Raw genomic sequence first — 135,701 nt, 5'->3', positions numbered from 1 at the left:
GTTACATAAGCTTTGCACATTAAACTAATAATTTTCTATTAGTATTAAATATTTTCATCCCCTTTAAGTTCATGTAAAAATTCAGGTGTACTTGAATTAAATAAGTATACCTAGATCTTGTCATTCTTTTTCATAGGCAGAGTTTTGGGTTTTTTTGTTCTAAATGCACAAGAATATAAAATCTTTTTTTTTCAGTATTGAGGGCATTTTCTGAACTGCAAAGATGTAACAAATTATAGAATCTTATTGATGTGAATTATATTAAATGCTACTTTTAGCAAACTGTGCTTCCTTATTATAGAGTAAGAACATTTTAAAAATTACCATTTGTACCATGCTTTCAGTATTCACTGTAAATTCCATTAAATTTAACTTATACAAAATTTTGTACACACATAAAATTGATTTCTTAGAATGTGATTAAAACATTTCTGTAACATATCTATCGTATTGCACTGTTAAAAGCATAAATGCCGAAAAATATTGCTATATCTGTTCTTGTATGTTATCAATATAGCAATTGAATTCTACCAAAATTTTATTTTTCTATATATTGGATTGTGTTATGCTTTGTTATTCAAAATGCACAATTTACTGGGGAACTGTTAACTTGTAAATGGCTTTGATAAAAGCTGTGATCTGATTGGCTCAATGTACTTCTATCGTATATTATTTACTACTCCTACATGCACCAGGATTTTTCATCACTTAAGTTACTCTGCCACTCTACACAAAGTAACATGAACTATTTTCATTAATTATGTGGTACATTAATAAATCAAAGGTTTGAGTTCACCTAAATTATAAGTGATTTATGCCAATTAAATTGGAGGGAGCTAAAAATTATTTCAGAGGCTGGAGAACTAAGTATGTGTGATTTGCCTAAATGACATCTAAGAGAGTTAAGTATAGTAAAGTTGAACCTTATTAATTTACACTAATGAATGACTGTGTGACCCACTCCAAATTCTGAATCTAATGAATCTGTAAGTAAAGACATTAAAAAGCAAGGACAGCACATCACAAAATGTACCTTGTTCATTATTTTGACAACTGTAGTTGTCTCCCAACCCCACAACAATCTTCATCAAAGAAAAGGATAAGTAATGAAGGGACAAGAGAACAAGCCTCAGCCAAGATTACACATAATAGGGATGATAAGACATCAAGGCCTCCCTTCTCTCATCCTAACATGCTCCATGATAAATTATCATTATAGTGAATAAAGTAAAAAAGGAGTAAATAAAACAAATATTGACCCTCTCCAAGAACAATGGCAATTAAAAAATCCTTTATAATAGGAAAACATTTATCAGTACAGTAGCAGGAACTCAGGTAGCACTGATGCAATACAATCTGCAGGCAGCTTGTAAAGAATAGCTATATCACAAGCACCTTTCATTTTGCTTATAGTTCTTAACTGTACTGCATTATGCAGTACATAACACATTGTATTGGATAGGTGGAGGGAGATGAATTTCTCCTCCCTTTTTTTTCGTTGGGAAAGAGGAAGTGAGTGGAAGAGCCTGTGAGGGAAGAAGATGAGCTGCCAGGAGATTTCAAGCAGAGGAGAAAGGAAACAGAATGGAGCCAATACCACTTTCTCAGGAGCTGGTCCTTAGCTGCTGGTCTCTTTCTGATCCCTTTTTTCCCTTCCTGTGAAAATGTTATCAACTTTGCTCCCACCTTTCCTTATCTACCTGCAGTCTCCTGTTGGTGCCTGGGTAGCTCTCCTCCTCTCACAGGTCTCTCTGCTCCTTGGTGGGGTGAGGAAGAGGTTAGCGGAGCAGGAAGTCAGTCTCTGGGCAGCAGGACCATGACCAGCTGCGAGGGCCCAACCAGCAGTAACTGGGAGGGACTTCGTGTATGGGAGGAATTTTTTGTGTACGTAGTCAGGGAGAGGGAGTGCATGAATAGTATTAGAATGCTGCTTTGATTGAATTGGGGTCATCATCCCTGAAACCTCCAGCATCCTGATCAAGGACTCTCCCACACCTGGGCCCCAAATGACCAACACGTGGAATACTTTGAGTGCTTGCTCATGTCTATTCCATATTTAGGTGTGTGTGCTCGCCACATTCACTGGTGCTGGAAGTTTTTCCCCCAGTGGTATCCGTAGGGGACCGGCTCTGGCACCTTCTGGAGTGGCGCGCACATGCCATGGTATAAAGGGTGTTGCTGACTCCCCCCACCCTCGGTTCCTTCTTGCCGCCAGTGACGGTGCTGGAATTTCTGCTGCTTTGGCTAGCCTTTTTCGTTTTGTTCAGCGTTTTGAACTTTTCTTGTAAAATAGTTGTACATAGTTAACAGTTTCCCTTAGTGTGTTAGTGTTTTACTTGGTTGGTCCCGAATGGAACTTAGCCTAGGGACGGGGCATGCCCTGGTCCCTAGGCTTTAAGCCCTGCAATCGCTGCAAGAAACCGATGCCCATCAGTGATCCGCATAATAGTTGTTTAAGGTGTCTCGATGAGTCACATATAAGTGACAAGTGCCGTATTTGCAAGTCCTTCAAACCGCTGTCTAAGAAGGAGAGAGACTTCCATCTCAAAGCGCTCCTAATGGAGTCGGCTGTAACTCCGGCACCAGAGCAGTCAAGGTCCGACTCTGTCCCGAGCACTGCAGCGTCAGTGTGGAGTGCCCCACCGGTGCCGTTGATGGACCGGCGTCAATCCCCAGCACCTGCCAAGCAGCAAAAGAAAAACTGGGAGAGGAAGATCTCCTGTATTCCACAAGGGGAAGGAGAGGACAGGAGGGGAGCTGAGGCCCAAGGAAGATGGCTCGATACCTCCTACCAGGAGTCGGGTCCCAGCTCAGGTCGAGCGGTCCAGCCTCCCCGACCCATGCCTGCCACACCGGAGGGGGACGGGGGCCTTTGTCAGTTAGAGATCCCGTTGATATCCTGAGGCCCTGCAGGCAGCGCAGGATATCCTGGTGCTACTGGTGCCACCCACACCAGCTACAGCGTAACCTTGGTCTAGGGGTAACCCCACCTTGGGGCTTTCCTATAGGTCCCCGTCTCATCAGCACCGCTCTCCATCAGCGTTGGCCTCCATCATCCCCTTCCTGGATCCGTGAGACTGGTATGCTGCCTTCGATTCAAGGACACGTACTATCCTATAGCGATCTTCCAAGGACACAGACGCTTCCTGCGTTTCATGGTGGGATCAGACCACTACGAGTTAGGGGTCCTCCCTTTCAGCCTAGCGACAGCACCAAGGGTGTTTACCAAGTGCATGTCGGTGGTAGCAGCTTATCTCAGGCGTCAAGGTATTCAAATATATCGGTATCTCAACGACTGGCTGGTCAAAGGCTGCTCCAGGTCTCAAGTCCAATGGGACATCGCAGTGCTACAGGTCACGTGCTGGTCCCTGGGCCTGTTGGTGAAGAACAAGAAGTCAACCTTAATTCCGGTGCAAAGGATAGAGTTAATTGGAGTGGTGCTTGACTTCACCTGCACCAGAGCTTTCCTACCACAGGAGAGGTTCCAGACTATGGTGGACCTCATCGCAGGGGTCTCTGCATTTCCTCTAACCACGGCTCGGGTATGTCTGTGTTTGCTGGGCCACATGGCAGCATGTACCTACATTGTCCGCTATGCAAGGCTCAGAATGTGACCCTTGCAGCACGCTGATGGACCTAGCAGCGACCGCTTCCTGGTCCCTTCCCAATCAACCAAATCTGATCTCGCAAGATCATGGGTGCCTCCTACACCCCAACCTTGCCTCCCTCCACCTCATGGCGTGGATGCTGCATGGTTGAACCCAGAGAAGCGGGTCTGCTCTAACATGGTCCAGCAAGTCCTCCTGGAAAGCAGGAAGCTTTCCACCGGAGCAACCTACCTGGCCAAGTGGACGAGGTTTTCCCACTGAGTGTCTGAGTGTAGCATCTCTCTGTCGCGCTCCTCCTTACAATCTGTCTTAGATTACCTGCTTCATTTTAAGAACCAAGGTCTGGCCCTCTCTTCTATCAGGATGCACCTTGGGGCCATCTCCACTTTCCACCCACCGATCCAAGGTAAGATGGTGTTCTTGCACGACATGTTGATCAGATTCCTGAGAGGCCTCGAGAGGCTCTTCCTGCCGGTCCGGGCTCCTATCCCACAGTGGGACCTTAACTTGGTTCTTTCTAGGCTCATGGGCCTGCCCCCTATGGGCTCCTGCTCCCTTTCCCACCTCTCATGGAAGGTCGCTTTCCTTGTGGCAATAACATCGGCGAGATGAGTGTCGGAGATTAAGGCTCTGACATCGGAGCCAACGTATACAGTGTTCTACAAGGACAAAGTTCAACTGCGACCCCATCCGGCCTTTCTGCCGAAAGTGGTGTCTTCCTTCCATGTCAACCAGGACATCTTCCTCCTGGTGTTTGGTCCCAAGTCGCACACCACTAGTAAAGAAAGGAGGCTGCTCGCCCTGGAGGTCAGACGTGCCCTGGCATTTTACCTGGAGCGTACAAGCCCTTCCGCAGGTCAACCCAGCTCTTAATCATTATAAGCGGACAGGATGAAGGGCCTTCCGGTGTCCTCACAGAGGATTTCCAACTGGATCACCTCCTGCATCTGGACCTGTTTCAAGCTGGTACAGGTCCCATTGCCACTGATCATGAGGGCCCATTCGACCAGGCATCCTCAGTGTCCCTCCTGGCGGACAGTCCCATCCAGGACATTTGCAGAGCCGCGACGTGGTCTTCGGTTCACATGTTCACAGCGCATTATGCCATCACTCAGCATGCCAGAGATGACACTGGGTTCAGCAGAGCTGTGTTGCAATCTACACGTCCATGAACTCCTACCCGCTTCTGTTGCTACGGCTTGGGAGTCACCTAATATGGAATGGATATGAGCAAGCACTCGAAGAAGCAAAGAGTTACCTGTCCCATAACTGATGTTCTTTGAGATGTGTTGCTCATGTCCATTCTATGACCTGCCCTCCTTTCCCACTATCAGAATTTCCAGCAAGAAGGAACTGAGGGTGGGGGCAGCCGGTGGCGCCCCTTATACTGCGGAATGTGCGCGCCACTCCAGAGGGCGCCAGAGCCAGTCCCCTACAGATACCACTGAGAGAAAAACTTCCGGCACTGGTGCATGTGGCGAGCACACACACCTAATATGGAATGGACATGAGCAACACATCTCGAAGAACACCAGTTACGGGACAGGTAACTGTCTTTTTTTGGTGTTTCACTATGACAATTGTTTGACTATAAAACCTGTTTGTATTAGATTCCTACAATGAGAAAACATCCTTTAACCAGCTTTGCAAACTATAACTGTGGATAGAGGAGGTGTGCCTAGTGGATAGAGCACTGGACTGGGACTCAGGAGATCTAGATTCTGTTCCTGGCTCTGCCACTGGGCTGCTGGGTGACCTTGAGCAAGTCACTTTCCCCTTTGTGTTCCTTAATGTCTCCATTTGTAATCTGGGGTAATCATACTAATTTTTCGAGTGTCCTTTGTGTATTCCACTCCTGGGATTCCCCAGCCAGGTGCAGCAAGATGATGGAGACTTCTAGTAGCAGTGCCCGTTAGGTGCGTCTCACCTCTTCCCTGCGCCCACAGCATGAGAGCATGCTTTAGAAGGGGCATTGGCGCCACTGCTTCCTCAGTTTCTTCCAAACTGCAGCTTTAGGATGTGAACCACCTTTGGTCCATTAGAACCGTAATAGAAAAGTGCCTTAGATTAGTTGTATTAAAAAAATTATTTATTAGAGTTGTCGATTAATTGCAGTTAACTGATGCGATTCATTAAAAAAAAATTAATTGCTAATAAAAAAATTAATTGCGATTAATTGCAGTTTTAATCACACTGTTAAACAATAGAATACTAATTGAAATTTATTAAATATTTTGGATGTTTTTCTGCATTTTCATATATACTGTATTCTGTGTTGTAACTGAAACCAAAGTGTATATTATTTTTGATTACAAATACTTCCACTATAAAAAAAATAGTATTTTTCAGTTCACCTCATACAAGGACTGTAGTGCAATCTCTTTGTCGTGAAAGTGCAACTTACAAATGTAGATTTTTTTTTGTTACATAACTGCACTCCAAAACAAAACAATGTAAAACTTTAGAGCCTACAAGTCCACTCAGTCCTACTTCTTGTTCAGCCAATCACTAAGACAAACAAGTTTGTTTACATTTACAGGAGATAATGCTGCCCTCTTCTTATTTACAATGTCACCAGAAAGTAAGAACGGGCATTTGCATGGCACTTTTTGTCGCCAGCATTGCAAGGTATTTACATTGCAGATATGCTAAACATGCATATGCCCTTTCATGCTTCAGCCACCATCCCAGAGGACATAATTCCATGCTGATGAGGCTCATTTAAAAAAAAAAAAAAAAGTGTTAGTTCAATTTGTGACTGAACTCCTTGGGGGAGAATCTGAAGTGCCTTCCAAAATCTGAGAGGGACGAGGTGTGGAGCATGCTTTCAGAAGTCTTAAAAGAGCAACGCTCCAATGCAGAAACTAGACAACCCGAACCACCAAAAAAGAAAATCAACCTTCTGCAGGTGGCATCTGACTCAGATAATGAAAATGAACATGTCGGTCCATACTGCTTTGGATTGTTATCAAGCAGAACCCGTGATCATGGATGCATGTCCCCTGGCACAGTGGTTGAAGCATGAAGGGACATATGAATCTTTAGCGCATCTGACACGTAAATATCTTGCGATGTCAGCTACAACAGTGCTATGAGAACACCTGATCTCACTTTCAGGTGACCTTGTAAACAAGAAGCAGGCAGCATTGTCTCCTGCAAATGAAAACAAACTTGTTTGTCTGAACAATTGGCTGAACAAGAAGTAGGCCTGAGTGAACTTGCAGACTCTAAAATTTTACATTGTTTTATTTTTAATGCAGTTTTTTTGTTCATAATTCTACATTTGTAAGTTCAACTTTCATGATACACGTACTGTGGTGCAATCTCTTTATTAGGTGAAATGAAAAATACTATATTTTATTTTATTACAGTGTAAATACTTGTAATCAAAAATAAATATAAAGTGAGTACTGTCCACTTTGTATTCTGTGTTGTATAAACATCCAAAAATATTTAAATGGTATTCTATTATTTAACAATGTGATTAATCACGATTAATTTTTTAATCGCTTGACAGCCCTATTAATTATGGTTAGTTATAGTTAAGCTACTTAGTATAAGTTTAATACAGTTTGTAATTGGTAGTTGATAAGAATTATTTACTGTCATGGCGGAAGCCACTGTGAAGAAACACAGCTTCAAAAACGGCATCATGTCCAGTGCTCTTCCCATCTTTGGATACACACATCCAATGCCTAAAATACTTGGGCAAAAATCACTCACCAGCATGCAGTCAGATAGGCAGTACATTCACTCCTCTTGCCAGGAAGGAGAGACAAAATAGACTGCAGTGTCTTCTATTACAAGAGGCCTTATCTGATAGCTCTAAAGGATCTGAAGATAAAAGTAGGAGACCAGAATTGGCTCTCACCAGGGTCTAGTTCCAAATCAACTGTAGTCCTGGTATCCAGATTTTCAACTCTGACTTTTGTCACAATACAGTCCTTATCAGCCCTGGATCCAGACAAACATCCTAAGGATCTACAGAAAGTGTCAGGAGCATCTACCCTAGTTCCATGGAAGACCAAACTAAACCATATCTCCAGCGGCTCCTCGGATCACAAGTCCTAGATCCGAAGTTTAAAGACTCAGGACCTCAAGATGGATCCAAGAATATGGATCTGAAGCTGAGGCTTCCAGATCCATTAGGGAAAAGCCAACAACATGCAATAAAGGTTCCAGCTCAAGTTCCTCTTTGGATCTGATAGTATCGCGTTTCCCACTTAACAAAAGACCGAGGCAAGAAGTGCAGCGAGAGAGGTCTCTGGAGTTGTTACCACTACGATCTCAACACCCTACAGGGCCAAAAAGGGAAGACCTTTTCTCCACCTTCTTGGTTTGGCCTACTTACACTGCAGATCTCACCAGTGGCTTTGATATCAGATCGAAATCAGGTTGAACTGGATCCAGTGATTATGCTGAAGAAACAGTCTTGTCCCAAGCAAAGTTTTCATGCATGAGCTAATACCAGATTCCTAGTGTATCCTTCAGGGGATATGATACTAGCTTGAGGAAGCTGAAAGGACTGGCTTATGCCTCCTGTGATGTCCTGGTTGTACTGGCCAACTCCTTCTCTACCCTTACCAGACTAGAAAGTGGAACTCTCTGGTCCCAGTGCACCCTCCATTACATTTTATGGATCTAAGAGGTTCAGACCCTCTGGGCATGGATAGGAGTTGCACAATGCTCCTCCACACACTTAGAACAGGAGGTATTCTCAGAAGAAGATTACCAGGAGAGACCTCCACAGGATGACTTTCAACATGATGTTGCAGAGAGGCAGAGTGGTTCATCCCCTGATGATATCAACATAGCATCGTTTCCCTCTGAGGATGCAGTTCAGGTTCATGAATTGATTGATAGGATGGCATCAATTTTAAAATTTTCCTTTGGAGGAGACCTCACATCCAGTTTTTGATATTCTGGGATCTTCTGCCATGGCTGAAGTTTACTTGCCTGTATAACAAGGGCTTTGGCAACTGGCAAAATCCCTTTAGGCCAAACCATCTTCATGTCAACCAATCTCTTAAAAAGGTGGACAAAGTATATCAAATCTCACAGAATGGATTGTTCTTGTTTTCCTGGGCGCCCTCAGCCAAACTATTTGGTTATAGCAGCAACGCTGCAAAAGTCACTATTAGGTTTTCAACCTTTGGCCCCCACGGATAAAGAGGGGGAAAACTTTAACATGCACATCTTTAAACATGTGCATAGCTAGCTACCAAGCAGTTATGGGTAGATATCAATTTCAATTATGGGAGAAGATGTCTTTCTTTACTAAACACCATTGAAAATTAATATCAGCCCTTACTAAGGAGGGCCAAAAGATGGCCAAGCATGCTCTTAAGGCATCATTTTGATTGTCTCTGACAATCAGTGGCATCTGCAGTAGCTCATAAGAATGGTCATACTGGGTCAGACCAATGATCCATCTAGCCCAGTATCCTGTCTTCTGACAGTGGCTGCTGCCAGATGTTTTGTAGGGAATGAACAGAACAGGGCAATTATCAAGTGATCCATCCCCAACTTCTGGCAGGGACATCCAGAGCATGGGGTTGCATATGTGACTACTTTGGTTAATAGGCATTGATTGATCTATCCTCCATAAACTTACCTTAATTCTTTTTTTAATTATACTTTTGGCCTTCACAACAAGTTCCACAGGTTGAAAGTGCATTATGTGAAGAAATTTATGTTCTCTCTTATGTTTGTTTTAAACCTCCTGCCTATTAATTTCATTGGGTGACTGCTGGCTTTTGTCTTCTGTGAAAGGGTAAGTAACCCTTTTTTTTCTCCACACCATTCATGATTTTATAGACTTCTATCAATCCCCCTTCCCCAAAATTAGTCATCTGTTTTCTAAAATGAACAGTCCCAGACTTTAATCTCTCCTCAAATGGAAGCTGCTCCATACCCCTAATCATTTTTGTTGCCCTTCTCTGTACCCTTTCCTATTCTAATATATCTTTTGTAAGATGAGGTGACCAGAACTGCTTGCAGTATTCAAGGTGTGGGCATACCATGGATTTATCTAGTGGCATGATATTTTCTGTTTGTTTGTTTTTAATCTATCCCCTTTCCAATGGTTCCTAACTTTTTTGACTGCTGCTGCACATTGAGCAAATGGTTTTTCAGAGACTCTCCACAATGACTCCAAGATTTTTCTTGAGTGGTAACAGCTAATTTAGACCCCATCATTGTGTATATGTAGTTGGGATTGTTTTCCAATGTGCATTACTTTGCATTTATCCACATTGAATTTCATCTGCCATTTTGTTGTCTAGTCACCCAGTTTTGTGAGGTCCTTTTGTAACTCTTCACAGTCTGCTTTGGATTTAACTATCTGGAGTAATTTTGTATCATCTGCAAACTTTGCCACCTCACTGTTTACCCTTTTTTCAGATCATTTCTGAATATGTTGAACACCACAGGTCCTAGCGCAGATCCTTGGGGGACCCCGCTATTTACCTCTCTCCATTGTAAAAACTGATCATTTATTTGTACCCTGTATTTCCTATCTTATAACCAGTTACGGATCCATGAGAGAACTTTCCATCTTATCCCATGACTGCTTAGTTTGCTTAAGATCACCCTTGTTCACATGTTTGACACCCTCAAAGAATTCTAATAGATTGGTGTGGCTTGACTTCCCTTTACAAAAGCCATGTTGACTCTTGCCCAGCATACTGTGTTCATCTGTGTGTCAGATAATTCTGTTCTTTCCTATAGTTTCAACCAGTTTGCCTGATACTGAAGTTAGGCTTACCGGCCTGTAATTGCCATGATTGCCTCTGGATCCTTTTTTAAAAATTGGCGTTACATTAGCTATTCTCTAGCTAATGTAATTCTGGTACAGATTCTTATTTAAGTAATAGGTTACATACCACTGTTAGCAGTTCTGCAATTTCATATTTGAGTTACTTCATACTCTTGGGTGAATACCATCTGGTCCTGGTGACTTTTATTACTGTTTAGTTTATAAATCTGTTCCAAAATCTCCTCTATTTCCACTTCAGTCTAGGACCTCAGATTTGTCACTTTAAGCGAGTGGCTGAGGTGTGGGAATCTCCCTCACATCCTCTGCAGAGAAGACTGATGCAAAGAGTTCATTTAGCTTCTCTGCACTGGCCTTGTCTTGATGAAGTGCTCCTTTAGCACCTCTTGTCCAGTGGCCTCACTGATTGTTTGTCAGGCTTCCTCTTTCTGATGTACTTTAAAAAATGCTGTTAGTTTTTTGTCTTTTGCTAGTTGCTCTTCAAATTATTTTTTGGCCTGCCTAATTATACATTTACATTTGAATTGCCAGAGTTTATACTCCTTTCTATTTTCCTCAGTAGGATTTGACTTCTGATTGTTAAATGACGTCTTCCCCCCCCGCCCCCCTTTTACCCTGTTGGTTAGCCATGGTGGCATTTGTTGGTCCTCTTGCTGGTTTTTTTTTTAATTATTATTTGGGAGGTCTACATTTATTTTGAAGATCTATTATGGTATTTTAAAATTTTCAATGCAGTTTGCAGGCATTTCACTCCTGTGACTGCTCCTTTAAATTTCCATTTAACTAGTTTCCTCATTTTTGTGTAGTTCCCCTTTTTGAAGTTAAATGCTTCTGTGGTGGATTTCTTAGGTATTTCCCCCTATAAAGATGTTAAATTTAATTACATTATGGTTGCTATTACCAAGCAGTTCATCTGTATTCACTTGTTGGACCAGATTCTGTGCGCAACTTAGAACTAAATCAAGAATTGCTTCTCCCCTTGTGGATTCCAGGACTAACTGCTCCAAGAAGCAGTCATTAATGGTGTCTAGAAATTTTATCTCAGCATTCCAGCCTTAGGTGACATGTACCCAGTCAATATGGGGATAGTGGAAATCCCCCAGTGTTACTGGGTTTTCTGTTTTTGTAGCCTCTCTAATTTCCCTGATCATTTCACTATTGGTCAGGTGGTCAGTAGTATGTTCCTACTGCTACACTCATTATTCAAGCATGGAATGTCTATCCATAGAGAATCTTTGGTACTTTTCGATTCACTTACGATGTTCACTATATTTCACTCTACGCTTTCTTTCACATATAGTGTCCCACAAGCATGACCTCCCCTGTCATTTTTTTTTTAATATTTTGTACCATGGCCCATTGATTATCATCATTCCACCAAGTTTCTGTGATGTACATTATATCAATATCCTCATTTAACACCAAGTACTCAAGTTCACCCATCTTAGTATTTAGACTACTAGCAATTGTAAAATTTGTCAATATTTAGTTCTCTCTTGATGTGATGTAATTGAATGGGACTCCTTTGTTTGACTGTCTGATTTCCACTCATTCCTGTACTTTATCAAGTTCTATCCTCTTCCCTCTACTAGGATATAGAATATTCCCTTTAATAAATCCTCCCCTAAGAGATGTCTATCCAAACCATGTGCTCCTCTGCCCCTGTTGGCTTTCCCAAGCCTTTAATTTAAAAACTCCTCTGCGATTCTTTTTAATTTTACATGCCAGCAATCTGGTTCCATTTTGGTTTAAGTGGAGCCCATCCTTCCTGTATAGGCTCCTCCTTTCCCAAAAGGTTCTCTGGTTCCTAATAAACCTGAGTCCCTCCTCCCAACACCATCGTCTCATCCATTCATTGAGACCCTGCAGTTCTGCCTGTCTAACTGGCCCTGCACATGGAACTGGAAGCATTTCAGAGACTGCTACCATAGAGGTCCTGGACTTTAATCTCTTACCTAGCAGCCTAAATTTGGCCTCCAGGACCTCTTTTACCTTTCCCTATGTCATTGATACCTACAGGTACCATTACCATTGGCTCCTCCTTAACATTGCACATATGTCTATCTAGAGGTTTCAAAAGGTCCTCAACCTTTGCCCCCAGCAGGCAGTTCACCAGGAGATTCTTCCAGTCATCACAAACCTGACTATCTATATTTCTATTTATCAAATCCCCCCCATTACCATTGCCTGCCTCTTCCTGATAACTGGGGTTTCCTCTCTTGGAAGGTTATGCTCATTGTAAGAGGATAGCATGACTTCCGGAAGGAGGATCCCAAATGTGGGATCGTTTCCCTCCACTCCAGCTTGATGTTCTCCTTCCCCGAGGCTTTCATCCTCCTCAACAGCACAAGGGCTGTGAGACTGGGGGTGGGACTGCTCTACTGTGTCACAGAATGTCTTCTTTATGTACCTCCCTGTCTCCCTTAGCTCCTCCTCTCTGTCTCCCTTAGTTCTAGAAAGACATGCTTGGTTATGTTCATCTTCTCTCCCATTCGATACAGGATCGAAATTGGAAGTCTTACTCTTTGAAGGGGATGGCCTATTAGTGCAAAAACAGATGGCACTGGGGAAACTGAAAGAGACTCAATCAACAGGAAGATCTCTCTACTCGGCCTCCTTATAGAAGATTATATACACCTGCGTTCAGATATCACAGGCAATATATTCCACCTTCTTGATCTTCCTTTTAATATAGTCTGAGGAGATGGTGTTATTATCAACAGCACCCTCAATAGTAAATGTCTTTAGACACAAGACAGGGAGAAATCTTATAAACCTCATATGAAGACAAAGAATTCCTCAGTCACATCATCCTTAATGAATATCAGGCCACAGGGTCAAAGCTATCAACTAACATGTCAAACCTACCTTGGAAAACCCCACCTATGATTTTGGAGGCCATCTGTCCCAGTTTTACAATCCATGGACCACTATCACTTTGAACAGATGGGTTTTAGATACAGTAAAGGAAGAGTCTACCATCCAAATCAAAGTCCTTGCTCCATGCAACACCCCCCCTCCCCCATCCCCTCCCTTTTCAGGAACTCTTCCCACAATAGATTATTGACAAATGAAATACAGATTCTTCTGATCACAGGGGATATGGAACAAGTACCTCTGAACTCCAGAAACAAAGGGTTCTGTTACTTTCTAATATCCAAAAAGAATGGAGGCCTCTGACTGATGTTAGATCTCAGAGCTGTAAACAGATACATCAGGAAATTTCAGTTCAGAATGCTGCCTCTGCCTCTAGTGATTCTCTCCCAGTCTGCTCTAGATTGGTTACACTGCAAATATCTACGTTCAGAGCACTTTCAATAAGCTTCTTCCCTTTCTCCACTCACCCAGGGTTTTTACCAAATGTCTGGCTCTCGTAGCAGCTCATCTAAGGAAGCAGGAGGTTTTGTCTTCCCTTACTTAGATTATTGGTTGCTGAAGTGCCCATCCAAAGAAGAAACAGAAGAAGCCATTCAGCAGAACTGTTCTCTTTTCAAACCCTTGGGTCTTATTATAAACAGGAAAAAGTCCCTACTTGTTCTGTCACAAAGGATTCTCTTCACCGGTGCAGTCTTTGACTCCTCTGAAAAAATGAGATTTTCTTCTGGAAGAGAGGTCTTTGAAAATAACTGTTACCATACAGATACTCATGCTGCAACCGTCTCAAAGGGTAATGTATTTTTGAAGTCACTGGGTCTCATGGCATCCACAACATAGGTAACTCCATATGCCAGACTCAGATTGAGGACACTCCAACACTGGCTTATGAAGAATTTGAAGCCCAGTATGGACAGTATGCGACAAACACTCCCAGTACCAAATGACTTTTGGCTTTTTGTAAAGTGGTGGTTGAATCCACAGAATGTCCTCAAAGGTATATCATTCAACCCATCTCCTCCTACAGATGCATCCAAGATTGGTTGGGGGGGCACACCTTCACAGGCTTGTAGTTTTGTGGTCTTTGCAGTTCCAAAGAATCTCTCTTGCACATGAATGTGCTAGAACTTAGGGCGATCCATTTAGCTCTCAAGGCGCTTATTCAAATGAACAAATAATGGGATGCTCAAATGACTCAACTATGCCACGAAGCAATACAATTTTGAGTCTGGTGCATTCCATTCAACCTTTATCCACAACATATGCACAACGTATTTCAGGTGGCACGTGACCAGGATTCATCACTGAATTTGGTCCGTTGGTTGGATCATTAGCTTCCCTGGCCTTGGCCAGATACTGACAGGGAATGCGACATGAATGCTGAGCCATGCCCCCATTTAATTGCTTTACATGTTGCAAGAGAACACAATGAGGTTGCGTATTGTCTCAGCAGAGTCTCTTCACAGATGCATGAGTGGTCTCTAAAGGATTCAGTAATATAGACTATCTTCAACTATTGGGGGTTTCCAGTTGTAAATCTGTTTGCCACCAGACTCAATGTGAAATGTCCCTGGTTTTGCTCAAGAGCAGGATCAGTCAGTCATTGACAGATGCATTACTCTTAGATTGAGGAAAGGGTCTTGTATGCATTTCCCCAGTTCCCTCTAATTCACAAAGTTCTAAAGAAAATAAAACAAGATTCCATCCGGATTATCTTAATTGCTCCAGCATGGCTGAGACAACAGTGGTACACCGAGCTACTCCATTTATCCAGTGGCAAACACAAGTGGCTGCAGTTGTCAACAGATGTGCTATCACAACAGGAGGGGAAAGTCTCACATGACTACATCTAATAACTTGGATGATAGGACTTTGAGAGAACTAGAAAAGTCATGTTTCACTGAGGTTCAGCGAATTCACATTAATGCTAGAAAACCTTCTACCCTGGAGAAGTTATGATTTTAAATGGAAAAGATTCATAAAATGGGCAGCTAATAGAAATGTGGACCCAGTTTCAGCCCCTACTCAACTGATCTTGGTAAATCTGCTGCACTTAAAAATAGGGCCTGTCTATATCCTCTGTTAAAGCTCATCTAGCGGCTATTCCATCAGGCTGTACTCATACTAAAGGTAAATCCATTTTCTCACAAGCTGGTGAAAAACTCTTTAAAAGGCTTATTGAATCTTTATCCTGTTTGTGACCCAATCACTACATGGAATTTGAATTTAATATTAACTCGTGTCTTTCCCATTTGAGCTGTTATGGGATTGTTCCCTGTTTCATCTTTCTATAAAAACAGCCTTTATAACAGCAATCACTTTTGCTAGAAGAAATACTACTTTGCATAAAGACAAAATGGTTCTTAGGTCACATCCTAAATTCTTTCCAAAGTAGTTTCTGAGTTCCATGTTAATCAGAGTATAAATTTACCTGTGTTTATCCTAAACTTCATAGAAGGGGATCCTAGATTATATTCTTTTGATGCCAAAAGAGTGCTTTCTCATTATTTAGTATGATTTTAGGTCATCTCCTAAGTTATTTGTTTCATATATCAGTGCTTTTTGAAACTATTTTGGCTCAGTCCCTATCAAGGCGGGTCAGGCTTGGGTTTGAAAAGTATTGTAGAGCAGCTTCTTGTTTTTCTCCAGGTCCTCTTGTGACAGATTTTCGTTACCAATCTGCCTGGAGCGTCAGGTGATCAGGCTGACGCCGCAGGATCGTTTGGGGAGGAGATGACATAATACACCAAGTGTTTAAATTTTAAAGCTTTATTAATAAAATAATAAAATACAGCAGAGAGTGCTGGGAATGCTCCCACGTCACTCAGGGGAAGAAAGAAAGCATTAGAGCCCCAAGCCCTAACCCACTTCCATACTCTCACACGCCTGACCCACGGCTGGCCAGGCCTGGGTGTAACGTAAGAAGAAGAGGGGTGGAGGGGAGTTCTTGCCCTGGGCCCAGGTCGTCCGGGGAATCCGCTGTAATCTCCGAGTTGCTCCAGCTCTCAGGAGGGTTTTAAGTCCTGGGGTCTCTTGGGGGCGTCTCCTTCAGGACCTTTGTTCCTCATGCTCTGTGTACCAGTCCAGACAGGCTTGCTGTGGCCTCCTCGGGTTCCCAAAACATCCCAGCTCCGGAGACTGTTTTTTTCCCTTCTATTGGTGCTGTTTCCCTTGCTCGAACTGTTTTTCGCTGCTATTTTTGCAGGTGCAGGTCTGTATAGTTGGATTTTCTTTCTCACGGCCACTTGGGCAACTTTCAAGCCCCCGTCTTTCTCAGCTCACAGCCAAGTCTCGGCTGTGAGCAGTGTCCTTGGGCGGCTGGGCGTCTTAACTCCTGACTAAGCTAGCTAAAATGTTGAGTTAACCCGTTCTCTCTACTCTTCCCCTCTGGCCTTTTGTACCTGTAAAGGAAACTTCCACTCCTCATTCACACACCTTTAACCCTCCCCACAATGCTTTGCGACGCTTGCAACAGCGTTAGCCACGTACAATGCTGATCTGCCTTCCGCGGGGACTCCCTGAGGGAGGGGGCCATTGGGGTGTGACACTCTTAGAGCTTATCCTGCTAGAGGAATGGCTACATCTGCAGCATTCCATATGTATATTCCTCTTATTGAAATTTGCAAGGCTGCTACATGTAATACAATTCATGCTTTTACAAGACATTATGTTTTAAATCTGGAATCTAGACCTGATGCTCAATTTGGTAGAGCAGTACTTCAATCATTGTTCACCTAAGACTCCACAGCCTTCTTCCTTTGTTGATGTCCTGCTTGTCAAACTATTCCAAAACTGGGAATATTCAGAGGACACTCAGAAGAAACAAAGGTTACTTGTAACCAGAGTTCTTTGAGACTGACTCTGCATATTCCCACTCCCCATCCACTTTCCCCACTCCTGCAGAGTCCTACTTTGGTAATTAATTTGTATTGTGCTCTAGTGGTTGGAAGGAACTGAGGTGACAGTGGTGCCGACACCCCTCCTATAGTCACCCCCCTGAGCACACTCAAGAACTGTGGGTGGGAGAGGAAATGGAGGGGTGAGATGCTCCTAACAGGCACTGCTATTAGAAAGTTCCACTGTCTTGCTGCACTGGGTCAGTGCATCCCAAGAGTGTGAATATGCAGAGTCCATTGCAAAGAACTCCGGTTAGTAGTAACCTTCATTTACCTCCTTTGTAAAGCATTAGGTATTTTATAATTATTATGAGCAAGGTATTAACTGCCTCCCACCTACTCCCATGTTACTGATTGTAAAAATTACTATAAGCAGTGCATATCCTGACAGCTATAGTTAAGGTTGCCTGATGCTTTTCATTTGTAAAACCCTGTTTTCAGCGGCTTATAACTTTGTCAAACTTTAGCTGTTCAGGCTGAAATGTTCCATGCTGGGTGTCTGCCTTTGCATTTTTTGGAAAATTTCAGCAAAAGTGTTCATCTGTTTCAGAGAATGAAATTAAGGGTAAAATGTGTTGTTTTGCTCATGTTAATTGGTTGTTAGATTTTTTTTTCTTCTTAAGAAGCTCTAGCATCTACATACTTCAGAGATGGGAGTCGGAATTTGGCTGGGGAGAGGGGGGTCACCCTGGTGTCAGAGAGATGTCTTTTGCCATACCTGTGAGAATCTTCCCTACTTTGGCCAGATTATGAGCCTCTGAAAAATCTGTTTGCACATACTCAGTAGACACTTGTTAAAAACTTGGCGGCTTAACTGCCTGAAAGTTCGGTCTGCACTGAGCGTGTGTGTGTGTGTGTGTACTTTGCATGCTGTATCCTGGGGCTGCAGTGACTGTTTCAGGCCTCTGTGATGCTGGGCGCCAGAAATGAGAGAAGAGACTCTCTTGGGCTCTCAATGCTGCACCTGCTGGTTCCCAAGGAGGAAGGTGCCTGACTTAGAATGCAAAGGAGTGAAATGAGACATGCTGGAACCAGAGACTGGGCAGAAGCAGTTGGAGACAGTGGGGGGAGGTCTGAGGGCATATAGTTGTGGATGCAGAAAATAGGAGCTTGGTTTGGGTGGTGTGGGGAAAAAGACAGGCTTTGGGTTGGAGGATGGGCAGAAGGCTAATCAGTAGAGCACACTCCCTCCCCGGCTCTAGAATCTGGAATGGAACTCGGGAGTCCAAGTCTCTGCATTCCTCTGCTGTTAGCAAATAGCTGTGAAACCCACTGGCCGAGTGTGTTATCCCCTTCTTATGCCTCATCCAAATACTCAACCTGCCATTTACTTTGTTAGCTCAAGTGCTAGAGTTCTGTGCTGTGGATGTAAAGTTTCAAATGTTGATCACCCAAGCTGGGGGTCAATATATTTCCTGTGATGAATTATTTTAAAACATGAAAACATTAAGGTAACAAAGTCAACCACTGGAAGCCTGTGCAGTTTTAATTTGGACCCTCTGGGTGTATTCACTATGAAAGTCTTTAATTACATGATCACATACTATTTTTTTCCACAGGACTTCTGCCTCATTCAATGTTCGTGGTGGTGTAGTGTGAGGCTGTTGGAACCTGATGTCACTTTTGCAGGTGGTGGACTGTGTACTCTTTGTGCTAAGGCCCACTACCTCAACCTAAGGGGAGAAGTCATTGAACCAGGCTGCAAGGAAGTGCTGGACACAATCAATGAAAAAAACAGGGAGAGGAATGAAAATTAAAGGTTTAAAAGTCAGGGACCCAGAGGGGGATACCGCGTGGAGAATCCTGGACAGCACCAACTACTCCTCAAATGTGTCCAAGGAGTCAGGGGCCATCAGCCGGAGGAACTCTACCCAAACGCATGAAGGGACCAGAAATAGGCCCCACGGTTGTTGAGTAGCCCCCCACCATCCAGTTTCCTCTTGCTGGTATGGTGGATAGCCATCTTGGGCAGTGCCTGAAGATGGTTGATGAAGTCCCACAACTGGATGCGGTATGCATGAGGAGGTGCAGGGAGAAGTGCATCCAGAACCTCAGTAAGCGGTTCTGGAGTTGTAGCCTAGTGCACCTTAAGCAGATGTGCACCAGGGTCTCCCTCTCCCTGCAAAAGGCACAGGTTCCAGAAGTGCATGAACCATGCCAGGTGCATGCCTGTGCTTACCGCAACACGGAGGGCAGTGGAACCTTCAGACTGGTGACCAGGGTTCCTTGCTTTCCTTAGGTGGCAGCAAGTCCCACCACTTGGGGTGGGGCACAGGGCTGAGGAAGTGGATGGTGTGATACTTTCCCTCCCCAGGACCAAATGCTTCAACTGCCTGATTCTCAGAAACAAAAACCCTTTTTCACACGTCACTGGGTGCAAAAATGCTAGTGTTTTTTTTTAAAAAAAAATACAATAGGCAGTATCTCAAATTAAACATATGATCCACTGAATTTTGTGTCAAAACCTGGGTTTTTGTACTGAATTGGCATGATGCAGAAAGTTGGAGGAGTATGGTAGGGAACATTATCAAATAGGTTAGATTTAAGGTCCGCCTGAGACGTGTACCAGCTTTTGTAAGTGCTTCTCCAGTTTTTATTCAGTGGTCCATTGTCAAAGGCCTTCACCATTCTGTCCTCTTCATCACAATGCTTCTTCCAATTCCTTCCTCCTCTCCAGCAACAAGGTCATGAGAGGCTCACACTTAATGCTTTCTTCCACACCATGCCTTGAAATGTCCTTCCTGAACTGAAGTATGTAAGGCTATTAGTTTCTTCCTTCCCCTCCCTTTGAGAGGGCTGCATACATGTCAGCTAGTGTATGATGACAGAGCTGTGGGAAAATTAGTATTTACTTAATTTTAAACACATTTTATATCTGTTTCTTTTCCAGACTTCATATACTGTAGATTTTCTTAGGCCTGTGCGCCCACATGCATCAGCTTGCGGGATCAGGGCAGAGATACCATCTACTTCTGTCCATGCAGCACCTAGCCACATATTAAATGAGATTTCTCCACTATATTCTGAGAACATGTGTCAAGTATCAGGGGGTAGCCATGTTAGTCTGTATCCACAAAAACATCTGACAAGGTGGGTTTTTTACCTACGAAAGCTTATGTCCAAATAAATCTGTTAGTCTTTAAGGTGCCACCAAACTCCTCGTTGTTTTTGAGAACAATGTGTCATTCTGCAGAGCACACTTTGAGAACTCTTGCTGTTCAGTATATCTTTCTATAGAAATCACTTTATTCTACAGTTTACATCATGTATATCTAGTAGTTGACAGCAGTTTTTTTACTAAAGATATACAGTGGTAAGGTGACAAGTTTAATTTTAATAACAGCCACAGTAGAACAAGCTCTAGGTATTTTGTCCTGTGCTTTAGTCACATTTAATGTAGTTTCTTCTTAATAGTTTAGTTCTCTTCATATAGACTTGAGCAGTTCCACAGCTTCTTTCTGTACCTAAAATTAAAAAAAAAAGTGATGAACAAAACTGGTATTATTTACAAGCTTTTCTATAGCACTTATGCCCATACTATCCAAGTGCCTCACAATTCCCTGTAAGACAAGTGTTATCTTAAAGATGTAGAAACCAGGATATAGAAGTTGAGTGATTTACCCAGTATTATACAGGACCCTCATAGCACAACCATGAATGGAACTTCGACCTCTGCTGATTCTCAGCCTCGTCCCTTAACTGCAGTACTTCCTCTCTAAACATTCATTTACTATACACACTAACTCTCTTCATTGTATTTAAGTCAAATATACAATAGCAGAAACAATTAGCACTTACTTATAGGAACTGCCATAATAAAGCAGCACCAGGTGGATCTGTTATCCCATAACTGACAACAACTAAGTCAGATGTTTCAGAGCCAACAAGCAGCTAATGGGCAAGTTTGTGAGGTCAGCAGTGTTTCTGAGACTCGTGGCCTGCCACTCCATCATTCAGTACTTTAGTAATCCTGGCTATAAGAAGCTGGATTTACACTAGTAGTTGCGTGCAGCATACACACGGCCATGTGGCAATTTGTTGCACACTGTGGAATAAACTGTTCACAATTTTTAACTTCTGAGTGTGTGTGAGGTTACACACCCTACAGCCCTCAATGAGAATGAAGGCCACATTGTTGTGTGTGTTTAATTCTCATCTTGATATAGCCACTTGAAACTGATTCATTCAAGTTTTTAACTGGGATCCAGTCCTGACTTTCCTATCCAACATTCCCATTGTTCAGAACTAACAGGGTACATCTTTGTCCTCCTCATGCTAACCCCATACAAGTAGACAGTGATCCCTTTACAATGGAAGTGCATATTTTGCTCCAGGGCCTCTATAGCCCTTAACAATTAAGCAGAACCCATGAAACTCAAAGTAACTTCATGGGCTGGACAGGAATCCACTTCAATGCTGAAAATCTCCCAACATTCCTGGGGTTCAGTCCATACTTTCAAAATGCTACTGAAATGTCAGTGCTTCCTCAGATGATATGCAAAAGCAACAGGTCCTGAGTGCCATGACTCAGGAGAGAGACAAATAAGCTTATCTAGTCACAGTAGGCTCTCCCTGCAGACACCAGGCTAAGTGCTAAACAAGACTCATAATAGATCAGAGACTCTGAGAGCCTCCAGCAGAAAAGGAAGTTTGTTCTTTGCTTGTAAATTAGATTTCTGCAAGAGGCTCCCTGTTCAAAGTGCCCTACTACTAGGTTGTTCTGTGACGAATCCTGTTTGTACAGTTAAGTGAATGTAGCTTTACAGTTCTCAGTAGTTGTGGGGGGCGGGGTGGCAAGGATATGTGTATCTTTAAAGACGAGTTTGCTAGATAAGACACTGCCTGGAGCCCTGAGGAGATAATCCTGTTATCTTTAGCAGCTGAACATACAACTCTTATCTATACCTAGTGGTAGTACATTCTCTGACAGAAACTCTTGAATCTTAGCGTCTCTTTAACTCCAACAAAAACTTGGGTATTTATAATAGGAGCAGTAAGATTAGACAAGAGTTAATACCCTAAAATCTCATTTTTTTGTTTTAATAGATTACTGGTCCGAGAGGCAAAGATTCAGAGAAATTATTAACGCATTACTATTTGTTGGTGCCTGGATGCGATCCAAAAGTAGTTCCAGAAGTACAATTTAGTCAAATTATTTTTACAGATGTTCAGCCACCAAAGTGCCATGCATGTTGGTTTCCACATACTTACATTATGACAGTTCTTATTATTTTTCCTACCTGTTTATCCTCCTCTGTATGTGCCGGATAATCCCTGGTTTTTGTTAGCCACAAGAGGGCCATCTTTTTGTTGTTTAACTTCAAGTACGTCTTCCCCAAAAGCAGCAAGTTTTTGCTGTAGAAGTTTGGATCAGCTATATAAAGTGACAGAAGAGGGAAAGATATTTTTGCCTCATTATACTGATTTTAGACAAAAAGCAATTGTGCACTGGCTTGAAACATTCTTTCTTGCTTTAAATGAGAACTGTAGTGAGCATGGCGTACAATCCAGAGCACTATATATTGTGACTTGCTGAAACATTTACACTTTCAAACTACTTAATGCAGCTATATTTTGGGCTCAAAGAGGAGCGAACCATTGACACTGGAACAAATGTAAAGTTTTCACTTGCTGTGCTGGGCCCTGCGTACTCTGGTGCCCAACAGACCCAAATTCTGCAGCTATCTCAGTTAATTTTCATTGATATGGAAATTAATTTTGCCACCGGAGTACAGGGAAAGGAGGAGTTTACAGCCAGTATCAGTGGCTCCTCTCCCTATGCCTCTATTGCTGCAATGCTCTCCAGGTGGGCCTATCTCAAATTCAGCATGTGCAAGAGAAGAAAGGAGCTTCTCGCTCATTTCAGTAACACTGTCTCCTCTGCTCCAGGAGCCATGTGTGTGAGTTGCACATAGGTAACACTGGTGCAGCTGAGGCCTGAGAAGGAGGGGAGAAAATTTTGACAATATCAAAGAAAGTACTGATGGAAATCTGTATTTTTAGAAAAGGGAAACAAAAAAACCCCTTTCCTCTTGTAAGAGAGGATTTTCATTGGTTCAAACACTCAAGGTCTGTGCTGTCTGCACTGTGTCTATTTGGGCCATAGACTTTACAACATAAGCTTTCCGGGCAGAAAGTGTTTTCTCCAAGTATCCTACAGGGATGAGAATAATGATGACATTCAACAAATTACAGTAGATTCTACTTATTAGTAACCTCTTGGTTCCCAGCAAAAAGTCTCTCTTATCCAAAGGTTGCCAATAAATGGAAGGCAAGTTTGCAGGGCTGCAGCCAGGGCAAGGAGTGCTGGGACTTGCTTCTCTGGCTGGAGCCCCACAAACCTGCTGGCTGGCCTGCAGCCAGGGTCGGAAGCACCAAGACATGCATGCTACCTCTCCCTGCAGCCCTGCACACCTGCCTGTGGCTGGGAGGGGAGGCTGAGGGCAGGGCAGCAACCACAAGGTTTGGGAGGCTCCAGCCTGGGAAGGAATTGCTGAGCCCAGGGTCCCACTGCCATGCCTGGGTGCAGGCTGGAGAGCACAGAGAGGCAGAGTGCAGCCCTGTGGGCCCCTGCTCCTCATGGAAAGCCCCAGCAAGAGGGCTGCACCCCTCCTCCCCACTACCTCCCTGCTTGCAACCTCCCCTCCCAGCTGCAGGCATGTTTGTGGGGCTGCAGCCAGGGAAGGCATGTCAAAAAGTTCTTAATAAGAGGCATCCCTGTGGTCAATAACCAAATCCTATTAACGCCAATGGGACGGGATTGGTTCTCAGCCAAATGTTGCTATTAACCAGAAATTGTTAAGATCTGGATTGCTATTAAGAGGCGGCCACTGTATGCACCTTTCCTCCGAAGGGCAAACATCACTTTATAAAATGGGGAAATAGGTAGAAAGGGTTAGCTTGCCTAAGATCGCACAGCAAGTCAGCAGCAGGCTTGGGAATAGAACCAGGATGTTCTACTCCAGTCCCCTGTTCTAACCACTAGGCCTGCTGCCCGCCTCAGTCTTACTTCCATCAAAAAGTCACTTCATATTTGCCAGGCTTCCTTTTTAAAAGAGTATATAATTCTCCTCATTCTTATTTTTCTTTGATAAGGCCCAAATTTCAAAACTGAACTCCATAGCTGCAAGTACAAATTTGGCTTATTTGATGTCAGTGATGTTTGCTGACTTAACTATAACTTTTTCACATAATGAACCCTTCCATGAGCTTGAATTAATAAAAAGCAACTCAAAGGGAAAAACCTAAGATGCCATGTATCAAACGTGCAGTACTGAATGATATACTTCTTCCTACTGATTATAAACATATGATAGGGACCCCCACACAGTAAGTTACATGGGCATGTAATTTAACTTTGTCAAACTACTACATAAATTCTTGTTTGTCACACCAATCCACAAAAACATGGTCACATTCTGCATTTCAGCTTCTCTACATCCTGTTTTTTGTCTACATCCTGTCTCTCTGTTTGGTTTCTGCACTAAGGGGAATTCAATCAGTTTCCTGTGCTTGGTCTCTTAAATGGACAAGAGCCAGGAGGCAGTAACAGGGAGATTTATCCAGAATGAGGACAGCATAACAACAAGAATGATCACAAGTCTACTCAGCTCTTCTCTCAAAGCTGGAGTGGTGAGGGTGAGAGAGACAACTCAGCAATTGCTAAGTACCTTCTCTCCTGCAGGTCTTAGCATCTGCACACAAAGTTAAACCAAATAGCCAGCTAGGGTATGTGTACACTGCAATATAAATCCAGGGTTCAAACTCAGGCTTAAGCCTAACCCACCTTCTGTCTACACACAAATCGTTCTAACCCAGGGCTTGGTTCTAGGGTCCCAAGAACCCATATGGGTGAGGGTCCAAACCTGTGTCAAGCCAGGACTCAGGGTTCAAGCCAACCGTACTGCTTTGCTACGTGGATGCAGCCACACTGGACTCATGATCTCGGAGTCTGCCACAAGTATCCCGCAATAATCCCATGGGCTGACATTCTTTGTCCTCTGAACAGTCAAGTTTTCCCACAAAGGGCCAGAGTGGCCACATTTTGGGAGGGTGCTAGGAAGGCTGGAATATGGGCAGTGGACTCCAGCCCACACAGGTTGGTACCCAGGGCTCAACAATTCCTAGCCTGGGGTTATAAATCAGTACAGACCCTCAAGCCCTAGGTTAACAAAGCCAAGGTCTGACACCTCAAGTTCTACTAACCCTGGGCTTACAGTGCAGTGCAGACAGACTCCTGGAGGGGGCGACAAGTCACAGGCTAACAGGCTAAAGTGGCAGGTCAAACAGTAGAGAAACAGAAGATACACCTTATCTTTTAAGCATTCTAACAGGCACCAACCGAAACACAGGACAGAGGTTCCCTCAATTACTTAAAAACAACCAAATTCTCTTTATAGCCAGCTCTTGGTATTTTCTTCCTAAAATTGTGCATCCACCATCCCAATCTCCTGCCTGTACTAACTCTCTCACAGACTTCTAATTCAGTGCTTTATCTGTAATCTATTTTAGGGGTTTCTGCTGCTGCCCAGCACTGTAGTATTAATGTGTTCTATGTAAGATAGCAATAGTGGAGTCCCTAGTGGTTCTGACTTGCCTCTCTTCTTGGGGTAAAAAGCCTGTGTGGGATATTTTCATTTGTTGGCTGATTTTTCTCAGGGATATTTTTACTTGGGAGGAGGGGCATATTTTGCGGGTGTCAGTGGTCTGTCTTTCTAGCTGTGGTGGAAAGACCTTTTCAAAGAAGTCTCAGATTAAATAATTAGCTGCAACTGGGCAAGCTACAATTCAGTAGCTGCTAGTCAGGTTGTACTGGGTAAATCATTCCCTCTCTGGGCCCAGCCACTGTTTCTCCACTTCAGGTAACAGGGAGAAAAAATTCAAAAATATTTCCTTTTGTCAGGAGACAGTCTTTGCTCCCAGTTGTATTTAAGCTGACCCATAAGCAAGGAAAGGAAAAGTTTTCATTCAGCTTCTGGTGAGAAGCAATGTAATTCCTAATTCACTTCATGCACAAGTAGAGCTGGTTGAAAAATAAGACTTTTTGCAGATTTTTTCCCCCAACCAGCTCTACTCATGAGTAAGAAAGAAAAATTGTCTGAACTGGTTCTTTGCTTTTTCAAATGTTGCCCACTGGAACTACCATAAATAACTGGAAATATTGCATTGCTACAAGTGGTATGCATACATTTCACTATATAGTGCATTTTTAGAAATATTTCAATCAAACTGAAGGTTCCCCAATAACTATGCAATTGGTTAAAATCATCACATCATAATTCACCACAGCTCTGCTGCATAAAGGGGGGGAAGAGGGAAAAGCTTGCCATATAATTTAGGTCTAATGAGCTGAGTGGTGCAGCCAGGGACCTTGAACCTATGTTTCAACAGTACATATACTACTACGTGTTTAACCCCTGGGTATTTGCTTGCTTGTTTTGAATCACCATGGGCAAGAGACTCATTCTACCTACAAACAAACTACACAAAAATTACCTTCTTCAGCCTTGTGAAAGTAACTTAGGGCCTGGAAAAGATAAGAGTCTAAGTTAGTAATGCAATGCTGAATGACTTTAAGTCCACAGAGTTAATTTGTTCCTGAGAACACCCACCTGTACGAGAAGGCTGTTTTTTTTTTTTTTTTTTTAAATCAAGAGATACTGTTGGTGATCTACCGTCAACAGAACACAGAGACAAACAGCCTTATAATATATATTTAACTACCACAAAGTTGGACTGATCTCAGAACAAGTGAAGAAATATATTCTAGATGTATATTTGTTTTTAAATTCACCACTCAGAATAATGCTTTTAAAAGTACCAAGTTGACAGCATTGAAGACCGAAGTCCTTCTTACCCACACAACAGGATCAGCACTGACAGTGGCCATACAAGCTTCTCCACCCTATCACGTTCCTGTGCTCCAACCCTAATGGTTTGAGAGTATTCCTGTCTATACATCCATTTATTCCTTGGCTTAGCACCTCACTACAACTTTTGTTGGCATTAGTCGTTACTGTGCTAGACTGAACCACTATCTCATTTAATAAACAGCCATCACATACTAAGTATTTTTGCTCAATGTTAATGACCTACAGGGAAAGTATTGTCTAAAAACTATTTTTTGAAAAAGCCGCTAAGCATCCACAAAATGCTCTTTGTGCTGATGTTGCAGCAACATGCTGACATCAGTAAGGGTGGAGTTGACACTGCAACATACTTAATACTCTATTCATTTTTAAAGTACTACAAAACCCAGTGCCTGGTTTTGCAGAATTCAGCAGTACTATAAAATCCTGGTTACCATTTTGGATTTATTCTTCTGAGGAGTGAGATTTAGTGGCTACTTTATAAGCTTCATTTTCAGTTGCAAAAGCCTATTTGCTTTTTCAATCAAAACTCAAGCAACAAAAACTAGCTTTCTGCAAGGCAGCAAATCTCTTGCAGCTGCTTTCCTAGTGTTTTTTTTTGGGGGGGAGGGGGGGAAAAAACATTATTTAGTAGAGGTTATGGACAAAAATTTGCCTGTTCCAACAGAAAACCTGAACACAGCTGCAGGAACTTAGATTTGTTCACTAAGAGCAAGGCCTGATGGGATTTTCAAAACCAAGTTATTCAACTAAAAATGTAACACATTTAGTGTGATTTAATAGTTTTTGGGGGGTCCCTAAGCTAACTCTGACCAAAGTTATATAGTTGAATAGAAAAAAAAAAGCCAGTCACAGATTCTTTATGTCTGGATTAGGCTGAAAACAATTCGGCCACCACTACCCTAAGTATATGAGGGCTTGTCTATATGAATACTTAGTGCACAGCAAACTGGGGAGCAAATCTACCTTGTACTAGCCTGCCACACACTGTCTGTGTGGACACTGTTGCCATGCACAAAAAATTCCCTTTGATCTACCCCACTTTGAAATCAAAGTAGGCAACTTCTAGTGCAGGGCCGCACGCGGCACACGGACACTTACTGCATCTCAGGCAAGTGTCAGGTAGATTTGTATCCCAGCTTGTCGCACACTCTTTGTGTGGGCAAGCCCTTACACAGCAGGCAATGTGCTCTAGTACTTAAAAGCTCCTGGAGTCAGGAGAACTGTGATGTAGTCATGGTTATGACACAGACTTCCTATGTGACCTCAGGCAAGTCACTTAAACTCTCTGGACCTCAGTTTCTTCATACATTACCAACCCCCCCCCCCCCCCCAAAACAAACAAAAAAAACCAACCCAAACCTAGGAGGGAAATAATATTGGCTCCTAGATGTTATTAAGACGGGCACCTTTACATGTATATAATAAAATATGATATAAAAAACAAAAATCACATGACTGTGGAGGACAAAGATACCTCAAGTTCAATCTGGAGGAAAACTCAAGTAGTTAAACAGTCATGAGGATGAAGAGGAAATATTTGCTAATGAAAAATGACAAAATCAGAGGGAAGCATTTTATTTTCATAGAAGGAAACGAAAATAAAAATACTGAGTATCACGTCAAATAATATGTAGGTGCTCAGATATCATGGTGAAGAGAGCTGCATTGGAACCTAGACAGACAATTATCTGTGGTCTGTCCTAATGGTAATCTGTCTCTGAGTATGCACCACTTTATGTGCTATGTGGTGGTTTGGAGATTAATTCTCAGCTGCCCCTTGTGTGTGTATCTCATTAAATCATCCAAATTTGAGAGAAGGTGATTCAATAGGTTCATGAACTAAGATAACTCCTTTTTACTGTATGTCATCAATGGAAAATAAATTGGAGGCTTTCATCCTAGTTTCTGCATGTATTTTTTATGGACCTAATATCAAGCTTTCAGAGCCCCACAGTCCAAAAGGATATTTGCCAAATAATAATGTCATTAGTCACTTTGTGACTGTTCTAGGCAAGGCCTGACTTGAGAAGAAACGAATTAATGTTTGTTGTTTTTACATGGACTCTTGCATATTTCTAACAAGGCAACTTCATTGGCTCCAAATCTATATTTAATCCATAAGTACAATTTTGTATATGACTGCACCTGTATTGTTCACCATTCTGAGCACTTCTGGGAGGTGAGCTTTATTAGTACAATTATTACTAGAACATGTTAGTGGCTTCTTATTTTTGCTAAGAAAAGTCTATGGGGAACAAGTATTTGCATATAGTACCTCTTCATACGTGGAGGTTGGTGGTGTTGCAAATAGCATTGCAGCTATTTTGCTTTGGTACCATGGCATTTCAGCAAATGAGTAACACCTGGAGCAAAGGCAAAAAGGTTTTATATATTTCACATTTCTCCTTTATTTGGAGGTTCATACTTTTTGGGAGTTGAAGGACCCCCAAGTGTCAAAGTTTCTCATCCTGCCAAGAACCCACAATTGTGAATAATTGCAATGATATTACTTGGTCTTTGAATCAGTAGTTACAATAACAATAAGATACTTAAATTAAAAATAAATTGAAACAATTGTTGCAGAAGACATAACCACTCTGCTAAAGAAGTTTAGCGCCTCCATTGCTGCTAATCGCTATTGCATGATAAAGATAAAAATCCAACTTTTAGCACAAAGTTTACAATATAGCCTATAGCTTGATTTTACTGAGAAAAATCAAGGAGTTAAAGCTATCACTCCAACCAGATCCAGCCTTATGACTTGTACTGTAGTGATTTAACCATATACTGTATGCATTTGTGCGTTTGAAAATTTTTGTAATAACCATATAAAACTGAATAATGACAGCCTGACCTAAACATTAGCTTGCTCCTCTTGATTACTTAATTAAAAAACCCCAAAAACAATAGTACTCTTGAGAGCCTGCATGTTCTACAGTCATGAGCACAGGATTGTGAGTCAAACTTCAGAGTTCTAATCCTGGCTCTGCCAGTTGGCTAAGTCCCTGTTCCCTACCTCAGTTTCCCCATTTGCAAAATGGAAATAGTCATTACTTGCTTACGGGGAAACTGTAAGGATTAATATTTGTAGACTTTTAAACAAGTAAAGTGCAGCATGTGTGATACTGATAACGTTTGTAACACCATATTCCAGAAACACATCTGAATTCACGATTAGCCTTGATTTGCTAAGAAAACAATGTTTGAAATTCCTCATATGTATATGCAGCCTGATTTCCGGGGGATGGGGAGGGAACAGATGTGGTGAAGGTCTAGAAACTTATTAAAGCCTGAGTGTTGGAAAGCAGACACCCAAATGGTGTACCGTAGCAAAGCCTTGGTAGAATGCTATTGGCAAACACTCGCGATGCCAGTGCAGGACGAAACAGAGGGGGAGCGAGAGGAAGGAACTGATCCAATAATTAATTGAGATTTTTAATCCCAAATCTGTGATAGGAATGTAGGGACTCCCAATTCTCAGAACATTTCAAAAACACTATACAACTTGGTAGCACTTCACTACCCAAGTAGTGACACACAATTCCCTCTTCTCCGCTTTTCCCTACAGTTTTCCTGGGTCAACTGAGTCGGGTTCATGGGGCTCTAGCTGGGCATTCCCTACCCCTTCTAGACATCGGAACGACAAGAGGCTGCCTCAGAGCTGGCCCGTAGGCTCCCCCAGAGTGCTGGGTGGCAACAGTTGCTGCCTCTGCTCCTAGAAAAATAAGTTCTCAAACTATTCCAGGAAGTCAGGCTACTTTGGAGCTAGTGGTGCAGACAGGCTGTTACTTAGGAAAGGCAAGCAGGGAAAGCTGGAGCTTGCTAGGTTGCCAAGGGAGACCAGAAATAAAGCCATGGCAAGGAGCAGTTGGTGGAACTCGGAACTGATTCTACAAATCCATTCTTATCCTCTTCATTTTCACCATCTCCTGTGGGTACTTCTACACAGAAAAATAAAAAAACAAACCCAGACTCGGCAGTGAGATGTTCCTGCTCAGGCTGGAGCCTGGACTCTGAGACACTGTAACAAGGGTGGATCTCGGATCCCAGGCTCCCACTCCAGCAGAAATGTCTATACTGGTATTTTTAACTCAGTAGCGTGAGCCTAAGTCAGCTGACCCAGGCTGTGACTCACTGCCGCTGGTGGGTTTTTTCAGTGTAGACATACTATGGCATTCTAAAGATTTCTTGTACAGGGCTGAAGTGGCTTTGGGCTCTCTGACAGATCTGCAAAAAGGAGGAGGAAGTGCTGCATCTGGACTCAAAACATGCCACAAGCTTTCAATACCATGTGAGAACATTTCAGAAAAAGCAATGAGACAATGGGAATGGGAAAAGGGAGCCCCCATGTGGTTATACAGGTCACAGCTGGCCCCGATTTTATTGGTAGAACGGATTTTTTCTGTCTCCTGTATTTCCCAGGCTCTCTCTCTCTCTCTCATATGCTTTCCTCTGACTGATTCATCTAGTGCTCACACACTCACTGACAGAGAAAAGGTGCCAGATGTCCAGCCAAGGTGCTTCTGCATAACATGTGGTGTTTGTACTAAAGTTAAATTCCCAGCTCTTCACCTCCCATTCATCAGTGATGGGCAGTGACAATCAGATTGATTCTCATTCCATCTACATTTTCAGACTCACATTAATGCTAAAGTAAATAAAAATTCAGAGAGTTCTTAAAAATGTAATAGCATATTTAGATAGCATGACAGTGTAAGCTTTTTGTTTAAGAATATCAATCTGTCCTATCTGCCCTCACATCAGTCTTCGAAAGCACCTTAATTCATAGTATACATTTAAATTTTAAATTCTGGCTCTTTTGAAGTCAGTGGTAAAAGGCACTACGGGTTTGACTCTCCCAACATCTCTGAGGCAGACACTCAGAAACACTATTAATAGTGTCCTCAATTTCTGGTGCCTGCTGTGAAAATTATCAAACTGTCTGTACTGGGCTATCTTGATTATCACTTCAAAAGTTTTTTTTCTCTTACTTAATTGGCCTCTCAGAGTTGGTAAGACAACTCCCACCTGTTCATGCTCTCTGTATGTGTGTATATATATCTCCTCAATATATGTTTCACTCTATATGCATCCGAAGAAGTGGGTTGTAGCCCACGAAAGCTTATGCTCTAATAAATTTGTTAGTCTCTAAGGTGCCACAAGTACTCCTGTTATTTTTGCTGATACAGACTAACACGGCTGCTACTCTGAAACCTGAAGTCTGCAACTTATTCTTCTGTATTCCAATGAACTAGAACTAAAACAAGGTCATTGAGCAGTTAGTTTCATCTTCTGAGTTATATTAAAACTTGGATAGCCAGAGTCTTTCAAATAACTCAGGACAATTTTCAAAAGATTTTCATGAGTGGATTTCAAGCCATTTAGCTGCTCTACAAATTTCTGCAAGTCATTTAACATTGCTCAAACATTTTCTTTTCTTTTTTGTCACAAGCTAACTCTGGTTTGAAGAAATAATCAGTCTTACCAAATGCCCATAAGGTGAATTGAGGTAGCATCTTTAGGATTGAGTTCAATGGCCTTCTAGCAAGAAAAAGAAAAGATGTAAAAGGCTGTTTCACCAGATCTGGCTTAAGAACACCAAAAAATGCACCCATAGTTGTCCCCTGCTATTTCATCTGTGTGAAATGCAAACAACCGCAGGGACGTACAGTATTTGGTATTCACAATCTAGTCTGAGCTCCTTATCTTTATGTCTAATAAGCCAGCTGGCTTTTTTCAAGTGGTTGATCATGTCAGTATGTTAAGATTTTGATACAGCTTCTGAGAGAAAGTAAAATCACGTGAAGACTCAGCAGGTCTTTACTGAGCTGTATTTTCTCCAATATTTGGCCTTCAGTAGCTGCAATTTGCACTGAAAGAGCCCATGACGACACTCAGCAGCCAAAGACCATTCTAAGATGATATACTCACTTCGCAATAGCAAAGCTCAAGCCTATATATACTCTACTAGTTTCAGAAGCTCATATAGGGTTCAACAGTCCTCACCTTCTATTCAGAGATTTTTTATCTTAATGGAAAGCAACTGAAGAACACAATGCTCACAGCTACACAAAGATATTCTTTTCATTTGACTTGCATGCTTGTGTGCTAACATTCAGGTCATGAACCACAGCAGCAGGGCATCTCAGGCACCCAGAGTTACAGGAAAGGTGGTGACACAACCTCTCACTGGTCTGGACTGCATCCCATAACGTGACAGACACCACTATGTGTTCCTGGAAGATGCACAGTAGGGACTTGCTGTAACTTTTAGAAAGAAGTGGTGTACTAGCACATGCTTCTGACAGCAGCATACATAGTAACTGATTTGAGGGAGCAGGATACAGCCTAGCTGGCAGACTACACTACTTTGGGCGTGGAGGATTTACAACTATCTGAACACAAGGAGTGATCTTAGCCTGCTCCCTGCATACAGGCTGGCATGGAAAGATGCTTCTTACGGCCTTACCTCCTCTCCCACCCGAAGTGCAGCAAGCAGGTAAGACTAGTCTTTAATTAACCAACTGAAAACATTCTCTGTGACAAAGGCTCTGATAAAATACAGCCCTGCAGTAAATTACATCACCTCTCATTCCATGTGCATACGAGCCCACTGAGAAAGTTAGGGTATGTCTACACCCAGCCGCTAGTTCGGCGGCTGGGAATCGAAGTTCTGGGTTCGACTTATCGCGTCTTGTCTGGACGCGATAAGTCGAACCAGGAAGTGATCGCCGTCGACTGCGGTACTCCAGCTAGATGAGAGGAGTACCGCTGCGTCGACGGGGGAACCGCGGCGTCGACGGGGGAGCCTGCCTGCCGCGTGTGGACCGAGGTAAGTTCGAACTAAGGTACTTCGAACTTCAGCTACGTTATTCACGTAGCTGAAGTTGCGTACCTTAGTTCGAATTGGGGGGTAAGTGTAGACCAAGCCTTAGTGAGGGAACGCAGGCAAAAGAGTTGTTGATTAAGTTTCAATTGCTGGGCTAATTTTGCCCTCGTTTATCTATTTTTTTTAACCCACACTGACACTTCTGGTGCCTGAGGATCAGTTTGCAGGTTGCTGAGAAAACTGATATGACTGGGAGATCAGACGCAGAATTGCAATTGTCCACCCCAGAAAACAGCTGGTGACCCACCCTTCAGGGGGCTGTCACCCAGCATGTGAAAACCTGGTGAGGCCACACCTGGAGTATTGCATCCAGTTTTGGTCCCCCCACTACAGAAAGGACGTGGACAAATTGGAGATAGTCCAGTGGAGAGCAACAAAAATTATTAGGGGGCTGGGGCACATGACTTACAAGGAGCGGCTGAGGGAACTGGGGTTATTTAATTTGCAGAAGAGAAGAGTGAGGGGGGAATCAGCCTTCAACTACCTGAAGGGGGGTTCCAAAGAGGATGGAGCTCAGCTGTTCTCAGTGGTGGCAGATGACAGAACAGGAGTAATGGTCTCAAGTTGCAGTGGGGTAGGTCTAGGTTGGATATTAGGAAATACTATTTCACTAGAAGGGTAGTGAAGCACTGGAATGGGTTACCAAGGGAGGTGGTGGAATCTCCATCTTTAGAGGTTTTTAAGGTCCGGCTTGACAAAGCCCTGGCTGGGATGATTTAGTTGGTGTTGGTCCTGCTTTGAGCAGGAGGTTGGACTAGATGACCTCCTGAGGTCTCTTCCAACCCTAATATTCTATGATTCTATGATTCATTGTTCGAAAATGAAATATAGTGATGCTATCATACTAAAAAATGCTTATTTACAATACCTGGAAGTGTTCCTTGATAACATATGCATTTGCAATTTTAGTCTTGATTCCTTCATAATCTCCAACATCACTGATGCAGATTGCATACCACTAAATTCAAAACAAAACAGGTCATTAAAAGAATATGTAATAGCTCTAATTAAAATAAAATTATCATCACCAAGTGATCAGAACAATATTACTCAAATTTTAAAGCAAGTATTTATTAAAGTGTTGATTAATTAACACTATCGTTTGCTTACGAGAACTGTAATTATAATGGATAATTTAAACGGTGCGAGGAACCTTCACTCATCACAGCTGACCGCAGCCATGGGAGGAGCCAGTGCCTCACTAACTTGCATTGGCAGCAACACTGATTGTACTTAGCTACTCCTCTGCTAAGGTCTGGGTCTGGTGCTACTGAGGAGAGAAGAGGAACAGGAGAAGAAAAGGAGGACAGACCCAGGAACCCTAGGAACTTGCAGCAGAGTCACTACCATGGCACAGAGGAAACAGAATGGATCTGTGATGCACTTTCGAGGCTGATAATGGGGAAATAGTTCAGGCACCAAGAACTCTGACCAATCAGCTGCCTCTGTGGTCCTGTAGACAGAGCTGCCTCTCTGGTCCTGTAGACAGTCATTTTCTGCATATGAGAGTTTGATTTAATATGCAAGAATCCAAGTGCTGGTCCTCTTAGAAAGCTGCCATCAAATTCTCCTGGGTCTCAACTAAAAATTAACAAATTGTGCGTTGAAGAAAGCAGCATACAAATTTGCCAGATAACCTTATAGCTGTAAAGGTCACAGCAGAATCACAGTCACTCCTGTTTCTACTGCCAGATGTCAGGATAATGGATAGCAAAATTTCAATTAAATTACTTTGAATGGCTCACCTTGTGTACTGCAAAACTTGATTCATTTTTCTCCAGTGCCTTCTTTGCATATTCAAGAGCTTCATAAACCAGTTGCTTTTTCTCCTCTGCAGAGGTGCTACTAAGTTGGGCTAGATCACGTGAGGCCCGCGCTAGACGCCATAGTATCTCCGCATCCTCACTAGTTATAAACATAACAGAAATATTAATGATTAAGACTTGTATTGTCTACAAAGCAAGTGCAGGTCTTAAATCAATCACTTACTACACAGCTCAGCTTAGCATTAACGTAATATTGTACTATGTGTAATTCTATACCACATGCAACGAAAGGCTGAATCCAACAAATACGAGATCTCAGTCACAGCGGATTTGCTGAAGAAATTTTGGCAACACTCTTTTGATCTGTGAAGCAATACTCCTATTGGCTCCATAGGAAGCAGCTTTTCTTTTTTTTAAATTGATGCAAATTCACATATAGCACCATTTAGCTAAAGCTAAAGAGACAGGAAGGAAAATAAAGAAAGCAACATTTATTTCTGACCCAAACTATATATTTTCCAATATTCAGTTGGTTTCAGCAGCATATCTTATAGGTATTGTAATATAAGCACTTGCAAAAGTTCAAAATAAAAATGTTTCAGTCCTTCGTTAAAAACTTTCAGTGGAAAGATTGTGTCATGTAAACAGTTTCCTACAGTGTTAGAACTCAAAACACTGCAGCACTGTGCAAGTGAAACTGACTAAAGCCAAGAGTGAAAACAACAAATACAAAGAGTGAAAATTAAATTTGGATTTTTAAAAATTTTTTATTCTAAGGGCCTGGTACTTATATGGCCCCATGATCTGCACATACAACCTTTAAAACCTGCTCCCCTCAGAATAGCAGTATTTATCCTTCGTATAACTACTCAGATTCAACGTATGCACTTTATTTACAGTAGTATGCACTTAATGGTTTAAATAAACAAATATACAATCTGTGCAATTATCTTTAAAACCTAACATAACCTGTTTCTTGCTGGCCTTCCCTTTTCCTAACTCAGGCCATCCAAAATGTAGCTGTCAAGATTATCCTCCATTCTGACCACATTACCCCACCTACTTGAGTATCTACTCTAGCCTCCCCTGTTCTTTGTATCAGATTTGCAATTAGATGCTATACTTTCAAAAGCTTCCATAATTCCACTCTGCCTATATATCTTCTTATGCACACCCATCCCCTTCTACTCTCACCGTGCACTTCATTTCAAACTGTTCTCCATCTCCTTTACCCACTGTAGCCTTTGTGCTATCTTTCATGCTGCCTCAAATTCTTATAACAGTCCCCTCACCTCCTTCATACCATTCATCCCTTTATTTAAAAAAATTCTTAAAAACCTGTTCCACAAAGCATTCCAAACTTAGTATCACTCATTACTTTGGATGGCTGTGTTGCATTGTACAGGCTGTGACTTTAAACTATAAATTGCTTGAAGAAGAGAACTCTATTATGTAAGACACCATGCACTTACTGTGAAGTGTCTTGTTCACTGGTGATACTATACAAATAATAGTGCATACTGATTATGTGATTCTTGTTCGCTTTCTAGTGGTGCTTATCATTATGCATATTTCTGACTTCTCTGAAGCCCAGTTTTCCAAAGGTCTAAAGTGCCTCTCCCCGCCCCAATACATAATATGACCATTTTTAAGAAATGAGAAAATTATAGGGAAAAAAACCCTGTTTCAACCCCAGTGACAATTGGTCACTTCACACTTATTTCCTGATGTTAATACCTGCACACGTCAAAGAGACCAAAAAGAAAAGTGAGAGCAAATGTCACATAGATCAGTTTTTATACATATGAGTTATCTTAGTAACTGCTACCACAATTCAACCTCCTGACAACTCCCTAGTAGATAACTACCCAGAAGAAATATTTTAAACACACAAAAAGCACCTACCAGAAACCTTTGAAGTCATATTACATTATAATAAACATGGTAACCTTTCATACCTATTATTGTTCTTATTCAGCTACTCTCCAAATCGATCATTATTTCCCTACAGTTGAACAGCACTGCAGGCAGTGACAGACTCTTCCTAAGCATGTGACCTCACAACAAGCTTGCTCATTTAATAGTGGGTTCCTAGTTAACTTCAGTGAGCACTGGATACAATGGGAGCATGTGATAATATAAAATGTGGGAAACAGCACAGATTGAAAATATAAGAAACCATTTATAAGAGAAGGAATAACACAATAATTTAAGAACAAGACAGATGTCCTGTTCAGCTCATTTAACCAACTCTGATGCAACCTTCATAGTTTACTGGAATGCCAGCCATATCTATGAAACACAAAATTGGGACTATGTAAAAGTATAGTTGATGTCTTTAATGAGAAAAAGATGTGTACTTTTATTTTTGTATATTTCTTAATCACTATCTAAGAACAGAATTCTGGCACCTATGTTGCTCCTCTGAGTATGGAGAGTTATGATTCCCCTTATAGGTGTTATCAATAACTAAATGGGAAAAATACTCTCTAACACAGCAAAATGACAAACATTAGAAAGGCTTTATAAGGCCTGGTCTACACTACAAGTTTAGGTCTAATTTAGCAGAGTTAAATCGAATTAAGCCTGGACACGTCCACACAACGAAGCCCTTTTTTTCGACTTAAAAGGCCCTTTAAACCGGTTTCTTTACTCCACCTCCGACGAGGGGATTAGCGCTAAAATCGGCCTTTGCGGGTCGGATTTGGAGTAGTGTGGACGGAATTCGACATTATTGGCCTCCGGGAGCTATCCCACAGTGCTTCATTGTGACCGCTCTGGACAGCACTCTCAACTCAGATGCACTGACCAGGTAGACAGGAAAAGCCCCGCGAACTTTTGAATTTCATTTCCTGTTTGCCCAGCGTGGAGAGCACAGGTGACCACGCAGAGCTCATCAGCACAGGTAACCATGATGGAGTCCCAGGATCGCAAAAGAGCTCCAGCATGGACAGAACAGGAGGTACGGGATCTGCTCGCCATATGGGGAGACGAATCAGTGCTAGCTGAACTCCGTAGCAGTAAACGAAATGGCAAAATATTAGAAAAAGTCTCAAAAGCCATGAAGGACAGAGGCCATAACAGGGACGCACAGCAGTGCCGCGTGAAAATTAAGGAGCTAAGGCAAGCCTACCACAAAGCCAGAGAGACAAACGGAAGGTCCGGGGCAGAGCCACAAACATGCCGCTTCTACGCGGAGCTGCATGCCATGCTAGGGGGTGCAGCCACCACTACCCCAACCGTGTGCTTTGACTCCATCAATGGAGAATCACGCAACAGGCAAGCGGGTTCGGGGTACGAGGAAGATGATGATAAAGACAATGAAGATAGCTCACAGCAAGGAAGCGGAGAAACCGGTTTCCCCAACAGCCAGGATATGTTTATCACCCTGGACCTGGAACCAGTAACCCCCGAACTCACCCAAGGCGTGCTCCCAGACCCTGAGGGCACACAAGGGACCTCTGGTGAGTGTACCTTTGTAAATATTACACATGGTTTAAAAGCAAGCATGTTTAATGATTAATGATTAATTTGCCCTGGCAATCGCGGCCAGTACAACTACTGGAAAAGTCTGTTAACGTGTATGGGGATGGAGCGGAAATCCCCCAGGGACATCTCCAGAAAGCTCTCCTTCATGTACTCCCAAAGCCTTTGCAAAAGGTTTCTGGGGAGGGCTGCCTTATCCCGTCCGCCATGGTAGGACACTTTACCACGCCAGGCCAGTAGCACGTAGTCTGGAATCATTGCATAACAAAGCATGGCAGCGTATGGTCCCGGTGTTTGCTGGCATGCAGACAACATCCATTCCTTATCTCTCTTTGTTATCCTCAGGAGAGTGATATCATTCACGTTCACCTGGTTGAAATGGGGTGATTTTATTAAGGGGACATTCAGAGGTGCCCGTTCCTGCTCAGCTGAACAGAAATGTTCCCCGCTGTTAGCCATGCGGTGGGGGGGAGGGGTGAAGTGATCATCCCAGAGAATTGGGGGGTGGGGGGGTAGTTGGGTTTGTGCTGCATGTTAACCCGGAAACCGCAGCCCCTCCTTTTACATTGCAAACCCATTTTAAATGGCCAACCCAACGGGTGCTTGGTATGGGAAATGAGAGCACTACTGTTTGAAACCATTCCCACATGCTAAGAAGGTTAAAAAAGCCAAAAGACTGTGGCTTACCATGGCTGCCTGCAAGCCGAAATCTGTTGCCTGGCACTGCGTGAGTGATCTCTCACACCAAACCGGCAGGCCCTCAATATAAGAGGAAAAATGCAACCTTGTAACGAAAGCACATGTGCTGTGTAATGTGAACAGCAAAATTTAACGTGAAAGAGTGTACCCATTGTTCTTTAAAATGTGTCTTTTTTAACCACCTCTCCCTTCTCCTCCACCAGCTGCAAATGTTTCTCCTTCACAGAGGCTAGTGAAGATTAGAAGGAGAAAACGGCGGACTCAGGATGATATGTTCTCGGAGCTCCAGATGTCCTCCCACGCTGACAGAGCACAGCAGAATGCGTGGAGGCAGTCAATGTCAGAGTGCAAAAAAGCACAATATGAACGAGAGGAGAGGTGGTGGGCTGAATCGCGGGCTGAAGAGAGCAAGTGGCGGGCTGAAGAGGATAGGTGGCGTCAGCTTGCTGACAGAAGGCAAGAGTTGATGCTCCGGCTGCTGGAGCATCAAACTGAGATGCTCCAGCGTATGGTTGAGCTGCAGGAAAGGCAGCAGGAGCAGAGACAGCCGCTACAGCCCCTGTGTAACCAACAGCCCTCCTCCCCAAGTTCCATAGCCTCCTCACCCAGACGCCCAAGAACGCGGTGGGGGGGCCTCCGGCCACCCAGTCACTCCACCCCAGATGATTGCCCGAGCATCAGAAGGCTGGCCTTCAATAAGTGTTAAAGTTTTAAACTGCAATGTGTCCTTTTCCTTCCCTCCTCCCCCACCCCTCCCGGGCTACCTTGGCAGTTATCCCCCTAGTTGTGTGATGAATTAATAAAGAATGCATGAATGTGAAGTAACAATGATTTTATTGCCTCTGCAAGCGGTGCTCGAAGGGGGGAGGGGAGGGTGGTTAGTTTACAGGGAAGTAGAGTGAACCGGGGGGGGGGGGGGGGCGTGGAGGGTTCATCAAGGAGAAACAAACAGAAGTTTCACACCGTAGCCTGGCCAGTCACAAAACTGGTTTTCAAAGCTTCTTTGATGCGCACCGCGCCCTGCTGTACTCTTCTAACCGCCCTGGTGTCTGGCTGCGCGTAATCAGCGGCCAGGCGATTTGCCTCAACCTCCCACCCCGCCATAAATGTCTCCCCCTTACTCTCACAGATATTGTGGAGCGCACAGCAAGCAGCAATAACAATTGGAATATTGGCTTCGCTGAGGTCTATCCGAGTCAGTAAACTGCGCCAGCGCGCTTTTAAATGTCCAAATGCACATTCCACCACCATTCGGCACTTGCTCAGCCTATAGTTGAACAGGTCCTGACTACTGTCCAGGCTGCCTGTGTACGGCTTCATGAGCCATGGCATTAAGGAGCAGGCTGGGTCCCCAAGGATAACGATAGGCATTTCAATATCCCCAACGGTTATTTTCTGGTCCGGGAAGAAAGTCCCTTCCTCCAGCTTTTGAAACAGACCAGAGTTCCTGAAGACGCGAGCATCATGTACCTTTCCCGGCCATCCCACGTTGATGTTAGTGAAATGTCCCTTGTGATCCACCAGGGCTTGCAGCACCATTGAAAAGTACCCCTTGCAGTTTATGTACTCGGTGGCTTGGTGCTCCGGTGACACTGCTCTACATCCAAAATGCTTCTGAAATAAATGTAGTCAAACTTTACTAATTCTGGGTCACTGAGAACGAAAATGATGCTTAAAATTGTTGATTGGCTCTAGTTTTCAAGATATGCTATTGGGTCAGTATATACGACCCTTGACTTGGGAATAGCGGAGGATAAGTGCGTTATAAAGGGAAGGGATCTCAATTTAAACCAGAAATGACTAAAATACATCTTTGACTGGATCTATGAATAAATCTATGACTGGGTTTGGACAGTACTTGCTTTTTAGGCAAAACAATGAATGATGCAATCTGAAGCTGGTATTGCGTCATACATGATATGAATTGCATCATGTTATTCCTAGAAGTCATGGATGATGCAATCATAACGAAGCTTACATCACTCTGCTGAACAAATTGCCCTATATCAGCTCTAGAAATCATACAGTGTCGTGCTCTCTTATTTGTCAGTGTTTGATTTTGCAAAGGGACACATTTCTGTTTAGCCAAAGTGAGCAGAGATGCCTCGTACTTGTGTGAACAGTGCAGATAACTTCTGCTATGTTTGTGGTGAAGTGACTTTTGCATCACAAAAGCGCAGTATAACCACTATGGTTAAGAAAGCCTATCACCTTTATTTTGGCTGCAAAATTGGAGATCAGGACAAGAGGTGGGCCCCACACATATGCTGCAACACTTGTGCAACAAATCTTCACCAGTGGTTGAACAGGAAAAGGAAATCTATGCCTTTTGCAGTGCCAATGATTTGGAGAGAGCCAACAGATCATACCAGCAATTGTTACTTCTGCATGGTGCCTCCAGTTGGGAAAGGTATGTCAAAGAAGAAAAAGTGGACTGTGCATTATCCAAACATTCCATCAGCTATACACCCAGTACCCCACGGAGAAGGACTGCCGGTTCCTGATGCACCAGAATCATTCTCACTTGAGTCAGACGAGGAAGAGGATGAGGATGAAACTTCTGGTCCTGAACCATCAATGTCACAGGACCCACATTTTCTCCCATCCACCTCCTCTGAACCACACCTCCTAACACAAGGTGAACTGAATGACCTTGTCAGGGATTTGGAACTACCCAAGAGTAAGGCAGAGCTGTTGGGCTCCAGACTACAGCAGTGGAATCTCCTGGCAGGTGATGTTAGGGTTTCCATGTTCCGTGACCGTCAAAAGGATCTTGTCCCATTCTTCTTCATGGAAGGTGATCTTGTAGCCTGCAACAACATCGATGGTGCCATCAATTCCAGTTGGTCATGCAGTCCATAAGAAGGAAACCTATGACAACATGAAACAACTTTTGAGGTGCATAAACTATGACCAACATCAGTGGCAGCTTTGTGGCGATTTGAAGATTCATAGATTCATAGATTCTAGGACTGGAAGGGACCTCGAGAGGTCATAGAGTCCAGTCCCCTGCCCGCATGGCAGGACCAAATACTGTCTAGACCATCCCTGATAGACATTTATCTAACCTACTCTTAAATATCTCCAGAGATGGAGATTCCACAACCTCCCTAGGCAATTTATTCCAGTGTTTAACCACCCTGACAGTTAGGAACTTTTTCCTAATGTCCAACCTAGACCTCCCTTGCTGCAGTTTAAGCCCATTGCTTCTTGTTCTATCCTCAGAGGCTAAGGTGAACAAGTTTTCTCCCTCCTCCTTATGACACCCTTTTAGATACCTGAAAACTGCTATCATGTCCCCTCTCAGTCTTCTCTTTTCCAAACTAAACAAACCCAATTCTTTCAGCCTTCCTTCATAGGTCATGTTCTCAAGACCTTTAATCATTCTTGTTGCTCTTCTCTGGACCCTTTCCAATTTCTCCACATCTTTCTTGAAATGCGGTGCCCAGAACTGGACACAATACTCCAGCTGAGGCCTAACCAGAGCAGAGTAGAGCGGAAGAATGACTTCTCGTGTCTTGCTCACAACACACCTGTTAATACATCCCAGAATCATGTTTGCTTTTTTTGCAACAGCATCACACTGTTGACTCATATTTAGCTTGTGGTCCACTATAACCCCTAGATCCCTTTCTGCCGTACTCCTTCCTAGACAGTCTCTTCCCATTCTGTATGTGTGAAACTGATTTTTTCTTCCTAAGTGGAGCACTTTGCATTTGTCTTTGTTAAACTTCATCCTGTTTAACTCAGACCATTTCTCCAATTTGTCCAGATCATTTTGAATTATGACCCTGTCCTCCAAAGCAGTTGCAATCCCTCCCAGTTTGGTATCATCCGCAAAATTAATAAGCGTACTTTCTATGCCAATATCTAAGTCGTTAATGAAGATATTGAACAGAGCCGGTCCCAAAACAGACCCCTGCGGAACCCCACTCGTTATGCCTTTCCAGCAGGATTGGGAACCATTAATAACAACTCTCTGAGTACGGTTATCCAGCCAGTTATGCACCCACCTTATAGTAGCCCCATCTAAATTGTATTTGCCTAGTTTGTCGATAAGAATATCATGCGAGACCGTATCAAATGCCTTACTAAAGTCTAGGTATACCACATCCACAGCTTCTCCCTTATCCACAAGACTCGTTATCCTATCAAAGAAAGCTATCAGATTGGTTGTTGCTCTCTTGCTTGGTCTGCAGACTGGATACACAAAGTACTGCTGTTTTCTCTGCGAATGGGATAGTCGTGCAAGAGATTCCCACTACATCAAGAAAGATTGGCCACTCCGACAGTCATTGGAGCCTGGGAGGAAAAGTGTTCAGCATCCACCACTTGTTGAATCAAGGAAGATTTTGTTACCACCCTTACACATCAAGCTGGGTCTGATGAAGAACTTTGTCAAGGCCATTGACAAAACACAAGCAGCTTTCAAGTACCTCCGTGGAAAATTTCCAAGGTTAAGTGAAGCTAAGATAAAGGAAGGTGTCTTTGTTGGTCCTCAGATTCGTGAACTTCTTCGAGATGATGCATTTGACCATGCACTGCGTGGCAAGGAAAAGACGGCATGGAAAGCCTTCCAGTTAGTGGCAATAAATTTTCTTGGAAACAATAAGGCAGACAATTACAGGTTGTTGGTGGAAAACCTCCTTAAGGCATACAAAAGCCTTGGTTGCAACATGTCACTAAAGATACATTTTTTGCACTCTCATCTAGATTTTTTTCCACTGAACTGCGGAGCAGTGAGCGATGAGCACGGCGAGCGATTTCACCAGGACATTGCAACAATGGAGAAACGCTATCAGGGCAAATGGATCCCATCAATGCTTGCAGACTATTGCTGGACAATGACAAGAGATGCTCCATTTAATGAATACAAGAGACAAGCCAAGAAGCGCCGAGTAGACACTGAATAGGACTAAAGTATGTACAGAATAGTTTTTTGCCTTTTGTTTCATAATCAATTTTATTTATATAACCCTTTTGCTGATTTTTAAAGTGTTACATAAACAGGACAGGTGAAATATTATCATGTAAAGCAACCATAAACACATGAAAAGACCTAGGTTTACAATTTATGATTAAAACTCTACTATCTACACAATATACATAGACATAAAATGTAAAAACTTAAATATCTTAGAAACAGTAGCCAATCAGTTGTTTTAATTGTCATATTTGAATTCAGCACATCAAAATACATAATAAATAGCACATTTTATCTCTGAAGCAGACGACTTCTCAAAAATTGTAGACCAGTGTGACAAGATAGGGATATGGGTTCCGTCTATCGCCTCACCACAGTTTGGGAATCCCATTGCAGCAAAGCCATCCACTATGACCTGCACGTTTCCCAGAGTCACTACCCTTGATATCAGCAGGTCTTTCATTGCGTTGGCTACTTCGATGACAGCAGCCCCCACAGTAGATTTGCCCACTCCAAATTGATTCCCGACTGACCGGTAGCTGTCTGGCGTTGCAAGCTTCCACAGAGCTATCGCCACTCGCTTCTCAACTGTGAGGGCTGCTCTCATCCTGGTATTCTGGCACTTCAGGGCAGGGGAAAGCAAGTCACAAAGTTCCATGAAAGTGCCCTTACGCATGCGAAAGTTTCGCAGCCACTGGGAATCATCCCACACCTGCAACACGATGCGGTCCCACCAGTCTGTGCTTGTTTCCCGGGCCCAGAATCGGCGTTCCACGCCATGAACCTGCCCCAGTAACACCATGATTTGCACATTGCTGGGGCCTGTACTTTGTGAGAGGTCTATGTCCATGTCAATTTCCTCATCACTCTCGTCGCAGCGCTGCAATCGCTGCAATCGCCTCCTCGCCTGGTTTTGCTTTGGCATGTTCTGGCTCTGCATATACTCCAGGACAATGCGCGTGGTGTTCATAGTGCTCATAATTGCTGCGGTGATCTGAGCGGGCTCCATGATCCCAGTGCTATGGCGTCTGGGCTGAAAAAAGGCGCGAAACTATTGTCTGACAGAGGGAGGGAGGGGCGAGTGACGACATGGCTTACAGGGAATTAAAATCAACAAAGGTGGCTGTGTATCAGGGAGAAACACAAACAACTGTCACACAGAATTGCCCCCCCAAAGATTGAACTCAAAACCCTGGGTTTAGCAGGCCGTTGATTTCACGGAGGGGGAAGCAAATGAATACAGAACAAAACTGGTCCATCTATTTTTTACATCTTAAGCTGGCAGCAGATGGTGCAGCATGACTGATAGCCATCGGCATCTTCTGGGTGCTTGTCAGAAAATGCTGTATTACGACTGCTAGCCATCAACGTCAAGACCGTTCAATAGGACTGCCGGCAGGACTGAGTCTCCAGGAGACAAAACATGTCTGCCCAGGTGCCTCTGACCGAACTCACTGAGGAATATGATGATGATGGATATCAATCGTAATACACCATCCACTGCCAAAAGGCAAGGAGCTGCTGCTATATAGCAATGCAGCCCCACGTCTGCCAGCACCCAGATGACATATGGTGACGGTGAGCTGAGCTGAGCGGGCTCCATGCTTGCCGTGGTTTGTTGTCTGCACAGGTAACCCAGGTAAAAAGGCGCGAATCGATTGTCTGCTGTTGCTCTGACGGAGGGGGAGGGGCCTGACGACATGTACCCAGAACCCCCCGCGACACAGTTTTTGCATCATCAGGCATTGGGATCTCAACCCAGAATTCCAATGGGCGGCGGAGACTGCGGGAACTGTGGGATAGCTACCCACAGTGCAACGCTCCGGAAGTCGACGCTAGCCTCGGTACTGTGGACGCGGTCCGCCGACTTAATGCACTTAGAGCATTTTATGTGGGGACATACACAATCGACTGTATAAAACCGATTTCTATAAAACCGGCTTCTATAAATTTGACCTAATTTCGTAGTGTAGACATACCCTTAGTTACTATGTCACCTGACTGCATATACACAGATTTTTATTGTGCCATTGGTATTCACTGCATTTTACAAAGATGACAGATCTCAGTATCAATGAGTTAGTTAAATACAATTCCTCTGTTTTCATACGCTGCCTAAAGTTTTCTATTTTGAACTCTAAGATTAAATAACAATTTATGAACGTTTCAAAAGTCAGCGATTATTGTGAGACTGTGGGTAGAGAAGCTGAATCTAGAAATAGGAATGCTGGGTGTCAAAAAACAGGCAGTTTCTAACACATTGTCAAACAAAGGATAGTTAAGTTTAGAACCTCAATACAAAATGTTTTTCGGGCAAGGTATTAAATATGGCACTACTACTCTGTTTACTGGATAGTTCTGCTCTAGGTACTGACCTAGCATAGAACTAAGTGACTCAGTCTCCAAGCTGTTCCTATAATTTTTGTGCCTACGTGCCTCCCCCTAAGAGAATTTTCAGCTTCCTTATGACTTGGTGTTTCTCTGGGACCACTCCTTTCCCCTTCTGATGGGGTGGAAACAACCCAGCCCAGCTCTCAAGGTTCCTCCATAAAGCCCTGGGGTACATCTAATCCACAAGAAAGAGATGGCCAGCCAGCCACCCCTTCCCCTGAAGGAGGGCAATCTAAAGAAAAACCTCAGAGGGTAATCTGCTTTTTCCTTTACACGGTCCTGTCTCAGTCTGCACAATGGTTTTTTTTTGTGTGTCCAACTAAGACATATGGGCAGGAGTAATACTCTCTGTGGTCAAGAACCCCTTCCTTGGCAGAAGCGAAATAAAAGTAAGAAGAAAAGAGCTGGTGAGCAGTACAGTGAAAAACAGCAGGAATGCTCCTAGAGTTGGGAGAATTTTTGCCTCAATACATGAGGTGTGGGCTCTTTCCCTGATTTAATAATACATAAATACTCCTCTACCTTGATATAACGCTGTCCTCAGGAGCCAAAAAATCTTACTGCGTTATAGGTGAAACCATGTTATATTGAACTTGGTTTGATCCGCCAGAGTGCGCAGCCCCACCCCCCAGAGCGCTGCTTTACTGCGTTATATCCGAATTCGTGTTATATCGGGGTAGAGGTGTACTGGTTGTCTTCTCCCACTCCTCTAGCTTCCATTAGTGAATTCTAAGGCTAGGCCTACACTACGGGGGGCGGGAGGGGGTCGACCGAAGATACGCAACTTCAGCTACGTGAATAGCGTAGCTGAAGTTGCGTATTTTAGGTCGACTTACCTGGCTGTGAGGACGGCGGCGAGTCGACCGCTGCCGCTCCGCCGTCGACTCCGCTTCCGCCTCTTGCAGTGGTGGATTTCCAGAGTCGACGGCAGACCAATCAGGGATCGATTTTATCGCGTCTTCACTAGACGCGATAAGTCGATCCCCAATAGATCGATTGCTACCCGCCGATCCGGCGGGTAGTGAAGACGTGCCCTAAGTGTCCCTCTCTCCCCCATTAGCGAAATCTTCTCCCTGCCACCCACCCCTTTTCTTTACATGGCTCCTTTCTTCCTATGGGCCACTCTGCTCCCCCTCCTCTCAGGTCCAAGCCTCTCTGCTCCTCCTTCACCCCAGCACAAAAGAACGGATGGTCCTACCACTCTGCTTTCTATCACCTCCTTCTCTTACTGAAAAAGAGCAAGAGGTTCAAAGGCTGCTCTGTTCCCTGTACTTCTGTTACAGGAGCTGGGACACTTGAACCGCTCTGTTCTCTTCTTTCTCCCTTCCCTCCAGCAAAGGAGTCAGAACCGACTCAGTCCAGTCATGCTGGCAAAATTTCTATTTGCCTATGGCCAGCAGGTGTGTTTTGTACAGTAGCAAACACATTGTCAGCTCTGTAACACAGTGACGCCCCCCGCCTCTTCCAAGCCCACAGAGCTGCCATTCACTTGCTAGGGGATTAGGATGAAGCAATACTACTGCTCTGTCCCACATCTCTACTAGAATACTTGCACACTAGAGTCTTTATTTAACCTTCTAACATATACTAGGGAAAGCAGGAGGAGTGCCCACCAACTTTCTTATAAGAACATTATTCTCAGGGGCCCTGTGCCAATGAAAAAGCTATCAGAGTGCCAATCCTCTGCTGCCCAAACTGAGCCTGACTATGAACCAGGTCCTTCCTTCTACATTGAAAGGGAAGAAAATTCAGGAGATTTTCTCTCTTACTGCAAAAAGGTGCAAGCTGGGTGCTCAGTGCTATCATATTTACTGTATTAGTTAACATGAACTGATAAAGGGGAGCTTCATGTGGGGATATTCAATACAGTGAAATACCTGTTTTTGTGCTGGGTCAGCAACTGATAGAGCTTTTTGGTTTCTCCACTCCCATATAGGTAGTCTGCTTGCTCTATGATTTCCTCAACTTCAAAAGGGGTACGGATGGTGGAAAGAGAAGACAAAAAGATTAATAAATACGATAGCCTACCAGATAAGCAACAATATTTCAAAGTACAACAATCCAACAGGCTGCTAGCCAAAGTACCCTGAAACACAAAAAATCAGCAGACAAAAAATCAGCACTAAGACAGGGTCAAACAACTATTTCCTAACAAATATAAAGTGTTTCCAATTTCAAATTGGCTATCTATACTATACTAACTTTTAGCAGCCATGGGATACAGAATTGTACCAACTTTGTTTATTTTCAATAAACAACTTCTGGGAACAGAAACAACATAAAAAAAAATTACTCTATGAAACTATAAAACAGCCCTTAGCAACAGACAGTGTTAGAAGTGTAACAGATTTTAGAATGTTAGTCTGATGACCTCACAATGGCAGAACAGAAAATGTTTGGTTTAGGTTTTGGTGATGAATAAGGACTTGTCTACAGTGCAATTAAAAACCAACGGCTTGCCTGGGACAGCTGACTTGGGCTCGGGCCAAGGGTCTGCTTAATTGAAGTGTAGACATTCGGCTCGGGCTGGAGCTTGAGCTCTGGAACCCGAACATCTACACCGCAATTAAACAGCCCTTTAGCTCAAGCCTCACAAGCCCAAATCAGTTGACTCAGGCTAGCCAAGGATGTCCAGTCACAGTGTAGACACATCCTAAGTGATCAGAACATGGAGCGTGTGGTAGGCCAGGGACTGAAATATAGCAAGGTAAAGTGGATGAATGCAGTAAGGGTCACTTAGTATCGGACTGATCCTTCCATGTATTTTCTTCATAATTTGTTGCAGGGTGACTTATGTTTTCAGTCTTAAATCATTATTTTGTATATAACCAGCAGCACATATACAAATAATTCAAAAGTATTAAGATACATTAGTGATATAATGCTTTTTAAAATATTGTGGGTTCTGGCAATCAGAGATAAGGGCTCCACAGTTACAGTAGTAATCAAAGTAGTACTGTAACATGCATGAGGCCACAGACAATGAAACTGGAGAAAATTTTATTAAATGAACCAAAATTGGGCTTTTCAGTCCAGCTTGCCATTTTATCAAAGTTTTGCTGAATTAAGCCCTTAGCAGTTGCACAAGCACCTGTTTTTTAAAACTAGAGTGTCATAAATTTTTGTTTTTAATACCACATTTTTCCCCCCACAGAGCTCTTCCGGGTTTACTTTGTAGGTTCCTAAATAGGCTTAGCACACCCTGCATTCCCAGTAACTGCAAGTCCCCCATTCTACATAATAATAATAAATACCTAGGTCTTATTTATGAAGATACAGGTCTTTGTCTGGTCATTCTTATTGTTTATCATCCCGCACCAAGCAAATACATGAAGTTAGTGTTTTTGAAACTGGAACAAAGCGTGTCATGGGTTGGATTTAAGTAAAAAAGATAAATAAGATAACCGTACTCAGAGAGTTATTAATGGTTCCCAATCCTGCTGGAAAGGCATAATGAGTGGGGTTCCGCAGGGGTCTGTTTTGGGACCGGCTCTGTTCAATATCTTCATTAACGACTTAGATATTGGCATAGAAAGTATGCTTATTAAGTTTGCGGATGATACCAAACTGGGAGGGATTGCAACTGCTTTGGAGGACAGGGTCATAATTCAAAATGATCTGGACAAATGGGAGAAATGGTCTGAGTTAAACAGGATGAAGTTTAACAAAGACAAATGCAAAGTGCTCCACTTAGGAAGAAAAAATCAGTTTCACACATACAGAATGGGAAGAGACTGTCTAGGAAGGAGTACGGCAGAAAGGGATCTAGGGGTTATAGTGGACCACAAACTAAATATGAGTCAACAGTGTGATGCTGTTGCAAAAAAAGCAAACATGATTCTGGGATGTATTAACAGGTGTGTTGTGAGCAAGACACGAGAAGTCATTCTTCCGCTCTTCTCTGCTCTGGTTAGGCCTCAGCTGGAGTATTGTGTCCAGTTCCGGGCACCGCATTTTAAGGAAGATGTGGAGAAATTGGAAAGGGTCCAGAGAAGAGCAACAAGAATGATTAAAGGTCTTGAGAACATGACCTATGAAGGAAGGCTGAAAGAATTGGGTTTGTTTAGTTTGGAAAAGAGAAGACTGAGAGGGGACATGATAGCAGTTTTCAGGTATCTAAAAGGGTGTCATAAGGAGGAGGGAGAAAACTTGTTCACCTTAGCCTCTAAGGATAGAACAAGAAGCAATGGGCTTAAACTGCAGCAAGGGAGGTTTAGGTTGGACATTAGGAAAAAGTTCCTAACTGTCAGGGTGGTTAAACACTGGAATAAATTGCCTAGGGAGGTTGTGGAATCTCCATCTCTGGAGATATTTAAGAGTAGGTTAGATAAATGTCTATCAGGGATGGTCTAGACAGTATTTGGTCCTGCCATGCGGGCAGGGGACTGGACTCGATGACCTCTCGAGGTCCCTTCCAGTCCTAGAATCTATGAATCTATGAATCTATATGTTAAAAATGAACATACCTCCACATTTACAACCTGGAAAGTTAGAAGCTGTACTATTCTCTAGTATTTTTTCCATATTTTGGCTACCAGAGTTGTTTAATTTAATTTCACCCACAATATTAAGGAGTTTAATATTTACTAAATATCTTAAAAGGTGACAATTTTAATTTGTGTTTTCTCTTCAATGGTGTTGCTATCCCAAATAATAAGTTTAACATTTTGCTTTTTCCCCATATTAATTCTGTATCATAACCTTCCAAAGTTTAAATTTCAGATAATGGAAATGGTGGGATAAGACTCATTCACACCACACAGTAATTATGTGAATAAAACATAGTTTTGTTCCACAAATTGATATACCAAATATGGTTGAAGGGTTCTACCATGATCATAAATAAAAGACATAAAAGAATGTGAGTATCTTGCTTAGGTTTCTCTTCCCAATTAAAAACAAGGTGTTCCATCTGATAATCCTATTTTTGCCATAGGTTTGTTATATTTTGATTTAATCATTTTTTTAAAGAATGACCACATCCAACCATTGTTGGGTTTTTTAATTGTTGCTAGAAGGAAACTTCACCCTTGTCAAAGGCCTTCCCAGTATCTAGACTACCTAGCTTTCTTCTTCTTCTTAACTCTTCAATTATGCTTATTATTCTACTAAAGTCTTCCATGTGACAAAGCCTCTTCCGATCCAAATATACAAATTTAGGCCCTTTGATTCTAACAAAAACATTTGCATAGATGTATAACTTTAAGATATGAATAATCTATTGAAGTTGATGAAAATACTCAAAGTTAAGCATTTGTGTTTTACAGGAGTAGCCACAATTACTTTCGCAATCCTTAAAACTGCAGTGTTTATGAAAGTTTTATAATCCTGTTTTAACATGAGGCGCGTGATCTACAAGAGTCAAGCCTTTACTGAATCTTGATTTGGTTTGAAAGACAGTCAGCCTGTACCTAAATTAAACTGGAGATTTTTCTTTTTCAATTTTGTAGTTGAATACTTTCATAAGTAAATGCGTCGTTTGGGTCTAGAACGCACAATATTTTGCTGCAAAACCACTCACTCCAGGTGCTTTCCTCGAGTGAAGATGTTATACAGCTTTGGAGACTTCATTTCCCCCAATCCCACCCCAGCTCCAATTTGTCTATGTAAAGTGTAGGTAGGTTTCTTAGTTACATGCTTTTATTTCTGTTATAGGTACCTGGGATTCAGATGGCCATAGCAATTGATAAAATAATTAAGTTTCTTAATCTGGATCCATTATTAATTTTCCAGATTTATCTATCCCATAGCTTCTATTTATAGCTTGAGTGCTGCTCTTAATGTACACACTGAGGCACTTTTCTGTTTTTACCTCTATTCATACATGTGCTTTATGAAATTAATTTTTTGGCTTTTCAAAGGTTAATTGCCTATGTTCTTGTCTAGTACTTAAATGTCCATTTCCTTATTTTCAATTTTTATGTGAATATCCTATTATTTGATCCATTGGTGTTCATCTCTTTAAAGAGTTTTGAATTTTAACTTATACAATTTTTCTAATTTTTTTTTCTGTGAGAGAAAGGCTGTCAAGAGTCTACTCCGTCAAACCTAGCTATGAACTAAATTGTGTGGTGAGCATCCTCTCCAACATCTTTCACTGGCAACATGTGATGGGTAAATCTAAAAGTATTCATTTAAGGAGACACTGTCAAAAACTTCAGGGCTTATTTTCATTCTTCCATTGTTTGCACTGCCCTTATTAGATGCTTAAAAATAACACTTCTTCTGTTTCTTTCTTGACCATTGGTAAATATTGTTTGTAATTTTTATTAATAAAGGAAGGCATAAGCTAACACAGCATATGATTACTGACTTTTGTTCAAGAGTTTTTATAGGGATATCAGCACATTTCTGTGAATAATTTGAGTTAAATTAGTTTCCCCTCTGATAGGAGAAGTCGGATTCTACAGCAGTAATAAAATACTTTACAGAGAATATTTAATAAAATAAAAATGCATTTAAGTGACACAGAAATACTTACTTGGTATTAATAATGTATGCTTGTTTATTTTTCAATCATGTATTAGTTTCTAAAACAGAAAATCAAAGGAGGTAGGCCTTACAATGCTATTTGCTGTTGTGTGGATTTTACAACACACTGATAGCTTGTCATTGCTTTTTTTTGCTATCAAATAATATTTTCAAGTTTATTTCTCTTATTGCATATTAATATTCACATGACAATTTACTGTGCCTAATTTGTAGAGAGATGGAGAATAAAATGGCTAGTCGTGATATAAATACAACATTTTGGCTCCTTAATTTTGACTGTTAGAAGTTCACAGAACAAGATTATTTCTATAAAATATGAATCAGATGCAGCACAGACCTGACAAACTAAAACACAGTTAGGAATTATGACTGAGTTAACTAGATTCTTTACCTATTTCAAAGTACTGAGATGCTCTCAGTATCTCAGAACTTGCCTTACCCTTACAGAAGAGCTAGACCATGACCTATTAAAGTACTGCAGATTTTGCCTTTCTTGGGCAAAAGTTTATTTTTGACAATATTCATTTAATTGTCCTTGGGTAGCCCTGGGTTAACACCTAAGGGAAATGTTTTGATTTCTCTTATAAGAAATGGCTTGGTTCAGCCAGCCTTCTAATTCCTCTTCTAGTAACATGGACCCCTTAATACAGCTATTGTTCCCTTAGTTGTTGCTCTCTTGCCACTGTCTCTTCAGAATTCAATGACATTTTCACCACATATAAAGAATATCTAAGTTCAGTATTTTACGTATAAATATAATAATGAAGAGGGCCTCAAGGCCAAAAGCAATCTTAAGCATGCAAGTTTGCAAATCGACACGTTTTCCATGGTTTCAAGTTGTTTCTCCACAAGCTTCAGGTTTCCATTAGGCCCTCTGACAGTGATGACATTTTTCTCTCAAATTCCACTATTTTCAATATTCACCACTCAGTTCAGTACTACTGAAGTAATTGACTAATTATTTTAGGTTTGCTGGAAACTTTCTATTAATCTCCACAGCTGTCAGTAGATGCTTATCGGATTTAATATGTTGATTGAAATTTCAAAAGCGATGCTGTCAAGTCAAATCTTTTCTAAAACGTTTTTCTTCCCTCTGTTAAACACCATCTTGTATTCCCTCATGAATTTTGAGCAGTTCTAATCTGGCTTGGTGTCTGCTAACTTGCCCTAAGGGCTCTGGTCACTTGATTTTTCCTGCTTTGCTTTATTTGTGTACAGAAAGTTGTCGGTAGGTTCTTTTATGTGCTCAGAGCTATAATAGTCTTTAAAAATGACATCAAGTGGCAAGATTTGTACAGCTACTTTTTTCAGTCCAGTGCTCTGTAATTATTAAAAGAGTGAAGCCTAACTTAAATATAGCTTAAATGGAGGCAAAAATCAAGATATGCCCAATATTTCTAGTTATTTCTAAAACCTTGTGGAAAATGAAGCTCTGAAGAATGGAATCTACCTAATCAACAACCAGTCCGTGGACCAGTGCCGGTCCCTGAGATCTCCCTGACAGTTTAGGAAGGCAGCAAGCCGGTCCCTGATATCAAAAAGGTTGAAAACACTGCACTAAAGGACACAGCACTTAGGCAAAACGCTCACCTCAATACCTGGGAGAAGACAAAGGAGTATGAAGACGGAGGATCATTGTTTCTACTGCAGTGAGTACAATGTTTTTTTCTTCTGCAAGAATCCTCATTTGGAGCTTATTTGGAAAAAAAGATGTATAAAATTTCCAAGAAATTCAGCAGCCTGGGAAGCATTTAGAGAGCTAGCATTGTAGTGATTTAATTTTGATCAGAATAATACATGTAAAGACTACTTAAAACAAGGCTTTAGACTGAATCTTTGATATTTTACTATATTTCCAAAGATTCCAGCACTTACATTTCAGACCAAGACATTTTGCTCCATTTCTAGCTAAAATCATGAGCCCAATGCTGCTATGATGTGGATTTCCACTAGTACCAAACTTCTAATTCTACAGTTGAATCAAAGATTAATAGCTCTATTCTGAATCCCAAATTCAACCTTACCTCCCAACAAAGACTTCAAAGGAACAGCATCTGTGTCACAAGCTTATTTTACCCACACAGCAAAGTTTTGGCTACATTCGTAGTGATATTTCTGAGAAGTGAGCCATGCTAAACAAGAACTTCACTGTTTATTTAGTTCAAAGGTAGCCTACAGTTGAACAGATTATATAAAAATAGCCTATAGTGGAGATATTGGAAAGCCTTACATAAAACGCTTCTCACAAAGTTTTGGTACTGTAAAGAAGTGCCAAGTCTGCATCTGAATGACCTCAGGACATTTGAATTCATAGAGCTTTACCTTTGACACTAGCATGAACCACAGCAGAGTGAGAAATAGAGTTGTAAGCTTCATAACCCAAGTAAGACACTGCTGAGAGTGCAAGCCCTCTTCTGAAAAGAGTTAATTTTCCAAACACCTGAAAAGAAAAATAAAGTAAGTTTATAATCTGCTATAAGATTTGACAAAGCTGCTCTGCAGCTCTCTGGATTACATTCCAATCTTATGTATCCAAGAGGCTCTCAGAAGTTACAGAATAACAATAATAGGAACACTTCAAGGTTTCATTTTTTACTGTGCAAACAGGAAACTGGGCTTTGGGAATTGATTCATTATTATACTTTGGAACATGAACCTAGTACTAGTAACATGAAGAAAGAACTACAAAAGTAACTATGTTTAATTGTGCAAAGAATACAAGACAAAACAATAAGCAAGAATACAGATGTTGTTTGGTAAAAACTGAATTAAAATATGCTCTGATGAGTAAGCAACTTAGAAAAAAAGTCAAAAAGTGTCATGTTTTAATTTCCTAATGATAAAGGCTGAGTCAAACTATGAGTTATTTTCCTCCTGCTTCAAGTGTAATTGCAAACTTTGCAGGTAGCCTAAACTTTTGCCTGAAACCCACAAATATAATTGACTTGGAAGGATCTCTTCATCTCTTAACTGATTTGATGCTCAAATTGTATTCAGACTGTCTTTGCTAATTTTGTCACTTTGCTAAATCAAATACCTGCTCATTAGCAGACTTGTAATTGAGAATGTCATGGTTTGTGTGTTTTAAGACACCAAAACCAGAAATACTGATTTAAGTGTTGAGAACTTGACATGCTATTTATGCTACAACAAGCATACACATCCAAGGCCTGGTCTACACTAGAGTTAGGTCAATGCAAGGCATCTTACGTTAACCTAACCGTGAAAGTGTCTACACCTAAATTTCGCTCCTGCCAACCTAACTGCCCCGCTATACTGTCTTAATAACTCCACCTCCACAAGCATCATAGAGTCAAGGTCGATGTAGTTAGGCCAATGCAGTGTCAGTGTAGACACTGTGTTCCTTATGTCAACTGCTACTGGCTTTCAGGAGCTATCCCACAATGCCCCACATTGACAGTACAATCGATACAAGTGTTCCTGGTTAGGATGCGCACTGTTGATGCAAGGAGCGAAGCGCAGACATGCACAAGCGATGTAATTACAACGGCTGCTGTATGCCAATGTAAATTAGGTTGACTTAATTTTACAGTGTAGACATGGCCTAAGTCATGCAACCCTTAAAACATTATTACTTTTGTAGATCATAAACCCAGCTATTTTAGAAGCCAGAATATCATCCGTCACCAATAATTCCTATTTATTTCTTCATATTCCTTTCTACATGGCTCAATTTAGCATTCAATTGCCACACGTGAAAAAATGACAGAGTCCTGTGGCACCTTATAGACTAACAGACAATAAGCTTTCGTGGGTGAATACCCACTGCATCTGACGAAGTGGGTATTCACCCACAAAAGCTTATGCTCCAATACGTCTGTTAGGGCTGGTCTACACTGGGGGGGGAGGAGGGGGAGGGTCGATCTAGGATACGCAACTTCAGCTACAAGAACAACGTAGCTGAAATTGATGTATCTTAGATCAATTTACCTCGGGTCCTCACGGTGCGGGATCGACGGCCGCGGCTCCCCCGTCAACTCCGCTTCCGCCTCTTGCTCTGGTGGAGTTCTGGAGTCAACGGGGAGCGCGTTCAGGGATCGATTTAGCGCGTCTAGATGAGACGCGATAAATTGATCGCCGATAGATCGATTACTACCCACCGATCCGGTGGGTAGTGAAGACGTACCCTAAGTCTATAAGGTGCCACAGGATTTTGTCACTTTTTACAGATCCGGACTAACACGGCTACCCCTCTGACACATGAAAAAATGAAACCTTAAACAGTGACGAGGAAGCAGATTATTTCCCCCAGTTGCCATGACACTAAAAGTAAAAGCTTCAATCAGTGTAAACGAGGGCATCAAGAAGACAGTCATTGCCGACCCATAGTGGACCAGGAACCAAGTGTAGTACAGCTCAGAAAAGACAAGCAATGTGTAACTTGTTTGGGACTGTCTGTGTGGACAGAAGGCATCTGACTCCTCTAGAAGTAGGTCACATCATGCATTGCTTTAACCATGAGCTCTGCCGCTGTGTTTTGGGCTGATACTAGTAAGGGCAGCGTCTGGGCAGCAGGCGGGCCTGACATGTTGCGGTGCTATAGTTAGCAGTGTTTGAGGAAGGGAATACCTGTTCATGTTTGTCTTGAGCCCTGTGGCTAACTAGGTCTTGACTTGACCTGCACTTTCTAGAAGTGACTGGACAGGGATCAATGGCAGCTCGGCCCGGCCCCCTCCACCCAAGCAGGGAGATGAAAGAGGGTGCGAGGCCCGAGTGCGCCCAGCCCTGCAGACCGCAGGTTTACACCGGGAAGGGGCGTGGGGGGCTCCTGCAAGGGATGGACCGGGGGCGGTGGATAGGAGGCTTCGATCGCAAGGAGAAGAACCCCTGAAAGAATCTCCGCTCCGGCAGGGACGGTCTCTCTCCGGCGGGCCTGACAGGCTGGGGCAGCGGCCTGGCCGGGGCGCTGGCCTGTGACTGTCCCGGCGGAGAGGGGCGGGAAAGGGTCCCCAGAGCGCGTCTCCGACGCGGGGCTCAGTGTCCACTTCTGCCGCCTGCCCACCTGCGCCTGCCGCCACCAGCCGCGTCTCACGCCTCCAGCCTCGGGCAGGAGCCGCTTCCCCACCCAGGCGGCGCCTCGGCCCAGAGGCCTCAGGATAATAACCGCTGCCGCCATGATGCGTCACCCCGTGCTTGGCCCGACCCGCCTGCATCCTGGGGAACCTAGTAAGAGCGCCCGACCGGAAACGGTCCGTGTGCAACAATGTCCGGGTCATACGGGACCGGGCCTCCTGTGTCGACAGGCTGCAGTCAGTGCACGGTAGCGTCCGAGTAGGACACATGACCTCACTCTTTCCGTTCCGCCCGTTGAGTTCTCCGCTCTTCCCCCCATTCCTTAGAGGGAAGTGTTGGGGGCGGGACTAAAGCAGAGTCTCTGCGGGGGCAAAGTAGGAGGAGGGGGAGGGGGGAATTGGGATCACGTGGCCTCAGCCGCCCCTGGACGAAACGAACATCCCCGTGCGAGAATTTCATGGCTGTCAGCGGGGGCGTGTCGCGCGCATGCGCTGTTGCGCCCGTTTGGGGGCGGAGCGGTAGACGGGCGTGCTCGGGGGCGGAGCGTAGGGTGGGGAGCCTGTGGGGGGCCGTGTTATTGCTTCGCTTTCTGGCTCCAGCCGCTTCCTGTCTTGGTCCCGGGGCTTGGACCCTCAGCGGCGACAGGTGAGTGAGGCCGCGGCCGGTGGCGGTGAGTGAGGCTAGGGCAGTGGGCCGCGGGCCGCTGTGGTCTGGCCATGGGGAGGGGGGCGGATAGAGGGAGCGCGGGCAGGGGCATGGCGGATCGGGGGCGCGGCCAGAGCGGGCGGTTGCCTGTAGCGGATGGATTGGGGGGAGCGGAGGAGGAGGCAATTAAGTGGGCGGGGCAGTTGGAGAGTGGGGACGCAGGTGGTGTTAGGGGTTAAGGGAGGGGCGGGGTCTGCCCCTTGCAAACCCCTTTGCTGGATCGGGATCTATTTGTGTAAATAACGGAGTTAACTCCCTGTTTACGTTGCCTGGAGGTTCGTTCCCCGAACCCCCCACGGCATAGGAGGGGCTGTCTGCCTGGCTGTGGGTAAAGTGCACAGGGTGGATGTTTCTGCAGTTTAAATATTTCCCGGAAGTTGCTTTATTAAGTCTTTTCACATCCCTGGTAGGTAAATGCTTTTGCTATTTCACAGTTAGGGAAACTGAGGCACGGAAGTTAAGTGATTTGCACAAAGTCATCACATGATTTACAGTAAGCGAGTTGCAGAGCCAAAAGTAAAGCCTAGGAGTGATGTCTTCCTTGTGTGTTGTAACCACTACCTCATGTTCCAGTTAACAGAATAATCCAGATTAGCGCAGTGGTTTTCAACCATTAGTCATTTGTGGACCCCTAAACATTTTCAAATGGAGGTGCAGACCCCTTTGGAAATTTTATACATAGTCTGCAGACCCCAGCTTGAAAAATCATCATTCTATGGTAACGGCTGCCTTTTGCAGACCTTCAACATAGTCTGCGGACTGTGTGGGATCTGTGGACCACAGTTTGAAAACCACTGGATTAGTTTACCAGTTTGTATGGTAAAATATAGAGTAAGGTTTTTGACCAGCTTCCTGTTTTAAGGGACATTCCTCCAATGTGAAGCTGTGAGGGACTTACTTGAGGCAACTGATGTTATGCTTGTTCCTTGAGTAGTTGCTTAAAACAGGTTTCATTTACTTAAATTATAAGTATTAGCCAATGTAAAAATGTAACACTATCCCTCTGTGTTCTTCCAAAACTGTCACTGTAGAGCTGGTTGAAGGACAAATTATCTTGTGATACCTTCCATGAAAAATTGTATCCCTTTTTGCCAAGAAAACCCCCCTCAAAGTTTGATTGTTTTTAGACCTACTCCATATCTTGGTGCTGTTGAAGGCAGAACTCAGTTCATGCATTTTGTCAGTCTTTAGGTTTCCAACAAAGGGCGTAGAAAAAAGCTGGATATTTGTAATGCCAACCAATTTTTGTCCGTAGACTTCAAAATCATACCATCTAAACTCATCAAATGTAGTCAGTAACAATGATCTGGAAAAATCTAGATGCCAAAATTCCTAAAACATGTTCAAAACTCATTCACCAGCTGCTTTTCAAGCTTCAATTCTGAATCCATAATTTGTACCAGCTGCAAAGACAGTTATGGTCAAAATTTTCAGAGCATCCTTTGACTTCTCAAAATTGAGTCTTTGAGTAGCTGATGCTCCACCTGAAAAATTTAGATCCGGACTTAGCTTGGCACAAAAATCTTTCAAAACCCATATCTGTGGCTCTGAGTAGCTTCTGACAATGATGGATTCAGCATTTTGAGGGCATGTGTCAGGACACATGGGGAGTTCCAGCTTTCTCTGAGGACAGGCACTGGCTACATTTGTCAGTAGGTGACTATTTACGGGGTGGTGTCCAAAAATTTGGCTAGATTTAGTTGAAACAAGTTGAGTTTTTAGACTTCCAGCAGACTCGGGCTGAATCTGACACTGGCTCAGTACTTTGTCAACTAATGGACATTTCAATAAAACAGAATATCATGTTCTTATCTTGCTGTTCAGAACAAAAATTGCTAAAAGTGACAAGTTTTTGGAGAATGAAAATGTAATCTTTCTAGTATTACTGTTGAAATTGCCTGAACTTTGTTTTGATTCAGGTTTTTTTAAACGTAAAATTACGTAAGCTCTCACTAGTTTTGATGTGCTCTATTTCAGCTGAGTAGAAAAATACTTGGAATGTAGCTGTCTAGGTTGAAATGTAATCATAGGCAAGCAACAGACTTATAGAAGTAATGTAGCCTATGTCTTGGTCTTAATAATGCAGCCTTGGTATACACGTCACTTCGTGTTACACTGTTTACGGATCCCAAAATTTTTTGATTGTAGAGTCATTATGAAAGAAATTCAGCTCTCCTTGAATCCTCAGTTAATCTGCCCCCAGGTAAACCATTTTCATACAACAGAACCTTGGAGCAACTGGATGTGTGCATTCACATGCTGCCTAATTGTGTTTATGAGTAATTCTGGGCAAATTGGCCAGTTGTTCCTATGAAGAGTGGCATTAGTAATGCTTGAAGCAATGTATTTGAGGATGCCCATAAATCTTGGAGAGTGACAGAGACGGAGATATGTTGGCTGGTGGGTCTATCTACATAGTAAGATAAGTGTTATGACTAAGGCTACAATTTAATCATGAGTATTTTTCGTAAAAGTCATGGACAGGTCATGGGCAAAAAATCATGGCCCCATAACCTGTCCATGACTTTTACTAAAAATACTCATGATTGAATCTTGGGAGGAGGGGGGAGGGGTGCTGCAGGGAAAAGCTGGGGGCCTGCTGTGGGGGCACAGAGGAGGGAGCCCCGGGGGGCCCATCCCGCTGCTCTGGCCGCTGCAGGTGGGGGGGAAGCCCCAGGGCCAGCCTCATTGGCAGCTGCTTGAGCAGTCCCTGGGGCCACCAGAGCAGTGGCCAGTGCGGTTCGCTGTGAGACCGTCCAAGCGACTGGCTACAGAGCTGCTCTAGCAGCAGCCGGTGTAGCTGTCCCCAGGGCCGTCTGAGCATCTGGCTCAAGGGCCAGCTGCTTTGGTGGCCCTGGGGTCAGCAACACTGACCGCTGTATTAGTCACAGAGGTCGCAGGAAGTCATGGAATCCGTGACTTCCACGACCTCCATGATGGACACAGAGCCCTAGTTATTACCTTTTTCCAGGAAGACAACCATGTGGTATCCTACACTGATGGCAAGGGTGACGTGTGGTTAGCTGCCATGGTTACTAGCCAAGTATGATTTGTGTGTACAGGGTGGATGAAAATCGGAGATTTTAAAAGAAATTAAAATTCAGATTTTTTAATTTAAATTAAATGCAGTTTATTTTTAAATAAACCTATTTGAAATTGACAACTTATGTTAAGACTTGCACTTATAATCAGGGCTTAAATTCTGCCAGAGCTGTCCAGAGCAGAGCTCTGGTAAATATTTTCAACCCCTCTAGAGGTTTTTATAGGATGTTGCGGGGCTGGAAGATACTCTGAGAATTTAAGCCCTGCTTATAATCTAATGAAAACATTTAAATTAAACTCAAAAAGTATTTAGTATATGTTTGCTGCCATGCTTTAAAGAAAGTTAAATCTCTGACCTGGTGGTAGTCACCTGGAACCAAAATTTGTTGAAGTGCTAAATCAGCTTTTGACAGCAATAGCCTCTACTTCAGGTGCAGATGGAATTTCTTTTCAGTTGAGTTTATTAAACTAGTTCAGTTCAATGAGAAGTTCAGACTTAAATTGGGAGTTAGAAAAAGCAGGAAAGCTTGTTGAGAGGATCAGATTTAGAAGTTCTGAAATCTTGGAAGACAATGCCCAGAAACAATCAGTTCATCAACTGCAAATAATACTTTTCTTGTTTTAATAAATCAGTTAGTTTTAAATGGAAAACATGTTTTGATGAGCTTTTTGATAAACTTTTTTTTCTTATGTTTCCAGAACGTTTAAGGTAGTTGTATTTAATTTTTAAAAGTTTGTGCTTGCTGTTTTTGCCCTTTTTTAATTGAATTTGATTTTCCATCCAAGCAGTTTGACTCAAATCACAAGTAAAAATGTATCTATTATAACTTATTAAATAAGAAATATCATTCAACATTTTTAACATAATGTTAAAAATTAAGAATCACAATATGTGTAAATTGAGCTATATAATTACTTAAATAAGCATATAAGTAATTGATTGTAAATACTTTGGTTTTTAAAATTACTTTCCTAAACAAATTGTCACCAATTGGTATGAGAGACTGTGCACAGCAATCAGGTGTCTTGGCTCACTAATTTATATAGTGACACTAGCTCTTGGTGCTTTATGAACGAAGATGATCCTTGCCCCCAAAATCTTAGTTAGACAAAAACACCTCTACCCCGATATAACGCTGTTCTCCGGAGCCAAAAAATCTTACCGCGTTATATCGAACTTGCTTTGATCCGCCGGAGTGCGCAGCCCCCCCTCCCGGAGCACTGCTTTACCGTGTTATATCCAAATTCGTGTTATATTTGGTCGCGTTATATCGGGGTAGAGGTGTATCAAAGATAATACATTTTTCTTGTAATATGAGTAGTTTAAGTTTGGCACACTTTTTGTTAATCCCAGGTTTTTTACGACAGTTTGATATATAACTGGATTTTTAATTGGGGAGATAGGAGTCTTGCTAAAAGAAGCAAATTTTTAGAAAGGGTTTGAAGGAGAGCAAGGAAGCATTGTGCACTGTCCGAGAGAGGGAGGGAGGGGTACAGGAAAAGGCACAGATGCAAGTGAAAGACTAAATTTATTCAGATTTTCATTGATTGGTAACATAAGTGAATATTATGCTTTTTTGACAACATAGTAATCGTTAAGTTATTGTATATGTTAGAACTAAACTACATAAGCCAATTATGAACATTGTTAGAAAAATATTGTTTAAATTGTTGAAAACAAAATTACCTTTGTAAGTTGGGTCAGCATAGGTAGATCAAATGACAGTTAACACATGTCATCATAAAGAATCCAAAAGAACTGTACAAACGGAAGGTCTGATCCCGTGCCATTTTAAGACTCTTGCAGGGATCGCTGAATATCTCTTAAGATTAGGCCCTGTATATGGATGGTTAAAACTTACCATTGATCTGTAGCCATTGGTATGGTGCACTGTAGTAACCATTCTGCACCAGCAACACTCCTCAAAATATATATTTTTAGAAGTGGATGTGGGATTTTTCTCTAAATAAAACTAAAATTGCAGCTTCAGATAGGTGGAATGTCTTCCATGTTGGACTTTGGTTATTATTCCTTTGATTATTTCCCCTGGCTTGTGGAAAGTTCTCCTAACAAGGTAAATGCTGCTGCTCTAACTTGCGTTTTTGTATTGTAGCTGGTCAGAGCTACTATAAAAGAGCAAAACATCTTTTGGAAAAAAACAACATCTTTTGGATGTCTATTCTCCAGTGAAAGCGAGGGTTTTGTTCACTAAGTAGGTATTACATAATGAAGAAGTAGTTCTGAGTAATGGTTTCCATTAAATAAAAAATAGCTATGTTGATAACATGTTAGTGTTGAGACTCTTATCACACAGCTGAGAGGAGGAGCACAACTGCAAATCTGTCTGTGAATTTGTTGCATCTCTTTTGTAGTATCCAGTCTTTGACTGTAAGTGATAATTTTTCCTAGTGTGGCTTGTGAGAAACAGACCTTTGATTTTTCTTGATTGCACGTGTAGTCAAAATTCTCTGTCCTAAACCTTGTTTACATGATGTCATCACTAATGCTACGTTTTGGTCACAGGTATTTTTAGTAAAAGTCCATGGACAGGTCATGGGCAGTAAACAAAAATTCACGGCCTGTGACCTGTCCATGACTTGTACTATATACCCCTGATTAAATTGGGGGGGGGAGGCGGCCCGGGGGGCGCCATGGGTGTTTGGGGGGGGTGGGAAGGAGAGGCGGCAGCAGCGTGTGGCCTGGGACCCCTGCTGGTTCCTGGGGGAGAGGGAGGGATTGGTGGAGCTGGCAGGCTCCCTACCCGGCTCCATGCCTTCCCCTCTCTGTGCGCTGCCTTATCCCTGAGCGCTGGCCCTTCAGTTCCTATTAGCCGGGAACCATGGCCAATAGGAGCTGCCAGGGGCGGTGCCTGCAGGTGGAGGCAGCGCGCAGATCCCCCTAGCCGCACCTCTGTCTAGGAGCCGAGGGATGTCGCTGCTTCCAGGGAGCCCCCCCCCCAAGGTAAGCGCTGCCCAAAGCCCTCACCCCCTCTTGCACCCCAGCGCTTAGCTCCCCACCCAAACTCCTGCTGCTGTTGGGGGAGAGGGGCACAGTGGACCAAGACTGCCCCAGCAGCAACCAGTGTGGTCACCGGTCACTGTAGAAGTCACATAGGTCCCGGAAAGTCACTGAATCTGTGACTTCTGTGACAAACTCGCAGCCTTAGTCATCACCAGTGCCCCAACATAAGCAGAGTTTAGTAGGCAGTCACCATGAAACCACAGGACAAACACCACACCTTGTAGGAGAAGTCTCCTTATTGGAAGCCCTCTTGATTAAGAACTCTTTGGGCTAGGCTCCAGACATAATTTCTTCACTACCTTTTTTCTTAGGGTATTGAGGTTATCTTTTCTCTCTAGGACGGTCTGTGTTAAATTCCCAGACATAAGCTTAAGTCTGAAATCAAATTAAAGTCCAGATTAAAAAAAAAACAAAAAAAACCCCTTGTATTAACATAATAGAAACTGTAGAGCTAACATATTTAGTCTGAAATTGTAAGACTTCGCGTAAATTTGCCTTATTTTTAGTCACAATGAATTTTTTTTAGTCACAATGAATAAAAAAGGTATCTCTACATTTCTAAAAAGCATTTTCTTCTGTCTCTTCTGATTAGCCGTTTTGTCATTGTCAGATCCCTCTCCCTTCAGCTGTTTCTCTTTGCAGTCCTAACTTACCTTTTGGGTACCCCTGTGCCTGACATCATACCACACTCCTTCACATATACCCCAAAGTGGTATTTCTCAGAGTTTGTTCCCAGATTCATTCCAGATTAGTTTGTCCTTCTGTCATTCAACCTTTTTTTTTATCCAAGTAGTTCTTTGAATTTGCAATCTCTTCATTTTCCACATGCCTTTCTGTTGTCCGGGGAGGAACAGGGAGTTCTATTAGGATGCCTCTTGACTCCATTCTAATGTTTACTGTCCATGTCAAAACGATGTTAGCCTTGTGGCGTGCTAACTGTCAGCTATTTCTCTTGAGTTTCCAAAAATGAGCTCCTACAATAGATCCACACCGTCAAATATGATTGTGACAGACTGTACCCCATGTTCACCATTTTTATAAGACTATGATAAATATTGTACAAAGTATGCTTTGTGAGGTATCAATTGAAAACTCATAATCCACTGAACATTATTGTCCTGGTAAAATAGGTTTATCAGAATTGTATGTAAAGTTATAAGATTCTATTGTATAACATTGCTATAATATGTTCCAAGTTTAAGAAAAGCAGGCCCAAACCAGTTTTTCAGAGACAAAGACACTGGAGCTCCAGCCAGATATTGGCATAATCAGATGAACTATAATGGACCATCACCTAGGTAAGCAGCCGTTCTTTGGCAGGAAGGTGGGTGTGAGCAAGAACTTTACATATTGACAATGAAACGGCTGGGAGTTTCCGTGTAAATAGACTGGCTGTTGCCTGAACCTCAGCTGGAGATAATCCTCCAAGAGGGGAGAAGGGGATAAGAAGGAGAAACAATGGCCTTCAAATCACCTCTCTACCCCCATCTTTACTCACTGCAGCTATAGTGCTTGAAAGTCAAAGGAAGCATCATTGAACTGGTGGAGGGGTCCTGGCAGGGAGGCTTTTCATGCAGTACAGATTGCTATCAGCATATGATGGAAAAACCTTTGTTTTGAATCCATTTAGCTTGTTAAGTTAGGTGTTAGTTTTCATATCTTTTATTTTCTTTGTTACCAATTCTGACTTTACTTGTAGTCACTTAAAATCTTTCTTTTTGCAACCTGTTTTATTGTTTTATCTAAACCAGTATGTGTTTAGCTTGACATGTCGGGGAACCTCCACTTCACATAAATTTGTGCATATCATTTTCCATTGATGAAATGGCCAGATACGATGTGTCTGCCTGAGTTCCCTTGTTTGTGTATCTTGAGAAGCATGTAGAAGGTCTATGCGGTGGGTTCATGGGGGGATGAGTTTCTAGAGTTTCTCTAGGTGTTGTTTCGGAAAGGATTTGATGATATCCTTAATTTCCTGGGGAAATTGTGGTACGGGGCTGTCTTTGAGTTCTTTATAGTAGGTGGTATTGGAGAGTTGTCAATTGGCCTTGTTAATGTAGTTGTGACTGTTGAGGACTACTCTGGCATCCCCAGTCTGCTGGTTTAATCACTATCTGGTGGTTAGATTTCAGGGACTGTATGGCTGTCCTCTCGGCAATGGGGAGATTATGATGAATGTGATGTTTAAGGATTTCACAGTCAATTTTTTCCTGAAGCAATCAATGTAATCGAGTGTGGTTTCGTCTGCTATGTGGTGGTCAGTCAGATGATTTTTTTTCTTATGATTGTCAGTGGAGATGTGGTAATTGTGAGTGGTTTTGTCATTAGAGGCAAATGTCCCTACAGACCAAGACACACCGACTCAACATGGCACCAGACTCTACCAGAACAACAGATGCAAAATCTGCAGGCGTATCTTCACTGCTCCAATAATCAACACTCCCCCACAACACACCTTTCAAGATCGATGGATCTTACACATGCTTATCACACCATGTGTTTGTGACATTATCTGATTAGAGTACGACCATGCAAGTCATTGTTGCTAGCACTGTTATATAATTGCAACAAATCTTATACAAAGTGTGACTCATGGCCAGAAACAGTTAAGCAGCTTGCCAGCTAATTGACCCAAACTCAACCCTTAGAGACATTTTGGTAGATAATGTTTGTGGTTTTGTGTGCTTACATATATATTGTTAGAGGTTAACAATGTAATCAAACAGTCCTTGGCCATGCTGTATTCTCTTAATTCAGAGATCAAAAGGAAATATTAACATTTAAATGAACTGTAAACATAGTATTCATCTCTCTTTGAAATGTATAGCAAATTACCTGTGAATGGTGGAAAAACAGCCAATTGCCTTGTGTTAATCTGCGTAGCTAATTATGGGTAATACTTAGGAAATATCATAGAATCATAGAATATCAGGGTTGGAAGGGACCTCAGGAGGTCATCTAGTCCAACCCCCTGCTCAAAGCAGGACCAATTCCCAACTAAATCATCCCAGCCAGGGCTTTGTCAAGCCTGACCTTAAAAACCTCTAAGGAAGGAGATTCCACCATCTCCCTAGGTAACCCATTCCAGTGCTTCACCACCCTCCTAGTGAAAACGTTTTTCCTAATATCCAACCTAAATCTCCCCCACTGCAACTTGAGACCATTACTCCTTGTTCTGTCATCTGGTACCACAATGTCTACTTCAGTCTCCATGATTGTTCGCCTAAGAACTCCAACCTGTCAAGAGAAGCCCTGGAATTGTATAAAAACCCTTTGGGTCCTGATCCTTTTTATCTCAGATCTGCTTGATGCTTCATGTAAGGGCCGCTTAAGTCATAAGGCTGAGAGCTCCAGTCCTAATCTGGATCACCCTGAATATGAACATTGGACTATAACCTATTGACTAATTTTGAAAGAACTCTTTGTAACTACAAAGCTCACTATCTCTTCTATGAATCTGATCTCAGAACTGTACTCCTATCTGTATGTATATTGATCTTTTAACCAATACACTCTTCTTTTTAAATAAGTTTTAGTTTAGTTAATAAGAATTGGTTGTAAGTGTGTATTTGGGTAAGATCCGAAATATTCATTAACCTGGCAGGTAATGTGTCCAGTCCTTTGGGATTGGTAGAACTTTCTTATATGATGAATAAGATTTTCAGTAATCCTCATCATATTTGACTTGGGTATCTGAGTGGAGGCCTAAGCCTGGGTTGCTTTAAGGGAACTGTGTTGTTGGCTTCTGGGTAACTAGTAAGGTATTATAGAAGCTGTTTTGTGCTGGTTTGATAAATCTAAGTATTGGAATATCCACCAGCTTTGGGGATTGTCTGCCCCATTCTTTGCAGTTCACCTTCATTGAGTAACTCCAGTTTGGCCCCCTTGGACTCCTAGTCACATTCAGTGTACCTCATTCAGTGCTGTAAGTGCCTCAACAACTGCCACGTGGGTGAAACGAGACAATCGCTGTGCTCTCAAATGAACTCATGGGAATATCATAAAAGACAAAAACACCCTGTCCCCTGTGGGTGAACACTTTTCACTAAGAAATCACTCTATATCTGACCTATCAGTCCTCATTCTCAAAGGAAACCTGCACAACACTTTCAAAAGAGAAGACTGGGAGCTTAAATTCATAACTCTGCTAGACACTAAAAATCATGGACTGAATAGAGACACTAGATTTATGGCTTATTACAACACTCTGTAACCCACTAACTCCCCTTTTTGTCCTATGGCTGCAAACATGGGCCAGTCTACCTTGAATGGTCCTTTTAGAATATGTGTTAACTACTTACGCTAAACAATCTGTTCCATCTTGCATTTAGTTGTGATGCTCAAAGTGCCTTTTCCAGACCTGAAGAAGCGCTATATGTGGCTGAAAAGCTTGTCTCTCTTAGTAACAGAAGTTGGTCCAATAAAATTCAGGGCTTTGGAGCTGTGCTCCAGCTCCAGGCAAAAACCTGCTGTTCCGCGCTCCAATTCCGCGCTCCGCTCCAAAGCCCTGCAATAAATGATATTCCGTCCCCCACCTTGTCTGCCTAATATCTTAGGGCTGACACGTCTACAACTATATTGCTTACTGAACAAATCCAGTATACTATATTCACTGAACTAAAGCTCAACTAATCTCTTCCAATTTAGCAAAGTGCATATTCTTCTGACTACATGGAATGTTAAACTCCAAACTTGTTGAGTTATCTAAGTGCAAATAGTATCGCCTTTCTTACTTTCATCAGAGAAAGCCTTTATCCAGAAATGACTGCCATAAGCTTTACCAAAGATATTCCTTTGGTTTGAAAATAAACATGGAGACTTTTAGCTCAAAGTAAATTTTTTTCTGCAGAAAGTTGAGTAATTGAAAATAAGACTAATTTTGAGTATCTCATAAATCATTACAGTGCTGCTGTCATGGGGCTGTAATACAAGTGAATTCTTCCTGTGTTAAACTGAATAGTTTATTGAATATTTCTTTTGCCTAAAAGTAGTTAAGGACATTAAGGTCAATTGTAATTGGGACAAAATACAACATGGTTTTACAAAACGTAGGTCATGCCAAACCAACCTGATCTCCTTCTTTGAGAAGGTAACAGATTTTTTAGACAAAGGAAACGCAGTGGATCTAATTTACCTTGATTTCAGTAAGGCATTTGATATGGTTCCACATGGGGAATTATTAGTTAAATTGGAAAAGATGGGGATCAATATGAAAATTGAAAGGTGGATAAGGAACTGGTTAAAGGGGAGACTACAACAGATCACACTGAAAGGTGAACTGTCAGGCTGGAGGGAGGTTACTAGTGGAGTTCCTCAGGGATCGGTTTTGGGACCAATCTTATTTAATCTTTTTATTACTGACCTTGGCACAAAAAGTGGGAGTGTGCTAATAACATTTGCGGATGACACAAAGCTGGGAGGTATTGCCAATACAGAGAAGGACCGGGATATCATACAGGAAGATCTGGATGACCCTGTTAACTGGAGTAATAGTAATAGGATGAAATTTAATAGTGAAAAGTGCAAGGTCATGCATTTAGGGATTAATAACAAGAATTTGTTATAAGCTGGGGACTTATCAGTTGGAAGTAACAGAAGAGGAGAAGGACCTCGGAGTATTGGTTGATCACAGGATGACTATGAGCCGCCAATGTGATATGGCCATGAAAAAAGCTAATGCGGTCTTGGGATGCATCAGGCAAGCTATTTCCAGTAGAGATAAGGAGGTGTTAGTACCGTTATACAAGGCACTGGTGAGACCTCATCTGGAATACTGTGTGCAGTTCTGGTCTCCCATGTTTAAGAAGAATGAATTCAAACTGGAACAGGTACAGAGAAGGGCTACTAGGATGATCCGAGGAACGGAAAAACCTGTCTTATGAAAGGAGACTCAAAGAGCTCGGCTTGTTTAGCCTAACCAAAAGAAGGCTGAGGGGAGATATGATTGCTCTCTATAAATATATCAGAGGGATAAATACCAGGGAGGAAGAGGAATTATTTAAGCTCAGTACTAATGTGGACACAAGAACAAATGGATATAAACTGGCCATCAGGAAGTTTAGACTTGAAATTAGACGATGGTTTCTAACCATCAGAGGAGTGAAGTTCTGGAACAGCCTTCCAAGGGGAGCAGTGGGGGCAAAAGACACATCTGGCTTCAAGACTAAGCTTTAAGTTTATGGAGGGGATGGTATGATGGGATAGCCTAATTTTGGCAATTAATTGATCTTTGACTATTAGCGGTAAATGTGCCCAATGGCCTGTGATGGGATGTTAGATAGGGTGGGATCCGAGTTACTACAGAGAATTCTTTCCTGGGTGTCTGGCTGGTGAGTCTTGCCCACATGCTCAGGGCTTAGCTGATCGCCATATTTGGGGTCGGGAAGGAATTTTCCTCCAGGGCAAATTGGCAGAGGCCCTGGGGTTTTTTTGCCTTCCTCTGCAGTGTGGGGCACGGGTCACTTGCTGGAGGATTCTCTGCAACTTGAAGTCTTTAACCCATGATTTGAGGACTTCAATAGCTCAGACATAGGTTAGGTGTTTATTACAGGAGTGGGCGTGTGAGATTCTGTGGCCTGCGTTTTGCAGGAGGTCAGACTAGACGATCATAATGGTCCCTTCTGACCTTAAAAGTCTGAGTCCTGGAGTTGAATTTGGGAACTTTGATTAGGTAGATGTATAGAAATTATTATTATTGGTTTTGGTTTCTTTTTTAAATTTTAATGCAAAGGTACCACTACTATGACTCTGATTTTTCACCGATAAGCACATAGGTAGACTTCTGAAATCAGTCCCCAGAGAACTGACTTTTAAGAATTGGAGTTTGTAGAGTGAGATTCCGTCACTCCATGCTAATAAACTGAAAAGGAGTGTGCAAAGTATTAATTAGGCTAGAACATGTGATCACTTATATTTCATTCCTGCATGGCAGATAAAAGCAAGTTCTAACTAGAAAATATCCTCCTTTCTTCCACTTTGCATTAATCATACAGCCAGCTACTGACTTTATTTGTAGAAGTTACAGTAAAAATGTTATACACATAAAAAAAGGCATGGCTATGGCATTCGTCAAGTTGCTTAACTGAAATCTTTTTCTAAAGTAATTGACACTAAAAGATATTCTGGTAAAATGTAGATGGATATTATTCTGATAAATATATTCAGAAAAGCTTAGGAAGACGGGTGAGGTGTAGTAATTCACAGGGCCTGGTAGAGCTATGTGTAGACAAACCCAGAAAGTCAAACTGATCGTTTCTTGCCTGCACAAACAGATGTGGCTTTTACTATTTATAGTAAGTATTACTGTTCCTCAGTAAACACTACTTGGCAAAATAATTCAGGGCAGCTTCTTTTATATAAATCTATTTATAGCTAATTAATAGTCTGACCCGTTATACAGGTTATGCCACCAGTATTTTAAGTAAATGTTTGAAGTGCAGGAATGCAATGGTGTTTACCTAAGAAAGTGACCTAAGGTACATTACTCCTGAGGGCATTATGTGCCAAAAATTAAGAATTCTGCGCACAGTATTTTAAAATTCTGCAAATGTTATTTGTTAAATAAATGTGGAATCTCCAGCATGGCATTGAGGAGCACAGGCCATTGGTTGCACAGAAGTGGGAGATCACTGTGCAGCTCCCCCCACAGGACATGGACTCAGTGGTGAAGCTGCACCCAACCCTGATACAGCGCATGGACCAGGTCTGCCCCTTAAACACCCCAGGGCCCTGCCCTTCCATGCCAGGTGCACTACGTATGGGCAGGCAGGCTCAGGAATGCAGGATACAAGTGTGGAGGGGCTTAGTGTGGGGAGACCCAGGTGTGGGTTGAGAGGGCTCTGTGTGGAGCAATCTGGGTGCGGGTGGCTCACTGGGGGATGTGGGTGCGGGGGGGGGGGGATCTGGATGCACGTGGGCTTGTTGGGGGGGTGTCTGGGTGCAATAGTAATGGGACTGTGCAGGGAGGTCCAGGTGAAGGTGGTTGGGGCTCAGCGGGGGGGTGGCAGCTTGGTGTGGGGGGATAGAGCTTGGCAGAGAGGTCTGGGTGTGGGGGATTCAGTGGGGGGTTCCAGATGCTGGGCAAATGGGGCTCAATGGGGTGGGGATCCATGTGAAGCTGGTTGGGGCTTGGTAGGGGGATCTGGGTGCAGTTGGCTTGTCAAGGTGGTTCAGGTGCAGGTAGAGTGGGGCTTGTCAGGGGGTGTTCTGGATGCGGGGAGGGATGAGGCTCAGCAGGAGGGTCTGGGTATGAGGGGGTCTGAATTCACAGGGGTTGGGTGGATAGGGGAGCAGCTCCCTGTACAGTGATCCCTCCCCCTGCAGCTGAGGAGCGATGGGTGCAGGAAGCGCAGGGGGTGGGGGAGAGCTTGCAGAGCTTCTTACAGCTGGGGGAGAAATATGGGGGTAGGTCTGACATGGCCCTGGATGCTGTGCAGAGGAAGTAGTAGTCCCATCCTCCCCAGCCCAGCAAGAACTACCAGCTGAGCCCGGCGCAGGGTAGGAGCCACCAGCCAGGTCTTTCACAGTCCTGCCCCTGCCCCACAATGATTTACCTCTCTGACGACTGCCTTGGCACCCAAAACATACTGTTGGGGACGGTTGCATGACCGCTCTTATGGCTTCCCTGTCAGAAAGTCATTTTTCTGCAGAGAAGCAAAGAAATCTGCAGGGGACATAAATTCTACGCATGCGCAGTGGCGCAGAATTCCCCCAGGAGTAGTACATGGATAACTGCCTTGGTGTGTTAGACAATATCAGATCTGTTTAAGGAACCTCTTTATTTATTTTTTTTATTTTATTTTCTCAGAAGTTTAGACATGACCAAATGTGTGAGATTCTGGCTAACAGTGCATAGGGAACATAATTTATAACCTCAGTTACTCTCTACTACCATTTGGACTGCAGCTATTGATTATTATACAACTTGTCAGCATTGCAGAGTAAAACTACAGAGGAGTTTTAACTGCTAATTTGCATTCACATTAGTACAGTCTGAATATGAAGTGACAATGTTCGGATGATTAAAGGCTGGTACTTGGAGAATTGACCAGATAAGAGCATCTAATATCCAAATGAAATGACACAATTAGTCCTTTATGATCAGAGCGTATCATATAAAATTCTATTTTGATTATTTTTGGTCTTTCTGTTGTAGAATTTGTGCACATTAACACATTTAATAGGAAAAAAGTGAATGCAGTTGCATCAACTATTAGGATGTACCGGTACATGCAAATAAACTAAAGGAGTGTTTCCTGTTGTAGTTACGTTGTGCAATTCTAAACAGCCTTTCTTGGAAGTCATAGAAAGTAAAGCATATAACTCCTGTGTAAATTCACTGTTGCCAAAACCAAAGTCTGTAGTGTACTCAAAATAATACAGTAATTTGTGCACATGGCTCTGTTCAGAGCTCTTATTTTTGGAACCTCTTTCAGATTAGTTTTCAACTAGCAATAATCACGCCTCCGATTAACCTAATTGGCTATGATATATATATATATATATATATATATATATATAAGGGGTTAGGACTTATTTTATAGCAGGGTGGCTAAAAATCAATGATTTAAAAAAAATTTAAAAATCCGATTTTTTTTTTTTTTTGGTGGATAAAAGGTTTTTTCCTCAAAAAGCATATCTAAAGATAGTTTTGATTAAGATACATTATAGCTCAAAGATATCTCATCATGGAATAGGAATGATTCATTCTAGAGTATGAGAATATATTCATGTAATGTTTAAGACAAGTTTTTTGTAAATGAGTTCCAGTAGTTCATGGATTAGGGATGCAATCTTATGGGGTTCCAGGGGCTTCTGTATAGATTATTTAGGTTAATCTTTCTATCTACCCAATGGAACTCAGTGCTCAGTCTAGAAGATACCATCAGTGATGCTTAGTTTTGCAGTTCTGAAACTGTGGATTTGTGTCTGCAGAGGCAACATGATTGTTAACAGCAAAAGTGTTGTTAAATAAACAAATAAATAATATATAAAGGTGAGACATAACAGACCTCAACCCTATTGTCCCTCTGCAAATTTGTGTACACAGAGTCAATCCCTGACGGCTCTAAAAGTGCAAAGTTTCAAAAAGTTCAATGAATAGAAGATTGTTGGGGGATCTGGACAAGGAGAAGACATCTGGAGATAAATGTGAGAAGGGAGGGACAGGCAGTAGAAACAGAAGTGAAACTGTTTGAGCAGCATATTCCAGAAGTCTTGAGGTCTTTCTGAGTATAGCCTTCATTGATTTGAGATCTACCATACCATTCTTTCACTAGAAGGGAAAACCTATAATGGCAGCTGGCAGTAAAAGAGAGCCAGTTTGGGAATATTTTAATGAGCTTCCTCTACCTGTGGGTAAGATAGGCATGCGTGCAAAATGCAAACAGTGCAACAAAGAAATGCAAGGCCTGGTTGCCTGAATGAAACAACATCATGAGAAGTGTTCCTTCTCAGGAGGAAGCTGCATTGAAGAAAGGAACATGTCTGAATATGCAGGATCTTTAGGTTGGTTAACTTTTTTATTTCATACTTCTTTCTTAAGGACTGCCTGTCTTCCTTCTGGACTATTCTTGAATTCTCATATTTGAGCAAAAAATATAGTTGTTACTCTATGGTACTAGCATTTTAGATGCAGTTGTGATTAAAAAATAGCTGAAATAGGCAGATCTTCCTTTTCCAATTTCACCTTTAAAGTACTACTGTAGTGTCAGTGAATGCAATGAGTAATACTAAATGAGCAGTATGGTGGTAATAATTAAATAACTGCATTGACATATTTTGTTTAGGAGAATCCATCCTCAACATACAGGATTCTGAATACTATCCACCTTCAAGACCACCATCATTTTCTATCGTTTCAGAGTTGTCTGCCAATGACAGTGTTTCAGTCACATCAGGTGTGTCACATAGCCACAGTATATCACCTCTAGCAAAAAGAAAAAAAATCTCCATCATCCAGAAACAACCATAGATAAGCTTGTGATAAGAACTAGCAGATTACAAAAAGAGGTAATTGATATAAAAATTGCCCGGGTTGTTTATGCAACAAACTCTCCTTTCCATATGATTGAGAACCCACACTTCATTAACATGGTTCAGTCATTAGGACCAGGATACAGTCCACCCAACAGAGCAGATGTTGCAGGCAACTTGCTGGATAAAGTGTATGAAAGAGAAAATGAGCAGTGTGCAAAAGAACTAGAGGGTGAAATTGTTAACCTGAGTTCTGATGGGTGGAGCAATGTCCACAATGATCCTGTTGTATGTGTTTGTGTGATAACAGAAGAAGGGACTGGCTTCCTTACAGAAACAATTGATACATCAGGAAATGCACACACAGCAGAATACTTACAAGAAGTAGCAGTAAAAGCTATAACAAACTGTGTGTGTGGGGGCGGAAATTCAAATGTCTAGTTACGCAGCTTGGTCACAGACATTGCTGCAAATGTATCCAAGATGAGAAGAAATTTAGAAGAGAGTGAAGAGTCCCAAGCTACTAACATACGGTTGCAATGCTCATTTGATGCACATCCTAGCCAGAGACTTCAGTGTTCCAGACATAAAGGGTAATGTTGTTGAAATTGCAAAATACTTCCGTAACAACTATTTTGCAGCAGCTGCTCTGAAAAAGGTGGGAGGAACCACGCTAACTCTTCCACAAGATGTGCGATGGAACTCAGTAGTGGACTGTTTTGAGCACTATATCAAGAACTGGCCTAATCTGATGACAGTTTGTGAACAAAATCATGGAAAAAATAGATGGCACTGTCACAGCCAAAGTTCTTGACATTGGGTTTAAGAGAAATGTTGAACACGTGCTGAGTATCCTGAAGCCTATTTCTGTAGTCTTGAACAAAATGCAGGGAAATAGCTGTTTTATTGCTGATGCTGTTGAAATTTGGAAGGAACTGAGTGATATCTTAAAGAGAGAAATATGCAATGGCAGAATTAAATTACAAGCATTAAAAAAACAAATGGGACAAATGAATGGGGTCGGTCCTGGGGCTGGTATTGTTCAACAGCTTTACTAATGATCTGCACGATGGGATAGAGTGCACCGTCAGCAAGTTCGCGGATGACGTTAAGCTGAGGGGAGAGGGTAAGGATACGGTCCAGAGTGACCTAGACAATTTGGAGGATTGGGCCAAAAGAAATCTGATGAGGTTCAACAAGGACAAGTGCAGAGTCCTATGCTTAGGACGGAAGAATCCCATGCACCGCTGCTGACTAGCTAAGCAGCAGTTCTGCGGAAAAGGACCTGGGGATTACAGTGGATGAAAAGCTGGATATGAGTCAGCAGTGTGCCCTTGTTGCCAAGAAGGCTCATGGCATATTGGGCTGCATTAGTAGGAGCATTGCCAGCAGATCGAGGGAAGTGATTATTCCCCTCTATTCAGCACTGGTGAGGCCACATCTGGAGTATTGCGTCCAGTTTTGGGCCTCCCTCTACAGAAAGGATGTCGACAAATTGGAGAGAGTCCAGCGGAGGGCAATGAAAATGATCAGGGGGCTGGGGCACAAAACTTACGAGGAGAGGCTGAGGGAACTGGGCTTGTTTAGTCTGCAGAAGAGAAGAGTGAAGGGGGGATTTGATAGCAGCCTTCAACTATCTGAAGGGGGGTTCCAAAGAGGATGGAGCTAGGCTGTTCTTAGTGGTGACAGATAGAACAAGGAGCAATGGTCTCAAGTTGCCGTGGGGGAGGTCTAGGTTGGATATTAGGAAACACTATTTCACTAGGAGGGTAGTAAGCACTGGAAAGGGTTTCCTAAGGAGGTGGTGGAATCTCTATCCTTAGAGGTTTTTAAGGCCCAGCTTGACAAAGCCCTGGCTGGGATGATTTAGTTGGTGTTGGTCCTGTTTGGAGCAGGGGCTTGGACTAGATGACTTCCTGAGGTCTCTTCCAACCCTAATCTTCTATGATTCTATCTCCAGCTCACTTTCTTGCAGAATTCTCAATATTCAGTACCAGGGTCAAACCTTCACTGCTGAAGAAGAGGAGTTGGCTAGGACGTGGACGTCCAACAATCATCCCTCCATAATGCCAACTATAATAAACTTCAGAGCTAAGGGTGAACCATTCAAGAAGTGTATGTTTGCTGCTGATGTTTTAAAGAAAGTCACACCACTGAACTGGTGGATGTCACTTAAGCACTTGGATTCAGAGACTGTTGAAATGATAATCATCTCCCTTTTAACAGCACTAGCTTCTTCTGCTGGTGTAGAAAGAATATTTTCTTCCTTTGGACTAATTCATTCCAAATTGAGAAATTGTTTGCGACCTGAAAAAGCAGGAAAGCTTGTTTTTCTCTTCCAGATTATGAAGAAACAGGAAAATGAAGGTGAAGATGACTGATTTAGCTGCAGAAGCCAATATTTTTAGTTTCTCATGTTGACTTGGCTGATATAGCCTATTAATTTTTGGGATTTTTAAAAAATATTTCATTTAACTATTTTAGTTAAAAACAATTTTAACAAAAACAAACCTGATTTTTAAAAAAACAAATGTTTAACTAAATTCAAAAAATCATATGCTTGTTTTGTTAAAATATTATGTTTGCTGTTGAAGAAAAAAAATCCAGAATACATAACGTTGTTGTTTTAGTTAAATAAAACAATTGAAACGTCTGTCTGGTGGTGGTCTCCTCCTAATACAGCATGGTAAGAAAATCCTCCAAATATTAATGATTAACCTGTTGAATTGGAGCTAGTTCACCTCCCAATGACTTCATAAATATCTGCTTCAATTAACTTTGGTAAATGAAATAACCAAACAATCATTCATTTTCTGATATAGCTGTAAAACTAATCTGAAAAGTTTTCAAAATCACTTTAAAAATGTGTAGTGTGTACCTTCTAAAAATGAAACCTACATCTATTTCTGAGTTGTGAAGAATATGTATTAAGGTTATAACAACCAATAAGAATGCACTTTGATGTAGAAATCCATGATTAAATAGTCTTCCTGACTAGTGATTTAAATCAAATCCACGCTGTTTTATAGCGCCCTCCTTCTACCAGAACAGTGTTTGCTTATTTCTGAGCTCACGCCCTGGAGTAATTCAGTCTGAGGTCTTTCAAAGAATCCAGGGAAACTGTATCCCACATGGTTAGTTTTATTTTAAGCATTCTTAACAAAACAAATCAAAACCTCACAGACTCTTCCCTCAAAAGTCTGTGCAGGTCAAGTAGACCTTTTCCCAAGCCTGTCCCCCAAACTAGTAACTTTAGCAGCCCAAAATTTTGTGGCTCTTACCTCAGAGTCACAACAATTAACGACTTCACACAAGTCTCCCTTTTGTCCATTTGGTCTCTAGCGTAATTCCTCTCTGCAGTAGCTCCAGTAGCAGTCCACTGAGAACACAGCCCACCACCCCCTAGCTCCTCCACTTTCTGGAGGGTGTTGCAGCCTTCCTCTGTTTTGTGCTGCCTTCTTTCATAAGGGTCAGCTAATTAAGTTCCAGCTCTTTCTCAGGTGCAGTGAGTGGAGCTAATCAGCCAGTCTGCCTATCAGCCAGCTACTTAGCTGCTGGCTTCTGATCAACAGGAAATGGTATCCCCATATAGTAGAACCTCAAGTTTTGAACACCAGAGTTACCAACTGACCAGTCAACCACACACCTCATTTGGAACCAGAAGTATGCAATCAGGCAGCAGAAGACACCCCCCCCCCCCAAAACCAGTACTGTGTTAAATGTAAACTACTAAAAATAAAGGGAAAGCAGCATGTTTCTTCTGCATAGTAAAGTTTCAAAGCTTTGTTAACTTAATATTCAGTTGTAAACTTTTGCAAGAACAACCATAACGTTTTGTTCAGAGCTACGAACATTTCAGAGTTACAAACAGCCTCCATTCCTGAAGTGCTTGTAACTCTGAGGTTTTACTGTACCTTCATAATATATGATCTATTTAAGTGTTTCTCAGTTTCCCCATTAGGACCCTTCTTTTGACTGTCCAGACACTTCTGACTCCCTTATTTTTTATGATTTAATAATTATCATATGCCTGGGTGTTCCTGGCAGAGTCTGGTTAGCTGAATCTTGCTCACTGTGTTAGAGGGAGATTAACTAATGTGCATGGCATCTTAAATTCCTGGTCTTTTTGTCCTCTGCTCTGATTGGTGCATTTATAATTTACAGGTTTCTTTTGCAATGCTGTGAATTACGTCTTCTGATCTAATAAAGATATATTATTATTACATTTATTTAAACCTCAAATTAAAAATCAATTCAGTTTTAATAGGTCTCATCCTTATGAAACTAGCTAAGTCCTGCCCTTATTTTAGACATAATTTAAAATAACAGTACTCAAGATCAGTAATGACTGACAGACTGACATTATCTGGTAATATCCTGACCGAACCTTAGAGAATTAATTTAAACCTTATTGAATATGAGTTAATATTTTTGGGTTCCATTGTTTTAAAAATGCAATTGTGTATGTGGTGGTGGTACACTGTATGTACCTTCTCTGGTAGGGAGGAGGATGCTAATGTGCTACTTCTGGTTATCAGCCCTTTGAAGCTACCCCCTGGAGAGCTATGCATATACTAGTTCAAACTGGATTCTCCAGGGACCGACAGAGAGGGACAAAAAAGATTTTTTTTGAAGCATCCAGCAAACAGACAGGAACCTTGGTCCACAGACATCCCCAATCCTTTGGATAGGTTTGGAAGGTCTGGGCATACTGAAGCCCCATAAGATTGGGTGCTTGTTCTGAGCCGATGCTGAGATTAATTTGCAGCCACAAGGAATCCCCCTTTGATGGGAATTTGAAGGACTGCTGCTGCCACAATCCATGTTTGGGTTGGGTGGTGCCTGGTAAGCTTATTAGCATATATGTAGGTTCTTTTTTTGTTTTGTTGTTTTCTCTGTAGTGCTTTTTTACCTTAAGAATAAAATAGGCATACATTGAAAGATTTGTGTAGTATTGAAAGATCTGTGTGCTTCTCAAGTGTTGACAATCATTCTGTTTTCAGTCTCTGAAGAGAAAGCAGGCAGGTATGCTTGGGCAGCCTGTCTCTTCTGGAAATAACACACGGAAGGCAGGGAAATACAGTGCAGTCTGGAAATACCCTGGTCAGAAGAAGTGAGACACAGATATCCACCCAAGAAAGGCAATGAATGGGGAGCTGGACGCCTGAAAGTGGATGCCTTTGTTGGACCAGTTAGAGGAAATATAGGTGCAGTTTCCTTGAACTGTGATAATTGCTTCATGGTACATTCCCAATTTGGTTCAATTTTCTACTTGACAGGCAAGCAAGCCTCTCTCTCTCTGTCTCCTGTACCTGCTGTATGACTATAGCTTTTACTTATGCTGAAAGACAAGCAAATGTTGACTTTACTGATTCATCAGTTACCACAGAGGTGGGCAAACTACGGCCCACGGGACCCTCCTACCCAGCCCCTGAGCTCCTGGCCCAGGAGGCTAGCACCCGGCCCCTCCCTTGCAGTCTCAGCTCACTGCGCCGCCGGCACAATGCTCTGGGCGGCGAGCTCTTGCCGGGCAGCGCAGCTGCAGAGCCGTGGCCTGACCCCGGTGCTCTGTGCTGCACGATGGTGTGGCTGGCTCCAGCCGGGCGGCACGGCAGCCTGTCCTGGTGCTCTGAGCGGTGCGGCTGTAGCACCGCTAGCCACCGGTGCTCCAGGCAGCGCAGTAAGGGAGCAGGGGGGTTGGATAGAGGGCAGGGGAGTTCGGGGTGGTGGTCGGGGCGGTCAGAGGGCGGGAACAGGGGGGTTGAATGGGGGCAAGGGTTCTGGGGGAGGGAGGCAGTCAAGAAGGGGAGGCAGAGTTGGATGGGGCGGCGGGGGGCAGTCAGGGGCAGGGGTTCCGGGGGTGGTCAGTGAGAAGGGGTGGTTGGATGGAATAGGGGTCTCGGGGGGGCGGGGCAGTCAGGAAGGAGAGGGGGAGTTGGATGGGGTGGCGGGGGCAGTCGGGACAGGAGTTTTGGGGGTGGTTAGGGGACAAGGAGGGGTGGATGGGGCCAGGGTCCCAGGGGGGCCGTCGGGGGACAGGGAGCAGGGGGGGTCGGATAGGGGGAGGGGGCCAGGCCACGCCATGCCTGCCTGTTTGGGGAGGCACAGTCTCCCCTAACCAGCCCTCCATACATTTTGGAAACCCGATGTGGCCCTGAGACCAAAAAGTTTGCCCGCCCCTGAGTTACCACATAATGGTATTTGAGAGATCATAGTTATTTTCTTGTTTTAGGCCAGGTCTACACTACAAAGTTTTGTCAGCATAGCTATGTCCATTAGAGTGTGGAGGGGGGAGAGGATCAGAATGCATTCCCTAAGGGCTTGTCTACATTACCCTCAGAATCAATCCAGTGGGGGTAGATTTATCATGTCTAGTCTAGATAAATCGACCGCCCAGTGCTCTCCCATTGTCTCCGGTATTCCACCAGAGTGAGAGGCGCAGTTGACAGGGGAGCGTCCGCTGTCGACTCACCGCAGTGAAGACACCATGGTGAGTAGAACTGAGTACGTCGACTTCAGCTACGTTATTCACGTAGCTGAAGTTGCGTAGCTTAGATTGATTTTTCCCCTCCCGCCCCCCTAGTGTAGACCAGACCTAACTGACATAGCTATGCTAACAAATACCCCAGTGTAGACGCAACTGTGCCAACAGAAGTGTGTCAGGAGGCGTCGTTACGCTAAAAGAAAAGCTCCTTCTGTTGGCTTACACAGCATCTGCACTAAGAGGATATGCTGGCAAAATATTTGTAATATAAAAAAAGGCCTTAGTGGGAAAGAAATGCAATATATTGGTAGTAACAGTTGGTAAATACTCATTTAAAAAAAATGTTTGTGACCACTTTCCTTCTGCACAGAACATTTGATTAAGTTTCTATTTTTAAAATGGAAATTCCTTTTAAAATGTTAAGTTAACCTCCTTCACACATACGTGCATAAATATCTGGGGAGTTCATTCTGGCAGTTTCAGAAACATTGATGAATGTTCAGCTAATAATTAAAGCCTGTTACAAAACAGGGTTACAATTTTGTTGGCGTATGGCAGTACTTCTTATTGTTCAGTCTTCTCTTCTGCGTGTCTTTATTTTAAAAATAAACAAAAAACTCTTCCATTAGAGCCTGATCCCAAGCCTGCTGAAGTCAGTGAGTCTTTCTATTTACGTCAGTGAGAATTGGGTTGGACTCTTGCTAAACTGGGCTCTTGCTGTCTACAAAATACATAGTATTTAATGTGCTGCAAGAATGAGCCTACACAATGATACATTAACTTGGTGGAGCTCTGATTTATTACTCTGGCGTGGAGAAGTATCAACCAGCTTGAGCAGGTTGTATAACAAATATGAATTCACAAATGCGTAGTAGACAGAAAGCAAAAAAACTTCATTAAATGTTATTCACAATGAACTATTTGGCGAGTTTTATTGATTGATTAGTTAGTTGCTAAGTTTATGGCTATGACAAAGCAGTTGCTGTCTTGGAATTGCTGTTTATTCTTCTCTTGCCATCTGATTATTTTAGACCATCACTTTATAGGTGTTTTGGGGGGCAGGAATGTATTTGTTTTTTGTGTGTAAACAAAAAAGATGAGACTGAAGAAAAGCCAAGATTTTATAACTTTCAGAAAAATAAATCTTTCCATTACATCTGAATAAAATCATAAGGCACTCTTTGGAGATTCTTTTAAAGTTACTCATCTCATCGAGTTCACCCACCTCTCAGGTTTCTGGCCTCAAATCTGAAATCACACTGTTCTCCCATTCTCAGGTCTGTCCTGGGTGGCAGTCCTGTGGTATCAATTGTGATTTGCCTCAGCAGGCCACCCATATGTGTAGTAGACTTCTGCCGTTTTGTTCCCTCTGAAAGCAATGACAACAGTTGATACAATGACCAAACTATCTCCTTTATGCAAAGTATCATTTATTGAGAACAAAAGCATTTAAAAAATGTTAGGAACAATAAACCAACCTATATGCTTGCCGGATAGCTACCTATTTTCTACCTTGGGACCCTGGAATGACCCTATAGACTCTTCTGTCTCTGCTTGCTTTGCTCCCTCTCAGAACTCATTGAGGTTCTCTGGACTACCCCTGGTGATTCATCCCCCTTCTCAGTAATCCAGTCATCTTTTCACTGTTAACTCAGTTGATCTCTAGCCTTCCGGCCTGGCTAAACAGCTGTCATTTCAGGAGCCTAGAAGTTGTGTGCTTGTGTTTTTATCTGGGAAATCATTGTCTCCTTATATAGACCCTACTGTATTTGAGCATTATAGGTGTATAAATAAATATTTCACTAGCCCTGTGTACAATAATTTCCCGCACTGACTATTCACTTACAGGGCTCATAGACATGTAGGTGATATGTAATAATTTTATCGCAAGACAGTTCTTGGAAATTCTTTTAAAGTTTCCAGAAATGTTCACAAATCTTAGCCAATGTTAATGGAATTTTAATGGAAACCATCAGGGTAGGCAGCTCAAATTAGTGATTCAAAACAAAATCTTTTTATTTTTCCCCATTAATGCTTTTTTATTTATTTATTGGGTAAAGTGGATTTAGTGCAATCAAAAGGTGACAGAAATCTCTGAAGTGCTCTCTCCACAGTAAAGGCACAAATTGACTAGCATCTTTTCCACTCTGTAAAGGCATATTGACAGTATCCACAGCTGTTATTCTGGCACTCTTCAACAGCAATAATAGACTAGATGGAAATCTCAGAATCAATACTCTCTAAGGCATCTAGAGGTATTTTTTTATTAAAAGTTGCTAACAGCTTTTTTTAACATAACTGGAACCTGCGGATTTCAAAAATGGCTATTACCAAGCTGCATTTTGACATTTAGACCCTCAAATTTGCAAAGAAATATGGCTGCCAAAATTCACCAGAAATGTTTGTTATACCAACAGTGTGTGTATGAACTTGTCAGCAAAATCAAACTGTTTAGCATAATTCCTTCTCAGTCTATTCAGAACAGAAATGAGAAGGCATATACCATGGCGTTAACACCTCTTGCACCCTGATAGTCAACTGGCTATTGCATATAGTCATGCATATATCCTAATATTAGGAATAAGTTAATCATAACACAAGTTATATTTCTTGTAATATGTGAAATCATTCTTGCATGTTTACTATGTTTTATAGTACATAATGCTTTGTAGTTAGAGCAGAATTAGCATAGGATAGTAATTTTTTACAGTTAGAGCAACAGTAGTTTAGATGAGGTGGTGGTTTATGACACTCATTGGTTAGTTGTAGGTAAATCATGAAACCAGTAGTAAGTGTCAAGAGATCCATCCAGTTTCCTGCAATCTCTGCATTATTTGCCAAGAATCAATTAAAGATGTGCGTGAAGCAGGTGAACAAAGATTACATAAAACAGGGCAGGCAACAGCCATTAGAAATAGTCTGCAAGATATCAAAGTCAGAGGCCATTAACAAAATTCAGTTCATCTTTCTTTCAGAACAGACAGTATCAGTTGTGTGGCATAGACGTTGATTTTCCTGATACATAGACACAGGCAAAATTCAGAGGATATGGAAAGCAAGAGCATTTGCAACTGATATCATGTGTGGCAAGCTTTAGTGATTTCAGTGAAGACACCAGTGGCCATAATACAAGACAGTCCAGTTCTGTGACACCTGTAGGCTTGAGATGCTGCATGTTTTGTCAAGAAGTGCACTCTAAACAGAGACTCACCTGTTACTACATTCGAGATGAGTGAATGGATAATGAAACTAGCTGTATTTGACCACAAAATGAATGTTCGTTAAGTTGGAGTAAATGACCTCATAGCTGCTGAAGGCAAGTCCCACCTACCTAGTTACATCCCATTTATAAGGTCTGTCTGTGATGGAAAACGAGAGAATGCACTGAAATTACTGACGCAGCCTTGCTTTGGTTTCAAACTGAGCTTCAGCGTATAGTCAGTCACTGCCATGTTTTGGAGCTATCTGATGATTGGCATTGTTACTGTAATCTTGGAAAGGAAACTGACATTGAAATTCTACCCTCCTATATCCGTTGTAGAGCTTCATTCAAGGAAAAACTCCAAGCTGATATTGGGGTTTTATTTCATTTCATTTCATTGCCTGAATGGTCTCCTGCTGAGAGACAACCACTCTTCATTCCAGCCAAGTATAAATAATATATCCATCTGACAAATGATGTATTCTTTTCAAGGTGATGATAGCCATTCCCATTTACCATCCACAAGAGGAAATATTTCTGTCACTGGTGCATGTTGCATTGAAAATTTGGGGAGATACTTTGTCACACCCTGGTCACAAAGTTTTCAGTGTCAGAATGATGCAGCTCCTTGCATTCCACATAGCCTGTACATGTTCCTGCACCTGCTGTATGAAGGCCAATCTCTTGAGGGCTTGTCAAGGCTGTATCCCTACTTTGAACTTTAGGGTACAAATGTAGGGGCCTGCATGAAAACTGCTAAGCTTATCTACCAGCTTAGCTCTGGTCCCGCTGCCACCATTCTCGATGGATTCCCTCCCTGGGAAGCCTTGAGAAACCTTTCACCAATTCCCTGGTGAATACAGATCCAAACTGCTTGGATCTTAAACAAGGAGAGATTGACCCTTCCCCCCTCCTTCCTTTCACCAACTCCTGGTGAATACAGATCCAAACCCCCTTTGGATCTTAAAACAAGGAGAAATCAATCAGGTTCTTAAAAAGAAGGCTTTTAATTAAAGCAAAAGGTAAAAATCATCTCTGCAAAATCAGTATGGAAAATAACTTTACAGGGTAATCAAACTTTAAGAGCTCAGAGGAATCCCCTCTGTCTTAGGTTCAAAGTATAGCAAACAAGATAAGCACTCTGGTAAAAGGTACATTTACAAGTTGAGAAAACAAAGTAAATCGAAGACGCCTTGCCTGGCTTTTACTTACAATTTTGAAATAAGAGAGACTTGTTTAGAAAGATGGGGAGAACCTGGATTGATGTCTGGTCCCTCTCAGTCCCAAGAGCGAACAACCCCTTAAACAAAGGACACACACAAAAGCCTTTCCCCCCCCAAGATTTGAAAGTATCTTGTCCCCTTATTGGTCCTCTGGGTCAGGTGTCAGCCAGGTTACCCGAGCTTCTTAACCCTTTACAGGTAAAAGGATTTTAGAGTCTCTGACCAGGAGGGACTTTAGTACTGTACACAGTATGGCTGTCACCCTTCCCTTTATAGTTATGACAGGGCTATTCTGATGACACTTTTGAGAAACAAGAATCAGTGAAATTCAAGGTGCATAGTATAGCTCAAGATGTTGTATATGGTGGAAAGAAATGGACACAGAACCATATTTGTCTTGAAACAAGGTCAAGACAATTTGTTAATCTTATCCATCAGTCTGGCCACTGTATTAGTTAAGAAGCAATCCTGAAGATGGATACAGCCTTAGCATAGAAAACCCTCCAAGCTAGATGCTGAGAATGTTGCTGCTGGTCCTTCCAATATGGTTCCCAGGAAACTTGTTTGATATACAGCTGACAATGTTGACATAAATTATGCTTCTCTGGATGGCAACAACAACAACAAAATTCCATGCAACCCACATTGCTGCTTGGCAAAGAGGGCCAAGCCTCTAATTTGATCTTGAATGATCTAAGCCCTCAAACAGCACACTTAGTGTTTCTGATGCAATTGATGTGATCATAGCAGCCAATATAAGAAATGGTGAAGCTAAACCAATATTGACAGACTGTGTTTGCAAAGAGTGGTACTCTGAATCTGAAGAAAACTGCAAAGCTGCAGTGCAGGAAAGAGTTTCTAAGGGGCCTTTATCTTTAAACATCAAACAGAGGAGAATGCAAAGTGTGGATGGACACACTTCAACCAGTTGCATATTGCATATGACAACAGAACCAGGAATAACTACTATTGGATACTTGCCAATTATTCAAGACCTTGCCCATAAGCTAGGCACCCTCAATATGGTTGTATGGAGATGCAAACATGTTGTCAGTGTTCAGGCAGCAGTACATGATTCTAATTATTGTTGAAGCTCTCTACTGTAAACTGGTGGTAGTAAAATGGGACACACCAGAGAGTGACTTATTCCATGATTAGGCGGCCTCCATATCTTTCAGGAACTTAGACCAGCACACACAGGCTCCAAAGCTAGCAAGTGCCTGGATTGAAAGTTGAGTTTTTGGAACTAACTCAACAGAACAAGCTATGAATGGCAAGTCATATGTCAGCGATGCTGGTCCACAAAATTACATTTCAAGTATTGTGGTGCCTATTTCATCCACAACTCTTGGACTTAATAGCAATGCATGATCAAGAGATTAAAGGGGATGTTGTTAAAGCATATCAGTCACATTCTTATGGTAAGCTCTTGTCAGTTCGTACTTCACAAAGATTTCAAAATCTCACCTCCACATTTGTGACTGGCAAAGGTGAAGGTAGTGTGAACTTCAGGTTGTGGTGGTAGTACATGGCCATACTGCTCATGTTCAGCAGTGCCCAGAGGGAAGGAAGTTGGGAGCTGCCTCTCTTCACCCTCAAATGAATACTACTTGTGATTATGACCACACAAAATATGCAAGATAGGGTACCACCTACGTCACAGAAATGCATCAACTTCCATCTCAAGTACTCCAGGTTCCCTTGCTGGAACTCCTTGTCAAGAGATCATGACAGAAGGTCAACCAAATGATCTCTGATCAGAGCCAAGAAAGAGAGGTGGAATTGTAGGCATCACCAAGACCTACTCAGCCCTCACTTTCCAGTGATACCATCCATTTCTGACACAGCTTGGATTGAATGACCTGGAGAAGGTGAAAAGTACAGAAGCATTTTCTTGTAAGATGTATGGTCCACAACACAGGCAAAGAAGCATGCACCATTTTGTTCACACACTTGTGGTCATAAGAAACACTACCCCCCACCAAGTAATGCTTTTTTCTTCCGCATGCGCAGAGCTTGCTACCAGGCACTAGTTTGGAGACAAACCCACTGCCCAAATCCAATAGTTTCTCCTCCAAATACAATGGGCTGGAAACAAGAGGACAGAGATCTGGTGCCTCGGTTCATGTCATTGCCACCAGTACCCACAGATTACATGGAGGCAATACTCTGTGGCTGCACAACAGGGTGCAGAAGTCAGCGAAGTGAAGGAGAGCATGAGTTCGTACAGGCACGTGCAGATATAGAGAACTGACACCACCTTGTTCCAGTGTACCTGATACTTAGTGATTCTTCTTATTGTGCCTCAGGTGGGCACATGACCAGGATTCATCATCAAATTTGGTCCACTGGTTGGATTATTAGCTTCCCTTGCTCAGGCCAGGTACTGACTGGGAGTGCAAAGTGAATGCAGAACTGCAGTATTATCAAATAAGTAGATGTGCCAAAATGACCTAATAAGATGTTGATTCAATTTGCCACCATATACCAAAGCTTGAAAAAGTACAACATGAACTTTTGTGTGTTTTAAGATATGTACTTAATGTTTAGTCAGGAAAATATTTTCACTTATTTTAGAAACAGACGTTTTCTGATTGTGTTGTATTTCTGATAGTTAAATCAGCTTGTGTACTTCTGTTTCAAGGTGCTATTGTGCAAGTTATAAGAGCTATGTAAACGTGCTGTCATGGTTGTATAACATTAAAATATTTCTAGTACCTCTTGCAAATAATAAACTGAAGTTCAATAACTTTATGAAAAGGTTGTGCGTGTTATTTGATCACTTTTATTGCATCTTATAGCTCATGAAGATCCAACGGAAGTATGTTAATCCTAAACAAGGAAAATAAAGATTTACACACTAGCTATTACCATGTGTTACTTTGCTCTCGTTGTAAAGGCTTTCATACACAACATACAGCTTGGCAACAACCATATTTGGATTCAGCACACCCTAATTATCTTAGACTTGTTACCAGCTTTTAGCAAGAAAATACTTTTTTGTAGTTAACTCTTCTGAAAACCCAGCTGGTGTATAGGGTCACGCCAGGGGTGTGTTCATTCAGTCCTTGGCCTCTTATCTGAAACTTCAACAAGGGTATCAATTGGTACCACTTTCGGTGATTTGAGACTTGGGCTTTTTGCTAAAACCGGGGATGGAGGGAGACTATTGACTGACTTCACCAAGGTAGGCAGATACTGAACAGTAACCAATTGGGAGAAAGATCGGGGGCGTCACTCAAAATACAATCTTTGCCTGTCCCAACCTACTCCACAACTTTCTTCTCCCTCCACATGTATGTTTCTCAAGGTCACTAATAAATGTTGGCTACATCTTTCAGTGGATGTGGGAAGGGAAAGTGAATTGCCACTCAAATGTGCTCATTTGCTTTTCTCCCCTCTCTATCAGCAAGGTAGCCATTTTTAAAAGAGACTATGACATGCACTCACGAAAGGAACCATGAATAGATGTGGTGTTTCTTAAATTTTACTTTTAATATTTACCGCAGCCTGGTCCATGTGTGGATTATATCACAATTCAAGACCTATGATGTAGCAGTTTTTTAAAATATTGAAAAATATCATTGACCAAATATCACTGAGCTATTGTCTGCTAAAATTTAAAAGTAAACTTAAATTAGAAGTCATGCTTCTTTAGAAGCTTTAAAGAATCAAGGATTATCCAGTTCCTCTCATCAGTTGTGCTAAGTGTTCCTATTAAACTATAGCCCGAAGAGTTCAGATATCAGAAAACATGGAAACCAGAGTGTTTAAGCTGGATAGAAATCTTTTGTATAGCTGCAGGGAGAGCAATCTGTTGAAGGCCTGGAAGAAATTACTTTAACATCTAATTTTGAGGAAATCTAAAGTCATTCCTACTGTGCTGGATCTATCTTGGCTATGTACAGCTGCACTATAAATAGAGTACTGGGTCATTAAACAGCAAAAGAAAAGATCAACCTGGTGTCATTATGGCCAAATATGCTGTTTGGTTAGGTTTTTCAAGTAAAATAAGAAACCTGTTTCTTAACGCTTCATAGTGATATTTAATGATTAAATCTTCAAACCATTGTACGAACATTCACCAGTTAATCTTTCCAACGTCCCTGGGAGGTAGGTGACTTATTATCCACATTTCACATTTGGGACACTGAGGTGGAAGAGGTTAAGGGACCAGGTCAGGCTACAGAAGGTGTTCATGCAAAGAGCTAGGATTCAAATTTAGGAGCCCCATGCTCAGATAAATGGTAGTTTTTACGTGCAGTTCTGTTTTGACTGGGACAGTTTGAACGCTTGGTTTTTGTTCCAGACAAGAGCACTGCTTGTCCCAGGCAATGGAGTTGGAGACCGAGTATTGCATTCACAATGATTCACTGCTATTCTTTTTTTCTACTAAAGTTGCTGTGCAGAGGGCACCTTTTTCCTCTTCTGCTGCATTTAACTGCTCTGTTTCCAGAATTAGGCCGCATCATTGTAATGTAAGCAGTGTAGCTGCTCTTTGTCACCAGGAGAGCTCTCCAGACAACATAATAAAACCAGCCCCAATGAGGGGCCATAGCTTCATCGACGAGAGAGTGTCTCCCGCCGACGAAGCACTGTGCATTTTGTTGTTAAAAGTTTTAACGACATAAGTGCAGTGTAGACATAGCCTTAGCTGTATAGTAGGGGAGGCAGTGGAGCCTGGAAGGCCGAAGAGGGGAGGCAGACAAGTTTCAATTGTTCATATGGGAAAGGGGTTGTCAGGTAAGAGAGGAGGCAGAAGAACTGTGGTGTGAGAATCAAAAACTGCTTGGGGGGGGGAATTGGTTGTGCTTTTAGGTACTCTGGCATGCTAATGTGTTGAGCATTAGCTGGGCCTCAGATCCTGCTGGTGCTCACTAAAGTTTCCCTAATGTGCTTTAATGTAGTATTGTTTCAAACAGCACTATGTTAAAGCACACCAGCAGAGCAATTAGTGCAGAGCAAGTTAGTGCACTTTAGAAATCACACCCATGTAGTGTGCCTTGCCCCACCCTGTATGGGCCTCTTCTGGGAAACTGAAACAGGGCTATCAAGGAATAGCCCTTGTGTGTGGGGTGTGAGAATTAATTTCCGCTCTCAATTTGCCAATTTTCCATTTCATTGAGTTTTAATTAGTTTTTGTATTCTGTGACAGTGAAGACCTTCATATGAGTGTTTTGCAGCTTAATTAATTAATGTTTATTAAGTGCTTTAAGAACTCAGGGTGAAAGGTGTGCCAGAAGTACCTTATTTAATTGATATAGTTTTCTAGTGCTATTTCCAGTTTCTTAATTTGGTACCCAAATAGTTGGTTTGAGAAGCCTGAATCTTTCATCGTATATACAAATTTGTGCGTTAATGATTGGAATGAAGTTTTTATTTAAACGAAGCTAGAAGTTAGTTACACTGGCACATGTCCTTATATTGTAACTTGTCCAGGTAGCATTTAGAGCTCCAAATCTTGCTCTTGAGAGGCTCATACTATGCCCACTTCCTGATGTTTTTAGGTTGCACCTGTTTATTTTTGGAGTCTATATATTATTTATTTATTTTATTTTTAATATTTAGTTCTTCTGCTTATTTCCAGATTAGCAGATGGCGGCACAATGTGTAACAAAGGTGGAGCTGACCATCTCCTGCAACAATCTCCTGGATAAAGATGTTGGTTCAAAGTCAGACCCTCTGTGTGTACTTCTCCATAATACAAGTGGGCAGCAATGGTATGAGGTAGAGTATTACACTTTTTCCTAGAATATTCTTAAAGTACAGTCTGGCTGAATATTTCTAACAATGAAAATAGTGAGGTACTAGAGTTACTTTCAATAGTTCTTATGACTTACCAACTCTACTAGATACTTCGGGCCAGAGAGTGTGTGTGTATCAATCACAGACATGTAACCTGCTACGGAGCTGCACCGTGCGAGTATTAATTTTGTTTTATCTAAGCTCTTATAATATCTGAGGCTATGGCTACACTACAACGTAAGTTGGTATAAGTTATGTTGCTCAGGTGTGAATAAGCCACCCCCTGAGCAACATAAGTTTCACCTACCTAAGCACCGGTGTGGACAGCACTATGTCAGCAGAAGAGCTTCTCCCGCCAACATAGCTACCACTGCTTGTGGGGGCTGAAGTAATTAAGTCGATGGGAGAGCTCTCTCCTGTCGGCATAGAGTGTCTGCACTGATAGAGCAGCTGCATTGGTGCAGCTGTGCTGCTGTAAGCTCTGTGGTGTACCCATAGCTTAAGTGTAATTTCCTGGGGGGCCTGCTCTCTGCAGAGAGTAGATGGGCAGGCAGCAGGCCTTCTGGTGTACTGGAGGACCTAACACAGAAGCAGCAACTGCTCTGTCTTCTAATGGAGTAGTGTGTGCTTGCCCCCAAAACTGCTAGTGTTGCCCTTTCTAATAATTTGATGTCTTCCTATTCTCTCATTGTTTCTTCTTGTCCAAAATGATGATTTCATCAGGACTATTAGGTTTTTCAAATGTTATTTCTGAGTTCATCTCTCCCAGCCTTCACTTTGGACAAAATGTTAAGTTTTATTTATGAAATGTCCAGAAGTGACTACATTTCATTGGTGGGAGAACTGATCCTTAAATATGCCTTGTCTACCACACATGGATTTTGTAAAATTTAGTTTGTAAAGTACTTTGTACTAGGATGAAAGGAGTTCAGAAGTGCATATTATTCTACTTGCACCTAGCAGGGCTCTTGGAAGCCTAGCTTGAGCGATGAATCGATTTGGCCACCTGCATAGTAGTATGAGCCAGTTGATGAACATCTTGGTAATGTGACTTTTCTATCTGCAGGTTGATCGCACAGAAAGGGTTAAGAATTCCTTGAACCCAAAGTTCGCCAAGAGGTTCCTAATTGATTACTACTTTGAACTGGTTCAGAAGTTTAAATTTGGGATTTATGACATTGACAACAAAACCATTGATCTAAGTGATGATGACTTCCTGGGAGAATTTGAATGCACTCTGGGACAAGTGAGTTCAAACCGCACCTGAGCTTGTACTACAGGGGATATGTTTGTGACTGGTTACTCCCTGCCTCCCAGGGTGCCACCTGTACTGGGGTACCATTGAGCCCACCTGTTCCACCAGCCTGGGCTTCCTTACACTGTCCTGCTGAGCCAGGCCTTCAAGCCTCCTCCAGTGCGCACACAGGTAGGGACACACCGAGCTGCAGAAAGACACAGACACTGAAATCAACACTGCATGGGAAGGCTTCAGCTAAGGAATGACCCAGCACTAAAGTGCACACCCCCTCTGGAATGTAAACCCAAAATTGTATCGTATTGCGCTGCACGGAGTATTGTACAGCATAAGCTCATGAAATTTGCTCCCTCCCTCAATATGGAGGAAGATGTGCACAGCTTTTTGCCCCCTCAGTTATGAATTCCACAAACTGATTTTAGAGAGAACAAAAACAAGTTTATTAACTACAAAAGATAGATTTTAAGCGATTATAAGGATTAGCAAACAGATCAAAGCAGATTACTGAGCAAATAAAACAAACTCGCAAACTAAGCTTAATACACTAAAGAATCTGGTTACAAGTAGTAATTTCTCACCCTAAATGTTGCTTTAGTCAGATTGCAGAGGTTCTTGAAGGCAAGCTGCTCTTGCTTGCAGCTTAAAACTCCAGGTATTTCTTTCACAGGCCAGACACCTTTTCCAGCCTGGGCTCAGTCCTTCTCTTCCCCACCCCCGCCTTTGTCCTTGTTTCTTAGAACTAGTCTACACTGGCAACGCTAAAGCACTGCCGCGACAGCGCTTTAACGTAGCGTGTGTGGTCGCGGCAAAGCGCTGGGAGAGAGCTCTCCCAGCACACTCTTAAAAAAAATCCACGAGGGGCATAGCTCCCAGCGCTGGGGGCTCAGGGGTGTGAAGCTTTGCTTCACACCCCTGAGCAAAGAAAGTTGCAGTGATGTAAATTGCCAGTGTAGACAAGCCCTTTGATGTTTCCAGCCATTATCCTGGGCAGGGATTCAGTGAAGAACAAACCCTGATTATGTCCCTCCCCTGCCTTAAATAGATTTTACAAATGGCAGGAATCATTTGTTTTCCAGTGTGGTTCCTTCCTCTTCTCTTCTCTCTCTCTCTCTCTCTTCCTCCTCCCCCCAGTGAAAAAATACTGGTATTCTATCATGGAGTCCAATACCAAGTTACATGATCACATGACCCGGCAGTGTCAAAGCAGCCGTAAGTCAAAGACCTTTGTAGCATCCCAGGAAGGTGGGAGATTAGCATCTTCAAAGACCCATTGTTCTCCCTAATGGTCCATTGACTTGTTCCCTGCTAGCCATCTGTCTTCTGATGGGTGTTCACCAAGTGCTGGAAACACTCTTTTGTAGTACAGATGTATAGTCAGTATTCCTAACTTTAAATACAAAAATGATACCTGCATACAAATAGGGTAATCACATTCAGCAAATCATAACCTTTCTAATGATATCTTACATGCCTTATCTTGCACAAAACATATAGTTATGCTATAATCACATTATAACACTATTTCTATGAAGAATATGAGGTGTAGTGTCACAATGTTATTACCCACTTTGATTTCTACTAAAACTATGTAATAGTAAGCTTACGTTAAGCTGTGCCTCTTTTATACATCTTGACCTATAACCATGCTCATATGAGGGGATAGCACTCTTAGGTGAAGAATAGGCGTCTCTGCTAATTTGTTGACACTTAAAATGCTGCAGCTGCTTACTTATGTCGACTAGAGGAGTTCTCCGGTTTCAGGGAGGTAGATTATCTACTCAGAGGCAGTAGTTAGGTCAATGGGAGAATTCTCCCATCGACCTAGCACTGTTTACACCGGGAGTTAGGTCAGTTTAACCGCATCGCTCAAGTGTGTGGATTTTTCACTAATTTCCTAGTGTAGACCAAGCGTAAGAGTCTCTGCGAGTTTGTTTTTGTCTCCGTTCAGCACATAAGATCAGTCTGTGAGCAGTCGTCTTGAGGTTTTGTCTAATGTATGCTAGTCACTGTAGAATGAGAGAGCATATTCTATCTCTATCACAATAGGGTGAGATAATATCTTTTATCGAACCAACTTCTGTTGGTGAGAGAGACCAGATTTTGAGCTCTTCTTCAGGTCTGGGAAATGTGTCACAGCTAAATACAAGATGGTACAGATTGTTTAGCATGAGTAGTTAACACACATTTCAAGGGATCATTCAAGTGACCTATTAACACTTCTCTAGTCATGGCCGGGGGAGCGGGGGCAGGGCCGCCCAGAGAGTGGGGCAATTTGCCAGGGGCCCCGTGAGCCCTGGCCCGGCGGCGGTCCGGGTCTTCGGCGGCATTTCGGCGGCGGGTCCTTCAGTGCTGCCGAAGACGCGGAGCGACTGAAGGGTCCCCCGCCGCCGAAATGCCACCAAAGACCCGGACCGCCGCCGGGTGAGTACAAGCGCTGCAGCTCCCCTGCTTTGCCCCAGACCCCCTGAATCCTCTGGGCGGCCCGGGGGGGGGGGGAGGGGGGAGAGGCTGAGGGGAAGGGTTTAAGTGAGTTATAGATTGTTCTAAGAAGCCATAAATCCAGGATCTCTATTCAGTCCATGCTTTTTAGTATTTAGCAGAGCTGTGAAATTAAGCTCTCAGGCCGAACTTTAGAAGGTTTTGTTCAGATTTCCCTTGAGAATAAGGACTGAGAGGTCAGATATAGAGTGATCGCTTTGTGAAAAGTGTTCACCCAAAGGTGATAAGGTACTTTTGTTTTTTATCATTTTTCTGCGTAAGTTGATTCAAGAGCATAGTGATTCTCTGGTTTCACCCACATAGTTGTTGTTGGGGCATTTAGTGCTTTTGAGGAGGTGCACACCTCATGTTGTGATAGACATGTGAAGGATCCATGGATCTTAACACCCCCCCACAACACACGGTTTCGATAATGCTAGCAGTGGAGATATGTCTTCAGCTTTTGCATCTGTTGTTGTTGCAGGGTCTGGCGCCACTTTCAGTTGGCGTGTCTTGGTATTTGGGGAGCTTGCTTTTGATAATGAGCTTGGAGGGTGGGGGGGATTGTTTGAAAGCCAGAAGTAGGGGTTCAGAAAAGATTTCTTTTAGAATGTGGTTCGAGTATGTGTTGTGATTCTCTGATGATTACCCATATTGGTACCAATGTGGGGTGATAGGTGACAACTAGAGGTGCGTGGTCAGAGGATGTTTTATTTCTGTATTGAAGCAGGTTCTGCTGTTGGGTTATTTGGGTGGCCCATTCCATAAAGTGATCTAATTCTCTGAGTGTCCTTGTTTGGTGAAGGCAGTTTTAAGTGGGTTTATCCCAGACTTTCTCCTGTGAGCATATTCTGTGGTATCTAAGTGCCTGGCTGTAGATAACATTTCTTGCTATGTTTGGGGTGGTTACTGAACCTCTGAAGGTAGGTGTGGTGATCCGTGAGGTTTTTTTTTATATTGTCTGTCGAAGCTGATCTTGCTGTCCAGGAAGTTGTTGCTAGTGTGGGCATGGTTTAGAGAGACTTTTATGTATTGGTAGTAGTTGCTGAAGTTGTGGTGAAAACCTGAGGTAGTTTAGGTGTCTGTCCAGAGGATGAAAATATCATCTATGTATCTCAGGTATCTCATTGGTTTCATGCTTGTGTTTGTCCAGAAATTCTTCTTCAAGGCAGCCCATGAAAAGGTTGGCATATTGGGGAGCCATACTAGTACCCATGGCTGTAATTATGCAGATTTCTGTATAGAGGTGGACTAGGAATAAATGAGAAATGATAGTTAGTCACTGCCATCCAGAATACCCAAATGTTTGTAGAGTCCAAACTGCTGTTGCCATGACATGCCACTTGAGCTATTAAGTCAGGCTCCATAGAAAATCCTATAATAGCTATAAATCAATACCTTAAAGCATTGTATATTTTCTGAAACTTTTATCGGTGTAACAGCAGCCTGATACTCTTCCTTTCTGCGAGATCAAAAACAAGATCATGTGGCATGATTGCAAAACATTACAAACATCAGTAAATTATATGAATTGCTAATTTTGAAGGGTTTTTAATAAGACATCAGATTCCAGTGCATCTGAGCTAATTTAGCAGATCCGATTCTGGGATTAGAGGGAGGACAATAATCTCAAGTATTTTTAGAAAAACTCAAGTATTTTATCTACCTACAGCAAGAACTCCTTCTCTGTACTTGCTAATTTGCATAGATAACGGGCATCTAATTGGAGAGTGAAACTATGGAATTCAAAGTTGCCGGCTTTTCTACTCAAGCTTCTTCTAGAAGGAAAGTTTAGAGATTACAAGATGGGGAAACTAACAGCTCATTGCTGAAAGTTATTTATGAAGGTTCTTGTTGCTCTCATTACTGTTTGCTTCAGTGAGAGACAAGGAAAAGTAAATTGTCTTCCTAAAAGGCCTTGTCTTCCTGTTAATGTTGTTACTCAATGCAGTTTGTTCTGTGTTTGAGATAAAATTATGAAAGGAATCTTTGAAAGAAGTTTGGTCTCTCTTGTCTCCTCACATTCTTTTAAAAGATCTGTCTCCTCCCCCCTCGACCCCCCCCCCCCCAAAGGGGAACTGAGTTCTAGTAGAAGTTCAACCTGAAATTCTGAATGTAGGTAAAATAACAAAATAAAACATAAACATACACTGTATCTTTTAGGCCTGCATATAAAACAAAAATGTACTTTTTCAGCAATCTGATTGCTTAAATTATTTGCCATATATATAAATCTAAATGCAATGTGTCAAGAACTAAGGGATAGCCTAATCTCTCAATTTCAGGCATCCTCCCTGCCATATATATATGTATCATGTCAGATATAAGCCATCTTTAGCAGCTCTTCAGGAAAAGTCATTATTCTACTATTGAAATTATTGGTATGAAGGATTTCTTGTTTATCTTAACTTATTTACTTCTGCCATTAGTCAAAGTTGCATATAGGTTCATATCTTTAAATATTATCCAAACATATTGAAGGCTATAAGAAATAAAAGTAATGCTGGAGTTCTCATGGTAGAATATTTTCCTAAAATGGAACATGCAACACCACCTGTTTCTTTCAATGTGAAAAACTGTTAATTGTCAAGAGCTATTACTACAATTTAACTTTTTGTTTTGACAGATCGTCTCCAGCAAGACGCTGACAAGACCATTAATGTTTAAAAATGGTAAACCTGCAGGGAAAGGAAGCATTACGGTAGGATGATACTTGGCTTTCTCCTTCTAGCATATAGCCCACAAGTTGTTTCTCTTAGGCCTGGTCTACACTAACCCCCCAAGTCGAAGTAAGGTACGCAACTTCAGCTACGTGAATAACGTAGCTGAAGTCGACATACCTTACTTCGAACTTACCGCGGTTCAGACGCGGTCCACACGGGGCAGGCAGGCTCCCCCGTCGACTCCCCGGTACTCCTCTCGTTGAGATGGAGTACCGCAGTCGACGGCGAGCGCTTCCTGGTTCGATTTATCGCGTCCAGACCAGACGCGATAAATCGAACCCGGAAGTTCGATCCCCAGCCGCCGAACTAGCGGCTAAGTATAGACCAGCCCTTACTGAGTTAAATGTATTCTATCACATCATAATAACGGGAATATTTCTTTCACAGCTGGCTGTTTGCATCTTTCAATGTACAAAACAGTACTTCTGTGTTAATCTAACTTATCAAAATCAAATGGTCTTCAGAGGCTCAAATAATGACTTAATCAATTTCAAATAAACTCAAGTGGTGAACTTTTATTTATTTATTTATTTATTTATTTATTTATTTTTAACAACAAAAATCAAATTGCTTCTTTCAATTTCTTATCCCTCAGGTCCTGAGCAAATGTGGACTCTTGTTCATTTTTATTTTCTTCCCAAATTATTTTACTTTCATCTCAAGCTGCATCCTACATAAACAGAATTAGGATAGAAGTCTAATGAAGTGTCATGATGCCAGTGTGGTAACTAGATAAATGGCTAATATTTAGTGGTATCCAAAGTAGGTGTGTCTAGAGCTTTACAAATAATTAAGGCGGTCTGTGTCCTGAGCAATATATCATCTTTTTGGCAGAGATGGTTACACCAAAAGGGTAACTAGATAATGCTTGTGTCTCAATTCCATTAACATTCCTGATCTTTACTGGTTTTTCTGTAATAATAGGTCTATTTAAAGTTACCTATCTTTAGGGCGACTTTGCAGTTTTATTATTGCTTTAGCTGTTAGGTTAATGAGCAAACACTAGCATATATACAATTACTGGGTTGTCAAGCAGTGAGTGGTAGAACTGTAGATTTGGCAACTAATAATATAAGCAACAACCATGCTGGCATTGACTGGATGGAGAGCACATTAATGATCTTTATTTTTGGGGTCAGTTTTGCAGCATCAGTAGGGGCTGTACTATGGTGGCTAGAGATATTCAGTTAATATAGACTCTAAGGCCAGAAGGGAATCTCATGATCGTTTAGTCTGACTACCTGCACTTCACAGGTCACAGAACCTCTGGCTGAGTTACTGAAATTCTCAAATCTTGAGTTAAAGACTTCAAGTTACAGAGAATCTACCTTTACTGTAGTTCAAACCAGCAAGTTACCCATATCCCATGCTGCAGAAGAAGGCAAAGACCTCCCTCCCCCCCCCCCCCCCCCCCCGGAGCTCTGCTAATCTGACCTAGGGGAAAATTCCTTCTTGACCCCCAATATGATGGTCTGTTAGACCTTGAGCATATGGGCGAGCCCCACCAGCCAGACACCCAGGAAAGAATTTTCTGTAGTTACTCAGAGCCCTCCCTGTCTAGTGTCCTATCTCCAGCCATTGGGGATATTTGCTAATAGCAGCTGCAGTTATGCTGTGTGCCATTGTAGGCAGTCTTATTATACTATCCCCTCTATAAACTTATTAAGCTCAGTCTTGAAACAAGTTTTTGCCCTCACTACTCCCCTTGGAAGGCTGTTCCAGAACTTCACTCCTCTGATGGTTAAGACCTTCATCTAATTTCAAGCCTAACCTTATTGATGGCCAGTTTATATCCATTTGTTCTTGTGCCAGCTTTGGCCCTTAACTTCTCTCCTTCCCCGGTGTTTATCCGTCTAATGTATTTATAGAAAGCAGTCCTCTCCCCATAGCCTTCATTTGGTTAAGCTAAACAAGCCAAGGTCCTTAAATCTCCTCTTGTAAGGTAAGTTCTCCATTCCTCTGATCATCCTAGTAGCTCTTCTTTGCACCTGTTCCAGTTTGAATTAATCTTAAACATGGAAGATCAGAATTTCACACAGTATTCCAGTTGAGATTTCACCAGTGCCTTGTATAATGGTAATAACACTTTCCTGTCTCTACTAAAAATACCTTGGCTGATGCATCCTAGGATTGCATTAGTCTTTTTCACTGCCACATCACATTGGTGGCTCATAGTCGTTCTGCAATTGACCAATACACCCCGGTCATTCTCCTTCTCTGTTACGTCCATCTGATATGTCCCCAGCTTATAGTAAAAATTCATGTATTTAAGGATTAACAACAAGAGCTTTCACTTCGCACTATTAAATTTAATCCCATTTCTATTGCTCCTGTTTTCAAGGTCCTCCAAGTCGTCTTGTATGATATTCAGGTCCTCCTCTATATGAGCAATACCTCCCAACATTGTAATTTTATTCACACACTCCTGCTTTTTTGTGCCAAGGTCGTTAATGAAAATGTTAAATTAGATTGATCACAAGACAGATCCCTGAGGAACTTCACCAGTTACCTCCTTCCAGCCTGACATTTCGCTTTTCAGTATGACCCATTGTAGTCTCCTCTTTAACAAAGTCCTTACCCACATTTCGATTCTCATATTAATCCCCATCTTCTCCAATTTAATTTCCCATGTGGAACTGTATCAAATGCCTTACTAAAATCCAGGTAGATTAGATCTACTGCATTTCCTTTGTCTAGAAAATGAGTTATCGTCTCAAAAAAAAGGCAGGTTGGTCTGGCACAATCTACTTTTTGTAAAACCATGTTGTATTTTTATCCCAATTATTGTTTACCTCTATGTCCTTAACTACTTTCTCTCTCAAAATTTGTTCCAAGACCTTGCATTTATTGAGGTCAAACTAACAGGCCTGTATTTTCCTGGATCACTTGGTTGTCATGACTTATGGCAAGTTGTATCTTTGATTCCCTTACTCAGTCTCTCTGTGGGCACCCTAATCCAAGTGACAGGTCTGCGCCTGTACTTCTTTCAGGCTAGAATCCTGCAACTCTCACCACTTTTAGGCTGGGTCCCCAGGTCACAGCACCCATGTTCATAAACTGTATCCTTGGCAGGTCCACTTGGATTTTGGCTCCTGCTTTGACTTCTCTCCAGGAAGTGACAGAACAGCTTGTTGAAAACAAAGTGTGATTTACTTATATGAACACAACAAAGGGAGAGGGAAAAAATTCAAACAGAAGATAATATGCATATAGATCTTACCTAAACTTTAGCCTTTCCTTGCAATTTAGGTAACCACCATCCCAGTAATCCCCCAGCATTGGGGAGTGCAGCCTCTATGCCTCTGTCTGACCCTTCAGTTAGTGTGGTTCCCTCCATCCATCCCTTTCCCCCCCAAGTTCACAGGTAGTCTTTTATCCATTTCAAAGTCCCTGTGTTTCTTGTGGAGCAACACAACCTGGTTAGTTGGGCTTATGCTTCTTCCCAGGTGGGACAGAAGCAGACTTCCAGCAATGGATTTAGTGTACTGTCCATCTGAGCGCCAGCATTTGGCGCTGTGTATAGCCATTGTCTGGGTTCCTGCAGACCAAAGCTAAGGGCATATCTGCACTTACAGTGCTGCAGCAGTGCAGCTGCACCCTGCACCGCTGTAGCACTTAGTGAAGACGTTACCTACGCTGACTGGAGAGTTCCCGCGTAGGTACTCCGCCTCCCCGGGAGGCAGTAGCTATGTTGACAGGAGAAGCCTTCTCGTCGATATAGTGCTGTCTACAATGGGGAGGTAGCTACGGAATAACTACGTCATTCAGGGATTTGGAAAATTCACACCCTGAGCGACATAGTTTATACCAACATATGTTTGTAGAGTAGACCAGTGCTAACTAACACTGATTTAGCTTTACCTTTTAGCCAGCATCAAAATAACCACCAAACTCACTGGGAGAAAGAAAGATGAATCATAAAATTAATGCAGATCTCTCATATTCTTCACAGTGGTGATGGATGTTAGCAAAATGGATGGACAGATTTGGCAATGCAATTCAAATGGGAATGCTCCATTGAGATCAGCAATTAACAGGCTGAGTCTGTTAATTAAGTATTTTGGGATACTGCCAAGTAGGAAATTAAACATGACTTAGCGACACAAGGATCATATCTTCATGTGTCCTGTACACTATCTTCAGGCTACAGTGTTAGTGCCCTAGTTTCCACCACCTCTCTTCTATACAGTGAAATGTAGAAATCTGGTCTACTTTACTCAGCTAAAATTGGTGACTTTCCAAATTGTGTATTAAAGTGACTTTGTAGCCAGAGAGCATGACCTTTGGCAAACTTGCAGGGGTCAGCTCCAATGTATGAGAGATTTTTTTTCAAGCCAAGATCCATGTACGATTTCTAGCTGCTATTATAGTACTTTCATCAATGATGTCCATAAGTTTGTAGTGATATTGTTTTTCAGAAGACTGGATACAAATGGCATTCTTGTTACTAGCCGCATGTTCTTCCTGTATCAGAATTGGTCGAGTTCATAATGGAACAGAGTATGCTGCATCTGAGGATGGTACCTCCCACAGACTATTTGCTAGTTATAAAGTTGAGACCAACAGACAAACTTTGACTTCAGTCTGTGATCTGCCTATAGAGTTAAAGACCCCACCAAGCACCCCTTTCTTGTCTTTGAAAATGACAGAACAGCAGTAAAATTCCTCTTAGAATGCTGACTGCCTTTTAGCTATAACCACAGTTGAGCATAAGGGAAACCACAGTTTTTTAAAATATGAAAAACGTTTAGAAGTTCGGTCTAAAATTGAACTTGTACTGCATAAAGACAGATCTCACCATCTAGTCTAGTAGATGAGAGAAGCTCTAAAAATGTGCCTCTGTACAGTTAGTTCATCTAGCAAGCTCTTCTATCTCATTGAGCAGGAACATTTGGTGTTGGAACTCATAAGTTCTATACCTGGTTCTGGCACCGAGTCTGTGGCATTTAGCAAATTAAATAATCCAAAATTTTCAAAGTGGTCCCTTTTTGGAGGCTTCAATTTTTGGTGCCCATTTTCAGAGGTATTGAACACTCTCGGCATCTGTTGACTTCAGCTGCATTATGGGTGCATGCCTCTGAAAATCAAGACCTGTATGTCTCAACTTGGGCCATCCAAAATTAGTGGCCACTGTTGAAAATGTGAATCTTAACATCTGTACCTTGGGTTATTCATTTGTAAAATGAGACTATTTACCTACTAACATAGGAGTTGTGTGGCTTGCCTGATGCTTTCAAAACACTTCAGAGCTATGTCCTACCTTTTCATCCAAGTACTTCTATTTTTAAATAAATATTTCACATCTACCCTTTCTAGGTATGTTGTGAATAATATTAGTGAAGTATATAGTATCTGAACACAGAATAAATGTTTCTTTCTTTTATCTACCTAGATTACAGCAGAAGAAGTAAAGGATAACAGAGTGGTCTTATTCGAAATAGAAGCAAGGAAACTAGAGAATAAGGTACTTAATTGATGTATTTGTAATAACAAAGCATTAAAATAATGATGCTCTTATAAATAAGTAATGACAGGGATTGATTCATTCTGGGATTCCTTGCTGGAGAAATTAAGTCTACTAAAATACTGCTTACAGTAGAAGAAAACCATAGAACACAGAACATTTGTAAATTACCATATATACTTGTTCATTTATAAGCCAACCCCCCAAGATGGTTAGGTAAAAATAGCAAAAACTGTATGATCCTTTCATAAGCCGACCCTATATTTCAGGGGTTGGCAAACTTTGGCTACTGGCCTGTTAGGGTAAGCCGATAGCGGGCCTGAATGTTTTGTTTACCTGGAGGATTCACAGGCACGGAGCCCTTCAGCTCCCAGTGTCTGTGGTTTGCCGTTCCCAGCCAATGGGAGCTGCAGGAAGTGGCTGGGAACGGCAAACCGAGGCCACAGGGAGCTGAGGGGCTCCATGCCTGCAGATGCTCCAGGTAAACAAAACGACAACGTATTAGATATTCAATTCAATGATTCCATAGAGTTTTTAAAATCATCGAATTTTGGTGTAGACCCATTTATAAGCCAACCCCCGCTCTTTGATGGGTCACGTTTTTACTAAAAATATTCGGCTTATGAACGAGTATATATGTACATTGAAGTTTTTAGAATGAATCTTGACCTGTTTCTAAAGTGAGACAGGTATATTGCCCAAAATATTCTTTGAACAAGACTTAACTCTGTCCATATAAATTAATCACAGATTTGTATCTTTTCATTAGTGTGAATGCTTTTGCAATTTAATTTTAAGTTTACTTACTAAAATAAATAACTGTAAAAAGTTCACTTTCAGACAGCACTATAAAGTATTTGTTAGAGTGGACAAATCCATTATAATAAAGAAACCACTTCAGGGCTGGCGTTAGAATCTCTAAACACTTTAATTGCTCTATGAAATTCTAAAATAGATGTTAATAGGTGTGGTAGGGAAGAAATGCTTCTATTTTACATTTTGATAATGCTCTAATTAGGCAGATTTGAATTCGGGTCTTGCCCTTCATACGCCTAGTGGCCCCATTGTCCTGAGATGAAACTGTCCGGCAGTATTTACAGAGCCCAGAATCTCACCCTACACTTAAAAATATTTCTAGTCTACTCATAGCTATATAATTCTTTGGCTTGCTAATATAAACGATCCTGTTTTAAAAAGCAATAATGAGAATGATACCTGAAAAGTGATTTGTATTCTTCATCAGAAAGATGTTTAATAGTTTTTAGGAAAGTCTTTTGTTTACCTTCCATTTATCTGACTATGTATATTAATTAGTGTTTGATAACATTCATGCCATGTGATAACTGCCTATTTTTTAAATTCAGGATTTTTTTGGAAAGTCAGACCCTTTCTTGGAGTTCCACAAGCAGACCTCGGAAGGGAACTGGGTGATGGTTCACAGAACTGAGGTAGGGGAGGTTGTTCACAAAAAATTAACTCAATAAAACTCTAATCTGACTTTAAATGTATAACATAGCAGTAAAGGTACAGCACCTTCAGAGCGGGAGAGGTGATCTTGTGGTTAAGGCAATGGACTGGGTCTCAGGAGACCTGAGTTTTCCCAACTCTGTTATTCTTTTTTCTGTGTGACCTTGAAAGTCATTAAATGTCTCTGGCACTCAAATGTGGACAATATGCTTTTTTTCTTACTCTTGTCCATTTAGATTGTAAACCCTTTGGGCTTGTTTAAATTTATGTAATGTCTAGCATAATGGTCTAGTTTTGGTAGGAACATCTAGATGCAATTATAATATTACTATTAATATTGGAGAATGCCAACTTCAGCTAGGTCTGATATTTACTACTTAAAATAAGTGTATAACTTATTACTGAACACTTACAGAAGAGCCTGAGGCCCTAATCAGTATTTAAATAATGAACAAATTTAGAGGAAGACACAGTCCCTTTATAGCACTAAGATTCTTTTTGATTGATAGACATGAGGAGGTTATAAAGTGGCCTTTGCTGACTTGCACTGTACCTTTCCCCCGTGCCCCCCCTCCCCCTTTAACCATCGAATCTCCGGATGAAATACTTCTGGAAATGGTGTTTCAGTATAAACATTTGGTGGAGTGAAATATAACTTCTGGAAATGATAATTTTACCCCCATTGTCTTGCTTCTACTGGTAAGATGTGGGGGTACGTAGCAAAATGCTGCATATGCTTTGGGTCTTCATGTACAGAGGTACTGGAATGTTACATCCTCTCCAGTTTGGGATTTAAATTGTATGATAGATTAAATTTCCCTTTTTGAAAATTTTGACCTAGCAGTGAGCAGCAGCATCCAACTTCCTCCACAGTGTTGGTATTAAACAAAATTTTCTTCTGTTATGATGATCCAGCCATTGGGGCTCTTGTTATATCCTTGTCATGTATACATGTTTTTTTGTGATTGCCTCACAGGTCAACACTTTCCATATTTGTAATAGTTGCCCTGTTTTTATTCCATAACACTCATAGTCCCTCTGCATCTTGCCTTGCTAACAATACTATTTTATCTAATCTTTTTGGCAGGTTATAAAAAACAACTTGAATCCTGTCTGGAAGCCCTTTAAAATACCCCTCAATTCTCTGTGTTACAGTGATATGGATAAAACAATCAAGGTAATATTTAAATAGATACATTAAGGACAAATGCAATGTATCAAAGAAACAGTTGGCAAAGATAATGAATATTCATTTTAACTGGTTTATCCTCTTAGTTTTAAGTTAAATTCAAAATAAAGGTTTTTATTATAAGTAACAGAAAACAGGGATGATGATAATGATGACCTGATAGTTTGTGTTACTGTATCTCCTAAATTTTTTTTGTCAAATTGACTTCCAGAGTTAGGGAAGCTGGTTAACCTAGAGTAAATGTGTATTTCCCTCTTCAATTTTTCATTTGAATTAGTGTTAACACAGCATCAGTTCTCAGACTTGTTAAAAGCGTGGGCTGTCTGCTTGCACATTTACAGTCCGTTAGAATCCTTTTGGCTGTTGCTTTTTCTTGTTCTCCTGCATATGACTGTCTGTCACCTGGTCCTTATACATGTTTCACACTTGTTTAATTCCCTTTCTTTCCTGGATGTGTGTCACAGCCATCAGGTCCTCTTCTCAACCTGCTCAACTGGACTTTGCTGACCAGTTGCTTCATTCTTTCCTCCATTGCTTAGATATTACCTACACAATAATCCCAGTTCCTGCTAGCCTGAGGAGTAGAGTGAATGTTCATGGGGATCCCCATGAATAAAGCACAGTAGCAAAGCATTAGCATTGAGTCGCTGGATCTATCCAGACAAAACCTTCTGATGCCAAGCTGTTTTGAACATTAACTTATTTGTGTATAGAGCTAGTATTTGAAATATTCTAAATTTGGAATCATCTAGTCAGGAGGACATTTTACGAATGTAATTCTTTCACTACTAAATAGTTAGTACTATTTCCCTTCCTCACGCCGCTAGCTCCCAAAGCAGAGGCATTGTGACAACACTGGCAGCATATTTCAAGAAAATGGATGTCTGCTGCCATTGACATCCTTCCCTGCCTTTAGTCATTGGTCCATAAAGGAGCATAAAAATCTGTTAGCTTCAGCTCTGGTTTCCGTTGTCAGATGAGTGAATTCAAATGAACTTGCCTTATCTTAGGCACCACTTTTGGATTTGATGTTTGAAGAGAAGATGAATGCAGGGTTGCCTGCCTGCGTTGTCCTAACTAAGTTTGTGATGGTTCAAGTAGCCTGGGATGATAAGATGGGCTCCACTCACAGGACAAGGAGTCAATCTAGTGAATCCTTACTGAACATTATCTGCAACCATTGACACCCTGACTCCCAAACAGCCCCTTAGTCCTCATCACCCAAAAGTTCTCGTTTTTTTGACACCCTGCATCAACAGGCGGAAACTTGAGAACTAGTGATGGAAAAGCAAAGGCTGAAAGACAGAAGGTGAAACACAACAAATTTCTTCAAGCCTATGCTCCGGCTTACAGCTGGTCAGAAATTTTCTGTTACATGCTTTTTTTTTTCTGATGGAAATTGCTTTTATGTAGAAATTGAAATGCTTCAGAAGTTTTTATTTCAATATTAATTCTTGCAGGGAGAATATTTTGAAACAAAAAAAATCTATTTTGGAAAATTTTGAAACTGTTTTGAATTTAATTTTATTTTATGGATTTTTCATTTTGTTTTGTTTTTACATTACTACTGATCTGTCATGAAATAAAGTATATTATGCAGTAATACCATTGGCATGTCATGAAATAATGTAAAAATGAAAAAATAAATTCAGAAACTGAAATTTTTCAAATTTACATTACATTAAGTGTCAAAATTTCCTACAAAACAAAAATTCCAAGCTACAGAAGCCATCATGTTGGTCGAATTACAAAGCAAGAGAAGCTTCCTATCAAAGAATCGTAAAAATGTAATGCTAGAAGGAACCTCAAGAGATCATCTAGTCCATTTCCCTCTGTCCCCATGCTGAGGCGGAATTAAGTATACCTAGACCATGCCTGTCAGGTGTTTTGTCTAACCAATTCTTAAAAACCTCCAATTATGATGATTTCATAACTTCCCTAGGTAACCTATTCCATAACTTAACTACCCATATAATTAGAAAGTTTTTCCTAATATCTAATCTAAATCTCCCTTGCTGCAAAGTAACCCAAAGAGTTCTTGTCCTACACTCAGTGAACATGGAGAACAATTGATCACCATTCTCTTTGCAACAGCCTCTTACATATTTGAAGACTCATCATGTCCCCCCTTTTTATTCTCTCCTTTTTTTTTTTTTTTTTTTTTTTAGAATAAACATGCTCAATTCTTTCAACCTTTCCTCATGGGCCATGTTTTCTAAATATCTTTCTCTTTTTGTTGCTGTCCTCTGGACTCTCCAATTTGTCCACATCTTACTTAAAGTGCAATGCTCAAAACTGGGCACAGTACTGCAGCTGAGGCCTCACTAGTACTGAACCAGTTACCTGCCAGATCTACATATGACACTCCTGCTCATGTATCTCAGAACGACATTTGCCTTTTTCATGACAGCATCTCATTGTTGACTCGTATTGAATTTGTGATCCTCTGCATCACCCCCAGATCCTTTTCAGTGCTAGAACCACTTAGCCAGTTTTCCCCATTTTGTATTTGTGCATATGATTTTTTCCCTCCTAAGCATAATACTTTAAACTTGTCTTTGTTGAATTTCATCTTGTTGATTTCAGCTTCAACTGAAGCTGCCAAATCCAGGGTGGTAAACCAATTCATCGAGCCTCAGTGTCTACAGCACTGGTTAAATCACGTTAAACCCTTGAATGGATAGTCTCGTTAGGAAGTAAAGTGGCCTTATTGTGAAGGAATGCATTTTAAATTCACATTTTCATTTAATTCAGTTTAACTTTCCTGAGTGTCCCTGGGTAGACATGCATTTAAAGTGGCAGTTGAAGTATAGTATGGCACTCACAAAATCAAAATGGAATTCATAAATTGACAGACCTATTCCCCAATCTGTCACAGCAATGTGTACATTTAGACAAAATCCTACCAAAACAAGATATACCGTAGCACTTATTCCCATCCTGGGGAGAGGATGCAAGAGAGAATAAATCACATGCGACATACATTAGTTGCATTGCTTAATGCACAACTGGAACATATGGTACTTAGCTAATATGGGTATAAACCTGCACAGAATAAAACAGTGATGAAGCAGAATAATAATTATCTTTATAAGTAAGCCCAGAATCTGACAACCTGCAGGGGAAAAAGGAAAGAGCTAGTGACAGTTCTTCTCCACATGTCATGGATGTAATTTTCATTTCCATTTAATGGCCCCACTAAAAGTGTAGTTCCTTGACCAAATAAATCCTTTAAGATAGGGTTGTTTTCAGATCAGCATGATCCAAAATGTAATCTTATCACCCAATAGAATACACTGTATAGGTGTATAATAAAACCTGCTGTGAAGTTTCTGATCTCAGTTACATGGGTGTATATCCAGACCAACTGGGTTTCCATGGAGTTGCTCCAGATTTACACAAAACAGGATAGAATCTAATCCCTGCAGCATTTTATTTTGAAATTGTAGTTTATGGATTTAAAATTACTTTCAGATGAGACAGTAAAATTGTGGTAATGTTGTTTTGAAGAAGAATTAAACAATGCTTTAACACTTTTATACACACAGTGGCATGCATAACAGGCTATCTTATAGTAAGTAAAAATGACTTTTTTAGCTTTCCTCAGTATGAATGCCTCTTCACACACTGAGTCGTTTAGTTTGTGTATTCAGCAGTAATGCACAAACCAACTTGCTACACTATCTCATTAATTTATTTCTAAATTGTGTGTGTGTGTGTGTTGCAGTGAGTCAATGATATCTTTCTGTACCACAAATGTGAGCCTCTCTCATTTGGAGCTAGCATGCCTGAATTCATCAGCTCTGAGGAGGGAAGAGGGAAACATGGATAATGTTTATGTTGCTACAGGGAGCCACCAAGATTGTTGCATGAGCAGTCAACCTTCTGATCTCAAAAGAAACATCGGGCTAGATGTATTTAATATATCAAACTCCCAGAAATGTTTTCTGTCTTTAAATAAAAAAGACAATTATGATAACCCTGGATCAAGCTGCTATTACCGTTGAATGAAAAAATATCTTCAGTATTAAGAATTCCACCAATTGCTTGAGTAGGTGAACATCTGATTGGCTCAACATAAGAAAGCCTAAAGAATCTGCATCACATCTGCCTGTATATGAAATCTGTTTCTCCATCTGTGATACTGTTGTTGCCTGTATGCAGTATGAATTGGTGTTCAATGCATGTGCATGTATTATATATTTTATTACAGTGGTAGCCAAAATGTGTCTAGGAGCTGTGCCAACAGAAGAAGGCACAGTCTCTGCACTGTAGAGCTTGCAATCTAAAAGGCAGTAACGTAGAAATATTAAATGTGTTATGCAGGCAGAAGCCCAAGATTTTATTAAGGTAGTTATTTTATTTTTTTTGGTTTGGTCAGAAATGAAATGTTAAAGAAAACATAACTTTATTAATGTGCTAGTGTACAGTATAATGGGGAGTAGGAAAGAAGGGCATGGAGAACAGCAGTATGGCTTAGATTGAATCTGTTTAGGAAAATTTTTGTCCAGGGTCTGTATATTTATCCTGAATAATGGAAAAGTGCTTCAATGGAAATTTTGGAACTAGGAAGCTGTTATTTTAGTAAGTTGTCTTACCTATAATCAGAGCAAAAAATAATTCATAGACAGAGGTGGTTAGTGCAATGTCTGTTTAAATATACAAACTTAATTCAGAATTCTAATTAGGACATTCTGGAGAACATTCATAGCCTGTTCATTTTATTACTTATATGTATGTAAGCAGGTTCTTCACAAAAGTTAAAATAACAATGGAAAACTAGAGCTGGGCTAAATAAACTGACAGTCTGCCATCCCACCCCATTAAACAAAAAGAATAACCCAAGAAAGGAAGAGCAAGTGAGAAAGGAAATGCATTAAGGTTAAAGTTGAATTGATTTGATCAGTAAAGTCTTACCATTGAGCTATAAATACAGGTAAAAAGGGATTTTAGCCAACATACTATTTCTGAGGAAGTTATGAATTTACAAATAATTAAGACTGCTGGTCTTGAGAGAACTCTCAAGTCTAGCTTCCGTTATCAGCAGTGAAAGGTACTGAACACTGTCTCTGAGCCCCTCTATGGATTAGTAATGCAGTCCACTTGCTTTTGCTCTCCTGCTAACCACCCAGAGCCTGACTTGAAGTACTGATCATCCACATCTCCCACTGAAATCAATAGGAGTTGAATGTCAGTATCTCTGAAAATCAGGCCTCCAGTCTATAATGGCAGAAGGGTGCACAGACTAGGCACCCTGGAGTGACTTTTCCTAAAAATTATCAGAATAAAATAGTAGTATTAGCCCTAACTAATCATATTGGACCTAATCCTGTAAAATGCTGAACTCTTGATGCTCATTGACTTCTGTGGAAGATGAGGATGCTCAGCAGCTTGGAGGATTTGGTCCAGTAGAAGGTAAGACTCACTTATCTTTCTGCAGTTGGTAAAGCCTAGCCTTCAGACACTTGTATATATGCCCCACTAATTTAAATCTATGGCATAGGGCAAACTTCTGCCATGCTTGAAATCCTAACAGGGAAAAAGGCAGGTTTTTTTTATACATGGTTTTAGAAGTGTCATTGCAACATCACTTCGGTAGAGCGTTGGCTATTGCTAATCCTCGATAATGCTTCATTTTAGGTAGAGTGCTATGATTATGACAATGATGGGTCTCATGATCTCATCGGGAGTTTTCTAACCACAATGTCAAAACTGAAGGAAGCTTCTCGATCCTCACCGGTAAGTCCAAAGCCTCTAGGTTTCTTGAGCATTTTTATGAAATTGCTTTATTCATTTTGAGCAAAGACTACAAAGTATCTTTGTGAATATTTAACTGCCTTATGGCAGTCCTTGTAGCATCAATTCCGTTCAGATCGAGTTGGCATTTCCATTATAAATCCACTTTTACAGGCTTTAATATCTTCGTTGTTTTTTGTAACGGCATGTGTCTGAAAATCCAAGTTGTCGGGCCAAATTAATTTCACCAATCCCTAATCCTCAAAATGCAGAATACAGTATAAATTTCACTGCTGTTAAAAGGCCAAAGCCTGAAGTTATTGTGTCAGATTTTACTTTATCCTTAATTTTCAGGTTTGGTTCTTGCTCACTTTATTAAGTAATTGAATAAATCTGAATGAAGACTTTAAGATTTAGCTACTAGTGCACAGAAATCAACCTAGTGGTTTCATTTGTTTGGGTCTTTATTTCCTTTCTTAAAAAAACTCCAAAACCACACTATCCCATATATTTTGCTATGAAACGTTAACAGTGCTGTAAACCTTGTAACATGGCAGATTGCATCCTCATAAATTTCATTAAAGGCCACTCAGCTACCTTAGCTTAGAATCTCTTTATTTTTATTGACTTGTGTCCCAAGCAATATTCTACCATATTTTTTTCTAATTGCACATAAGTTGAGAAATAGTTCAGTGATCAGGTACACTGCATGCAGGTTTGGAACCTAAAAGCATCCTAAAGTATTGTATGTGTACTGAATTCTTCAAAGCTACTAATTATAAATATTTAACTTCTAATGTGTTTATATTTTATAATCACGGCTCCTGCCATGTTGCTCCCTTAATGGTTGTTTCTGAAGACTTCCTGAAACTGAGCAAAGGACAATCTAACACTTCCTTTTACAGCACTGGTAAATAATTTCAGCAAGTGATTGCTCATATGTAATCTGCTTCTTAGAGATTTCTAGTGCTTTTTCTCATCTTGCTAGATTCTCGGAAGTAGGCTGGCATTTATACAGCTTTTCCCCACAAGCAAAGTAGTGTGCATCTTGCTATAGTAATTAAACTACACAAACAAATACTGAAGGGCAAGGATGAAACAGTTTAGTCCACTCCTTTGCTATAGCATATGAAGATTTTTCTGTTTCATAAGTTAATTATTTAAATAAAATACGGTACCATTTTAATGAACCAATTATTGCATTAGGGCCAAAACTGAAACATACTTCTGTGTGGCGTTTATATTAAAAAAAAAAAAAAAAAAAAAAAAAAAAAGTGCGCCCACACTCTGTAAGACCCTAATCCTGTGAGATAGTAGCTCCCTTTGTGCCACCGAAGCACACTGTACGATTGATTTGATGTGAATCAAAATGCTCCATCCTAATCTGTCCTCTGATAACCTAGGCTGCTATCTTCTGCTTTTAAAAAAAGTGTGATGTTAAGATGTAATCTGCATATGCTTCTTTTGAAAATGCTTCAAGAAAGCTCTTCCTTATGTGTATTTTCTTGACCACACATTGGCTGTATCCAGTCAAAGAGAGCCATCCGTGTGCCAGAATGAGACTGGCTGAGAATTAAAGCTACAAGACAACACCGAGGAAATATTAAGCTCCAGAAATCTCTTGCTTAAAAAGAACTGGGACTCAATCCTGCAAAACTTTACTTATTGGCTTCACTAGGACCATGTCTGACATTAAGCATTTCCTGTGTGAATAAAGCTGGGTGGTAGGTCCTGTAAAGTGGAATTTAGTAAGACCCCAATTCTCATTTTAGTTGTGCCCATGTTAATCCTGGAATTACTTCAATGAAATCATTGTATTTACTTGATCTTAACACCAGTGTAACTGAAAAGAATCTGGTGTTAAATAAGATGCAGACTGTGCTCCACAAATTAAGGAAAGGCTGAGAGAATTCTCTGGCGAGAGCCTGCTTGATTAGAATGGTGGGGGGAGGACATGCGAATGAAAATTATAAGATTTAACAAAAATCCACATGGTGGTTGGAGTTAATACATTTTCACAAAAGACTTCTTTTTAATTTTAAGACAGAGTTAAATATGGAAAATTTAATCAGGAAATTACCTGGCTGTTTAGATTAGCCTCTGTGATAAAGTACCACAATTTGTTTCGGTTCTAATTATATCTTACCGTTATGTTCTATCCATGCTGTAAACCAACAACAAACAGGAAATAATCTTATAGAATAAAATATTGCAATATTTAATGTCTTGTTGCATTACAGAAACTGTTTGTAGATTGTTACCCTCAACATATCTCCACTGATTCCAGTGGAGGGAATATTTTTCAGGCAAGCCCTTGGTACGTGCCTGATCCTGAATGATACTGAGCTCCCCTTTTTCTCACTGTGGAAGCTAAGGGCGCTTAGCACTTTGAAGGATTTGGAGCTCAGGTGTTTCCTGACTGACTTGAGAATGTACAAGAGGCTTGTTTTTGCAAAGATTTTTTTTACTCAACAAATTGTTGGGTTTAACCTCACTGGTTGAATGAAAACATTGTCCTGTGGCTTAGGAAGCAATGGAACCCCAAACCACTTAAGAAATCAGTTTGAACGCTTAGAACGTGTGGCAGAAACACACACTTATGACCAGTGCTATTGAATACCCAACTCGGTGTTTGCTAGAGACAAGTAAAGGATGAGGACTAGCTGGCTGAAATCCAATTTCCATAAAATGGAAGTGATGTTGGGAAGACGGAAGCATCAGTGAGCTGCTTTATAGGAGAGTGTGTGCTCCTGCCATTTGTTAATGGAGCTTGCAGTCTTGGGTTACTGTTGAATCCTCAGCTGCTTTTGAGCAACCCTATAGCAGAAGAGAACTGGGTGGTTTTTTCATCTGTTTGGCAAGGAAGATGCAACCATTCTTCTCAGATGCAGATCTTGCTACCTTGTCCCATGCCCCTCTTGCCTTCAAAATAGCTGCAGTGTGCTTTACTTGGGGCTATGCCTTAATCCAGCCTAGTACTTGAAGAGGGACCAGAACTTTTGAATTCACTCCCTCCCTATGATCCCCAAGAGCTGCGCAAAGCCTTTCTCTTCTGAAGCTTTATGGGAGAGAAGGTACAAAGAGGGCTGATACTTGTGCCTGGCCTTTAGGGTTTTTCTTTTCTAGTTCTGAGGAGGATGGGTTTGCTTTTGTTTTACAGCCAATGACTGCACTTTCAATGTAAAGCAAAGGTACTTAAAGCTCTGGATAGGTATTGCATAAATTGTACTGATTGTAATCTTGTTGTTTTTTCCATTCCCTTAGGCTGAATTTGAATGTGTCAATGAGAAGAAGAGACAAAAGAAGAAAAGCTACAAAAATTCTGGTGTCGTGAGTGTGAAACACTGTGAGGTCGGTACTCAAGGTTTTTATTTTTTAACTCTATTGAGTTTTCTTTATTTACAAATGTCCAGGTACAACATCTCTGATCTAACATGCCTCAACCACCCCAAGTGTAAGTAACAGTAAAATGTATGAAAACTGCAGAAAGATTTGAGTCTATAAGATGATAGTATAGATACAAAATGCTTTGAATGTTGTAGAAGCAGTACCGTGACAAAGTAAAACATTATTGCTTTACATAGAATCAGAATACAATTAATATTACTACTGTAATTTTCTATAGAGAGCTTGACTTAGTTTTCTATACAGGAGATTGCAAGCAAGTGAAAGTTACTGTTTTATACAAGGTCTTTTGGTTTAGAAATAGATGTTTAAATATCAAACCTCCATAACCTTATTTTCAGTAGGATGATCTTACTAGTTAAAGTAAAGGAATTCTTCATCTAATATCATCTTGAGTGGGAAGTGGGGGTGTTCAGGTCCTAAATAATAAAACAGCCTTCTGAAATTCTATTTGCATGTATCATGGAATGACAAGGGAAGTGGTGATTTGCATTGTCTTAAACACAAAAAGCACTAAACTTCCTAGCAATTAATTAATAGGTACCATAGTATCAATTTCCTTACTAGCTGAACACTGGCTAATGTAAGAAATAGTTCCCTGATATGAATTTTCTCCATGTACCCAGATCCTGTTTAAATGTAATTATAAGGGGCCCAATACTGGCACACACAGTGCATAGTACCTTATTTATTGAATACTCTCAGTGAAATCTAGAGGCACTACTTGTGGAGTAAAGGTACTGCTTTACATCAGTATGGGAAGCAAAACTAGGCCTTCAGGGAATTAAGAAATTGCCTCAGTCTTTTGGGTTTTACTGAAACCAATGCGTTTCCTTTTAGATTATAGTGGAATGCACATTCCTTGATTACATCATGGGAGGATGTCAGCTGAATTTCACTGTAAGTACTTTATGTGTACAAAATTGCTTTATTTTTCAGCGTAAGCTGTAATGTGTTATGGATTCTCTTAATCGCATGTTTATTTTTGTAGCAGATGAAGCATAAGCCCATATTTCCAGAGGCCCTCTGGCCTGTTTTTTTTAACTGTTACCTGGAAAGTTCTGAAATATGATAGACTCCTAACATCAGACATGAGTTCTGAATCTTCAGATGTGCCCAGTCAGTGCTGGATATAACTGTGTGGGCAGAGACCAAAGGAGTTTACCATTCCCTGTTGCTTGGGTTTGTTTTACACCATCTCATCACAAGTGTAGTTTGCTTGACAGCCATTAAGCTGATCTAATCTGGGAATGTTTGTAGTTCTGTTCACTCCTAACACATCCATTACACCTGGGGGTGGTCATGTAGAGCTTGTTATGGTAGGTCTACATCTGCCAAGGATTTCCCCATGCCAGAATAATCTTCAGCTGCCTATATAGGATGGCTTCAAGGCCCCTATGCACAGCCTGAGCAACATATATAGGCCTTAACATGGGATCAGACCCTTAAATGGTTTAATTCACAAAACTGGTACAACACAGGCAGTAGCAATGTAAGCTTTTTGCACCCTAGCAATGTTCCTCAGCCCTCACCCAGAGAAGATCAGTGTCTGTGGCTGGTCTGTCAGCAAGGATCTGTTAATTTTTAACTGTTGTGGTATTCCTTGAGTAGCTTCCACTTGGAAGGAGGCTGAGACTATTTCACAACCATGGAGAAGATGGTGAATGCTTTTGTTTAAGACCTATATAAGACAGCAGCTGATAGGCGGAAAGCCAACCAGTCCCCATGGGGGAACCACAGCTTCATGATGTTTGAGTAGGGTACATTCCTTAAACAAGGTTCTAATGTTCAATAATATGGTATAAATATGGCAGCTGACAGATGATTACATGTACCAGTTCTTACTGTTTTTGTCAGTTTAATTTTGCCTGAGATTAGGAACCCAGTTTCCCCTCACTGCTAACTGATACAAATGCCTCAAATGCTACATTTGACAGGTGGGGATAGATTTTACTGGCTCCAATGGGGACCCTCGCTCACCAGACTCTCTACATTTCATCAGCCCTAATGGGGTTAACGAATACCTGACAGCCATTTGGTCTGTAGGAATGGTCATTCAGGACTATGATGCGTAAGTTTTAACTTATCTCATTTTCAAATGCGTGTTGTAGAATCTGGGCATGTAAGTATTGCAGACACCCATAAACAGCTCCTAATAAAAGCTGTAGAGCTGAAAGTACAAGAGCATGCATAAAAATCCTTTCACATTTTCCCTTCCATTTTATTCTCTCCTCTTTGAATGAGCTCTCACCCTTTGCTGGGGGGAGACCGGGGAGAAAGGGTACAGTCTATTTTGGCTTGTGTGTAGCTGCATTCCACTTGACTCTGCATAAGGGGGTCTAGGCATACTAGAGATGGACGTACCTGAGTGACATTTTCTCTAAGTGAATGGAGATGCAAATCTGTCAATTTAGCGATCTCTGAGATTCCTTGGCAGAGCCAGGAGGTGGCAGTGCAGAGATTATCTGCTTAAATACCAAGAGTGTGTTCAGGATACAGGACACGGATATGAAGACAGTCTGTTCTCCATGGAGCTTACAGTCTGGGATGCAGTTGAGAGGTCACATTGGGAGACCCAGAGAACAAGTGTAGGGGTTTATGGTTTGTTTTTAATCTTGAATCTCTTTTCTAACGTGACGTGGAGGATTTTCATGAGTACAGTTTGTGGGCATCATGGAAAGTCAGTATTTATTAATAATAGAAGGAATTTGAATGATGAGAGGTGGGGCCTGGGACTGGGACATGTGTCCAATAGTATCTCCTCGTTGATCTAGGATGATATTCCCTTGAGAGGGCCCAGAATTCACCAATTTCAGTACAATCCATTCCTCAGTCAGTATCTTACCCTTAGGGGCATTCTGTGCCAAAATATTAAAAATTCTGCGCACAATATTTTAAAATTCTGCAAAATCCTGCAAATTTTGTTTGTGAAATAAATGTGGGGTCTCCAACATGGCATTGGTGAGCACAGGCCAGTGGCTGCACAAAGTTGGAGATCACTCTGCAGATTCCCCCTTCTCGCCCCTTCACCCCCCCACCTCCCCCCGGACATGGACTCAGCGGTGAGGCTGCACCCAACCCTGACACCATGCAAGGACTGGTCCTGCCCCAAAAACACCCCAGGATCCTACCCTGCCATGCCAAGTGCACCAGGTGTGGGCAGGCAGGCTCAGCCCAGCGGGATCCAAGTGTGGAGGGGCTTAGTGTGGGGGATCCTAGTGTGGGTTGAGAGAATTCTGTGGGAGCAATCTGTGTGTGGATGGCTCAGTGGGGGATCTGGGTGCTGGAGGGATCTGGATGCACAGGGGCTTGTTGGGGAGGTTATGGGTGCAGCGGTAATGGGACTCTACAGGGGGGTCCAGGTGAAGGTGGTTGGGGCTCAGTGGGGGGGGGGTATGGGTGTGTGGGGGATAGAGCTTGGTAGGGGGGTCTGGGTGTGGAGGGTCGGGGGGGGGTCCAGATGCTGGAGGAGTGGGGCTCAGTGGGGTGGGGATCCAGGTGCAGCTGTTCGGGGCTCGGTGGGGTGGGTGGATGCAGTGCAGGGGAAGAGGAAGTCCTGTCCTCCGCAGCCCAGCCGGGACTAACAGCTCAGCCCAGCGCAAGGTGGGAGCCACCAGCCAGGTCTTCCCCAGTCCCGTCCCTTGCCCCACAATGATTTACCTCTCTGACGGCTGCCCTGGCACCCAAAACATACTGCTGGGGACGGTCGCATGACCGCTCTTATGGCTTCCCTTTGCTTCCCTGTCAGAAAGTCATTTTTCTGCAGGGAAGCAAAGAAATCTGGGGGGGACATGAAGTCTGCATATGTGCAGTGGTGCAGAATTCCCCCCAGGAGCAATATCTCCAAACTCAATGGTCTGCGCACTTGACAGTCTGTGGTAGGTAGTAGCTGCTACAGTTTTCGTGGCTCAAATTATCTCATGACAAATGCTAAACAAAAACCAGCAGAGCATTTGCAACCATAACACATTTTCATAGTAAGATTTTAAAATGCTAATTTCCTAGGTGCCCTGCTGACTTGGACATAAAGAAATTCTCCCTGCTGACCTGATCTGGCCTTTACACAGGGGAAATTTCCACTTAACTCTGCCTGTTGATTTCTAATAAACAGCTTTATGATTATGACTAGGATTAGCTAAATTGTTTTGAATTGTGAACAGAGTCTAAAGGGAAACAACTACTTCATTTTCTCTTAAATTGCTTTTTCAGAGATAAAATGTTTCCAGCCTTTGGATTTGGTGCACAGATTCCACCTTCCTTTCAGGTAACCAAATGTGTAAATTTGCTACCTACGCAATCTAAAACAACTTACTCAAGGACATGTGCATGTGTAAATCTGAACATCTCTTCCATGTATTGACAGGTATCTCATGAGTTTCCATTAAACTTTAACCCATCAAACCCATTCTGCGCTGGTAAGTCTTAGTAACTATCACAAGAGTCTTAAAGAATCAAATACCTGGAAAGTCTTGTTTCTACTAGGTACTGCTTAACCGCCCCATGGTACTATGTTTAATCTGGCACCATTAATACAACAGCAGTAAAGGTTGTGGGAGTAGATGTTAATTTGTATAGAAAAGTCTCTGATTAGAAGAAATGTGTGACCTATTCAGAATATGGACTTCAAAATTCATGAAGAGATGGGAAGGAAGGAGATGCTCTTTGCTAATCAGAGCATTTGTGAGGCTTCTGATTAAGCAGGCTGATTTAGTTAAATAGACAAGGAACTTCAATCAGTAACCAGGCTAGAATTTCCTGCTATAGATCCTCACTTGTGTGAAGTAGCCTTTGGTTCTTTTTCTTATTTGAAATTTCACAGCACACCTACCTTGGGGTAGCAGCAGTGTAGGCTTCTCCCATACTGCCAGGCCAAGGTACCTCATTGCTGGTGTGGAAGGGACCGCCCCTAGGAGTGAGAAGGTGGTTCATTCTCTGACCATTTAGTCTTTGCCTCTCTGCTTAGACGGCTAACAAGGACATGTGTTCTAAACTGAGCAGAACTGTTATAAACTAGGTAGCCAGATTTCAGGATCGTGATATTTGACCACTTAGACAACCTTTTTAACCTTGACATAAAGTCAAGATTAGCTCTTGTGAAAGGCTATGGCCTGATAAAAGGCCTCTGTTCACCTAAAACATACAACTTCCTTTATCATTATCTTAATTTTAAATAACTTTGTACTACCCTAGATGTCTGGCACCTAAGGAGGTGTCAGGACAGTTGAGTGCCTCAGAATAGCAATGCAACATTAACATGAAATATTAAGACTTAACCATTTGTTTTCTTAAGGAATCCAAGGCATTATTGATGCATACCGGGCCTGCCTTCCTCAAATAAAATTATATGGGCCAACTAATTTTTCTCCAATAATAAACCATGTGGCTAAATTGGCTGGTGCAGCTGCACAGCAACAGACAGCATCAGTAAGTACTTTATTTTAGTGTACATGTTCCCCTCCTTTATTCTTTCTTTCCATGCAATATACTACTCATATCCCCTCTGTGTGCTTGGAAGCGTGCCAATCTTATTTGTTATCAACTTACCCTGTGAAGTTGCATTTGGTACCATTAAGCTTTATGGATGCCACAGCTTCCTCACAGATAGACATTCAGAGCACTTTACAAACATTAAGAATCTAGTTCTGCCCTGGAATACACACACATTTTAGGGCAACATTTAGCCTCAAGTGAGAGGGGCAAGTGTAATCCTCATTTTACTTAATGTGACCAAGACAGGATTGCACGAGAGTCATGTAAGACTAAAACTGGCCAGTATAAACAAGTCATTGTTTGTATGAAATTTTAGTTTGTACTGACTTCGGCTAGTGCTTTTTATGTAGCCTGTTGTAAAACTAGGCAAATATCTAGATGAGTTGATGACCCCCTTGAAGACCTCTTCATACCCCCAGGGGTATGCATACCCCTGCTTAAGAACCACTGCTCTAAACTTTTCCACTTTGTTCCCAGAGCTCAGACGGCAGCACTGCTGTGAGTTAGCTGGAACCTGGAAAAGAACTGTCAGTATTAATATGCAAATGAGCACACTAACCATGACACTTTACTTTGGACATAGGGTTGCCAGTTCTGGTTGGACGTATTCCTGGAGGTTTCATCACATGACATAATGTTTAATTAAAGTTTTAATCTTTAATTCCTGGAGATTCCAGGACAGTCCTGGAGGGTTGGCAACTCTATAAATTGGACATCTTGTAATAGTAATAGGGCCCCATTGTGTTGGGCATTTTTCTGTCTTAGAAAAGACACTGTCTCTGCTCTGAAGTGCCTCCAATCTAATGAGACAAACAAACAGATAAGTTGAGGATGTGGATACAACATATAGGCAAAAGAGCATGATGAAGAATTGGCCCAGCTTCATTAGTTACATGTATTGTAGAAATGTTTGGTTTGTGTTTTGTTTTTAATTGAGGTTAGAAGGATTAGGAAAAGAGATGGGGAGGAAGAGGAATGAGCACAGCTTATCAACTGTCCAGTCATGATCAGCAGGCTGGGTTTCGTAGACATCATGGCAAATGTGGAGCAAGTAGAGCTGGAGCGAGCTATAGAGGGGGAAGGACAAAGTGGTGGGGAACAAGTAGTAGTCTGAAGAGGGAGAAAGAGCAATGAGACAAGGTAGAGAAGAGATATGGAGGGAGCCAAGGGGGAGCTATTGGAGAGCATATCTTGGTGAAGATTAATTATAGTTTAAGTCCAGGCTGCCTGAAGTTCCTAAAAGAAACTAGATAAAAGTGTGAAAATCGAAGTTTAGCAAATTTATGCAGGTCTCAATTTAGCTGCAGTGGTTTGTCCCTGGAACTGAATCCCTGCCCATAGCAAGCGGGGTGGTGAGATGGTGGCAACCCACCAAAAAGAAACTTGAATGGAGTTTACTTGTAACAATGGAGACGTGCTTTGCAGGGAGGGAGAGTTAGGGTTGGGTTTTTTGGACCAGGCAGAAGAGACCTGAAACAAGTTTAGATGCTTGATTGCAAAGAATAAGCTTCACATATTGAAAAGTTACCATTCTATGCCCTGTAAACCTGTAGCATGCATGTATGCAATATTATCTCTTCTGCTGTTCTCAATTGTAACAAAGTGCATATTGGTTTGACAGCAATATTTTGTGCTCCTTATCATCACGGATGGTGTGATAACAGACCTTGATGCAACCAGATCCGCCATAGTTAATGCCGCAAAGCTTCCCATGTCCATTATAATTGTTGGCGTTGGAGGAGCTGATTTCAGTGCCATGGAGTTTCTTGATGGTGACAATGGAAGTCTCAGGTCCCCAACTGGAGAGCCAGCCATCAGAGACATTGTCCAGTTTGTGCCATTTAGGCAGTTCCAAAGTGTAAGTATCATTCCTTACTGAATATGTACCAGAGAAGTACACTAGATTTCATAGCATGTGAAATAACTTGTGGTCCTATTTCCACTGTGGGTTTATATATGGACTGGCCCTGGAATGAGGTCTGAAGCCTCCTGAAAACACACTCTCAGCTAGCGGTGAGGTATGGCTTTCGTATCAGCTGCTAGGAAGAGATGAAAGCCTACCAGCTCATCCGTGGAACTCCCAGTAAATCATTTTGATCAAAAAAGGTGACCTGTTCCCAGTTTAGCAATCTTCTCTCACCAGTCTTTTCAGGACATGTCATTTATAAATCTACTTCAGAATTGATATGCAGTTCAGCATAATCAAACCAATGCTGGTGTCCTGTCGGAGGAGAAAATGAGCATGTTTCTGACTTCACCTAAGATTATTTCCATTTTAGTCAGTGGAGTTGCCTGGCTGTAAATCTGGATTAAGATTAGAATTGAGCCCTGTGTGCATGCATTGGATCATTTGATAAACAAATTTTTGTGTGTGAAGGTGAGGGAGTCATTTTCTGATATATAGGTGCCCCTGCTGGGGTAGTTTTATTAAAGCAAATAAAACCCTCTTTGCAGAGACACAAACAAAATGGTGGGGAAGCTCTATTTAGTGTGCAACCCCCCAATAGATGGAATCCAGCATAGAAATACTGTTGACATTGGGTCATATAGTCATCTTAAATTTCATATCTTTGCAAAGATATATACAAATAAATAATTTGGGGAAAGTAAAACTGACAGATAAAACAGCTCAGCTTCTAAGGTGCTCACTTCCTAGTTCTTGTTTTTGTATATTTTATGCTCTGTTCTATCCCCCCGGCCCCTCATGGTAAAAAGCTCATATTAAAATAATGCACCAGTTTTCCTTGATTTCCACTATTTGTTCAGGTATATTGATGTGGGGGAAGGTAGTAATCTGCAAAGATTACTTAAAGTGCCATCCTTAGTTGGAGACTGAAAAGTGCGTTAAACTTTGGCAAGCAACGCTCTAACAGCAGGATTTTCAGGAGTATAAAAAGGCTAAAAAGCAAAAAAATGGTGGTAGCTGCTAAGGCTAAAGCCCTGGAAGGGTTATATGCCTGTCTTGAAATGAAGAAAGGCGAGAGAGAAAAATATATAGACTGGAAAAGACCAGTGATAAGAGAACTACAGACATTGGTGAGATCAAAGTACTTAAAGATGAAAGTGGAAATACGTTAACCAATAAGACCAGATTAAGGAATGGTAGAATAATTACTGTTAAAGGTTTATGATTGAAGAGCATCCAAGAGAATCATGCCATATGATAAAACCAAACAAGGTTCTGGTGGTACCAATCCAAGAAGAAGTTGTTGTAGAATCATTGAGCAACATAAAAAATAAGAGAGCTCTCAGCCCCAATGGCATACCAGGAGAAATATGGAAGTGCCTGGGGCAGGTAGGCATGAACATATTGACACAATTGTTTAATTTCATTATGAGGACTCAGCTGATGTCTGGAGAAAGAGCACATTGTTACCACTATTTAAGGGAAAAGGAGACATACAAGACTGTGGTAACTGCAGCATTAAACTCATGAGCCACACCATGAAGGTCTGGGAGACTGTTATTCGTAAGAGACTGAAGAGAAATAAAAGTCAGTGACAATCAGTTTGGATTCATACCAGGCAAGTCAACAATGCTGTCTTTATATTTTTTCCACAAGCAATCTTAATGCAGAGAAGAGGAGAAAGCCTTTACGTAGTGTTCATTGTTCTTGAGAAGGCTTATGACCACCTTCCGAAAGAAGTCATCTGATGGTGTATGAGAATGAAACCGATACGTGAAGACCATATCAGACTCCTCTAGGACATGTACACTGGTGCTGTTACCGCAGTTAGAAGGCCAGTCAAAGAAACTGAAAAATTTCTAATAAAAGTCAAAGTACATCAAGGCCTTTTGTTCACATTGGTGCTTGATGCACTTTAAGAAAATATCCACAGAGTAGCGTGTGCTTTGTGCAGGTCATGTAATGTTCGTAGGGCAGAGCAAAAATGAAGCGGACGAAGATTTAGAGTGATGCATACTTGAAAGAAATTACATGAAAATGAGCAGAAATAAAACAGTATATGGTCTGTAGATTCGCTGATAGTCTCGTCATCTTCCTGAAACGTAAGTCTTGGGGACCAGCCACTACCAAAGGTATAGAAGTTCAGTTACTTAGGCGAGATAGTACAGGATAATGGTAAACTCCATGACTAACTTATAAGCAGAACAGGACAGGCATAGACTAAATGGAAAGAAGTAAGTGGAGTGGCCTGCAATAGGAGGATGCCTATTAACTTGAAAAGCAAGATCTACAAGATGGTAATTAGCCCTGCACTTTTGTATGGCTGTGAATGCTGGGCACTGAGAGAGAGACACGAGCACGTCTTGAATGGAAATGAAAATGTTCAGATAGATGCATGGAGTTATAAGGTTGGACCATATTCAGAATGAGCAAATTATGGGAAATGAGAAGGTGGTCCTAGTTATACAAAAGCTGAAGAATCGAGGCTTGGATGGTTTGGGCATGTGAAAAGAAGATTGGAAGAATATCTAGGAAATGGTGTGTTAAACTTTGGTTAAACTAGAAGTAGAGAGTAAGAGAAGCATTTAGAAGACCCAAACTAGATGGCTGGATGTTATATGAAAGTATTTGATTAGCTGTAGAGTTTCCAAGGAACTGCTTGAAGACAGACTGGAATGGAAAAGAAGGACTCAAAAAGCCAACCCTGTATATATCGGATTGAAACTAGAAGAAAGTTGTAGATTAATTTGCCAGTTAGTGCAGTGCAGTCATGATTACTCAGGTATAGAACTGATGTGCTCAAATCTGGTTTTCAATTACACAAGCTTTCCTTTTTCTAGTATCACAGGTTTGATCTTGAAATACAAACTAACTATACCTTGGAGGAATTGCACTGTAGAACAAGCAATGCATTTACTGCAGATGAGGGTTGGGACAGTAGGATGTGGATGAAAACTCACTTAACCAACCTCAGCTGCTTAACTTCTGTCACTTTAACCTTGCATAGCAGAGATTTTATTGACATGGCTAAAAATTTACTCAGTGTATTTTATCCTGGTGGATCCCAAAAGACTTTATAAACTGCATATGCCACACAAAGGCATCCTCCACTGCAGAGGAGGGAGGCAATCAGCTGCTTCGCAGCATGCTGCTTAATAGTAGCAGTGGAAAGGTAAAGGTGGGCGGGGAAGCTTTTTTCCAAAGGCACTGTAGCAAATTCCTGTGAGAAATGCTGTAGATTCTCTGTTTGGACAAATTAACAGATGACACCTAAACTTTTAAGGTCTCCTCTGACCAATGGTTAAGACTGAAGTTTGATGTTCTTGTTTTAATAAGGCTCCCAAAGAAGCTCTGTCTCAGTGTGTCCTGGCAGAAGTGCCTCAGCAAGTGGTAAACTACTTCAGCACGTACAAACTGCAGCCTCCCAAGAATCCTGCCGCAAAGTGAGAGAGCACTGAGTGGGAGAGGCGAGTGAGGCTAACCCAGTTGGGATTCCTGCAACTTCTGCATGTCAATGGACTTGGATCTTGACTTTTTTTTTTTTTTTTTTTTAATTTGTACATTGATTCATACATGTTAATGTCTGTTTGCTTTTGCATGGAAACATGTACTTTGCCAGTTTTTTTTTTTTTTTTACTTGAGACAAAGATGTGTCCCTGTTTAATACTCATGTTGATTGATAAAGGCCCCAGCTGGGCAAATTTGGTAGAAAATAACATTTCAAGAAGTAAGCTGAATATGAAAATTATGAACAGACTGTGCCAAGTTGTTGGGTGTGGTGCTGCTGGTTTGTGCTGCAGGGCTGATGTAGTAAGGTCATCAAGCTGGCTGAACTGCTCCAGGAAGAATCATCCAATGTGCCGTGGTTCTTCAGTATTGTAGAGCTGATGTAGCAGGGAGTGTTTACAGTGGGGTGGGCAAACTTTTTGGCCCAAGGGCCACATTGGGGTTGCAAAACTATGGAGGGCCGGGTAGGGAAAGCTGTGCCTCTTCAAACAGCCTGGCCCCCACCCCCTATCCGCCCCCTCCCACTTCCTGCCCCCTGACCGCCCCCTCCTGGGACCCCCGCCCCAACTGCCCCCCTGGGACCCCACCCCCGTTCCAACCTCCCTGTCCCCTGACCTCCCTGACCCCTATCCACACCCCCGCCCCCTGACAGGCCCTCTGGGACACCCACACTTATCCAACCCTCCCTGTTCCCCGGCCCCTGACCGCCCCAGAACCTCTGCCCCATCCAACCGCTCCCTGTCCGCCCCCCGGAATCCTCCTCCCCTTATCCAACCCCCCGGCCCCGGCTCCCTTACCATGCTGCTCAGAGCAGCATGTCCGGCAGCTGCGCCGCCCGGCTGGAGCTAGACACGCTGACGCTCTGCTCGGCAGGAGCGTGCCATTCCACTGCCCAGAGCGCTGCCCACGCGGCGGCATGGCTGTGGGGGAGGGGGGACAGCAGGGGAGGGGCCAGGGGCTAGCCTCCCTGGCCGGGAACTCAAGGGCCGGGCAGGACAGTCCCGTGGGCCGGATGTAGCCTGCGGGCTGTAGTTTGCCCACCTCTGGTCTACAGAGAAGGGTATATGGCTGGGATATGTACTTATTTTTTCTAGCCTGGGCTACTTTTCAGGACCCTGTGACTGTTACAGGCTGGCATATGTTACAGCACCCATAACGCACAGTGTTCAGCACCAGAATTGGAGCAATGCAAAAGCAGAGCTTTAAAGACACTTTTGCACACCACCTCCTGACTTGCACCTTTAGTTCCTCTTGGTCATACCTGGGAATCTGGACCATCTCTCAATATTAATAAAATGGATGACACAGTAAACACAAGCTGCATTCAGTTTAAGAAACTGTGTAAGTCTTACAGATGCTGCCAACTGCTTTTAATCAAGGTAGCCATCTAAATTATTCCAAAAAACACTGTTGGCCTTCAGTGCAGATTCTGTAAAGAGTTTTAAGATTTATATGACAATATACTGTGCTGGAAAACTGCAAATGCAAATCACTTTATGCAAAGCTATCACATGTGACTATTAATTGACCTTGGTGGTTAATAGTACACATTCCCTTGCTAAAGAGGAAAACAAAATTTTTCACTCTTTAATTTTTAAGTTGCTTTATATATTTTTTGTAATTGTATCTTCTCATACGGAGAGAGCTTTTGAAAGGACTACAGAATGTGCCATTTTAACCTGTTTTGTGCAGGTCTTTGGATGCCCCCTAGTTCGCTTTATAGTGAGTGATCTTTTATTTTTATGGCAGTACTCTCTTAGCTATGTTGTATTAGTGGTGACCTGCAATTAATTTTTTTTAAAATTTGCTTTGTGCCTTTTTTGTTTGCTGATGGTATACTTAGAAGGCTGAAAAAATCTTAGAAAAAAACTTCTCTGCTTGCCTTTTTTAATCTTTACATCATGGATATCAAGCCTGGTCTTCCTTGGTTTTACTGGAGGACTACTGGGAAGTCTCTGTATATTGTGACCTCTCATCTTAGTAGAAGGGGTGGGGATTTGAATTATTAATATCCTCCCATTCTTTTCAAGCATCAATTAGGCATTGTGTTAACAAGCACTGACGAGTTTTAAACTAACTATAAATCTTGACTCACCCTTACGCAGCTTTCACTGTCTTGTCTCTTGTGATGTGTTAATTTTATTAGTTCTCCAATTGCAATAGGGCAGAGAAAACTAGAATTTCTAAGGTCAGACACTAGAAGGGGAACTTAAAAAACAAAAAAAACCCTTTCAGGCCTGTAGGTACAACTCAGAAGCAAAAAAGGCACAAGGCTCTTTCCTTTGCAGATCATTTTTATGGATGCTGTTCTGCAGCTACTCAAGTGCATCACTCCCATTGACTTCCATAGGAGTCCTATGTGCAAGGTCACTGCAGAATCAGACACTGAATTTGGAATTCTTTCTTTGTTTGTGCTTACTGTATTCACCAGTGCAGATCTATCTCTCACATGCTCAACTCCTGGCTTGCTGAATCCTACTGCACTACAGTGTCACACCTAGGCCAGTGCAGCTGTTGATGGGGGTTTTCCCCCCAAAGAACTTTTATTTTTTTTAAATAATGTACCTTAGGGAAGACTCCCCATCCCAGCACATAATCCTGTTAAGTTTTATTGCTGTTCTTGAGTCCTCTCTCTTTTTTGGTTGGATCTTTCTCACTGGCATTTGCCTTGCAGAATTTAAAGAAACTGGAAATTCTGTCTCTCTAGTGGGCAGCTCAAACTTTCCAGGCTGTAGCTCTTGCACTCGAACTCTTATCTTCCCTTTTTTTCCCACATTCCACTTATGTCCTGGGTCACTGGCACAGCAACTCCTTCTGATCCTACCTGTGTGTATAATACATACTGTAAATAATGCAGATTTTTTTGACCATTTCCTAAATGTGTCTGATGAACATTTTAATTCTGTAATTTTGCATTTGAAGTGGATTAGACTGGGAAACAATCTGATTGGCTGACAAGGATTCTAAGTTGTATAATCATGATAAACTAGAACCATATGGGCTGGAATGACTTTCCAAAGCATTACAGCAGCCATTCTATGCACTCAGTAGAATACTCGGTTGTAGTAGATTAGTGTACATATATGCCTTCATTACATGCTGAAACCTTTAGGTTTTGGCTACATTCTCTGCCATATGCAGATACCATCAAAAATCTGTTTGTATTGCTGACTTAGATAGACTATCGTGATAGCCCTATGATGCTGTTTTATGGGTTGTAGATAGTCAAGTAAAATGTTAGTTAATATAATTGAAGCCATATGACTCTTGTTTTTTCCTCTCGGATGTTCCCAAATAGCTTAAATAATTGAAATAATTCATATCAAGTCAAGTTCTAACTTTCTATTTTAATCTAATTTGATTTTTTTGTTTACAGATGAAGAAATTAGATACAGAATCATTCTTTACATCAGAGAAATGCAAGTGTTCCCACTTTATAAGTACAGTAAAATCATTAATCGCTGTGCTTCAGACACAAAGAATTGAGAGCAGGGAACCCAGGGTGTCACAGCTGCAAATTGATAGCAGACTTATTCACAGCAGTAAACTACTGTAATTCCAAATGTGCCATTTTAAAAAGAGAGAACAAGGTGTGGCATTAATTCATTATCTAGAATAACTGAAACGTATGCTCATGAATGGGATCCTTTGGCGATCCTCTCCACTGTCTACCAGAATGATTATGAAGTGGATTCTTCTGAACTTCAGGGTAGTATGCAGTAGCATTTAAGAATGTTACTGGATACTGTTACATATAGGTAACTGATTTTTAGATAACCTCTGTTATATATGGAATACATCCAATAGACCATATGAACAGTTAAGACTACACATATGCGCTTTCATACTTTCTGCAACAGAGAACGCATAGTATTTTATTTGGCAAGCCCTCCTGCCCTCTGACTTCTTCATGCTAGAGAATGTACCAAGGACACTTAATTGTCAGACTGTATTTGAAAGAGCTATGCTGGATTTGCACACAACCCCAACCTCTTCTTCTCTCAGGACTTCAGTACATATCTCTGCTATGTGTCTTTTTCTCATTGTTGCAAGACAGGCCACCCTCTGGTTCCTGAGCTAACTTAATTGTCTTTTTTTTTTCTTCTTCTTCTTCATATATTTAAAAAAAAAAAAAAATCCAAACATAACTACATGTGGCCTTTTCTGCCTGAAAAAGAAGGTAGTGTAGAACTGAAGGTGTTAAAGTGAAGTAATGTTTCAAGGGGGGAAATACATCATCAGCTTTTCTAATTTTAAATGTAACAAATGACTTGGACTAATGTTGACAAATCTAACTATAGCTGTACTTAATTTTCTGCTTTTCAGTAGGAACATGCTTGCAGCTTGCTAGCACCACCTTGTGGTAAACGTTTTGTATAGCAGTCTTCATAATCTAAGAAGGTAGATATGCTTTTTCCCCTTTGTTTGCTAATACTGTATATGCATGTGTATGGTAGAGAAATATCTTTATGACCAGACTTCAAAAAAATTTCCTTATATATTTGTGATTAATCTAATTGATGGAACAAGTAGATTTTGATGCCATATGACCGAATTCATTAAAACTGCAAACTTCGATATACTACTGTTTTGGTGTATTTTCTTTTCAACTTTTCCTATCAAACACAGAGAGCACTGCCTTTGTAGGTGCTGTAATAGGCTTTCCAGGTTTCCTGCTTCTAGTTTATACATGCAGTTCAAATATGTTGGAAAATAACTTTTTGTTCACTGTTTTATGATCTGCCAAGTATTTTTTTATAAATTAATAACACTCCTTTGTTCATAGAAGCAAAGTGTAAAGAGATTGGCCAAAAACAAGATGTTATGAAGTCAAACAGCCAGGTATAAAGGTTAGCAGTGACTTTCAGTGTCCTTTGGAAATTCAGAATTACACCATTTCTGGTATTCTACAGAGAATTATGATTAATATTTTGCACACTGTTTAAGTTACCTTTTGGAATTTCTATATTGAACAGGTTTTTTGTGTTCAACCATATCAAAAACATTAAAAAACATCCATTTCACTTGTATTTCACATTTTTCTTGCTGCTTTGCAAGAAATGATCAAATATATTTGATACCTCCCAGGGGTTTTGACATTTAGTTAAGTAGCACTGCTTGAACAACATATGCTGCAGAACATCAAAGTACATTACTAATTTAACCTGAGCTTTGTCCTACCAGTCCTAGTTACCATGCCAAACTCCTGTTTTTTATTGTAAAGTCATTTGTAACACACATTCACGTTATGTAGGATATTTGGACCTTCTCTCTGTACATTAAGGGCAGTGTGTAACTACACGCTTTCTATATGATATTAAGCCACTGCATGCTCCTGCTGATAGATTGGGAGCCATACTGTAATCTACACAGACTTTTCCCCATAGAGAGCAGGAAATTGAGCCTGCCCTATAGGAATGTTAGGGTAATGCATGAGAGGTTCATTCCCCAAACCAGAGTCCTGTGTGGAAGTCACAATCCTCATGTAACCTTGCACCTCCTCTCAGCTTTCCTACAAGTAGTCTCCTGTGCTTACAGAGTGAGGAGCTTGAAGCAGCTTTAACACTAGCTCACATTTCCAATGTGAAATCCAATGTGGCTGCTCCTCATCTGCATCGTTCCAGCAAAGAGAGTTCTATGAGGCTACAGCAAGGAGAGAAACATGCTACCCAGCAGAGGTACTCTGCTCCCTACCTGGGTTCTCACTCTTTTGTCTCTGTTCTGAGTAGAAGTGGAATAAGACTTTGGTCCTTACAAACTAAATAAGATATGGAAAAGACTAATTAGCCAGCAAATTGCCCTCTCTTTTCAGCATCCAGAAATAATCACATTGTGACCTTGTGGATATGTGATGATTGTAGGCTACATCTTTTTCATCCTTGGCACTGTATTTTACTATAGATAAGAGTATTCCATAGTACCTAATAAGTATAGCAAATATTTGTAAATCATACAAGGAATGGTTCCACCAGAGACGTTTGCATTTCACTCTCTAATGAATACTTGATTTCTTTGCTCAATTCAACAGTTGCCCTCTTCACTTGGGCAGAATTGTGCACTTTCCACCTGATCTCTCACAACATACTTCAGCCTACTCTTGTTTGTGCTCTAAGAAAGGAGTCCTAGGTGGGTGTCAGACAGGCCCTAAAATCCAGGCCCCAAGCAGGAATTCAGGGAGATCATTTGAACAAGCCCTCCACCTAGCTAAGAGCATCTTAAATTTACTTTCAATTGTCAGCAAACTGACCTCTTCCCTTGGACCCATCTGCATACCACGGAGGCCTCAGTGGGCTAATGTGAACACAGCAATCATTGCCACTCTTGTATTTGAAAGTATAAGCAATTTGAAAGCTGGGCACAAATCAGATCGTCTTCTAGATGGAATCACCAACCAGGCTTTCAACCCGGAACGCTTACAAACGAACATTCCAATGGGGAATGGGGAATGCACAGGTGTTGCAAGAGGCTGCTGCTGCTGCTGCAATTCAGCCCTTACTTTACAATCCATTGCAAAGTGATTGATAAACTTCATTTTGAGGTGCCAACAGCGAAAAGGTTTATTGATGTTACTTTATTTGCAGAAGTGGGTCAGATCTCTGTTGCAATAATGGCTTAGCCTATCACTATCACAATTTTAAAATGTGTGTTTGATATATTTTCCTTCCTTTCCATAATCTATTACACCACCCCGGTGACATTCTTACTTTACCTCAAAGCTGTATGAAACCCAGTATCATGAGTGATTGTATCTTTAGTACACACAGAAGGCTTCATGTGCAAAGCAAGAGTTGTGTGGTGTATTTAAATTTGAAATCATGCTGAGATGCTACTGCAGTGGTCCCCAAACTGTGGAGCGCACTCCCCTAGGGGGGTGTGGAAGAATGTTTGGGGGCAGTGCATGGTGGGGTAGGGAGAAAGCACCACCCAGTTCCGCTCCGGTTCCAGGCACAACTCCGCTCCATGCCAACCCCATCTCTGGTCCCAGCCACAGCTCCATTTGCCCCCAGCGCAGCTCTGCTCTCGTTCCCTCTCCATACCAGGCCAGCTTTGCCTCTAGCCCCAGCTCTACCTTCAGCCCAAGGTCCTCTACTGAATTCACTGTGTATAATGGAGGGGGGACACGGACAGATTACATTACATTACTGGTAAAGGGGCAGCGACAGGAAATGTTTGGACACCAATGTGCTACTGGGTGTGCATTCGTTGAATTACTCTATATCCACTCTCCAGTCTGGCTCTATTCCTCCTGTCTGGGAGGCACTTTTTTCTTATATGGGCTGATTCTTGCCTTGTAGCAAGGGTAGCAGGAATCTTCATCTTAGGTATGAAGACTCCAAGGAACATGTCAGGCAAGTGTCTTAATCTTCCAAGAGAAAGTGTAGAGCTTCTTGACTATATAAGGTTCAGTACTGCAGTCTTTAGTTAAGCAAAGCTTCCATTGATTTCAGTTAGAATCCTAGAAGATTAGGGTTAGAAGACACCTCAGGAGGTCATCTAGTCCAATCCCCTGCTCAAAGCAGGACCACCACCAACTAAATCATCCCAGTCAGGGCTTTGTCAAGCCAGGCCTTAAAAATTTCTAAGGATGGAGATTCCACCACCTCCCTAGGTAACCCATTCCAGTGCTTCACCACCCTCCTAGTGAAATAGTATTTCCTAATATCCAACCTAGACCTCCCCCACTGCAACTTGAGACCATTGCTTCTTGTTCTGTCATCTGCCACCACTGAGAACAGCCGAGCTCCATCCTCTTTGGAACCCCCTTCAGGTAGTTAGAGCTGGTTAGGAATTTTTCAACAAAACCAGTTTTGATGAGCTTCCCTCAGTTTCTCATGGTTGAGGATAGACTATTCCTATCTGGCCAGACACACACCAAGAAGAGCCAATATTCCAGTGGTTAGGGCACTCACCTGAGATATTCGAGGCCGGGTATGAAGTTGTTGTTCTGCCTGATTTGGATCAGGGACTTGAACCCAGG

At 41.8% G+C, this 135,701-nt stretch overlaps 2 protein-coding genes across 2 annotated transcripts; one reads left to right on the top strand and one right to left on the bottom strand.

Annotated features, from left to right (window-relative positions):
* Positions 1 to 20,467: 20,467 nt before the first annotated feature.
* RMDN1 (regulator of microtubule dynamics 1) lies at positions 20,468 to 58,827 on the bottom strand. Its single transcript, XM_065399130.1, is given in 12 exon segments — positions 20,468 to 20,617; positions 22,394 to 22,527; positions 26,649 to 26,679; positions 29,301 to 29,388; positions 32,511 to 32,566; positions 34,783 to 34,872; positions 35,660 to 35,819; positions 49,058 to 49,145; positions 55,995 to 56,112; positions 58,438 to 58,545; positions 58,547 to 58,695; positions 58,698 to 58,827. Coding segments are annotated over 12 exon segments (1,173 nt in total). The 5' UTR covers positions 58,810 to 58,827; the 3' UTR covers positions 20,468 to 20,578.
* A 422-nt stretch (positions 58,828 to 59,249) lies between these two features.
* CPNE3 (copine 3) lies at positions 59,250 to 127,663 on the top strand. Its single transcript, XM_065400068.1, has 16 exons — positions 59,250 to 59,351; positions 92,946 to 93,085; positions 94,170 to 94,349; positions 99,463 to 99,537; positions 104,952 to 105,023; positions 106,388 to 106,471; positions 107,578 to 107,667; positions 113,320 to 113,418; positions 116,680 to 116,766; positions 117,661 to 117,720; positions 118,758 to 118,891; positions 121,030 to 121,084; positions 121,184 to 121,235; positions 122,111 to 122,244; positions 123,932 to 124,168; positions 127,553 to 127,663. The coding sequence occupies exons 2-16, from the start codon at positions 92,954 to 92,956 to the stop codon at positions 127,661 to 127,663; spliced, it is 1,602 nt and encodes a 533-aa protein (XP_065256140.1). The 5' UTR covers positions 59,250 to 59,351; positions 92,946 to 92,953.
* Positions 127,664 to 135,701: the final 8,038 nt, after the last annotated feature.

The sequence above is a fragment of the Emys orbicularis genome, chromosome 2 (genome assembly GCF_028017835.1).
Source record: "Emys orbicularis isolate rEmyOrb1 chromosome 2, rEmyOrb1.hap1, whole genome shotgun sequence".
NCBI lineage: Eukaryota > Metazoa > Chordata > Testudines > Emydidae > Emys > Emys orbicularis.
The sequence above is the reverse complement of the archived record's forward strand: the minus strand, read 5'-3'. Positions and strand labels throughout refer to the sequence as shown.

Coding starts and splice junctions, on each gene's coding strand:
- CPNE3 (XM_065400068.1), top strand. CDS start 92,954: ATGGCGGCACAATGTGTAACAAAGGTGGAGCTGACCATCTCCTGCAAC. Junction 121,085..121,183: donor AGATTCCACCTTCCTTTCAG/GTAACCAAATGT, acceptor ATGTATTGACAG/GTATCTCATGAGTTTCCATT. Junction 122,245..123,931: donor CACAGCAACAGACAGCATCA/GTAAGTACTTTA, acceptor TTGGTTTGACAG/CAATATTTTGTGCTCCTTAT.